We start from the raw sequence: 144,179 nt of genomic DNA, 5'->3' as shown, positions 1-144,179 counted from the left end.
GATCATCACAAGCTGAACACGAAAAGAGCCCAAAGACAGTCTTGGTGAAATACCCTATTGGCTTAAAGACATCACTGACATTTCAGATGGGTCACCAAACAGCTTTCAGACAGATATAGCTTCTAGTCTTCCTGTACCTGCAACTAAGGACAAAGCTAACTAAGGATAAACCACCTCTCCTTTTAAGAAAGTTAAGTACTCCATCAACGTTCTGCCCTATGCACAAGCCAGATACGATAGAAAAGCCCGTCCCACCTCCCTACAGCACAGTAACTGGTACACCACTATCAACCACTTTCTAGAGACCCACGCTCTCTACGAGCTCACGACAGAAGTCGCTGTAGAAATCGTTTTCGGTTACCCACGGATTTATTGCGAAAAACACCGAAACGCACACAAGCTTTCAGACTCGCTAACGGCAATGCGTAAAGAAGCACCACTCCTGTGGCCCCGAACTATCTTCCCCGCTTCAATGGTTAAATCCTGCCTGGGACAAAGCCTGGAACAAAGCCTTTATTCTCCAGGGCTGGTAGGGGGGGCGCGGAGAGCAGACACGGCGCCTCGCCCCCAGCTCCCTCACTAGGAAGTTGCCCAACGCACGCCGCTGCCTCCGTCTGCCGCGCAAAGGCGTGCACCGCTTCCAAACGGCAGCCTAGAGACAGGAATGCCGGTGCTAGGAGACACGGCAGCCACCGGCTTACTACGCTCTTCGCCACCGGCCGGCAGCTGATACGGCAGGGAGCTGGCAAGGGGGCGCCGACCCCGCGCTGTCCCGCTCCCGGGTGGGCCCACCGGGGCCGCCACATCACATCGCACCACGTCGCATCACATCACATCACCTCGCCCAGCTGCGCCTCGCCCCTCAGCTCCCTCTCCCCAACCTCGCAGCCACACCAGACCGCGGCGGGCCCACGGTAAACCCTCGCCCTTTAGGGAAATCCGCCCGGCCTGGCGCCGCGGGGAAGCCGCCGCCCGCCTTCTTCGGAGAAAGGAAGCGGGAAGCTCGGGGTAGGGGGGGCGTTGGCAGGCCTCACCTCCTCGCCCGTCAGCCCAAACACCTCAACAGGAGAAGCGGCCATGGCCCAGTGGCGCGCGCTCGCCGCGTCCCCGCCACCGTGTTTACCGCCGCCGCCCGGCCCCCCAGCATCCAGCCCCGCCCCCAGCCCCTCAACCACGGCCGCGCGCTCCCCTCCTCTCTCCGGCCCCTCCGCCTCTTCTGATTGGCACAGGAGCCCGCGCCACCACCCACCAGGGAACAGACAGCGCCTCCCGATTGGTTCTCGCTCCGCGCCCCGCCCGGAGACACGCACCGCCCGGGCAGCGCGAAGGGGCCTCTCAGCCTTACCGCGCCTCCGCCCGCCTCACCGCGGGGAGACAGGCGGCGGTCTGCCTCCCCGTACTCTCCGTGATGGGTACCGCTTGTGGGAGTGAATAAAATCATTTGTCTAAACATTTACCAGGCGGTTTATATCGGCATGGCCTTAACCGCATCTCCGAGGGCCGGGTGTAACCTGTCGGAGCTCTTGCCTAAACCCCTTGCATCCAGGGAACCTTGGGGAGTTGCAAAAATTTGGGAAAAACTGAAAGGAAAAAATAGTCATTGTCAGTGCACAGAAGGGACCCTGTCTGCCAGGACAAGACAGCGTTGCCGTCCAGGATACTGGGAGGAGGAAGGAAGCCTGTGCTGTATAAGGAGCTGACCTGACATAACACCCAAGAAGTGAGAATACCAAAGGAGAGAGAAAATATAAACTGTAAAAACGTTGTGTGAAATCAACAGTGTTGTAACGGCTTTACATTTTCTCAAAAGAAACATCTAGCCTCTTTCTGTTCGGGCTTACAAGCAGTATAGCAACCTATTAGCCCAGACAACGTTTTGGCCAAACATTTGAGGGCATTCCCAGATCGAGGTTCAGTGATGCTTCTGGCTGTCACCCACGCTCCTGTTGGAAGGACCTGCTTCCACGATGCTTTTGCAGGTGGCTTGAATTCACACAGTCTTCAACAGCTGCCTGTGAATCACTCAGGAGGCCCTTCCTTTCCCCCCGGCATTCCCAGACAGCCAGGGACAACAGGAAGAGCTGTGCTAAAAAAAAATGTAAATAAAGTAGGGTGGTTTAGTCTGAACTTTGTAGCTTTCTACAAGCCCAAGCCAAACTCTTCCAGGCATTGCACAACCTGTGAGCACAGAAAATATACTTTCACCTTGGGATGAACATGTGGAAAATCACGTGCATCACTAACAGTAAATGCAGCAGCACCTGTACTGGCAGGGAATCAGTGTCTTTTTTTTGTTGTATTTTGGCTCATCCAGCATGACCCCTCACAGCCTGGGTGACCTACTTCTTTCATCATCTGGTGAGGAACTCTACCCTTTCCAAAGCAAACAAAGACTCAGGCTCAGCTCTCTGGACTGTGCCCCAAGCAGACCATGAAACACCCAGGTAACTAACACCTCTACAGCAGGGCTCAAGCAAACCTGTGCTGTTATCACACAGAATTCACTGTCCTCCCAGAGGCCCTAAGGAAACACAATCTCAACAGCAATATCAGTTTGTGTGTGTCCCAAAATAAAAGTTGGATATTACTTACAAAATATCAGGTGAGCATCTAAGAAATAAAGAAAAGTTGCACTTGGTAAGTGTCTTCACAGTCAGAAGTGTCTTTGAATACGTACAGGTAGATTTACAGGGGTAAACAATGTCTTTTGTTAGACCAAAAGTGACAAAATTTTGGAGGCAGAAAAAAAAAAAGATAAGCTTTTGGGTAATTAAAAAAAAAAAAAAAAAAACAAAAACCCAAGCCAAAACCAAACCAACCCACAAACTTCTGTTTCTGGACTGAGCCTCCAGACACTCAATGTTTCTTTCCCCTTCCTCTTGCTCAGCCTTGTCGACAGCACTCTCCCAGCACAAAACTTGTCCAAATTGAAGTGGAAGGCTTCCTGTGTGACAGCCAAGCAAGGAAAATCTGCCTAAATTACAGTAGGCATCATTTCCAGGTCCAATTACTTCGTGAAGAATTTGTTCTGGGGTTGATCCTGACATTGATTAGTAAATTAGTCTTACAATATGTAGGTTTGTGGCTGTTGAGCACAAATACCTGGTTTCATCGTATTGCCTCTTACACGCTGCTAGAGTGTACAAACCATTTCAGAGAGAAATATTAGACCCCCAAAAGCTTGTGCAGGGTTGCTTTTAAGTGGTATTGACTGGTCTAATAAAAGATACTGGATTATTTCTCCCTGTAAATTTCCTACTCCAGCATTACTATCCCTTGCTTTGACTCTGCTCCTCTGGTTTTCTGCAGTCTTGTTCTCAGCTTTACGCTAGAAGGCTGTGAGGAGAAGCATCTCAAGCATCCTGAAGTCCTGCTTAACAAAGGTTTGGTTTGTGAATATTTTATTAGCACATTAATTGTTGGGGTTTTTTCAAAACATCAAAACTCAAACACAAAATCCTGAGTAATGTGTAATTTCAATAAACTGGAAATTCAAAATAATGCCCTTTTGATGTTTATAATAGGGTATTAGCATACTCAACTTATGTTTAATTTTTTAAGTATCAGAGTGTAACAGCCCAAAATAAGATCTTACCGATTAATTTTTTTGTGTGGAAATGTCACTGAGGTACAACACAGTAAAACCCTAAATCCATAAGTAGATGACCTGCTGCCAACAAAGCTTGTGTTTCTGGGTTTGTTAGCCAGAGGCATCCCTAAGCTAAGCTAAGGTCTGTGTGCATTTTCAGTGGGATCAATAGTTATCTCCAATAACCCAGCAAGACCTCCAGCAGTTCACTCAAAATAGAAGAATTTTAAATTATTCTTTTACTTTAAAACAGGGGTAAATAAACCACAACCTATTTGTTAACAAACATCCAGTTCTTATTTAAGGTATATATTTCTTTCATTTAATATTGTATGGTCCAACACAATTAGAGACTAACAGTGGATGAGAGCTCTCGTGAGAGCTTTCTGCAAATAATTGATTTTCAGTTGCAGAGAATAACCTGCATTTAGATCATCTGGGTGAAGTGGAATGAATGCTTTAACTTTATATAAAGACCATTAAAAACATATTAATATTTTATCTTGTTACTCCATCCCAGTTGTGAGTTCTCGTAAGTTTGATTTCTCTTGCCATTTAAATTAACTTTCAGTCCTACAAAAGACAGAAAAATGAGAGACTTTTAAATTATTTTCCATCTCTTAGATTATGGCATTTCACCTGACAGACCAAATTTGGGGTCTGAATTTTATATACATCTACATTTGGTTTATGTCTCTTTGTCGTAAATTATTTTATAAGATGAAGAGAATCCATACACTATAAAATGAAACTGCTTTAAAACAGTTCACTGCTTTAAACTAAGCAGTGTTTGTTCTAAAAGGAGGAAATAATGTGGGGAAAACAGTCTTGTTTCACAATTCCAAATGGTTATCATAATAAAATTATCTTTATATACTAACTATAGTTATGGTTAAGTCACAAAAGCTTTGACATCAAGTGACATCAAAGTAGGGTTTATTAAATACAGGGTATGCTTTTGCTACAGAGGATTTTAATTCAAATTGGATCAGTTATATTTGCTGCTCTCCACTTAAACCAAAGGAATCAAAAGTAATTTTAACCACAATTAAACAAAAAAATCCAGATGCAAACAACACAAACAGGGTTTTGTCCTATTGTCTTTTGTTCTGTTGAGTCATGCAACACAAAATATTATGATGAATGACTGAAAACGCTACAGTGGCAGGTAAATGGAAAACTACATCCAAGAGAGAATTAATAGGAAAACAACAAAAAAAAATATTGTTAGTGAGTCATTGCTATGAATAAAAGAAGTAAATACCTATTGATAGCCTGGTAATCTCGATTTCTGCACTACCATGGCAATGACTCACTAATGAGACTAATGCCAGAAGTATTATTAAGAGCCCAAGACTCAACACGCTTCTTGGCTCTACAGTTACATCCAAGTATGTGTTAGCTCCTGGAGTTTAAATCTAGATTTCAAACACCATGATAACAAGATGTGAAACTGATAAAGATAAAAGGTTAAATTTTGTAATCAAGAACTTCATCTGGCAAATGTCACCCCAGATGGACTGGTGTCTCAGCCAACCCTCAGGTTTTTAGCAGCCTCTTCGTGCTCCTTTTTCATTTTCAGTTCTTTAAAGTCACTGCTCCTCTTTTCCCCAACTTCTTTTCCTTAAGGCAACAAATCTTCTACCCGGATGTGCTTTGTTTTCTGCATTGCCTGCTGCTAAGTTACTGCCTCCAGCTACATCAAATCCTGCAGCCCTACTTGTCCCTGCGAGATGACTGCAGGGTGCCCATCACGCAGGGACAGACAGATGCGAACCAGAAATTCACCACACCTTTTCAGGACAGCCTGCAGACAAAATTTAACACTGCTCTCAAAGCGTGGGTCTGTGTTCCTAAGGCACTAACACCTACCCTGGCCCAGCTCCCTCACTCCTGCCTGTGGAGATCTTTGTCCTCCAGGAAAGCTTCTGAGCTCTCCAGTTCTCACAAGAGGAGGCTCTCAGTGGGGAAAGATGTAAGAAACTTTGCTCCTAATTTCTGTGACTGTAACAGTTTACAGGCAATTTCTTTTGGAAGTCTCTCTGGCATGATGAGCAAAGCTGCACAGTAAGAAGAGCAACTACGGTGGAGGTGGAAAGTCACACTTATTTTGTGCATATGCATTTGAATGAAGTGGTAAACACTTGTCTGAATCACCACCTCTCAGATGTCATCTTTCTCTATTTTCAGCTTGAGAGGGAGGAGAGCTGCCAGAACCGAGACCCGGAGGTACTGAGCGCCAGTCAACTGCTGTCACTGTTCGCAGCTTAATTCACCACCAGTGATCCTATGGTTAACACAGTCGTGTGTTATTTCTGCCAACAGCTCAGCCCATTGTAATGGTACAGATCTTTCCAGGGATAAATACCTTGAGATTATAATTCTCCATATGTGTATGAAGTAGTACATGCTACATGCTATATGCCAGTGCCTAAAACGTTGCCAAGACTGGAGGAAGCTATTGTTCTGACTGGGCCTGTGACTGAGCAGCACTCGATCCCATCTTCATGTCTCTCCTTTTCACACAAGATGCTTCTTCTTATAGTGTTTCTCCCTTATTTCATAATGAAAATGGAAATAGCAAATAATTGCCCTTGTAAGCTGTTTTTAAATTACTTCTGATTTTTTTTCCAAGTGTTTGAATGCTTTAAAGTACACAGATTTTCACTATTTCCATTTGCTCCACTGACTGTCTTCCAAGAAAAGTGGAAGTGTTGTTGCTGGGAATTAATTATCACTAAGGCCAAACTAGACATCATAGCACACCATCCAAGAAGTGTCTCTACATCTTCAGGTCTGGCTCTTACAGAAAATCATCCCACAAGCAAGTACTCTTTTAAAACAGGATGTCTGGCAAGGATGTAGGGCTCTGTACATGCTGTAAAAAGATACCTGTTAGTGAGAAAACTATCGTCTCTGCCAAACAAAGGGAAATGCAAGTATCCTCCTGTATTACATAGCTACCTTTTGTACATGTTATTTTAAAAAAAGGAAAAAAAAAAGGCAACTTCAGATAATTCTTGAGGCAGTAAAATAATTCTGTGCAGCTTAACAGGTCTTCATCAATTCCCTATAAGTAAGCATTGTCTCCTGTTTTGCTTTTGCAGAGACAGCCATTTTAGGCCCCAGCATCAATTTTGCTTTCCACAAGTAATCGTTGTCAGAGCAGATTCTAGTTATGCCATTGCAACAAGAACTTTTGAGCAGGACCTCTTGGACAGGGCTGCTTCATCTCCCCTCTCATCTATACATATATAGCAGGAGTGACTGTTCTGATTTTCAAAAGTTTTAAAGAGAATCAAATAGCATTTTGCTCCAGTCAGAAATAATAATTTCTTAATACACAGCTTTTTAAACAGCACATTTCAAAATGCCTCATCTTGCCCCAGCTGTGTTTTCCCATTCATACTATAAACCAAAGAAGAATCTGAGAAGAGGGAGCCCAATAGCTCTGTAAAGCAAGGTTGTTGAGAAGGACATATTTGAAGTGATGGGTAGGTCAGCTACCTGACGAACCAGGTAGGGAACCAGTTGTCGTCATTCCTGCTAGCCACCCTCTTCCACAGGCTGCTCAGAAAATCTGAGGCCACAGATGGACTTAGCCCCAACATTTAATCTTCACAAAAATCCACTAGCACCAAGTTAATAACTGGACATAAGGCTATCAACTCCTGAATAAATGCAGACTATTGTCATCTTCCTGTTCATCTCCTTTATCCTACCTTTAAGATACATGAATGCTTAAAAAAAACAAGTTTAGATTATTTAATTTCTATACTACTTCAAAAATATTTCTACCAAAAATGGCTACTTGCACATGTATTTGGGTTAAAATAGAACCTTCTCACATGCTCCTGAGACTCATTTCCATCCTTGGGCCAATTTTTCAAGTACAATTTTAACTTTTGTGTCAAAAAAACCCATATATGCAGCAGAGTATGTTCCAGTTCAGTAGCACGCTGCTAACATTACTTGAAACAGCAGTTTGTGAATTTTATTCTATTAGGCATCATCTAATTAGGTAGTGTGGGTAGGCAGTGTACCAATGGTACATAACTTATCATCATCCATATAAAAGCAGTTTATTACAGGGAAGCTGAAAACAGAGAAAAGATGAGCTACAGGAACAAAAATAGACCTTTTTAAATGATTGCAGAGCTGAGGCATTACCAGATATAGAAAACCAGTAGGCAGACCCAGGAAGAACAGACGTGGGAGGAGCCATGACAAAACCATTGGAGCACAGATATTCAAATATTCAAAAACAACACATCCCATGTACTTACATCACTAGTAGGGTATCTCCTACACATTTAAATATTTTATGACCTATCATAAACTGAAATCACTTTGTTGTATGCTGTGCATTATACCAAGATGGTCTTCTGGTTTGGGTATTTAAACATTGCATCTGCAGAAAGAAGTTGTCTTTTTCACACTCTGTGCTTTCTAAGCATATTTGTCCATGCTCTCAGGTCACTTTTGATTTAATTGATCCAGCCTTACCTAGTTTGCCTTTTACGCTTTTTTTTTTTCTTTCTTTTTTTACAAGTTGAGCAGGAAAAGCAAGAGACTAAAATTAATTTGCAATTTTGTTAGGTCATGTTAATAATGCACTAGAAGGTGCTCATTTGTTGCAATAACAGTAACAAACATACTCAGACTCAGTGTAAGTACTGCTTAAAATGCCATTTGCTAGGGCTGGTAATACAAAGAGAGGGCAGTACAGTCTTGCATCCCATCAGATCATCAAGCTATGCAGCACTGAACAAGCCTCTGATCCATACACAGATCCTGCTTATGAATCACCCCATTTTGGTCATTTGAGACACTGGAGGGTTTTCTTACAAGAAGACAACTCCATCATTAATGTTAAGAACTTTTTACTGCACTCTCAGATAAACGCAAGAACACACAGGTGGCACCAAGTGTGAGCTGCCCACAGCCTCTTAGAAACACCATGCAGATTAGAAGTTTTACATAAATCACTAACTTGCCAGTTTATTGCACTCCCTTATGAGCATTATTCAGAAACATCTTAAGTGTGGGGTTAGGGCACCACTCATTCCTGAATTCTGTAATCACTTTCTACAGTTATGCCACAATTTGCAAGCCACAATTTGCTTCTATTTCCTCTGCTTATCCAAGCTAAACTTACACCATTTTTAAGAGGGGTGAAAGAAGACAGACATTGGTTATCCCTTATTTGCACATCAGAGGTGGCCTAGATAAATGTTTGCTGTCAAATGAATTTGATCATCATCAAGTATTATACTTCGAGAGCAGCCATCACAGTCTCACAGTATATCGGAGGTTGGAAGGGACCTCAAGAGATCATCAGGTCCAACCTCCCTGGCAGAGCAGGATCACTCAGGGTAGTCCACACAGGAATGCATGCAGGTGGGTTTTGAAAGTCTCCAGAGAAGAAGACTCCACAACTCTCCTGGGCAGCCTGTTCCAGTGCTCTGTCACCCTCACTGTGTCACCCTCACATGCCACTGTCAGATCCAGTTAAATTTTACTCAACTCTCCTTCCTTAATGCACCTGTTGACTAAGGTTGTAGATCTCCAGAGGTCACGTAATCCACCTCCCTCCCCAGCTCTAATGGATATTTTTATTAAACATATACCTATCTAGTATTTTTGAAACCTACAAAGCTCATTTCAACATTTTGAGGTATTTTGACAGTGCATCTAGTTCCATGTTTCTACCTTCTTAAATCTTTCCTGTTAGGCCATTTCCATTCAGTCACAGATTTGTTTGCTCTTATGAAACTTTTTTATTAACCATTAAAGCAAATTATTTCCAGTCTACAGCCAAGAGGTTCTGATTAAAACCCATTATTACGTCAGATGAGCTATCAACTTCTAAAATAACTTTTTATAGCTCCTACATCATACTTTATCTCATTCCTTGAGAATTATTTTTTAATGGCTGTGGAACATCAAGGAAGCATGTCTATGAATTGTTCACTGAGAACTGTTTTTAGAACACCTTAATTTAGAATCTAGTGAGATGCATTAAGAGGTCCCTGCAATGTCATGTTAAAATCAATCTTTCTGATGCTCTTTAATTCACGTTGTCTCACTTATGTCTCTGTGATATCAGATTCTTTTTCTTCAAACCTAAGGAGTTTTGTGCTACCATCAGATCTTGCCACCTGCCAGCTCATCTTAGCACCTCTGTAGTCTGGGAAGAAGTCTGTTATGCAGTGCTCTCTTTTGGGGCATGAAAACCTGAGTATTCATCCTCCTTTTCTCATAGCCAGTTTCTTCTCTGTGACAATACTTTTCCATCATGTTCACCTAGACTGTACTGGAAACACTGCTGGCTTTACATACAATTTTACAACCTAAGCAAAGGACTCCATAGATCAAAACAGTGTATTTCCCCTTTATGGCAGCAAGACAAGCTGCACTGCAACTGTCTTGTCAGAGTGCTTTACTGGTGTTGAACATCAAAACCAGCCAAGCACTGCCACTGTGGATGGCTATAACAGCAATGGATGTTGTATTCCACAACAGGAAGAACCACCACCCAGACTTGAACTCTTGGACCTACACCCACACAGGGATGTCTGCAGAAGAGGAGCTGAACACGGTGACAACTCTGACCAGTGTGACTATCACCACCTTATTTGGAAGTAACATACTATTTGCATATTTGATGGCAAATTTGAGCTGCCAGGTTCAACTGCAAACTGCGGCTGTTTGTACCCCCCAAATGCAGTAGCATCACCACACAATTACTTTCCCCTTAGAAAGAATACCTAATGAAATGGAATATAAAAGATAAAGTGAATGGTCAGAAGCCCTTTGCCACCAACTCCTCTCAGGAGATTAATCTGGGAGCACTGACTGATGAAGGCATCCCAGCTGGGAATACTCACCTTTCTGCTCACCTCGAAGTGTATGACTGAGCTCAACATCTGCAGCAAGTCGGTACAGCTGGGCAGCTGTGATCTGTCTTCATACAAATTAGAAAGGTCTGTATTTTAGTCAAACTTAATGCACACTTTCCATAGTAAAAAAAGTCCTCTGGAAGTAGTTTTAATATAAAATGGTTTTATTGGTTTTGAAAACATTTAAAAAACAATTTTTGAGCACTTCCAATAAAAAAAATAACTGAAATGCTACTGCAATATTCAACTACTGTAGTTTCAGCAGTACAACAGACAACAAAACACTGGGGAAGAGGGGAGAAACTGGATTTCCTGCACTAAATGAAAATGTGGAACAGGGATTTTTTCCTTACAGTGCAGTAAATAAAGCACAGTATAGTACAAGACTATTATATGAACCTCAGATGTACTGCACAAGAAACGCTTTCCTTCTTTTCAGTTCAGAAGTCAGTGCTTATTGCAATTATTTGCAAATTATTTACTTCATGAATTCTTATAATGATAAAATGATGCAAAAATGTTTTTCAACACCAGAACAATAAAAAATAACCTAGGAAAGGAACATATTCAACAATAAGTAAGCTGAATTAGTTAACATAAAAAAGTAAATAACTTGTGAATAACTATGCTCACCTGGTTAACACTGAACCAGTTTCAATACAGCAAAAGAATAAAAAAATTAAAAGTGGTTACAGGAATATATCTAGTACTGTACAAGATTAAGTCATTAACACTCATGCACGTTTTGTGATCATGTATTAACATGGTGAAGCAAACTAAATTTAATTTTTCCTGCTGTAATATTCTCATGTAAGAGAATAATAGAAATATCTCATTGAGATCAATGCACATTGCTACATAAGACAATTTCACCTGTCACTTTTAATGACATTTTGCCTTTTAATAATGAAACACATTAAAAAGTTTTGTTGTTGTTGTTTTGTTGTTGTTTTTTGCCATTTTTAAATCTGTGGGCCGCATTTGTTGCATTTATCCTAAGGAATGTGCCTACCACAGGTTCAACAGAATTTTAGTGCAATATATGAACCCAGAAAGTTTGCTGGACTAACCAAATTTAAAGTGTTTGCTGTGATACTGTACACAGGGTACAAATTCACTAGTTTTGTATACTTTAGCAAAAACTGCTATCAAAATAATTTATTTCTCATGTTACTAGGAAGTCAATAATGTAAACAAGGGGTCAAAACCTTCTCAAATTCTTACTTTTGGAGTATCTGTCACAGACAGGCTTCCATTTGTTAGAATCACACTTTTCCTTTGGGTATTGCATACTTTGGTGTGCAGTAGTGCTCTGTCTCAATGTACAGTAAAGAACTATCTAGCAGTAAGCAGAAGGACCTAACATTAATTATAACACCAACACATAAACACCTCTAAAATAAGACATACAAATGTACAAAGCTGTGCCGGTGTCTTGGATTTTACTTGGAACAATCCTTATTTAATGTAACTCTTCTTAAATTAAACAAATATTTGCTTTAAATCCACCAATTATAGAATATATCTGCTAATTAAGTAACATGTTAGGCCCAATGTAATGCTTGTATTTAAAAATAATTTTAAAAGCACTTTTAAAAACCTTTGGTGAAGGCTGCATAATTTAGAATGCATCAGCTTTAAATCTACTCTTGCTCTGAGAAATGCTCTTAAAAAACTAGTGGTTAGGCAAAATCTTATTTCCCTCAAGTCCATCTCTGTCTCAGTGCTAGTGACCTGAGGTGAGGCTAGCATATCATGCAAACATATGGGCTGCTGCAGCATGTGTGCGGCTTCTCCCCGCAGCACCAGCGCTCGTCTCCTCCCCCACCATTCTCCATTGGAAGGTGCGTTTCACCTATTCACAGCAGTGCTGGCACTTCACACAGAGTTTGGAAAGAAAGAAAAAAAACAAAAAACCAACCACCACAAAAAATAGGTGCAGAGTGTCTCTCAAACCCAGTGAAGTCAACACCTTAAGAGGATGTTCAGCACATCTCTGACAAAAGGCCACAGGCAGGTACAGAACTCAAGTCCTGCCTTCAGCAAATTTAGTCTACAAGAAAAAAAATTTCAAGCCTTACTGACAGACACCTGCAAGGTAACAAGCAGAAAGCTACCATGCAATTCTTAGTCTCCTCCTCATTTCCTTAGCAAAACTTAAAGCAAACCACACTGTTGCACATCTATGTGCTTCCAAGGAGGAATGTAAATTCTCCCAGTCCGTTTCTGACAAAGTGGCAAAACTTAGGACACGTGCACAGTGAAATACGGTGCTATAGCTTGGCACAACTGTACTTCCCTGCAGAAAAGGCCACAGACCTGGTGATGAATTAGGGTGAGAGCAAGAGAAGTCATGGCACACCAGCACCTCAAGTGCCAATGCATCAGCACATTTAATCAGCACCACCAAAAAACCTGACCAGTACTGGGATCTCAAGTCATTAGCAAAAACTGAACAGAAAGCAATCAAGACACTTAAGCAAAAAAAAAAAAACATTTATCACCCCAAAAATCTGAGCATCTTCCCCTGAAGCAAAGATAGGGGATTTGGGGCCTTCCTTTTCATAAATTATGACCGCTCATTCAAAGAAGTAAAGCAAAAGAAGAAAATGTTTTCTGCTCCATTTTCTGCTGTAACTGTCAGTTCACAGAACAAATAACAGATTTTATACTACTCAGTGCACCACTTCTTTTGTAAAAGCTTGTCTCTGCAAGCCCTCTTTCTGGCATCAGTGCCATGGTTGGTTAAATACTTCTCTCTCTGACAATTAGAGAGATCTATGCCATGCTGATAAAAGAAAAGCTCTTTTTTTCAGTTCAAATAAACTAGTGAGGCAGAAGTCCAACTCTCGTTTTCCAGAGGGGCAGCTAAGGTCTTAAAAAAAAAATTGGAAGTATTTACCAGTCCTGTCAAATCACTTAAGAAAATGGAATTTAGGCTTCTAAAACAGTAAGTACTTCTTTTCAATGAAGTTTTACCAAAAGAAAGATCATGTCTTACTGTGTATCTGTAAAGTGCCTGGCAGTATTATGGCTCATCTGAAGTATTTTTAGATCAACACATTTACTTGTATTTTAATTGTCTTTTGTTTGAGCAAGAAAGACAGAAAGACTCAAGCCACTGAAATAAAAGAGAAACTAAAACCTTCCTACACCCTCCACCAGAATGGGAAAGAGCAAACAAAAAATAACCCCGAATCTTTAAAAATCTATTTTCATGAGCTCGAGCAGCTATTGAAAGAAAAAAAAAAAAGACAGAAAATATCACATTCCTTCCCTAGCATTGATAAATAATTAAACAGTACTTACCACTTCAAAACAGGATGTTATACCTAGATTAAATCTCAGTGCTCAAAATCTTTTCACATAAATCTTACCTAATATAAAAACATTGCAGTGAGAACTAAAATATCAAGTATGATATCAAGATTAATTCCTCTTAAACAAAAAATTTAGTGCATCTTTTTCTTTGATCACTTCTGTTATTCTTTTCTAACTCTGCCTTTTACTAGAGATGCCAATGGCATCGATGCTACACAGACTTCCCACACAGTTCATGACTGAGCAGTGCTCAAGGCAGCTGCACAATGACTGGGCATTCACTTATACTCAGTCCCCACCATCAACCTATCTGCAGGCACCCTGCCTTTCAGACCTGAATGACAAAGGTCAGTAAGGATCCTCTACTGAGAAGTAACGAGCAATACAAAGTATGGAAAGCCTACTAATGAGCTTGACTTAAAACCCTCCCAAAGTTTCAACTATAGCTATCATTGCTGGCTAGCTATTAACCACTTCTTTATTTGCTACAATAAGAAATGTTCAATGGGAAACACTATAAAATTGAAATTTTAATACTGGCTCTTTGATAGCCCACCACCTTCAGAGGTTTGTTTAAAATTGGTAAAACTGCATTTTCCCTGCTGAAGAATGAGCAACAGGTTCAGCAAACTTTTTTTAAAATGCCACAATACATAGCAAGTGTTTCTGCTGCGGGAGGCACTTCCATTAAGACAAATACAATACGTCTGTCTTTTAGATACAGTGTGCTACATACATATTATAAAACAAGATTAACCCAACATTTCAACAGCAGGATGATCCTTACTCTCCATCCACTCAAAACCTGATGCAGTCATTGAGTTAATGGATTCATTGCAGATCTGTTGAAACAAGGGGTCATTTTTTAATTCCTCCAGTGTAGCATCATCATCTTGTCCCTGCTGACGACCTGGATCAAACAGTAGATTTGTGTCTAAAGCGTTCAGATCGTTAATGCTGCCTGAGAGCTCGGAAGACAACCTGATGTCGTTGGAAAAGACAGATGCAACGTTATTGAGATCTGCCACCTGATTCACCAGCTGCTGGTTTGTTGGCAGACTGTCCTCCCCTAAAAGGTCTTTTACAGTGCTGCTAAAATCTAATTGCTGCTCTCCAATGTCTGATTGTGCTTGGTTATCTCCAGAAGAAAAACTGATCTGATCGGTGCTGCTGTTTTTTGTGAGGTAATTTGGTGTTTGGAATTCATACACTGAAGTGCTGGAATTGATCATATTTTGCGGGTTGGCACTAGGAAAAGCAGCGGATGTCTCTAAAATCTGCGTGAGATTCATCCTGGCTGTATAGTTTGAGGGCATGTTGTTCATTCCCAAACCTCTCACTGCATCATCGCTATCAGAATCAAGTTTGTTTAACAACACATTGGTTATTTTCTTAGTGTTTGTTTGTTTCTGAAGAGATGGGAAGGCTGTCTGCATCATCACAGTCAACGGGACTGACTGGCTTCTTTGCGCAATATTATTGGCACTGGTGTCTGCATGGATATTAGCAAATACATTGTGAACCTCAGGAGTCACTGGACTTCCAAAAGGAGTCAGATTAGAGCGTGGGATATTTGAAATCGGGTAAACAGTGCTTCCACTGAGATTACGCTGGCGATGGACAGCAGGGCTCACGCTCCGGCATCTCAGACTGTTGTTGAGAGAGGAACCAGTTCCTTTGTTGTCCAAAGGTGCAGGAACAGCAAAGCCCTCTTGCTTGGTGGTGCTACTGACAGGGGCTGCCTGGTGCTGCACAGGTGAAACAGGAGTCACACGACCGAAGTGAGTATCATGGTGGCGTGGCTGAGACTGATACGACTGGCCAGGAACAGCAAAAGCATGAGGTTTCCTGAAGCGGTCCTCCACCAGCTCCTGATAGCTTGTCAGGATGCTATGGTTTGCAACTGACGAATTACTAACACCACTGTAGCCATTATTCATCCACTCCAGCTTGGTTTTGTCAGGATGGGTAGCCATAGGCCGCTGCATTGGCTTCACAGGGCTACTTGATATAATGCTGGCATCGTGGTAAGCCATACTGGAGCTGATGGGAGTAAATGCAAACGGGTTTCGGCATTCCACAGGACTTGGAGGAACACTGCTGCTGCAGTTTGAATGTGGTGTGCCAATGGGTGTGTGCCGGCTGCTTCCTAGAGCACTGTCCACGGGAGTCGTCTGAGCCAGCCTTGAACAAGGGCTTTCTCGGGACATGTTTTGAGATCCAGCAATCATTTCAGAGGTGGGTGTTGGGGTGGGTGTTGGGGTGGGAGTCGGAGTGGGGGTCGGAGTGGGGGTGTGAATCGGAGTGCTGTTGTTATGGATTGAATGGTAAAAGTGTGTGCTGCTTGGATGAGATGATGCAGGAGCTCCTTGAGCTGTGGTCTGACTCTGAAGTGCTATTCCTAGGCAACCACCATAAGGATGAGAATTATTCATGGACATTTGCTCCTCCATGAGCACCAGCTCTTCCACAATGCTGTCCTGGGTAAGGTCATCATCAAATGAAAAGAAGTTTTCATTTGACTGAGGGACTGTATGTTCAAACTCTTTCAGCTCTGACTGCAGAGGTAACTGATTTGAAGACTGTGCTTGTATCTGACCCAGGGAGGAGTCCTGTATCTGGCCCTGTAGCTGCTGGGTGTAGGCATCCTGCTGCATACCCTCGCAGTGCACCGCCTCCCATGCTGATTCCTGCAAGCCACTGGAGTCAGACTGCCCTGCAAGAGCCATAACACTGATATCTTGCTGCTGCTCACAATTCACAGATGCAAAGTCAGAGGCTTTGGTGATATGGTGCCATGTATTTGGGTTAAAGCTGCCATCAGATTTTGAATCATTTTCTATGATAAACATGTTTCCTTCCAATTTTACCTTTATATCTGGAGATGATGCTGACACAAGCTGCTGTCCTAAAGTAGAATCACTGGTATTTAAATCGGTGCTCAAAGAAAGGTCTGTTGCTAAGTTTACTGCATCTGCAGAAGGTACAGGTACATTCACAGGTACCTTGCTGGGAACTTGAGCAAGTGTTGCTGCATTATCACTGTTAGCTAACAATCCAGCCTTCGGAGACTTCTTAACACTGTTTGCTTTTTGACCCTCCACATCATTACCAGTTGAAAGCTGCTCCACCAGTGTTTTCTTTACAGGTGGTACCTGGGAATCCTGAAGTGTAGAAGGCTGTCGCTTTCTTGGACTTTTAGTGCATGCTTTGTCTTTAACTGTAGACTCACCAGTAGGTGAACTGATGCTGGTGCTGGACAAGTCTTGACTGGCAAGTGAGAGCTTTAGAGTACTTTGATTATTGCCTGCTGAAGAAACCGGTGTGATCTCATTAGATTGTGTTTTATATTTGGTCCCTGCTTCTTCAGCTCCCTGATCACAGCCCTTTACTGGTTTTGCCTCCACAACATCATCAGCTGAAACTTTCAAGGTTGCAACCTCAAAATTAATTAACTGGGGAGGAGGCACATCAGGGGTTGCCTTTATAGATTTAGATACATCAGAGCCCTCTTGTCCCTGTACCGAGTTCTCATCCAGCAGTGCTTCTGGTTCCGTTTTGACCTTGACTGCAGGTGCAGCTCCAGCAGAGCTAGGTTTGGATCCTGGAGACTGAAGTGAAACAACAGATCCATTTTTGATCTGTGGACCAGTCCTCCCTTCTTCCACTGCTACTGCACTACTGCTAACTGAAGGTGTCTGTTTGACAGGCACACTACTGCTGCTTGGGGCAAGAGATATTGCTGTCATTTTTACCACATTGAGGGAATTCACATGTGGAGCTGGCACAACAGTCTTGATTGGGCTGCTAGTGAAGAGCACCGTTGTGGGAGAGCGGATGGTGAGAGCACTGGTGCTTGCTGGCTTCGGTAAGATCTGTGGGTAGCGATGCCGAGCAGAGCGGTCACCAACTGGGCTCGCAGGAACGTTCTGGGGAGTCTTTGGTGACTGCTTGACTGATTGCATGTGCTGAGTGACCACCTGAACGTTAAGTGGCAGGACTTTGTTATCAGATGATCCCACAGGACTTGGGGATGTCACCAACTGCCTGGTCCTTGGCACCTACAGAGAGAGAAAAAGAAAAGATGTGACACAGAAGCAGGGAAGTTCCCAAAGTGCACAGACCATCTAGTCCCCAAACATTTCAAAGTTGAAGGACAACACAGCTCAATACACCACAGCTAGTGAACGTCAGTTTGAAACACAAAAAAAGCTCTTCAGCTACACACAAGACAATTTCTATTTGTTCTGCCTAAGGACTATTAGATACGTGGCCTCAATTTTTAAGGCCTTAGGCAATGGTCTACACACTAGTCTGCTCTTCTGCTAATGAAAGGGTCATTCTCATACAAACCTTCGCCACATGGAACAAACAGACAGACATATAAAGGTTAAAGAGGAGAGGATGTATTCAAAACACTACTCATTGTTAAGGTTTCAAAAGTGAGTTAACTACTAACCCACTAACAGGCAGAAAAATTGTCTTACCTATTCAAATTGACAACACAGCTAACATCTTAAAAACAAATAACCTTTCCCCTCGGCCCAGTTTTGCATGGCTGAAAGACAAAGATGTTCCAAGCTACAGATATTCACGCAAAATCAAAATTGTTGCTGTCACTAAATGTGTCAGGCCAATGAAAGGCAATTTAGATTCCATATTTGAGACTTTGTGACCCACACGACTGGTGTCAGCTATCTCATCTGCTTAAACCTCACTTGAAGGGCAATTATTCTCACATATAACTTCAATTACTGCTAGCTAAAATCCCGCTGTTCATAGACAAACTTAGCCCATGCTATGTGATTGGAATCTACTGCCTCTGAATTGATCCCACTAATTCATGTGGTATAACAGTCATTGGGATAGAAAAACATCAAGGGACCCAAGCCTTTCAACAGAAACCCTTTTTTCTATCTCACTGACATCACTGCTTAGTTACTGGCAATTTACAACCCTGTCATAAGGTGGTTTCTCTAGAGAACTGCTGGAGAACATTACCGGTATGGGGCTGGGCACAGCTGCCACAACAATGCCAATAGGCGGAGGAGACAGGATTGCAGGGCTGCCATTGGATATGCTGGGCACACCGTTGCTTGTGGTGCCTTCTGTTTTCTTTGCTGCAGACTCTCCTGGCAAAGGAGACTGGAGTTTCTGTTCTTGCTGCTTCTTCTGGATCTTACGCTGCAGCTGCTGCTTGGCATCAACAGGAGATGGCAGAGTTTTCACTTGTGGTTGAAAGGAATTACTTTCAGCAGTAGGTATAAAAGCTGAGGGCTGGGGGATCCCTTTTATTCCTGAATACAAAAGAACAATGAATTATAACTCATCTGCTGTAGTGCCACTTCTGTATCTAACCATACAGAATACATGGCAGGAATCTTCACAGTCACTCTGGGAACACCTCCTCCATGAAGTGCTTCCATCTACTTCATGCTCAAAACTATTCATCATTTCAATTCATTTCCACATTTGTGGCAAAATCTCTATCTGCATCAAGCATTAGCTGCTAAAATACTATGTACAGGCATCTTATTTCTAGTAATCCCCAACTGCAACTTTTGTGGCAGCAAAATCTAAAAACCAATGTATTTCACTTAACTGACAGTAGAGGGCAGTGGACATGTTTTAGCTGAACCTTTAAAATTAATCCCCTACTGTGTTTTTGTTTTGACTCCAATGTCTAAGGCAGCTTTAAAAACAAAAAAAAATGTTTCTAGAAAGCTGTGGGTCTGTGTCACAGATGAGCAGATTGCAGCAGATGATATTATCTAATGGCTAAGGCATTAAACACAATACATCTAATATCAGAATGGATCACAACCCTACACAGAAAAAAAAACAAACAACCCCAGAACAACAAAAACCTAAAACCCAAGCCAAAAAAAAAAAAAAAAAAAGAATGGGGAAAAAAGAGAAAAAAGGTGAAAAAGGTATGGAAATTAGAACAGAATTTTTTTTTTTCTTGAGACAATGCCCTTGCTGATCACAAGCAAGAAGTGCTTCCAGGGAAAACAACAGGGAGTTAGTCTGATTTGAGCAGCTGGTACCAATTTCCCCTTCCAAATCAGATCACATCACAGTTACGATCTTTTGTTTACTAAAGGTCAAGAGGATTAGCATGTTCTCTCAGTGACCAACTAACCCTGCTGAACTGCTCCTCTAAAAATGCCTTAACACCATTTCGTTTACAATCTGCAGGCTTCACAGTTTTAAAAGTAATTTTCAATGAACAATTAATCAAAACATTTTAGGGCAAACATTCAGTTTTAGACACCCAGTATGTGCTTAGGAACTATGGTCTGGGAGCCCACCCTCTCAGCAGCATGTACCAGGAGAATGTGAACATCACAATGTGTTTCCACTTTCACAATTCCTTCTTCACAGAGCAGTAAAATGCCCAAATATCTTCCAATTACTGGAAAACAATCTACATGGGCTGAATACTGAATACCCTAATGAAGCCAGGCAACAACAAGGTAAAAAGGAGCATAAAGGCAGCAGAACCTGCTACTGTCACATGCCATTTTCAAGCTGCAATAAAGGAAAGATAGCTAGAAGTAGGACATGATCCAAGAAGGCCTGACCACCAGTTTCAATTTCAAAATTGCCTGTCTCAAGTCAAGACACTTGCCTTGAACCAAACATTTTGCTTGACAGGCCCAGGCAGAACTTCCCAGAGGGAAATCTGCAGGGCACATCCTTCATTTTTGTAAGTTCCTTCATCCACAGCCACAAACAAATCCCAAACCACCGTAAATGATTAAGTGACTGATTTTGAGCATGAAGAGGGAAACAAAACACAAAAGCAAATGTACAACTAATAACATCAAACGTAAGCTTTCCCAGAGACTGAAGATGAATTCATGTGGTGCAGTAAAATACAAAATAACTCTTTACTGCAATTCTTAAATATTCGATTGCTGGAATCTCAGTCACACAACTGCCCCTGGAGAAGGCTCTCATGTCCGTCTCAATGCCTCTCTAATGTGATCGATAACAGCAGCAGCTAACATGTGACACTGATCAAACATCTCAGGAAAATCTGTATCTGACATATTAGAAACGCCTGTAAGAAAATCTGCTCTTGAGAGAAAATTAAGACAGACAGTTGTTTCCAAATTAGGGCAAGCTATCAGACACAAACACAGCTACACTAGCAGTCTGTCTGCAAACCAGCACTGTACTGGCACCAAATCTACATAAATCTAAAACATAAATTCAGCACAATTACTTGCATGCCCTGAAGTGCTTTAAAAGACCATGGTCCTCATCAGAGGAACGGGAGGATCACAAACTAAACCTGAAACCACTAGTTATTATCTTTACCCAGACTACCGTCACGAGAAGTACCCCTCCGTAGCAACGAGGACTAAAAGGTGTGCTCAGCACTCCGTGGTACATTTAGCCCCCAAGAGAAGCGCTGCACCAAACCAAGCTGCTGTTACTCTTAAAAGATCTCGAATTTCATCAAGACAGCATTATGTTATCTACCTGCTGGTGCCCCTGCCATTACTGTTAAAGCTGCCATTGACTTGGTACCAATGTAGTGACTTTTTACAAGGAAACGAGCCAATTCCAAGACTGTGTCAAAAGGCTGGCTCAGCACTTTCTGGGCCCATTCGCAAACAAGCCGGCAGGCCGCAGAGATGACTTCCTCATCGGCACTTTGCAGCTGCCCAGATGGCTCTGCCCCATCCAACTAAAACAAACAAAGGAGGAAAGGTTACTTTCATTATTAAGGGTCGTTAAGATATGAAAAGAAAAACACGAGGATCAGAAACATATAAAAATTGTGCAAGTATGTTGACAGTTTTTCATAAAATTGGCAAAATGAGATCTTTTGAAGTGCAATGTCTCAACTTCAATCTGCTGGCTGTTTCCCATACCCAGAGTGTTGGCAACTCAACACCCACTGTTACCCAGGAATTGCTTCTTCCACTGGGGTTCCTCTTTCCTAGCACTGACTTTTTAAAAGAATAAATACACAGTAAAACGAAAACCAGAATCCAAGTTAAGAAGGTACAGCTTGTGGGTGGCAACATTCTGAAAGTCTGTTGCACCTTCTAAACTTACTTTTTTTATAGCAATGCAATTCATTCTGAACTTCACAGAAAAACACCGAACAATGATTCAGAATATAAGTATCATAAAGAAAGAAATCTTAAAAACTACACCTTTCGTTGCTTGGTTTTGAAAATTTCAGATAGAAAAACAACATAATACATGTTCATTTGCAGACATATATAAAAATAAGCATGTATCATACCCCATCTCCAGTTTTATGAAAGTCAAGGTTGGGCAGTGTTGGCATATGCACAAAAGCCTTCTTCCTCAGTCCACTGTAGCAGTATGTGAACAAGAATTAAGGTTTAAATTGTCTCTGCTTGTTAGCTGGGGGATAGGAAGGGCAGTAATTCCTCTGATACCTCTCATAAGCTTTACAAGCAAACTCAACAAGTTCTTAGAATTACTGTCATTAACAGAGTCACACAGACATCCAGAAACTCCATCCTTGTAGAGGAGAAAGTGATGGTAATGCGATGAATTACATTTGATGACTCAATACTTAAGTCATTAACATAAATTTGGGCTTAACTCTCTTCCTAAACTAGGCCCAAAATGAGACGGAGAATGCATTTCTATAAGTTAATCACTATTAAAAAATGAGTTCCCAAATATAGGCTTCACTTTATTATGGATTCTTCTTTTTTGCCTCTTTTTGCCAGATTTCCCTATACTTCCTTCTCCTAAGGGGCTTCCACAAACTGAGGAAGTTCCCCATGACAAGATAAAGTGATTGGTGAGGACATTTCTTGATAAGATTTTAGACTATTTCTGTGTCTTTCTCCTCACCCATGGTAATTTTTGTGCAAATATGGACACAAAACCACAGGTCTGTCCTACACCAGTATTATGAAATCAATACACAAAAATATACTCCATCCAATATTCTTACTCACTTGTTCCTATGTCTAATTCAAATCACCCTGTTTTCCTCTTCCTCTGGGAGTTCACCTACAGTGTCTCTTCTCTGTGATACAGAAATCCTTTCAGGATAACTAATTTTTCCATGTTCTGTAAATGTATTTTTCTCTTCTAAACCAGTGAATTAGTTTGCTTCTGTCAACCTGGATGGTGCATAATCACAGTGAATACATATAAGGAGACTAGGTATTAAGGTAAGTGTGAGATAAGGTCACATTTTAATAATTCTGAATTAGAAACTTAGGAACCAGACCTGGAAGAGATGCCCTGGATCAAGGCACAATTACACTGTATGATTTCTTTCTTAAAATTTATCTAGTTTTATTCAGAACATCACTGCTAAGTTTTGGACTCCACTGCTGGATAATCTAATAAACTGTTTTATGAAAAATTTAATTGCCACATAACTTCTCCATTTACTACTACAGGGAAGGTTGTAGTTTTTTTCCACTCAATGGAAGACAAGTAATTGTGGGCTGCCGATTAGCATTTAATTCTCTGCAAGCATAAGTTCAAGTGAAAACTTGACAAAGGCCACTATCACAGTGTGTCCATATCATCATTGCTAGCTCTTTTGAGCGGGTTTTTAATCAGAGCCTACAAGCCACTTGATGTCCTTTGGCCTTTTAATGCTCTCCCTTCCCTTGCTTACTGCAGTGACTTAGTCTACCCAGCATGTCAGAAAAGAGCAGAGTCAACACTGGGGGATGCAGCAGGTAGATGACTTGACGATGGCTTCTGAGGATTCTTAAAGGAAGGTGTAATTCTCGACTTGGAGAAGACAATATTCCTGCTGATAAAAAAAAGACTGAAAATCACTAAGAGCTTTTGGGTTTTTTTAATGGAACACCTCAGTGTGCTACAGACCAGGCAAACTGCAGCTCAGTCTCAGAAAAGCCTGAGGAAAATTCACATCTCCACAGCCTTTAGACTTGATGATTGTACTTCTTTCCTAGCAGAGCTTCTTGTCCCTACAATGAAGCAGCATAATCACCAGTGCTATGAGAAGATTCTTTTGCACAGCATTTGCCCCAAATTCTTCACAGTGGCTGCCTATAAATTAATCAATTCCTATGCCCCAAGATCTAACTGCGTATAGGTCTGCCTCTAACAATTATGTCTAGTCACACTATGACAACATCAGTTTAAGTCTTTTTAGGTTTGTTTTGTTACAATGAAATGAAGTTGTGGTTTTATATACCCTCTGAGATGTTCTAAAAAGGCAGATTCCAACTTTGGATACAGGGAGCAAGACTCTGCAGTCAGAGAGCATTCCCCATCCTAGATGCTCTTGCTCTGAATTGCCTTTCCTATCTCAGAAGATCGTGCAGGAAGCAGTCTTCTCTGACAGCAGGACAAGCCTCAGACTGTGCTTTCGAAGTATGAAATCAGCTTTTGCTGAGTTCTCACTTCTCCTTCAAGCAATCCTAATGGTCGAGGAGACAGTTTTCTGAAATATCTGTAGCACTGCTTAACAACTGGCTTTACAACTAAGTTTTAAATTACTGGTGTGCACAAGCATAATATAAAAGCAAGAAATGTTCTGATAATTCTGAGCTGTGCTACCAATAAAATTTTAGTTACTGCACATATATAAGGCAAGTTACTTGATTCCTCCCTGTTGTGACAACCCAGTGTCAGAAGCTAAATTACAGTGCTTGTTTCTGTAGTTTATCTTGCAGCCTTTACACTCCCACAATTAATAATCTTTCAAGAACGCTGAGATGGTGTCTGAAATTTTTATTTAACAATACTTCTACACTTAGCTGGTAGTTAAGTCATAATGACAGATGTTCTTCAGTCGAGTGTGGAAAAAAATTACTGAGAAAGCGTTCTAGCAAAGGATATTTTGATTTGCCTCGTGTGCCTAGACGACGCGCCTTCATATTTGGAAAGACATTTTTCATGATCTTTCCGAAGTCAGCAGCACTTAATGGGTGGTAGCCAAGATTGTCACAATAGCTCCTGCAACGAAGAGAAAGAAGGCGTGAATGGAGTCAACGTCAATACAGGAGGCCGGCCTGCATGCTCGGCTCCATGAAAAGTTTTCAGAAGAAAACACTTACATCCATCCATATTTAGAATCACATTTAACATTAATGAAGCTACCCACAACGAAATGAATGCATTAAAAATGTATAAACAGAGCTATTAATACCACAGTTTTTGCCTTGTTCTCTACTGAGTTCAAAGACAAGTCATGTGGAGACATAACAAGTAGTGGCATTATCTAGAGCACAGTTAAGATTTACTCCACAAATTAGTTTCAAGCGTACGTTTCAATTCTCTTATTACATCCCAAAATGGTCAGATATTATTCTAGCCAAAAGTATAGCTTGCGTGTGGTAAGGCCTGAAGTCCTTCACGAGTATCAGAAAAGCAATAGGTGAGAGATTTGTCAGTGTCCAGAGAAAGATTCTGCCTACACCATCTCAATTTACTGGACCTTAAACAGGTCTAATAAATGCATTTAACAAAACATATCTCCCCAGGGAACCAACTTCACCTTCATAGGTGTAATAAATATTTACTGAGAACCTAGTCCTCTTCCCACTGTATGACTACTGAATTACAAGCGCTGCCTAGTCCTTACATTCATTACAGTCTGCCAATGTAAATCTACACATGACTGAGTATACAAACTGATGATAAAGGGGAACAAAGCAACGAAATGTAATTATTTTGCTAAGTTTAACCTATTCTAGTAAAATGTGCATTGCTATCTCTCTTCAGTTCTCAAGAGCAGCAGAAGGAATTTTGTTTCACCACTTACTCAGATGTTTCAACATCTCATATATTTTAAAAATATCTCCTTGGCACAGAACAAGAATCACTGATTTCATTGCAAAACATGAATGTTCTAGAAAAATCACAAACATGAAAGCAGAAGAGAAAATTTGGAACTGCTCTTGCAATTTTACCTACACAGCAAGTGCTTAAAGATGCACAAAGATATGTATGCCATATTACCTTTTGTTCAATAGCCTCAAGGTATTTCACAGATATTCATGTCCTAAGGCCCACATCACACTGTTAAAGCATCCCCGTTCTGGTTTCCTGCAGTCACGCAGTCAGCACCAGATAGCAATGCTCTCCTTTCTTGTGAGGAGCCCTATCAGCAATACACAAAATCAACCCACCTCTGACAAGAGGTGGCAACTGTACACAATCTTGCATGGGCATCAGCGGGAGCTCAGAAAAATGATCATACACCAAACTGCCTGCTGCTCTAATCAGGTGCACACATGCAAATAAATCCCTGCTCATAAAGGAAAAAAGGAAGAAAGAAAGAAAGAAAAAGCAGCACTCCTGAAATACGTTTCATTCCCAGCATCAACTAGTGAGAACAGTAACAATTAGCAATGGCATTTGCATCCAAGCAGGCCAGTAAAATGTCGCCTCTGAAAATCATAGCTCTACAGAATGCAGTATGTCTTTACTGAGATGCTTCCACTGTATTCGTTTGCTCTGTAAAAACACCAGTCATTACAGAGCACGTATCTGCTGCTTTTACCTTGGCTGTAGGTAGGTATTCTCCACTCAGAAAGCACTACCACAAATACAATGATTTTGGTGACAATAAACAGCAAAGTTTACACCATTCAGTTTTGACGTTTCCCTGCAGAACTTGTGTACGTCCGCTTCTCCCAACTACTGGGCCAAAGCAGGAGATGTCTACAACACGGTATACAGTCAGTCATTAGCTTCTGTATGGGGCATTAAGAAGGTTTTTACCCAATTTTTGTGTCAATGTATTTCGTTTCAATGCATGTCAGTCACGGAATCTGGATTCGGGACGTGTTCCTTGGAATACTTTCGAGGAATACAGAGGAATACAGAGGAATACTTTCGCCTTGCTGCACCTGCTTAGGAATCACACATTGTTTTGCATGTAATAGATCTCACTGCATTTTTTTTCCCCTTGCATCTTGCCAGGCTCCAGTGGATTTTAACTCTACTCTGAAAAATTCATAAAATGTGGGTCTTTGTCACTTGCTGATGCTGATTACAGGACTTTAAATCTCAACCAGCACGAAAATGAAGGCTCTCTGAATTTCCTTGCCACAGTCAGCAGTATATTTGACTGAAAGTTGACAATGTCAGCAAAACAAACAAACAAAAATAACCCAGCCAAACAAGAGGATTAGGGACCTACTAATCAATTTTAACTTTAAAGTTAAAATTATCCCCCCCAGCAGACAATAAACGAGTAAGGAACAAAAAAAAACAACCAAAAACCCCAACACCACAAAACTATTCCTCAAGTCTAGCACATTTCAAGACAATTACTTGCTAGCAGCGAAACATCCACACAGGCATCTTCTGCAAGCTTGTGATTTCTGAGCTATTATTATTATCATGTAGTTTCAGATTTCAGACAGATCATTACACACAGCCCCTCCTCCTCTTGGCTTGGCGGAGAACCCCCCATGTCCATCTGTGGTCTCTCATTGACTTGACAACACATACCAGGAGTCTCTTCCCTGAAGCTCTTCTCTTTGCTGCTTGCACTCTTGGCACATTGATGTGCCCAGAAGCCATTTTGCTTATTTGAAGAGTGGGTGGGAAAGAGAGAGAGGGAGGGAAGGTCTACACTGAGACAGGAATGACAATGGACACACAATTTATGTTCTTTTGTACAGAGCTCCCCAGCATGAGCAGAAAAAGCTTTTATTTTCCTCTTTCTCTTGGCAAGATCTTTGAATTAAACATACTCAAGCTTAAAATATTCTGACAGTACACCTGAATTAAACCACAAAAAAAGAATAACCAAAAGGACAATAAAGAAGATAGGCAGGCTATGAAGCCCGTCTTACATAGCTTCCTAGGCCAAAAACCATGGTGAAAAGCAAATGATAGAGAACCTACAGCATGAAACAAAACAACAATCTTGGCTTATCCCATCCAACAAAACAACTGGTCTCTAAAATGGGTTAGAGCAAAGAACCTTAGGAAGAGGCAGATTCTCATTAAGCTAACAAAAAATGCAGACACAAAAATGAGTTCTAAAAATCAGGTAGGATGAAAAACAGATGTTTGAAAACCACTGGAGAAATGAAATTGCAGGTCAGACTCCAAAGAGCAGCAGCAGAGGTGGGAAACAACCGCTTTAGATGAAGTTTGATTAGCTTAAAAGGAAGAAGGTTGTTGCTTATGACAGAGGACTGGACTTTACAACACAGTAAGTCTTATCCTATTCTTATTCATGAGTTCTACTTAAAAACTCCGGTTAAGCACTATCAAACAGGATTAGTATGTATCTGTGTGTCTTTGATTTAACAGACATGGTATTCCTGTACCTGCTGCTCTCTTTTCAATATTCTTCTAACTTCTTGGTTAACATCCTTAACACTCAGTAAACATAATTTATGCATCAGGTGGCATCAAGTGGCCCAGCAGCCAGTAAAGTAAGGATTAATGACATACAGACTGAAGGAAAGAGATATGGGGTGAATCAAAGATCTCCTAATCATGATACTAAGCGTATCAAGTCAATCTTCTGGGCACCAAACCTAAATATGAATGGCTTTCTTTACTTGCACCACTGCAGCAGCAGCAAGATAAAAATGCCTGATGTTTATTGAAGACTCAACAAATCGTTTTGTGGGCAAATAGGGATTTTGTCTGCATAAGCACTGCTGGTGTACACCTGAGACTCAAATTCCTGATTCTTTAAACTCCAACAAATCTATACCCAGCTGCTTCTAGAAGAACGTCTACTAACAGGCGGAAGACACGTCAAACTAACTTAAAAGAAAACACTGAAAGGATTTTATGGGAAGCAGCATCCATTCTCATCAGGCTAGATAACATATTAGCTCCCCATAATTTCTCATAATATTTTCCAGATCATGTTCCCTCATAACTGCCAGCAGAAACTGGCGGAATTGTGTATGCCCAACAGAAACACAGCTTCTTACAGCCCACTGTATTCTGCCAGTGCAAGTGGCATCACACCATCACCAAGAGAGGTGTACCTCCTTTCTTAAATTCAGTTTTATCTCTTTCGAAAGAGAGATGAATCCATTCACTTTTATCCAGTTAGAGATGTGAATTCACAATTAAATAAAAGAGTAAGAAAACAGAGCTGTGCTGAACAATCTCAGCAAGAAGAGGCTACTGAAACGTAGAGGAGCTGGAAACACTATCAGCACTTGCCAATGTTGAACTTGTGCAGAGTGCAAGCTTCTGTTCTTCCCTCTTCACAATTAAAAAATCTCCAAACAACAACAAAAAACACATGGAAGGCAATGCAGAAGCCCACTAGTTTTGCAAGATTTATTTTGACCAACATTTACACCAGGAATTTTGAAGCCCTGTAACTTTGACTAATACATGCAGAGTGCATAAACTTGCTCCCTGTGAGCTCAAACAACATCTATCTTTGCGTGAAAAGGAGAGAAATGGTAACATGTTAATATGACAGAAGTGAATTTTGAGAGGTCGAAACACCAAAGAAAAATTATTTATCAAGACTAACTCTCTTATCACTTGATATGCCTGTTCTCCACCTCCCACTCTGAGACTATTTTTCCTTTGGTGTGCACGAATAACTCATGACATTATTCAAAGAATCACAGAATATTAGGGGTTGGAAGGGACCTTGAAAGACCATCTAGTCCAATCACCCTTAATTTTGTTAGAGAAAAGAAATACCATATACAAATCCTTGATGCTACTACATACAAAAGCCATCCAAATTTCATACTCCATAATCTGCAGATGATGATTTTTCTGGGCATCTGCAGCTTGGCACAGCATGGAAGCCAAGCAGATTTGTTGCTGAAGCAGGCCATAAATTATTTAATAAGAAATACATTTAAGAATAACGCTTCCATCTCTCTCCCATGCAGCAGCTGCTGCTGTTGCTGTGTCTGTGCAAGAGGCTGCTGCTCAGGGATTGGCCACACCAGCATGTCTGCCATTGGCTATATTTCCAGGCTGCGTCACCACTCCAGTCTATGGTGAGATTTCAGAAATAGGTGTGTGCATGTTTATCAACCCCAGGCAAGCAAACACCACCATGTTTCACCCCTATCAGAGTAAAAAACTTGACCAGAGAGTGTTAATTAAAAGGAAATATTCACAGAAGGCAGTTCTGCAATAACAGTTACTAAGGGCTGAGTCCTGTAAGCACTTCAAAGGTGAAGGACCTCGGCTTTGTGCAAATTACTGCAAATTGTTCAGATTACAGAAATATTCATACTAGATCACAATTCTGTTATTGATCTTCAGGCAACTGGGGATGAGGATGATTATCTTTTTCCTCACAGTGGGAAATGTTCTGTAAATGAATTCAAATCCAACTTCTGTCAGACAGCTCCCTCTCCCTTGCTTCTAATCACTTTCTCATTACACGGTAGCTTTGAGACTTGACAACACAGGCTCACAGTGGCCTTGGTTACTGGTTTCATGCATATTCAGATATATTGTGCCTCTGTAGAAATCAGGTTAGCTGCAGGAAGGTCCAATATTTATGCATTATTCTGGAAAGAAAGGTGTGATATGCTAGATCTTATATGCAAAACAGCTGCACTTCCAGGAGGAACAATTCAAGCTCTCCTCCTTGTTAAGGCAGTTGTATACATACATATATACCGGCACACCAAAAGGTACCCTAAGATAGCAACTGGTGCTTTTTTTCACCTGTGTTGCTCTGTCCACAGAACAAAACCAGTATTCATACAGATATTTACCTGTTAAGAAATACTCATACCTTTCCTTTAGCATGTGTAATGCACAACTGGCAGAAGTAATGAATACAGTTTGCCTCCCTGTAGCTAGTATGTTCTCAGGTACACCAGCATAGAAGGCCTTGTTCAGCTACATGCACTTGTACGTGTATGTCACTGAAGCACCTGTAGAGCCAGTGACACAGAATTATCTATGCTCACTGAAGTCACAAGTATGGATCCAGCTCCGGAGCACTCACTTGTATTCATCATAGACCTCCTGCTTGGGAAGGGATGTCTCAGGATGCTCTTCCAAGGTGTTCCGTATCCATGAGAAGGCGTGCATCTGCTGGGCACGGCTGGATGACATGGAGATCTGATCGCTAGTGAAAGAAGAAGCAGTGCCAATGAAGACTGTGCTCCATAGCTCCTCCTCAGTTACAAGACATAATAATTCTCTCCCTACACAGGTGGAGAGACAGAGACAACAAGTACCAGTACCTAACCCATTCAGCTATTTCTCAAGGTGCGTGGAGCAGTTAACTCTCTTTTTCATCCATACCTTAGCAAAGCGTCTCCACACTCCAGTTTCTTGACTGATCCACAGCCAGAAGTAAACAGTTCATCTACTTCCCATGTTGAATTTATTGTTCCTTACTGACCACCTCTAAGCTTTTGCCCATTCAGTTTGCCAGCCACCCTTCAGAAAGAGCCAACTTTCCCAGCAAATGCTGAGTGCCTCCTGTAGGCACCTGTCTGCCTAAACCATCCTGCTAGGACCTTATACTTATTTTGTGATGTTGTGCTCTCCAGGCTGGTTTTCTAGACCTTCCTTTTAATGTTACCGGAAACAGTGTTAGTTCCTTCTTTCCCCCACCATCACGTTTTTGTCCCTGTACTATCACTTCTCACAAAAAAAGTGAATGAATGACTACACTTAGGCAGCAAAACAGTTTCTCTGGTGACTCCTGTGTATTAGGAGATTTATATTTGCAAGCTACTCAAGCAATAAAGATTCAAAAGTTAAAAAAATACATCTTCAGGAAGAGCCCTTAATGTTTAATGAAGGCTGCTTCTGCTACCAAACACATCACATTGAACAATTCCTCATCAGGTAAGGGCCTCAGGAATTAAAGAAACACGCTCACACGCATACCTTTTGTCTCCATTGTTGGGACCCGAAGGCAGCTGAAGGTAGAGGTAGAGTTTCTCTAGGTCTGTAAACTTCTCAACTTCTTGCTAGATAACAAAGGTGTTTCGGTTAAAAAAAAAAAAAAAAAAAGTGGGGTGAGGCAGGGGGTAAAAACAGGCAAACAGTAAGAGTTGACAGCTAAAAACTGCCATTTGACAGTGTATTCCTAAACAATGTAACTTTAAACAAGAAAATATTTACTTATGTTAGAGAACGTGACTATGAGCACTCAAGGACTTGAAATGCTATTTTCCATTTCATTTGCACACCATCACATAGTAGAAAACACTTGTTGCCATTGCAAAATTCACATGCAGCAAAAGCAGAAACTGGAAAATGTCAGTAATAGATCGCTTCTGTAACCAGACATGTCACACAGACTTTTTCTCAGAGCACACGTGAAGTATCTCTGAAAAGGCAGCAGCAAAACCCAGCTATGCTCTAATAACATGGGATGCCAGACCTGATTCTGTGATTCCCTATATATTAATAGTAAAGCATCAAAGATTTAAATAAAGATATTTTAAATCTATCTTTATGCATATGGGGGTGTTTGTTTCCTTTGCAAACTAGAGTTATTGAACAGGTACTGAAGAGAAGTCATTAAGTCAGTATGAATCTTGGTGATTCCAGACTCCTCCTCCAGAGGGTAGCAGCTGAGGATCAGACAGGGAAGAGTTTTATCTGATGTATCCAAATAGTGATTGCTACATACAAACTAGCTTTAGTGATCTGCAACCTGCTACAAGGACTTAGAGATACTAGCAAAGTCAGTTGTGGTAGTGTGTTCAGGCCTGCTCAGCAGCAGTGTGAATAAAGACAAGCAGCAAGGAGCATATGGATTCCTCTTCAATATGCTGCTGCAGAAGCAATGCATGAGGTGGTTGGTGCACCATCAGTGTAGCATCAAAGGCTCACATGATCCCCTTTAAAGCCAGAATACAGCTTCTGGATTACAGTCAATTCTTTTACTTTCCTGATGTAAAACCATAACCTTTCCCAAAACAAGAAGAGAGCAGGACTGACAGGCAGCAAGACCTTGCCATTTACTTCAGCAATGAACTGAAGAGAGCAGAAAATCTAAACCCCTATGCTTCATTTCAAACTGGGGGTCCCTACCCACCAAGTCATGTCCACATCCAACTTGCTTCAGCTGACACAAAAATAGCAGTAGTAGTAGAGAGGTGAGCTCCCAATGCCCCCTCCAGTGCCTTTGCATTCAATGCACAGGCTCCCATCCTGACCTCAGGCTCTGGGCAAGTACCAGCAGGACATGCCATCTAGGGAAGGGTGCTGGGAGAGCGCAGAGGCTCACTAATCTCTGCCATCTAAACCTACCACAAAACTGTTCCACAGATCCGGGCCACCAGGGATGCAACAGACGTTCTCAGAGCCAAGAGAAACACTGCCAGCAGCAGACAGGTAACAGACACTGGATTTGTGGCTTTTATATGCTGCAGCAAACCACAACATTTGGGGATTTTTTCCCTACTACAAACTCCTGCAATGTGCTGATACTGATTTCTGCATAGCTCTACAGTGGCTTACACAGCAGTGGAACTCAGACCACTAAATATCTAGAGAGGTACTTCTTAAAAGGTGCATTTTTGTCAAATACTGTTCTTACTTCCCTGCATAAATCACAGCATCTGGTGAGCCTTCTTTTGACAAATCCATTATTGAAAAGATCAACATTCCTCCAAGAAAGAATTCACAGAAAAGTAACAATTTAAGTATAAAGATAAAGAAATGCAACAAGAAAATCTGCAATTCTTTATTAAATCTCCTCTTCAAGTAACTTAGCTGCTTTTTGTTTTAAACAACAAATGCCAAGCAGCACACCTAAGCAAAACATTAAATCTTCTATCAAAAAACACTGCAGTAGTCTCAGTGCTCACTAGAGCTGAAGTAACTTCTGCTGCATCCTGGCAGAAGGAATAGACTGTGTGGATGGGAAATAATATGCAGGCCCCATCTGTCAGACCTCACAATTAAAACAAAAAACACAAACAACCAAAAAGAAAAAAAAAAAAACAAACCTCCAACCCACACAACAAAACCCACCAAGGACATACATATAGACAAAAAATACGACTGTGATTATGTCAGCAGAGCCTTTTCCAAAGGAATCAATTCCTAGAACTGAAGAGAAGCTGAGGATTATGGCTTTTGCCATCCTCAGCAGAAGCGGATGGATAGTCATGCTGTATCACTGTTCTCACTCAAAACCCATCTCGACACCTGATCCAAGGCACACTTTCTGTACAACTCCAGCTTCACTTTCCAGCTGTGGCTGTGAGGCAGCTCTAGGGAGGCAGGACCTCCTTAAGACAGGAGAGTTAACATGCACCCAGAAGTTTTATGGCAGTTCACAAAGGAAATCCTACCTGTGTGACAATTACATAAACCTAAGCTTATTAGATGAGACTGAATCTATTTAGAGAAAATAATCTTAAAAACTGAGAAAGTGGAAACAAATGGTTGGAGTGTGACAGTGCAAGTGCATTCAGGAAACATCATGGGTTTGTTTAGTTTAAAAATTTGTTAAGCGTTATGTTTTGTTTAGCCTGTTTTCTCTAAGTATGTCTAAAACTTTCAAAACTTGAGTTTACAGCCTCAGTAAAGAAAGTCTCTTCTTAAACATCAGCTGACACATACCAATTCTCAGTACTAAAGGTCCTGTGAATTCTGTAATAACTGTTACTGCAACTGTTTAAAGTATCAAAACTTTCAAATTTCTTAATGTAACCAGGAAAGAACTTGGGAAAGTGGAGGAACACTTCAGCTATCCTAAAGACAAAAAAAGATTAACTGATCCTGAGTTTGTCTTTGTGCTAAGTTGGATGCATACAGAAATGGCTGAAAAGAAACAACAGGAACACTTAACACAAATTTTCTCCACCACACCAAATAGGTCCATAGTGCACAAAAATAGTTCAGTAGAATAGAAGACAGTCATAGCATCAAAAGGATGACTGCAGTGCTGGCATTATCTTGGACAAGTTCCCTTTGTGTGGCCCATTAAAGCTTATATGCTACAGTAGTTTTAAAACCCATAGAGAATTTAAAATGACTGGGGAATCCTTTTCTGCTACTTAAAAGGATGAGTTAAAAATTTTGCTTGAAGTTTCCTCACCTTGATTGACTGGTTCTATCATATCAGATGAAGAGTACCTAATTCTCCAAAGGCCATTTATAAACTCTGTTTCTTGAAGCTGCACTAGAAAAATGCTAAACTACTTGCAGGAGTGAGGTGTAAAGCCATCACAAAGCACCACCTCTGTTACTCTTGGTCTTTACACATTATATACTGCAATTTTAACCACATTAAAGGAAAACGCAGCAAAGATGAAGAGAAAGCAGTGTTCATACTTATTTTCACAACTTGGCTTCAATTTAGCCAACAATGTCTCAAGTACACAAAATATTTGAGTGATCTTACGTTCTGAGACAAAAAAAAAAGGGGACAAAGAATCAGAAACCCTGAGCCACAGCTAAGCAAAGATTTTCAGTAAAATATAAAAGAGCAGAAATCTCACATATTTGTGTGTTGAAAGGTACCAATAACTCATTTTTAAAATGTACGAAATACACAGCAAAGAAATTAAACCAGAAATCCATTTATGTTTGTGTTAACACTGGCCACACAGATCTGCTCCAAATGAAGCTGTCCTTTTTCTGCCTAAAGAAAGGCATAGAACAAGGATGTCAGGAACAGATGCAACTTCTTTTTTCATTCTAACAGACATTTTGATTGTGCAAATAAACAGCTTGGAAATAAATCAGGATGGCCAAAATATTGAAAGTTTAGGGTTTTTTTAAATGAAAATAGCAGGTTTTGACATCTGGTTCCATTCCGAGATGAAATTTTTCTCAGCACAGAGACAAAATCAGTTCAACACAAAACATGGCCAAGGACTTAATTTGTGTAATGGGAAACACAAGTTTATTCATGTTTCTGCTTGAACCAGAGAACCTAGAGATTTGAACATCAATCTCCAGAAACACAGAATAACATTTAACGTTTCCTGACCTCAGTAGCTTGGTGTCTGTCTGGTTTTCCCTGACTGCTGATCTACCATGAGGTCACAAACATTAATGAAGTTTCATCCTGGAGCTGTCAAAAGGATTATCACAGGAAAATTCCAAAGAGTGTGCTTTTTCTGGATTGTTTTAAAGAATCAAATATTTTGTCAAGCCAAATGTTAAGTAAGTTAAAGAAATAATAGTCTAAGGAACGTTTAGCAGACTTCTGTAATGAGCAAAGAGAAAAACAGCATTGAAATTGGAGCTATTTCATATTTCTACAGTGAAGCCAGAATTACAGGTTATTTCTGTTCTTGAGTTGTGGTGGAAAGGAGCTGAAGGTCAGGGGGCACTGCTGCAAGCTTTTTGCAAGACTACTATTTTAGAGAGCATGGACTGATCTTAGTATTTCTTTCCACAATTTGAGTATTTATAGGTAACTATAATACTCTAATCAAAGTAAAAATGCTATGCCAATGACAATGTAACTTACTCTGCTGGCAGACTGGTTCTAAAGCATGTCATGCTTCAGCAGAACAAACATCTATTATTTAACAACCAGACTAAGAATAGCAAAGTAGACAAGCAATCATCTCTCCACTTTGTGAACAAAGAAACAAGAAGCAAAGGTTAAAAAATTTGCTCAAGGTCAGATGGTTTGTTGGAAATACAGTCAAGAGAGAAAATAATTCTTGAAACAGAACCTATTAATCTAAAAAGCTGCTAATAAAATACATTTGATATGCTTTATCTGAATACAAGTAAAAACATAATTCAGGTGCTAAATATTCCAAACAAGTCCTAAAAACACGTGGCAACTTTGTACTGACAGCACCCAAACATAGCTAACAAAGCTCCAATAGAGCTGCTGCCTGTCTCCTGTAGGGCCAAAGAGCCAAGTGACCTTCTTGAAGGCACACTGCTTCAACAGATCTTACACACTGCTGCTGCCCACACTGTAACTGCTCCATCAATCAACAGCTTTGGTTTTCCTCTGCCATCAATCTAGCACTCTCTCACCAGCACTGACTTTTTTTTCAAAGGACTAAGGAAAGAAACCTTAACCTTCTTGCTGAACGATTATATGGAGCATATCATTTTAAGAATCAGGTTCAAGAGTTCACTTAGTATGTGGCAGCAAATGTAACAAGTGAAGTCATCAGAGAATCTACTGCTAGACATGTTTACTACAGTTAAAAAGATGTTAGAATGAATTTTTAATGGTTGTTTACACCACAATTCTTGCTAATTATATTTTTTTTTGAGTGCACAGCACACAATGATTTTCTTATGATCTTTCAGAAACTGACAGTATGTCAGAATGTAAGTGGTGCAGTAAAACAAGTAAAAGACCGGTAACTGGCCTCTTGTATGAGTAACTGCAGTCCCAGTGCCCTTATACTTAGCTGTTTTCTGTAGTCCCCTGCTGCCAGCTACTTCCACAAGATCCCTATTCTTCATCACCTCAGTTTCTGCTTCCTGTTTCTCTCTTTCTTGCTATCCTATCTTGAACCAGCAGTCTAAGTGCTAAAGAACATTAGCACACTGAAGCCGTAACTGGTGCTACACCAAACAAAACCAGCAACAAGTGTAGTCTGGATTTTCTCTACTGGTGTTTTTTCTTGTAAGATTGCTAGTAAACTGATCAAGTCAACACCACCTCCCAATACAACTGAAAGCTAGTCCCAAATCTCCTCCTTACAGTGAGGTGTGAGCCAAGGGACAGACATTGTCCCTTTGCACTTCATGAGATTGATTCAAGGGCCTGAAAAGGTTTCTATCTGAACCAAACACGTAAGAATGTGCATTTAAAGGAAATGTTCTGACCTGTCCATGAGCATGAACTTTCTGCTGGCAGCTGGTACCCCAATCACAGGGCCACTCTGACAAACCCATACACATTCCACCAAAGAAGGAACCTGCTCATCTACCTTCTCCAGGACAAAACTGGACAGGGATGCAAGGAAGCTCCAAACAAGTTACTTAGAGCTATATAGTCAAGACCTTTCAGTTTAACATACTTACACATTCTGCCTTGCAGCTCACAACTGTCCAAAAGCATGTAAAAATGCAGGAACCATTTTGCTAGAATTTAGCTTAATTCTTTTTTCCTGAAACTATTCTTATCTTGGATTTCTTTTTTTTAAACTACCTGGGTGGCATTAGATCTACCTTTGCTAACCTAGAGTGGCCCTTACACTGTTGACAGGACTCCTCTGAATTTATCAACAGGACACATAAGGAGGCATCTGAAACATAAAATGAGACCATCAGGACACTGGTGCTCTGTTCCAAATCATGCTATGCAGAATGTTTTGCATCTAAAAGCACTATTCATAAAAATAGTTTGTTCATGCAATGGATGAGACCTGCACAAACGAGTGGGCTCATACAAACTGATAATCCCTACCTCAATAGTCTATGTCCACAGATCCACATGATTTAATGCAAGAATAGTCAGTGTAATTCTATTTTCTCAAAATAGGCTTCCAAGAAGCAGATGACTAGTTAACCTCCTACTTGCTTGCTCCCTCTCAGATGCTACTTAGTAACACCTACTCCACTTCCCATTTTTCACTACAGAAAAACCTGACAATAAAAAAGAGTCTTGCAAGTACAGTTTTGCAATTTGCCCTTTTGCCACTGAAGGCCAGCACATAAAAAAGGTAAAATCTTAAGACACTTGCTTTGTGTCCACAAATGTCAACAAATAACTAAGTGGGCATCTCTATCTTAGGTACACGCATCCAAAAATTTATCAGTATAGTCAACATCAAGTCCAAATTTTGTCTACAAAACAACATATCTTACTTTAAACCTCTTTACACTAAGAGAACATTTTAAGGAAAGAGAATTCAGTGCCATCTGAATTAACCTTTGATAATGTGACTTTAAGAAGTATTCTTACTTAGCTCAGCCATACAGCTTAACAGATTCTCTCTGATAGTATCCAGATGGTTGTCTATGCCATGTTTTTATCTTACCCACTTGTACTTCTGGATGAAATGCTGGAAATGGAAAATCAGAATAAGCAGCCCCTTCCAGTCTTAAGATTTATGAACTCTCTCAAATTTAAAGAAACTTGCTACCTGCTCACTACTAAAACCAAACAAAAGCTCTTTCTGAGTTAGTGTTAGGTATCTGCTTCCCAGAAATAACCTCCTATCACTGTCTATATTATGTTACTTTAATGCACAAAGGAAGATGACACTTACACATTTCAAGGATTTTCCTTCTTCAAAAAATGGTCTCTGTGTCCTAAGTAGTACAGCACAGCTAAAAGGACCCGTAGAGTTGCACACTTCTGCGATGGCACCTAGGTCTGTGTGCAACATTTGACTCTTACCAAGAGTTAAAAAAAAAAAAAAATCTGGTAATCATGATACCTGCAGGCCATTAGTCTGCCAGGCTTTGTGTTTCGTGCAAACATGCCTGTCAATCTAGTTCTTTCCCTGAAATATAGTACTAACCACAGATTAACCGCTTCAAGGAAACAACAATGAAAGTAATGCATACTGTCTAGGCCTAGAGAGCAATGGAACTCAAGGGCATAATTAGCTTCCTGCATACTCTGATCTTTGCAACACACAATCCTGCGTTTAATAAAATGTTTAAAAAAGCAGTTTCTGTGCTGTATCTCTACTGACAGTTCTACAAGCAGCAATCACTACCACTTGCTGCTAGCAACAACATGGGTCAATGCTTCCTTAGAAAAACACCAAACCCACATAATTTTTTTTTTTTGGCAATGAGATCTAATTTTGATATTTCATGGTAGCACCTTTGAGCACTGATAACGAAAGGCTTCAAAAGAGCTGTCACTCTTCAGAGCCATCTTATTTCGGCCTCACAGTTTATTTAAATATTAAAAAGCATTCTAGAGTTGTACTTACCAAAATGCAGTCCACTTTAGATTGTACAGTTTTGCTAGACGTGAGGGAAGAAAGAGAGAATAGAAATCGCAAATTAATCTAAACAGCAATGATGAAAATATTACATGTTAGAATTTCTATCACTGTCTCCTGGTAGTCTGTAGAAGAATAGTCATTTGACTATGTTTTTGTTAGGAAGTCAACCCAAACTTAACTGTTTGTTGGAATTCTTTATGTTTTGCTCTTTTATATAAAGAACTGTATTTTCTTTCTTAATGAAAGAGAATTGCAACTGAGAGCTACTATCCTAAGTTGCAAAGCAGCCAGGATGGTTGTCTCTACTTTTATGGTAAGCTCTTCCACAATTCCAATGCATTTTACCTGTTCATCTGTAAACAAAATTAACACACACACCCCCTCCCCATACTTCAGTAAATCCCACCACTTCAATTCATTTATTTGTAGTTTTCCAAATAGCTGCTACAAAGCAGACAATTAGTGCCCCACTAGCAACTTAGGGGTTTTCCACTGGGTCTCACCACCTCCCAGTTGGCTTGTTAAGACAACAATGGGTGGGGACTGAATTTAAGTTATGCCATAAATGACCTTAGTACATGTGCCAAGGAGTGCAGCAGTATGGAACTTATTATACTTCATATAAACACACACAAAAGCAGCTCTTGTTTTTCTTAAGGCTGCTGTATTTCACATGCTGGCTTGACTGCATGTTGAAGGCATTTTATCCTTGCTCTGATGGTAAGTAGGAGGTTTAACATGCAAAAAACAGTATTTTCTGTTTGGCATCTACTGAACAATCACTTGGAGTTCAGGGAGCTATTCTTTTCCTAGTAGAATAAAACATAATTCAGTCTCCTGTTAACACAACAGAACATCTCATTTCCAGTTATTTTACTTTTGTACACATGCTACCACATTACCAAAAAAAAAAAAAAAGACCAAGTAAGGTATCTGATGGATATACTAAAATATATAGTAGAAACAAGCAGTGTCTGGTAGTGACAGGAATCAATGCTACTGAACTAGCATCTACTGTTATATCAGATGATCATAGCCAGAAGCTTGTTTTCCCTGCTTGTTATAATACCTCACTTTGAAACCAGATGGTTTAAAAACCTATTCTGCAGGAGCTACTGATAATACTATCATCCCCATACAAGAACTGCATACGCTGTAATGACAGAATACAATCAAAAATGTCAACAGTTATGCATATGAGAAGTCCACTGAAGTAGACACATCACCAGGCATACACTTCATCTGACTGTAAGAGAAGACAATCAGATGGGTGGATGCTTGGGAGCACCAAGGAGTGAGTAAAGCAGAGGTGTTATGGATTTGTGAGGACAGTAAAATGGGAGTTCTTCTTTGCCTTGGAGAAGATGCTCACATCTACCGCAGCAACCAAAGAAGAGCACCCAAATGTCATCTTACTCTTCAACATATACTGCCTCACACTAGAAAAGCCAAAAGACACCAAGCATGAAAACCTGCTGCTGCGGCTAACAGTGATCACTGTGTCTGACTCATAGCACTTCTTTCACCCTGGACTCCACCTTGCCCCACTGTCTTATGCCCCTAGCAGGTTCTCAGAGTGCCTGTGCTGCTACAGATCCATAGCCTCTCCTACCAACTGGCACTCACAGCAGCAGGCAATAGGGCTCAGGCATATGTGTGCTTACAACCTTTTCTATACCTTCACATCATAGCTTGATGCAGAAAAAAAGAGCACAGAGGATAAGGGGATGCAGGCTAGGCAGATCAAACGGTCTAAATATAGCCTTTACTCCACAGACTTGCAGACGACACTGCACTAGGCTTTTCAGGAGATCATGCTTCAGCCAGCACAGTTTCCTGTCCTGCTAAGGTCTGCCAAACTGTGCATAAGCACGCCCATTAGTATTAATATTTTCTTCTTGCAAAGAGAAAGAGGCAAGTTGCCAGAAGTCAGCTGTGCAGGAGATCCCTAGAGCTATCCTTTTATCTCCAAATATCAGTCTGAGTCAGTAAATGCTAACTCTCAAATACAGTTCAGGCTCTTCCCGTTGTGACCTCTACTCCTACAGCAACAAGCAACAGTGTCAAGAAGCTGCAGCAGAAGAGCAATATTAAGGCACGCAAATACAGTTTCTCTGTTTCCTTATCATCAACTGCTGGCACAAAAAGGCTAGTCAAGTTCACAACCTCCAACCTGATATTGTGGCACTTTAAAAGGCAACAGTCCCATGGCTTCAGTAGAGATAAGCATGATGTTCATTTTAAGAGCATTTTTTTTTCATCTCCTGCTCCATGCTCTGCAATATACTGGGAGGACATCATTAAAATATTACTGGTAAACTGAGGCTTCTTTCATCCTAATCATAGATTATCATGATCCAACTCTGTATGCCTGTGCCTAATGACATAAATACTTATTTACCTTCCAATGATCCATGTTCAAGTCAAGCAACTTTAACATCAAGAACCTTTGACTGGGAAGGTGCTGGGACAGAACCTTCTCATGGTCCTGAGCACCACATAGAAAAGCTCCTTCCGGTAACACTGCATCTCTGAGGGAACAGGACAAAGAATAGCCATCCTAGTTACAATGCATTGGCCACTTCTGTATATTTCACCTCACACTTTCCTTCATGAACAGGACAGATGTGTTTTGGAAGCTGAAATTTTGTTTACAAATACAGAAGGTCTGCTTCTCCCTCTGTCACATGCATCCCTTACCTAATTACCACCACAATTACAGTAACTGCAACCAGAAATGCCAAAAGCAAGGCTGAATCAGGCCCTACACAGAGCTGTTTCTAATGTTTGGAGACTGCTACCCACACACTTAGCTTGCTACATGTCTAGAAAAAGCTTCAAGAGAGCAGCACAAGTGATAGATGTTCTCACTAATTAAAGCAACTGAATCTGTTAGGGATCGGAGCCCCAGTGGAAAACTAAACATACAAACTGTACTGTGAGCCAGCAGCCATCATTGCTTCTCCTGGAGAGTTGCTCCTGGGTGTGCAGGGTGACTTTCACAGTTGATGTTACTTCGTTCTTTTGTAGCTCTTCATGCTGACAGCCTCCTTTAAGTTAAACTATTTCACTTCACCTAAAATGTAATTCGCGCTACTTCAAGCAGTTTCAGGACAAGAAGGTGCCTTTTCTGATTTTGGAGGCTGCTGTCTCTTAAAAGCATTAACAAAGGTGACTGCTTTTACAGCTGCCTTGGATTTACCAGTTTGTACCAGATACTGACTCACCACAAGAAACTGGAAGCATAAAACTTAGAGCAAACTTTGAAGGGAAAAAAAAAACCAAAACAAAACAAAAAAAATCAACCAAACAAAATAATCAATGACACTACCATAACCAGTGATAAAACTTATGCTCAGTGGGTACTGCCATGTAGACAGTTTGAAAGCTAAGCCACACAACTCAAAAATAACGTAGACCTTTTCTACTGTCTACAGCAACGCTCCTCAAAGATGTCAACTTTGTCCCAAACATGACCGGTCTGGGTCAGCCTTCTCACCTCTGAAGAATTACCATTATCCACTCAAAAACAAGTGCCTAGCTTCTACTAATGAGAAAAATAAGCAGAGAGAAGGGAGTTTTGCCTGTGGTTTAGAGAAGCTTAGCAGGACAGCTTCCTGAAAAAAACCACTGTGTTTCATGGACAACCCTGTCCTACATGCTCTCATGGAATGCATTTGCTGCTTTGGGTCTGTAGCAGAAAGCCTTACAAGAAAGCTTATGGCCCATCTTAACAGCTTCAACTTTTGATTTAACCTTTAGGCCCAAGACCTTTGAGATAATCTTGAAGGTAACTTTCAAAGGTATTTTAAGTTCCAAAATGCTGAAGCCACGTTGACAAAATCCTTAATTACCTTGGGGAGGATGGGGAGAGGGAAAAAAAAAAATCGGACTGAAGAATTTCCTCATAGTGCTCTTCTATCTTATGCCAAAGTATGCACATCTGCTTTCCCTGACCTATTTATATATTTCATCTCAAAACAGCCCATTTTAACAACCCTGACTTGGCATGGGCAGAATGAGGAGTGTGTTCTCTCCCCAGGTGCACGGCTGGGTTTGCTTTACACTGAGGGAGAAATGGGGGAAAAAATGCAGGGGGGGGGAAGGCAAAAAGACATAGTATTGGCATTAAAATCAGATGCTGCCAACCTTCCTCTCATTAAGGAATACTCTAATTTCAGGAACAGGTAGCTGAACTACATGGTGCAAATAGTTGAAACCATTTAATCACAAGGGATATGAGAAGCCTTCTACCTGGCATGGGGGAGCAGGTAAAAAAAACTCTCAAACTTACTATCTACTTTAAGCCTACTCAAAGGCTGCACAGCCACTGAAACTAATCCTTATCAGCTTTCCAAAGGCAGGGTTATTCACTCTCCATGAAAGGCAGCAGCATAACAAACACTGGGGAAGGCATGTACATGTGTATAGTGAACACACTGCATGAACCCCCACTGCAGCACAACTCCTGTCCTGACACACACTGCGCAGAGAAGGCTGCGGGAGAAGGGGCTCACAGTTGTGTCCCCAGCAAGAGTGGGATAGCAGCACCTCCAGTAAACTGCAGCTCTGCTCAGGCAGGAAACTTCCCAGACCTAAGAGTCACATGGGATGCAGCTCTCATTCAGACAGGCATTAGAAATGGACGCTGTCCTCGACTAAAGGAAGACATCAATAGGAGCAACAAGTCCAGTTCAGCAAAATTCAGAGGACAAGTACAGCCACAATTTATTGTACAAAACATCATAACGGTTTGACTAGGTGGTTAAACTCAGGAAGCCTTGAATGATTTTTTTCATTATAGATTTCATAGCATCGGTGAAGTTGCCACAGACACTATGTAGTCCCATGAGCCAAGACTGCAAATATTTGCATAAAATGGAACACCCTTCCCAAAAAATCTGGTCTCTGTAGCTAGTTCATGTGCCTGGTACATCTTGGACAGCATAGGGAAAACATTATTTCTACTAAACCCTAATGCAAGTTATGGAAAGGAATCACTTTCCCATCACAAAGACACAGTAAGACTCTTGATCAGACAGCAAGTGTTGCCTCCTGCAGGGCTCCCAGTTTCCAGCTCTCACACCTTACATTACATTATTACTGGATACACAGGACACAGTAAGAAAAGTTGCAACTAGAACGGAAAACTGCAGTGCATAGTTACTTATCAGCAGCACTGTTAACTAGTTACTGTCTATGGCAAACTATAGATAGTGGCTTACCACTTACCCTCTCAAACAATTGACAAGGAGAGAGGGGAGAAAGAAAAAAACCTAAAAACACAAAAAAAAAAAAGCAAACCAATAAAACCTAAAAAACCCCCAAACAAACAAAACCAGAACAAACCAACAAAAAAATCCTTAATTTTTCTCTTAAGAGTTCAGCCCAACAGCAGCAACAACTCCCCACAGCTCCAGTGAAGGAACAGGAGTAGGGGCTCTTCAGAGCCATTGGAAACTCCCAACTGCTCACTCACAGCCCATGCACATGACCCTAATGCTGTATGTCAACATACTACTGCCCCAACATTTTCACTGAGCTATGTGAAAAGAAGCCTTGCCCACGTGGCCTTTTGAAAATTACTTAGGTCTGAAAAGCCTGCATTTCCCATTGCATCAGTCATTCCATGCAATCTCCAAAGGATGGCTGTCAAACTATTTAACAGGGTCTACAGGCAGTCTTGAAAGGCTGCTTCCAAGGGAAGTAATACCACATGAGCAGGATTTGCCAAGCCTGTGTCTCTTAGGCACAGGGAATATTTGGATGTTGACAGCATCCAGGAGCTCTTTCTCCTGTGCAGTGTCGTAGTACCTCTTCACCTCTTGCAAAACCCTAGTTAGCTCCCACTGAAAGCAAGTTAAGGCACCATGACCAAATACCAACAGCGACAGTTTTGACCAAGTCATCTTTCTGAAAGCCTTGTTAAAATAGAGAGGATCATTAAACTGATCATACACCTTTTTGGAAAGATTTGATATCTCTTCCACAACTCTGACAACACCAGGTGACATCTAATTAAATAAATAAATCTATTTACTCTGCGTGCTGTGAGGAACCACTCAATAAAAGCATTACCTGCCCTTTTACAGTAAGTGGTACTACCAGAAACGTACAATTATCACATACTTACCACAACAAGCACTGAGTCCCTGTAGTGCTTGCAGGATTCAGCACTTAATCCTTAATCTTACTGAACTAATGCTTCTCTTTCTTAGACTAAAGGGCTCTAAATATATCTTTATATAACCTTCCATTCAGAAGCATAAAGAAATGCTAAACTGGAGCCAAGGATCATCTAAGGAGAAAATTATGAAACAGCCGCCGGTGTGTGCTGCTGCTCAATTAACATCTTAACATATGCCATGTTACATTGTCTGGCTTGGCTCACACTGATAAAGAAGTAAAATGGCTGTAAAAGCATTTCAATTAAATGTTTAGAAAGCAGAGCTGCAAAAGGTTGAAATGCGTTTGAATTAGCGAAATGATGACTATACATACTACTCAGCTAATGGAGTAAGAGCTTTCGCTAGCACAGGTTACAGAGAAAGGAAAGCACACCTAAGCCAGGCATGTCCTCAAGGTGCATGTCCTCAAGGCAATCCTGGCATGCCAGAGCGCAGGACTCCCCTCCCATCTGCACCTCTCACCCTCTGGCACACGGGAGACAAAAATCAGGTGGCTTCTGATGCCACCTAGGGGCTCTCTCCCTGCCTGCATTTCTCCCTCCCCGGGGATAATTTAATGTCAGGCCCTCAGACAAGGCACTTAAACCTAGCACAAACACAAGCTAACAGAAGCAAAACATTTAAGCCCAGACAAATTAAATCTTCTGGTATTCAAACATATATATACTCTTAGCTAAAGGGACCGTAATTGCATCTTGGAAGCATATGAAGTATTGTTATTTCCCTAAAGTATGAAAACAGCCACAGAGTTGTGTCCACTTAAAATGCAGAAAAGTACCCAAGTCTAAAGCCTCAAAAAGTAAACAAAGCTTGTATGCACCCATTCGTAAATATTGGCTCTTTAAGCTTGAAGGCTGACTCCTCCTCAGTCCAAGTCAAATCACTCTTCTCAGCAAAATAAGAAAGGAACAAGCACAGCAAGCTGATAATATAGTGCAACAAGGGAGAGCTGCACCTATTTAATTTACCCTGTAACTTAATCTATCTCCTTCCACTCACCAAAGAGAGTAAGCCAGATTGGTTCTTCATCAGGCACAAGAAGGAGCAATGCTGCATCCTGGTGCTGAAAAAAGCAGCAGTTCAGCATGCCACGACATTTTTAATTTACTGCAGGTTAAAATTGGTCAAACATAACTTCAACACTTGTTACTAAAATAAATGCAATTAAAGTATTTCATGTAGAATAAAAATTGATTCCCTTCACCACTTCCAACATTACGACAATTTTATGAGCATTAAATAACACCAACTATACAAAGAGATGACCAAAGATAAGGCTGCTAACAAAATGCCCAAGTCTCAAATGTAGCCCAGTTTAATGAACTACCAATGAACAAACCAGCAAACATCAGAATACCTACATCTGAAAATTAGGTTTATAAACATCTCTTTTCTTTTTCCCCGAAGAAATCTAGGGGTACACAACACCAAAAACTTGTTTCAGAATTCTTAAAGTATCTGGGAAGAACACGTAACAATGACACGCTGCCAGATGCTCTATTCCAGCAACAAGACAGTCATTTAAGTTCCTGGAGTTTTTCTACATTTATTTAAATACAGTATTTTTTGCCACAAGTTACTTTAATAGACTTAGAAGATACAAAAAAAATGCTTTTACACAGCTCTCACCCCAGTTCTTTCAGCATTTCTCTGTGTTAAAATCAGTGCATATTTTATACCCAGGCAGCACTCCATTCCAAGGGTGCTGAGCCCTCTGTACATTATGTAGGAAGATAATCACAGAATCAGCAAACGTTAGGGTTTGCAGGGGACCCTGAAAGATCATAAAGTCCAACCCTCCTGACAGAGCAGGATCACCTAGACAAGGTCACACAAGAACACATCCAGGTAGGTTTTGAATATCCGCAGAGAAGGAGACTCCACAACCTCTCTGGGCAGACTCTTACAGTGTTCTGTCACCCTGACAGTGAAGAAAGTTTTTCCTTATGTTTATGTGTCATGACTTCAGAGGAGCTGCATCCTATGTTTATTAGGAACAGTCTACAGAGGGCACTGCAGGGCACTGTTTAAAAAAAAAAAAAATCCATCTGCAAGAATTGATTGCCTAGAGAAGCTAAACACAAAAACCAAAGGGTGATCTCAGTAAAGCAATGAAGAAAAGAATGCTCAAGTATGAACCTAATCTAAACTATGTCCCATTAAAAGTAGAATGGACACAGTCACCAGATAGGCAGGTTTGTGGCTAACCGCAAGTCATTCTTTGCAGCAGCTCACATTTCACAAAACTTCTGTTTTAAAACTAAAGATGAAAAAAAAAATACATCTTTGGTTGCTTTTGAATTCAATCCACAGACAGATAGAAGATCTATTGTGGTACTTTCTGTCATGATCAGCAGAAGTCTAGTCACAACATTGCTACTTAAGGCTAGCATTTCTAAGGGGTCAGAACTAGAGATGCTATAAAGCATGATGTGACTTTTTCTCAAGCCTTTGTCCCACACGGCTGAGACAGGATGCCCAGAGAAACTGAAGGGGTGACATTTTTCAGCAGCACTTAAAAACACCCAACACAACAAAAACACAAAAGGGGGTGGGGGTGGAAGATCACATCTACAAAACACACATGCAGAAAACTGTTCCATTTCCACGGCTGCAAAGCAAACAAGATAATGAGGAGGAAGGCAGCACCTCGACATCCATGACAGCCTGCCACAGGGCACAGACCTGGCCCTCCACTGCATTCCCCTTCAGAAATGGTGGCTACAGACAGCTGATGGCAAAGTGGAACAAAACTCATGAGAAAACAGGAATAGTTCTACAGTCTGTTTACATTTAATACACATCCATAAATATACAAATCTGTATACAGTTATGTTTATTCTATGAGTTACACAAGGCTCAACTGAATACAACATAGAAGTTTCAAGTATTAGTAACTCTACTGCAATGTTTTCCTACCATACGCATTTTCCCAACACTGGCACAGGCACCCAGGTGGCAGATTTAAGCCTGCTGATAAAAGGTGTGTTTCTTCTTATTATTATTTCCTCTGACATTGCCATGACTCACAGCTATAGAATCATAGAACAGTTTGGGTTGGAAAAGACCCTGAAAGGTCATCTAGTCCAACTCCCCTGCACTTAAGCAGGGACGTCCTCAGCTAGATAGGTAGCTCAGAACCCTGTCCAAGCTGACCTGGAATGTTTCATGGACCACCTCTCTGGGAAATCTGTGCCAGCGGCTCACCACCTCCACCATAAAAAAATTATTCCTTGTCATCTAGTCTAAATCTATCTTCCTTCAGTTTAAAACCATCACCCTTTGTCCTGTTGCAACAGGCCTTGCTGCAATATCTGTCCCCATCTTCATGTAGGTCCCTTTCAAATACTGAAAGATAGCCATGTCATCTCCCTGGAGCCTTCTCTTCTCCTAGCTAACAACCCCAACTCTCTCAGCCTTTCTTCACAGCAGAGGTTCTCCAACTGTCTGATCATTTTTATGGTCTCCTCTGGACCTACTTTCCAACAGGTTAATGCCCTCCTTGTGCTGAGGACTTCAGAGCCAGACACAGTACTCCCAGTGAGGTCTCACCAGAGCAGAGTAGATCTAATAACTATCCTAGTAATGCTAGAGCAAAGCAACTATTCTAGTAACTTTCTATTAAGAAATGGGTTTGCTACTGGTTGTACATCTTCATTACCCTATCACCACCCAGGGAGGTATCAGCTAGTTAGCAGTGCCATAACCCAATCCTATCCAAGGCATTTTGTGGCTTAATCCTGAGCAAGTGCCAGTCTACGGTGCAGACCAGACCCACCTGCATTGACAAGCCCAATGTTGAGCCCCACAGATCGCCCAAGTCCCACCAAGACAAGTGAGAGCTCAGACGCCCCATGCATCCCTCCTCACTGCAGAACAGGTAGGGTCAACAGCTGCAGATGTCCTGTTGTTAGCCTAGAAACAAGCTTCATCTTTTAACACCCTGTTACCATCTCAATGGTACCAGGGGCCTGATAGAAGCATGCTACAAGCAGAAAAGCATTTTAAGGGTTGAAGTGGGGCTTGTTAGCCCTCCTCCACAGACACTGCACTCAGGAGATTCATCTTAACCCACAGAGCTTCCCTGACACAAGTTTTGTCCCTTCTCCATGCCACAGACATCCAGCTCTCCCCTCCACACTGACTAGCTCACCCACAGGCATCAGCTTGCCTTCTTGCAAACAAATGCAGTTTTTATTCAGCCCCCTTCTCCCAATGCTGCTTCATGTCTGGAGGTCTACATTCCTCCTTCTTGCTCCCTTTCCTCTCATAGCTGTCTGTCACACAGATCCTCTGCACCTTTTTTTTTCTGCTTGAGGAACCTGTACTCAAGTGCTGACCTTGGTAACTCCCAGGGAATGCAATCCTTGCAACCTCCTATGTTTCCCTGTGCTGAGAACCAGAAGTATCTACAAGTACTCTCCAAGCACCTGCCTACTTGAAGGGTCACTTCTTCCACACTAAACGGGCATGTCTTCAATGCTGCAGGAAAAGCAACCTCTTTCCCTGACCCATGTCAGTCACACTGTTCAGTAGCACATCCCATAACCTTACTCCTGTCCTTGACTTTTTTCTAGAGGTGAAAATTTAAAAGCTGAACATATGCAGGATGAACATAGCACTGCTTCCTGATAGTGACAGCCATACAACCCATCTCAAAAAATTGCTCCTTGTTCAGCAGCAGTTCTTCCAGGCCTCCATTCAGCCTTACCCTTGGACCCTGGGGCACTTCTCACTCACCTCTGCTTATGGTCTCACTCCAGGCACAGGGACTGTCTGGTCTCTGCAATTAAAAAGCTGCAAGTAGCCAGGAGTCCTTTGCCTACCTCAAAGGTCAGTTCACTGAATACTAAAATAGTGCAATTTCACCCTCTATTTCTGGAGAGTGTTTCATTAAAAAGAATGAATCCTAATGGAATTTTTTAAACTGCTTTTAATCTCTAAAGTAGGACCTTCAGAGAAGTTGCAAACACATGCTACTCCAATTCTCAAGGATTTAGTTTGGAAAGTTTGAGTTGCCCTAGCCTGCAACCCAAATGAACTTCAGTTTACTTGCAGGATCAAAAGCTTGTCTAAACCTGTAAGGTGCACTTGCTTAAAATTAAAGCTGCACAAAATTTAATTAACTTAAAGCTATGTAAGTTCATACCTGTATACACCCATTTCAGTCTGCACCTACAAAGCTGGGTTTGTACACAACTGCACTCACTCCTGGTAGCAGCTTAACTGTGTCAAATGAGCATCTTAATGAGCCTGCACTGTAGGACTGGTTGCTCCAACCCAAGATTATGTTTACCAGCTCTTGGGCCAAGGCATTCACTAAGCCTGTTCAGCTTCACAGCAGCCAGGGCAAAACAAGCTTCAGCACTGCATAAAGTACCAGGCAGGTAAGCATCATTCACTCAGTCAGCTTCACTCCACCCACTGCCTCCTTCAAAGCTAAGATGTTTCTGCAGCCATGATGAATAAACGAGCAAGTCTTTCAGATTGCTTCTTTGCTATAAAACCTACTTTATGAATAGAAATTATGAACAGGCATCTGACCTGTAATTAATACCCCACAATTTTAGGGTTCAGTAGTGTGCCTCCTCAGAACAGGGAACAATGCCAGTTCAAGACAAGCTGACTGTGGTACACCTGGTCCTGCCACCCCATACTCCTTCTGTAGACAACGGGGTGGGATGGGACCCAAAAAATCTAAGAACACAGTCATTTTCTTCTGAAGTAGCACACCTGTTTTGCAGGTATGGTACTGTCCATAAGCACTTGGTATCTAAAGTGTTCATGTTGTCATGGTTTTCTTTTGAAAACATAGGAGAGGGCATGCCACCTGTCCTAGTAGAAAGTACTGAAGCCACAGCTATGCAAATCACTGAGTTCAGCACCCTATTAAGATGATTTGCAGAATACCTACATGGATTCATTATTCATAGTACATACACTTCAAACATCCCAGGGAACTGCAAAGTAACAACACAACTTACTCAGTAAAAGAGTCAGAAACAGAAAATGGTGTCCTTGATTAAATCTAGAACAGATTTCAGAAATGCTGCATTAAAATTCCAACTTTCAAAAAATCGTAAGAGCAAAGAATTACATTTAGGATGGATGCAGACAGAAAGCTAATAAAATAATATTTGCCTAGCCCTTGTGAATTTCACCTGTGGGCTGAAGCACAAAACTGGCCAACATCTTCCAGCATGTAACAATTTACTGAAATATGCTTGTATGTGAGTCTTATGATGACCTTATCCAGATGAGTCCTTCCAGAAGGAAACACTAACAGCACTACAGAATTGATCGGTCTGCATTTTCACTCATGTGCACAACATCATGCATAAACATGCCAGTGGGATGATTAACATATTTGATTTAAGCTTTCAAGGTGAACTACATGCTGCTGTGTCACTCCCTTACCAAGCTGCTGAAATCTTCAAGCCAAAACTGAAGCATTCCAAATTTGACAAACTTAGGAGGGATGATCTCTTTCCAGAAGAATATGTAAATTATTCAAGCTATCTCAGAATCACAGAAAACATCCAGCTGGAAGGAACCTCAAAGATCATCCAGTCTAACCCTCGACCCAGCACTGAAGGGTTAACACTAAACCGTGTCCCTAAGCGCCAGGTCCACACACTGCTTTAACGCCTCCAGGGATGGTGACTCCACCACTGTCCTGGGCAGACTATTCTAATGTCTAGTAACCCTCTCTGTGAAGAACCATTTCCTAACATCCAGCCTGAACTTTCCCTGGTGCAGCTTGAAACCATTTCCTCTAGTCCTGTCCCTTGACACCAAGGAGATGAGGCTGGCTCCCTCCTTGCTCCAATCTCCCTTGAGGTAGTTGTAGAGAGTTGGTAAGGCCTCCCCTCAGCCTCCTCTTCTTCAGACTGAACAACCCCAGCTCCCTCAGGTGATCCTTGTAGGCCATGTACTCCAGGCATTCATGAGCCTCATTGCCCATTTCTGGAAATGCTCCAGCACCTCAGTGTCCCTCTTGTAATGAGGAGCCCATATCTGAACACAATACTTGAGATGTGGCCTCACCAGTGCTGAGTACAGGGGTACGATCACCTCCCTGTTCCTGCTTGCCACAGTGTTTCTAATACAACCCAGGGTGCCATTGGCTTTCTTGGCCACCTGGCTACACTGCTGACTCCCATTTAGTTGACCGTCAACCAGCACCTCCAGGTCCCTCTCCGAATCACAGCTTTCCATCCCCAAGTTTGTAGCTTACCATGGAGTTGCTGTGACCCAAGTTGAAGACCTGGCACTTGGCCTTGTTGAACTTCACACATCTCCTGATCCTATATTGGGCCTAATTTGCCCCAAAGTTCTTAGTATTTAAAGTATTTAGTGACAACTAAGAACATTTCTGAAATGACAAGAATCACTGTGAGGTGAAAATAACAATTACTAGGTTCTGCACTGCAAACATCCATTATAAATATTTTCAACTTGAACATCCGAAGCTATTGACTGGCAACAGCCCAGCGCATAATGTGTCTAGGTGTTCACAGAGAGAGGTTTTCCACATGCTGAGCCACTGTACACAATCTAAATTTATTTTTTCAATCAAGCTGCAAATTTCTGACTAGCACATACAAACCATGATGGTACATGAACCTCACCTTCTTAATTGGAACACGAGAAGTAAGCTTGTAGCAAGAAAAAGATGCAGTCCATAGCAATATGAGCAATGAAAATGAAATGGGAACTGCTTAAACTTACTGGTACTAAATTTAGAAAAATTCACCTTTTCATTTTTATTCTCGGACTGAGAGATAAAGAGTACTACCATTTTTAAAGTTGTTAAAAGTTGACTACTCATCAGTAAATTCTGGTGTGTACCTACAGGGTAATCAGACACAGCTTCTACTTGAAAGTAATCAGTTTAAGATAGTTGTCTGAGTATCTTCATGGATCAGGGACTGAATTACACAGGTTACCAAATCTTCAGGGTCAGCATATTTTGTACAATAAAATGGTAATTTATAAGATGAATTTTTAACTGAGATTTCACTATAGACTGCAATTAGATTAACTTTTGCCTAATGTAATTAAGCATACGTAAATTAACATTTCCAAATGGCTGTGTAAATAAAAAGTGCTTTTCCTCATGTCTTTAGCACATTTGTTGACTACTTGTTTTTTCTTCCCTTTATTTGATTCAGTAAACTCTCTTTAGTTGTTAAATACAAATGATGTTTTCTGTTAAGAATACCTTTTTCCATATTTTTAAAACTAGATCTGTCAATCTCACTTCTTTCCCTTGTTGAATGGAACAGGCAAATATACTTTTCTCTCAGCTGCCAATTAATTTATCAACTTTTTATCAGTTAATCATTGAACTATACCACTCATTAAGTGCAATGAGGGTAATTCTGCAGAGCAGGCTCCTGCAGCCCACAGCTGGCTCCGCTCTTCAGCAAAACTGTGGTTCCAGGTGTGCAGCCTGCAATACTGCCAGTGAGTCTTTTAAATATCAACTAATTTATTTAGTTTACATGACCACTAACAAATAATGTAGCCTAAAAATGGCCCTAACACAGCTCATCATTTATAATCCTAACAGGTGCAATAAAATACAATAGTCCAATTTTAAAGAAAAAAGGCATACTATATGTATTCTTAGTGAAAGAAACACTACACTATCAGAGTTTGGATAAAAGGTTCCTGCAGCACAGTCTCTGACTGCAGCAAGATTATGTTTGGCCTTTGCTTCAGATAGTCCCATCACAGCAGGAAAAGCTGCAGCTTTTGTGCAAGTGCTGAGCACCGCCTGGCCAGCCTCAGAGGCACCTCACCCACAGCTACCAACCTTGATACAGCCAGCACAAGGATCATGGAGTGAACATTTACCTTTCATTGAGAAACACTGCGAGAAGCATAAAGTATCTGAAATTGAACATAGTGTCGAAGATGGCAATCACAAGCAAACAATGCTCACTTGGGCAGGGTACCCATCCTGCAAGGGAGACTCCCTCAAAGGTACAGCAGGGACACCAAAATATACCTGCCTGCTCTTCCAAAGTAACTACTGCCTGCACACCACCAGCATGGACAATAAACTGGTCCTGCCAGAAGATGTCCAGCCCCAAAGTAGAAGCCTCAGGTTCCAGTTTCAGATTGCCTCTGGACATGGCACTCACTTGGCATCCAGCATCATCTTGCTCAGTTTTCTGCTGAGCTTACTAGACATCTAACCCTCTCAAGTCCTCTTCTCTACTGAATTTACAATAAAAGTGACATGCAATTCCTGATAGCACATTAAAAAAAAGACTTCGAATTCTGTTCACAAAAAATATTATATAAATGTTTAAGCATTCCAATTTACAGGCCTTCAAACAGTTACCACTTGTGGTACTGAGTAACTGTTTTAAGTATTTCACTATGGTAAACAGTTCTGAACTCAAAAAGCTCAAAGGAGCACTCTCACTAAGCCACAAAGACTACTCCAACTATTTCCAGGTATCTTATTTAGAATAAGGACAATATCATGAGGCAAATGCAATATAACTAATTGCCCATACTAGCACACCTTGCTCAGAGTCTAATTCTTGTTTGTCCAAGCAATGCTCGAAGTAGGTACTTCCAGGCAACCGCACACTAAGACAATGTTCCAACAATCCGTATTTATTGCTGACAGTTTTAAAAATAATTAAATTCACTGCTTTATAGGCAACCAAAGCAATGAACTGTAATTCCTGCTGTCCAGTGCAATCCAACTTTTTCCCTGGCAGGAGTCCCAATAACCCTATAATGGCACTTAGGAATCTTTGACTAAGAAATAGGGATTGCCTCCATGCCTGTGAGACCATCCATCAAAAATGACAGCCATAAATCACAGACCTTGACATTTAACCACAAATTCCCTCTCAGGAGGAGATAGAAACATGCCTCATTTAACAAATGAGTTCTTCCCAGGAACATGATTTTCTTCCCAAACTTGAGCTGCCTGACAATCAGTAAGTGATACCATCCCCTGACAGCTCCAGGTTAAAGCTAAGCAGGACCTATTGCTCTGGAGTGTGAATATGTCTGGAGAAACCCATGTCTATAGACACATGCCCTCCCTCCACAACCATCATGCACTGCACTATGTCATATGTTACAGGTTATATAGTTAGCAAAAGGTAACAGCTCACATAACCTGAACTATGGATAAAGATTAGACCACTGACTAGGTGCAGCACGAAGCAGGCCCAAAAGGAGAGCCTGGTAGGTCTGCCACCCACAGGAAGCCCTTCTTCCAAGGCTCCTAGGATGCAGGTCCCACCCACAGAGACCATCCCCAGAGGCACCTGCAGCAACACTTGGCCTCCCCACCCTTTGACTGGAAGACTCTCACTCCAGCACCCACAAGCAACTAAAAGCAAGCAAAATACTCAGGAAGTTTTGAATGTTTTTTCCACTGTCTTAATGATTAAACATTCAACAACAGACAACACTTGGCAGCTCACTGAAAGCCTGTTGATGGCACAGCAGCCCGCTATCAGCATCCTACTTGATGACAGATAATCCTTTCTCCATTAAATCAAGAAAGCATTGAAACTAAGATACTGGCTAACTCCACTTAGACAAACACAAAGCAAGCCCTCAAAATTCCCAAAGATCTGAGGTGAACACAACAAAACATCCCAGCATTTACAGATTTTTTAGATGTATTTAGGAGATTCTCCTCGGTAGCTTTAAAGGACCAATTTGCACTGGCCTTCTGGTTAGGCTCTGAGTGACAAAGCACTGCATTTTCATCTATTCACCTTTTGAATCACCTGATGATAGCCTTGCAAATGAAGGGTCCAGCATTCCACTTGGACTTCTCCAGAGGCAAGACAGAAAGCTACCTCCATCACCTCATCTTAGCAATTTAAAAATAAGGAGGTCTTTATTTGTATATGAGGCTTTGCAATATTAGGTATTAGAAAGGCTAGAACCAAAAATCCAAATTTGGATCTTGATCTGAATTTTGCAGCTCTGGCCCTTCTCCAAATACTTCTGTTTGGCAAGCAGCAGAGTGGAGTAACAAGAGAAGGCAACATACATAAGTTACCGGATCGGTATAAAAACATTAAGCTCAACCCTTGCTCTCAAAACTACAGACACACACAAAAAAGATAAACAAAACCACCCTAAACCCCAATTAATTAAAAGATTTATCAGTGCTAAAGTAGAAACCTGAGCACCCAAACCTTAGCTGCATTGTCATCTCACCCAGTTACAGTAATTTTGTTTCCAATTAATTTATACAGTATCCAGAGAATTGTACTAGGTGTTCTTTTCAGATAGAGATTTGGATTACAACTCACCAATTGCATACAGACACATTGCAAAGCAAACTGAACTGCCCCAAATGGCAAGCAACCCAGTCACAGAGGCCTGGGATGACAATCCTGCAATTCTGTGCTTATTAACAACTCATTAGAAATGCTTCTCTGAATCACAATGTCACACAATCTGACTTGCTTCAACGAATGTGGTGGGTTGAAATTTCCCTCCCACATTAACACCAGACTTTCCTGTGGTAGAAAGTAAAACATTTATGAACCAAGAAATTGCATATGTTTGACGCTGCAAAGTCAACAACTTAATGCACTCCCATGGATTTTAAATGTAACAGCAGAAAAACTTAGCCAAATCTTCTATTACTTGAATGGTGTTTTCCCCCTATATTATTAGATCCCATTATTTCAAGAAGCAAAGACAAACAACCCACTAGCAAGATTGAAAAATCCACTCTTCTTAAAAGCAGATTTACAAAGACCTTTCTCCTGCAAAAGCTATTCCATCCAACTTGGGGCCAGGATATTCAATAAATCTCCCCTCCATTCTCAAAAGGTTGCTTAAAGGTCAGCATTCATTTTATTCAGGTTTATTTTCTAACCTTGTAAAAATGCCTACAGACCAAATTGGCTTCCACATCTGCTGACCTAGAAACTCCACCAACATGGTGGCCATGCCCTGTTTTGGAAAGTTGCTTCTCCTCCCACTGATCTGGCACTGATTGCTGCAAGTTGCTGACCTGCCTGCTCCCAGCAGTTGGTAGCATGGAGGAAGACTTTCCCAACAGCAAGGAGATGCAGTTCAGTAGAAAACAATACATGCCTTCTTAAGCTTCCTTTGTGTGAAGGAATTACTCCAGGGGGCTTCCCCCAAAAAGGAGGATCTCCCTCATATAGAAATATGTAGTAATAAATAAATGGGTGCACCTGGACCTTGTTCATGTGAATGGAAGATCTACAAAATAACCCTTGGAGGGGATGGAGCAGCCATCCTCCAAGAAAAGGTGAGTTGAAAAGGTGACAAATGGTGTAGGATTTATTTTGCCAAATTCAAGAGAGCTGTATCACCAATGGCTGCAATCATCCACACACTTTAAATTTTGTTTACAGTCAAAGAGGAATAGGCACATAAAGTGATTGGATTGTTTTATGCAAACTTCTTCCCTAGGAGATGGCCCTCTCCTCAGAAGTGCATTTTATCCACAGAAGCTACAAATGACCTGCTTTGACCAACTCATACAGAAACAGATGGAGTAAAATTAAATAAATTTCACTTTATGTTCCTACCCATTTGGGGAAGCAGTGTGAAACAGAAGGACACTGCCAAATGCTTTACCCTGGGAAGGCTGACCTTCCCTGAAATCAACAAGAAATACTCTAAAATACAGTCCGCAGCTCAATTCTTTATACACCTTATTAAGAGATACATTCAGGACAGTCAAGTTTTACCATCACCTGTAAACAAGGGAATGATAACACCAGGGAAAAATGGGTTAGTGACAAGAAATGTTTGCAGTTTTACACAGCATTTCTTAGCTGAGGGTCTCAAAGCACTTCTTCAAAGAAGGTAAACATAATCCTGATGTTACACAGACTTAGTGAAATGAGTGCAGCCTGTATGTCTGTCAATGATAATTATTAACACTTCCTCTCAATATTTACTTATCTTTATTGAAGAAAGAAGTTCCCATCTTCAATAATGAATTAACCAGGACAAATAACAGAATGGTGGCTGGTGCATTTTGGGCTGGGGACCCATTCAATTTTGACAGACAACAAAATATAGAGGATTTTGTGTTGTTTTTTTTTCCTGGTTTGATGATTTTGTGGGAGTTGTTTGGTTGGTTTGTTGTGCTTGAGTTTTATTGCCATTGTTCTTGCTCCCTGCCTTCTTCTCTGAAGCAGAGAAAATTGAAGAGTAAATCCAACCTGACTCAAGGAATCAGTGTTTTTAAAATATATATATAAAGGCTGTTACAGGAATTTCACCCGTATTAGCAAAGAACCTGAAACTCCTTGAGCTTCCCTCTTCATTTTATAAGGAACATCAAGACTATCAATCATTTTTTCTATTGACCTAACCATACAAATAAGCAGCAATTCCTATTACAAAAAAAATAATCCCAAATTGCAGAACATTCACTCTGCCAACAGCTAAGTGACAATCCATGCTTGCTAAGAATGCCTAATGAGGAGCGATGGATACAATTGCAGGAGGGTGCAGGACTGATGGTAGTTGTAACAAAGAACATCAACCTCCAAAGATTAGAAAAAAAATGGTGTTACAATCAGCTAATCTGTTTTTCTAACACAATTCTTTACAGTAAGGGTGCTGAGACACTGGAAGGGGTTCCCCTGGAAGGTTGTGGAAGCCCCCTCCCTGAAGATGTTCACAGCCAGGTCCGATGTGGCCTTGAGCAATCTGGTCTAGCAGAAGATATAACTGCCCAAGGAAATGGGGGCTGGAACTAGATGATCTTTAAGATCCCTTCCAACCCAAACTATTCTACGAATCCATGAATACCAAGAACTCCAAACATAGTAAGGGGACAATTCACCTCCTACTTCCTGCTTCAACATAAGACAAACTATGCCTTAGGACATAATTTTGTCACTGCTCAGCCTAGCTCGTGTGGTATTCCAATATGACTTATAGCTAGGAGAGCGATCTGAGAATGAAAATTATGGATTTGAAACCCACATTCATATTCAATGAAACAGTGTAATTAATACATGAGATACTGGGAAGGAGGAAGAGAGAAACTAATTCTCTGGCAGAATTATTGTATTCCAATGCTAACAGATGCTTTTCGCACAATAAAAGCTGCGATGCAGACAAGTTGAAAGAAGCTAATGTCAACTCATGCACAGATGCAAACATCAGATCACTATTTACAACAGTAAACAAGTACTCGTTGAAGAATCATCACGAGCAACACACCAGTTACTACAGTGAACAAGAAAACAAACCTATCCATTCCTTCAATGTTTGTAGCTAAGGTCTGGATTTTAGATTAATGCAGTGAGTGGAGGGATTAATTGCCTAAAACTGTTGGTCTTTTTCTTTCATAGCAGCAAGACCAAACTTTCATCCAACAACCTCCTTCCTTGGACATCTCCACATCTCAGTCCCTTGTGCCACACATACATACATTACTGTCTGTCTTCAGCTACTGGATACTCTTTGGCAGCCTAATGTAATATTGAGTGGACTCTGTCTTCACCAACATATGTTTAAAGAAACATCATATACGAGTAACACACATTTGGTAACACAGTACCCTCGCCTGAAGAAAACAATCGAAACCCCATTAGGCTATATGCTCAGACAGCTGACTAGGGAGGTTTTCTTGCCTTGGGCTCTAATGTCTGGATAAAAAAGCTATTAATAAATATGAAAGCTTTAATGAATCTGAAGAGGAACAAAACCAGGCAGATTAAGGCCCAGTGTCCAGCAAAGACCAGGGCAATTTACAAACCCTTTCAATCTGACACTAATCAGCCAGGCTGGGCTCTCAAAGACGTGTTCTCCCTGTCTAGACTTCTAATCCATCAATGGGAAAAGACATCTAATATTATTTCTGCACATTTCATCAATGCAGTAAGAACACATCCAACTGCCTCAGCAATTCACAGGCACAACATGAAACAAAAATGGACACTGCTTTGCTGGATGCATTCAAGTGGGGCATACAGAATGAAAAACTATTACGCAGAGGTGAACTTTAATTATTTAACTGCTGTTCTAATACCTGTATGTGGTGATGTAACATAAATATATACTTCCCATTTTACTTTTAAGCACAGAAGAAACTCTGTTATCTTTCCCCTCTTGGTTCAAACTAATATTCACTTTATACACAAAAAAAAAAAAAAAAGAAAAAAAAATGCTGACTAGACTCCTAGCAAGCCCACTTTTACGTCTTATGTACATACATTAACCATGCCGGCAATTTTAACCAGCAGGACTTAACCTACTGTTTAATTTCAAGGGACTCCACATGTTCACAATTACTTGAGCTACTTTTGTCAAATTACATTTTAATTTAATAAATAGAATAAATTAAGTACAAGTTGAGATAATGAATAACTCATTGTCCCGCTCGAGGCCTACATCACATACTATATTTGTATTTGTCTGTACAGTGGAAGGACAAGCACAGACTTGTTTGTGATCCTCAAGTCCAGTATTTCAGTAGCTGCTATATTTTTGCTATACTACTATTTTCATTGACAATACAATTTGAAGAATTAAACTCATTAAAAAAAAAAAAAATCAAACCCCCAAACATAACCAACTGAAGACATCCATCCATATGCAGAAATATGTGTAATGAAAGAGGCAGAGTGAAAACAATACAGGAGTACTAATCTAAGGTGCTAACTCTTTGGGAAGCAAAGGAGGAACTGAACATGCCAATCTGCCAGCAAACACTGACATAGCAGGGGAGGAGGGGAGGAAGAGGAGAAGATAGAAAAGAGGAAGCTCTCTTCTGCATATTACACCTAGTTCTGTTAACAGAGCACTGCCATTTTCACAGGCAATCTTCCACAACCTCTCCCTCTTGGTTTATCCACCACCAGCACACAGTACCTGCTGAACAGAACAGCACATCAGATACAGACTGCAACTACAGGAGACGTCTTTCCACTGTTTACTCCAACCACAGTGTACATGATTACCCTGGCAATGCTTATCCTTGCTGTATAAAAACAACCAGCACATCCATCTTCAAATGAAGACTACTTGATCACAGTACAGAAACATGGAATATCTAGTGGTCCCATATGAAAGACTTGAAGATATCAAATAAAGAGTTTTATTATAAAAAATGACCTTATCTTCAAAAGCTGCATTTCAACAGTATAACCCAGAGGGAAAACCAGCACCTTTTTACCCCTTGAAAGCAGCAGGCAAGTCCCAGCCCGATGCAGGAAGCAGAGAGCCAGAAGGTACACTCGTGGAGAGGTAAGAAATGTCCATGAAAGTAACAGGAGACAGGGCTGCAAGGTGCTGGCAAAACCTCTGCTGATCACAGGCACTTGGCACCAGGCAAGCCACTTAAAGCAGGCAAAACATCGCATTCCTTTGTGCCAAACGTGGGCTCGGACTAGTCATCAAGTTTACCTGAATGAAATAAGCAGCTTTCATTTAAAAGACTAACATATGCACTGTTTTTCCTCGAAAAGAAAACCCTTAATAAAAGCTGAGGTGTTACTTAGTAGCCATTTTGTCTTCAACTTGGACATGATACCTAACCTGAATGCAATGTAAACATGCTCTCTGAGGCTCATTTCCAAACAGCACATTCAGGGAAGAAAAATACAAAAAGGCCATCACTAAATACCATAATGAATTAGAAGGGTGTGAAAGTTTTGTAATCTAAACAGACTGGAAATTCTGCAGTTTGTATTCCTTCTCTAGGTCACATTGCAGAGAAAACCAAAACAAAAGGTAGCAAGTGTGGGTTGAGAACAATGAATTATTATTTACTGTTTAAATTATAAAAACACAAACTAACCACCAACCAAACAATAAATGCAATTTCAGTATGCCTTGCAATAAAATAATCTGAAGGTAAAATTGTATTTAGATTCTCTTTCTTTTCCAACTATGTCAATTCAAAACATAAAATCTAACTATGGTATGAAATCATATACAAGACAGATGAATATGTTTTCATTAGGATGAGTACATTAAAAGAAATAAAAAATATATGGCATATATATAAAGGAAAGCAATCCATATGAGCAACCTCTAACTCCCAGCTTCCACAAGGCTTTCCTAGACCCCTCAGTCAAAAGTAGCTTTTAAAAGCATACACAAAATATAAATGCTGTAAGTGACAGTCTCTCAGAGGTATTATAAAAAGAAAAAAATTACTTGCAAGGCAAGCTAAACTTAATTTACCTCTTTTCCTCAAATGCACAAAAAATATTTTAAGAAAAACGTCAGCTTACTACAAAATTTGTTTTAGTTTTTAGGGGGGTGGGAAAAAATTGGATTCCTCTGCAGGAACTTGCAAACCATCATCACAAGTTTCAGCCAAAATTGCATTTGCCAGACTAGAAACTCAAAAACCCAGAGGTTTACAAGAAAGGTGGAAAAATGCACCCTTACTGCATCGGTCTGCATTCCCTGCTGCATCAACAACTGTGCCGGGCATCTCATGCCAGCGTCAAAAATACAGACATAAAACCAGAGGGCCGTATAAGATGCCGACTGACTAAAATGCCTTCGGCAGGTGAGGCTGTACCATCGGGTCCAGCAGAGCTGTTCCGCAACTGCCATTATCGCTGCACACAGATGGGCAGCACCACGAACCCACGCCCGACACACGGCGGGATGCCTCCTTCCTGGAAAATAACAAGTACCGGGCGCGGCAGCAGCCACAACCAACCCGACCCGCGCACCTGCCCGCGGCCGCGCGTCTTTTCCGCGCCGTGGCCCGGTCGGGGCGCACCCCGCGGTGAGGCGGGGGTCACGCGCGCCTCCGGGCGCAGCTCCGCGCTCCCCAGCACAAAGGGGTCGCGCCCGCGCAGCGCGCCCCCCACCCCCAGCGTACCCCAGCGCTAGCCTGGGGCGCAGCCGACCAGGGTGGCGTGGCAGCAGCGGGGCCCGGCCCTTACCAGATGGAGCTGCGGATCTTGTGCTGCAGCGCGCTGGCCTCGCCGCCCTGCAGCCCCGGCACCAGGGCCGGCAGGGCCCCGCCGGACGCGGGGGTGCCAGCGAGCCGTCGCGGCGGCTGCCCCTCCGGCTGCTGCTCCTCGGCCATGGGGGCGCGGCGGCGGGGACGCGGAACGGCGCTGGCCGTACTAGGCCTCTGCCGCAGCCCTCGAGTGAGTTGCCTTCCCCCGCTGCCCTGGGGACATCACGGGCGGAAAGCCGAGCCGCTTCCCGCCGCTACGCAGCAGGATGGCGAGCCCGGCCCGCAGCACGGCGCATGGCGGCACGTCCTCCGCCGCCGCCCCCGCGCAGGGTCGCTCCGCGCTCCCCCCCGCCTCGCAGCACCTGGCCCGGCCCGCCCTGCGCCGCCGCCGCCGCTCCTCGCCCCGCGGCCGCCGTGCCCGCCCGGGCGTCGAGTGCGCAGGCTCGGTGCTGCCCGAGCAGACGGGCCGCCCCGCGCCGCTGCTGCCGTCGCCACTGCCACCGCCCGGGAGGGGGCCGGGGGCACGGCCAGCGGCGACGAGCCGAAGCCGGGGGTAGGGGTGAACCCTCCGAGAGCCCTGGGCCGGGGCCTGCAGGCCCCCGTCGAGTGGTGATGGGCACCTTCTGAAGCGGCCCGACACTGCGGGGGCGGCGGCCACTGTGAGCTGGCGGCCAAAATAATACATAAACCTCTGTGTGTGTGTAGGATTTTATAGATGGAGAGAGATATAATAGGCGTAGATGGGTATGATTTGTATAGGGTGCACCGTGCAGAGCTGCGCACTGGAGACACGTGAACCCCGCTGCTGCGGCAGCAGCAGCATTACATCAGCGGGCTGCACCACCGCCGCCCGGTGCCTCCCGGGGTGCTGCATGCATCCTCCCCTTCCTCCTAGCTCTGGAAATGCGCATCAAAAACAAATTAAATTCCTCACTGCTCACACTTCCGTGAGGAAGCCAACCATTCATACGGGGCGGTGGCCTGCTGGGCTATCTTTTGCGCTCAACCTTCTCCTGCGTCCCCTGGACTTAACAGGGGGCTGTGGTGCCCTTAGTCCTACAGGCCTTTACCCTCAGCTTTCCATGACAAAGATGGCTCAGCCTGACCCTTTGTTGCCCTCTTTCCCCAATAACTCCAATTCTGGAAGTGTTCTTAGGGAAATTCACAAGTTTTGTGCTCAGCTGCCGAGGCAGGACTTGGCAAGGATGGATGTGCAAGTGCCCTTTCCCATGGTATGCAAGGATAAAGGAGTGACTTCCTCTCCTATGCTGATTACAGAAAATGTAGGACTAAAGACAGCTAATAATGTAAATGCACACACAGATACACGACATTGCTAAATTTAGGAGATGAGTATTTCTAAATTACTATGTCACCAACCAAAATGAGACTTCAAAAATAAATCTTTGCTTATGTTTCCACAGCTCAAAAATCAGAACACTAATGGATATGATGATGATGTTTCTTCTTATAAATCTCTTGTCAGAATGACAAAAACTATGCTGTATTTGCCCCATTTAAAAAACATTTTTTTAAACTTTGAAAAATTTTGAAGGGCATTAAAAATAAAAAAGGTAAAAATACAAGTAAAAATTGTAATTAGAAGTAAACAGAAAAATAATCCATTTGAAACCCCCAGCTGCTGTGCTTTTTGCAGGAAAACTACATCAATGTGTGTGTAAACTGGCACAGGAAGACAAAGGTCAATATCCTTGGTGATATTTTCTAGTTTTGTGCAAGCCTCTTAATACCAATTGTATTAACACAGACAGGATAAACCTGTTGAGATCTTTCGTTTGGATCCTGTGGCATCTGCCTGGCCAGAGCTTAACCTAACAGGGATCCCAGCTGTGAGAGTATCCCGGCCAATGTATAGCTATCATTTCCTAACTGAAATCAGTGGGCCTACACATTACAAAGTTCAACAGATAAGCAGCATGTTTGCAGGATTGTAGGCTATTATAATAAATTGGGAAAATATACATCATTTTAGTGTTGCTTTCAATCTAAACCAGCAGTTGGAAGTAAAATTTATTGTTTAGTTCCTCAAGAATTTAGTTCCTAGCCATGTCAAATTGTAATCACATTTACAGAGCTGTATAGGTGTTATATGCCCCCACCCCCCCAAAAAAAAAAAATTAGTCATATCCGCAAAATCTGCCACAGCAGGCCCAGGCTGGCACCCCAGGGCCACCATGCCACTCTGTAATCACACCAGGTGTTTTAAAGTAGAACGTGATTAAATCGGCACAGAGATTAATTAAGTGTGCTTGCATTTTTGTGGTAGAAGTGGTCAGTGGTCAAAAGCTATGTCTGTACTCCAATATCTCAACGTCAATTCACCTTTTTTTTTTTCCCCCAGAAAAACAACTTTTTTTTTCCCAGTGCTTTTTTGTTGTGAAGCCTTTCAACTGTAAGCCACTTTCTATTACTGGGTTTGAGTAGTAGGCCCAAAATGAGATCAGGGTCCCATTTTGTGTAAAGGAGCAATTTCCTCCTCAGGCCTAGAGATAAAGAAGAATTTAACACTTTTTCCCATCATGATACTTGAAATAAACAGGTTTGTGTTGTGTACAGCTACAGCAGATACGTCCACACTCTGCCCTCCAAGAGGCTATGTCATATTAGGTGTAATTCCCCTTCGGTGCTTCCATCATGTTGCCTCAGTGCAGATGAGCATGGGGTTTGGTACAGGTTCGTTACACCCCTATTTTAACACCAAGTGAGTAATTTTTTGCCTTTTTGTAATAGGTAGATCCCATAAACAGAGATAATTTTCACTGACTCCTACACAACCAGCTGAACTTGCCTTGTGTTTCATATGGTCTCTGCACCTGTGCAAACAGGTGAAAGGAAAACGGGAGCATTTTATACAGAGTTTACATGATTATATACAACTAAAGCAAAGAACAGATAGAATAAATGTGTAAACAAAGAGCTCGTGCTGAGAGGATTAAATTGAAGATACTGAGAAGTTATTTAACAGCCAGAAGACAAATCTGAACTCAGATGGACTGACTGGAGACCTCCAGAGAATCTCCACCAAGGACCACTGCAACTGCCTGCTGGAGTTTCTGTATCTAATAGCTCTAAATGCCTTTGTTTGACTCAGAGATTGAGATCCTGGTCAGCACTGTATAAAAACACATACAAAAAGCAGTACAAAGGAGTAAATTTTAAGTCCCATTACTGTAAACAAGGGCATGTGTGAAAGTTTAAGTGTGTCAGAAACCTGACCAGTATTTGCAAGACTGGGATCTTACTCTTTCAAATGTCTGAAAAGTGCAGCAGCTGAGCCCAGAGCAGGTAGGCCAGGGACTTCCCGTCCTACTCTCCCTTTCTGTAGACAGATTTTCCTTATCTGGAAATTGATGTTGCTGTATTAGTGCTGAAATTCCTGTCTTTTCTATCACCAATATGATGGAAGCCTGCTGCACCAGATATATTCAGATATATTAATTAGAGGCTGATCTTCAAAAGAGAACGAAAAAAACTGTTTTTGGAGAAAAAAGAGCCAGCTGTCTGCCCAAAGACAAACTCCACCATGTGGTCCTGTGACAGGCAAGAGCTAACTCCATTTTGCCAGGTCAGTTCCAAAATACATGTTTATTTTTCCTCCATTTCTGGAGCTTAGGATGTAACAAGCCTTCTCTGCAGGGAAAAGATGTGCTCAAATGCTGTCTAACCTATTTTCCAAGATTTTCTCTATTATGTGTGACTTTGTTTTTTCTTCCTTGTTATGAATTGTCTCTGACCGTGGGTGGATATCCTCTCTCTTGCTTTCAAGAAGGAATGCCTCATTGCCCTTTCTCTAGGCCTCACTGAGGGGAAGGTGCTTTTCCCGCTCTCCTGTCAATAGAGAGGGATCTGCTACCTCTTGCCTAGCACTGGGCCAGTGTCCTGCATGCTCAAAGACTAACATGAGGCATGAGGCAGATAAATAATGAAATCTCACTATCTTTATCGTCAAGACAAACATTAAACATATTCTGTGAGAATAATTGACTTTAAAAGCTTGCTAAAAAATATATATATTCCAAAAGTTTTAAATGCTGGTTCAGTGAACTCCATTTTGATGCCTTTTTGAAACTCTTCTTCCCTAGGGATGTCTGTCTCCATGTATCCTGAGCTGTGCCCAAGATACCTTCCTCTGGTTCTCTTTTTGTTATCTCTTTTCATGTGTACCTGTAAAATGAAAGTGCAATAACTAGTAATTAATCTGATCAATTTTAATGAATACTACAGCTTTTATGGTTTCAGTTATTTAAAAGAAGGAGCCAGTTTACCTAGGAAACCTTCAAAGTCATATCATACAGACAGGAGAAAGCAGGCTGTGTTCAAATCTGGCAGTGAAAAGGGGGCTATTTTAAATATCATGAAAGCCAGCTTGACCATGAGTTTGCCAAGCTTTGCTGGGTCTTGTAGCATCTGTTTGGAGTGGGTGCAAAGATTGTGTAATGGGCAGTATCACAACCTGGCAAATAATGGGAAACATTTGAAAAAATGCTGGGGAAGTCTGAGGTAGGCCCCATGATCATGAGTCCTTCTCAATCAATTAAAGAGTATTAACTACCACTCTGACTAGTTATGGAAACAGTTTTCATGGCAATCACTGCTCCAGTTCTCTGTTTTGCCATCCATTTAGTCATTTGTATCCCTGCAAGGCAGTTTAAGGTAGTCATGAAATGAATATGCAGCCCTTACCCTGTGCCAAGGTGGATGATCATCAGGTGTAAGACAGCAATGGCCCAGGATTACACAAGCCTTACTCACACAAGGTTGCCGTGGTCAGTCAGAGGAGTACGGCATTTTGCTGGGGTAACATACATTTGTGTTCTGTAAAATATGATAACCAGATTAAATTCCCAAGGTCCATCCAGGTTCTTTGATGATACAGATAGCTTGAAACTTTTCTTTTCTGTAGACTGCCTCTGTACAGTACAATAAATCTTTTTCTCAATGTAATATCAAATGGGATCAGCTGCGGAGCTTGAAGAAATTGTGAGTATGATGTTCCTGTATATTGCTTATCTGTCTTCAAGCTGGATCAGGTCAATAAGGAGAAAAAAGCACCAACTACCACAGCCTAAGAAAAAAATTAGAAGGGGAGAGTGGTTCATGAGTGGTTCATGAGTGATAATTCAGGCTGTCCTATACAAGGCTGTGTTATGAAGGAGACAGAGAAACCAGGAGAGTAATAAAAATAAACTCTGATTTGTTTACAATTAAATCTGTTCTTCTTGCAATACAATTGTCTTCAGTTGAGAATTTCTGTTACAATTCATCAGATTATCAGTTACTTGGGAGTATTACAGTATTTGAAAAGATGCACCAACACTGACTGCACACTTGCTTATAAAAGGAAAGATCTCCCTGGGGACCCAGAAATATACTCACAAAAGCTGGTTTGCAGAGAGGGTGAGATTCTTTACCCAGGCAGTAATGGTTTGATCCTTGGGGGAACCATCATTCAAAAACACAGCCAGATCCCAGAAGTCTGTAGCTTCATCATCACTAAGCAATATTCTGTCCCTTCCATTTAAAGATATTCTCCACAAATACTCCATCTCGGTTTCCTTTGGCTTACATGAGAATCTGTCCTGCAGGTCATTTAATTCAGCTCCAGACCAGGGAGTCATACGAACCTTTGTTCATGGGTTTCCACCATCGGGTTCCATCTGTATCTCTTTTTTGATAATGGGTCTCACTCGCTTTCCCCCCAGTAATTCTGATCCAGAGGAGCTTGTATCAGAGAGACTTTCCCCAGAACCTCTGCACGATCCTGAATGGACCCAGAATGTGTACTTTTGTTTACTTTTATCAAGACTCGGTGGGGGCATGTAGCCCATTTGTATTGTGTAGCTGGAGCTTCAGTTACTTGCTCCGATACTCCAGGGGGAGCAGGAAATGCAGTTACTTTTTCCTGAACCCTGAAAGCAGCAGAAGATTCCTTTATCTGTAAGGCTAGCAAGTCAAGCAGTCTACAGGTCTGCATTCTCTCCTTGTGCAGCTCTCTTTCCAAATGCTGTTTTTCACCCTCAAGCTTTTTAGCACGTTCATGTGCCTGGATTAAACAAGCTCCTAAAATGGCACACATGGCTACTAGTGCCATTCCAAAACTTCACAGAATTCTGCTCCAATTTTTCCACAATTGCTGTGAGATCATGCCAGTTTTCCTTAGCCCACGCAGTATCAAGAACTGAGGGTGCACAACAATTATTATAAAGAAATTCTGTGACTGAAGACCCTGCTCACTGTGCCATTTTAATGTTACAAAGGAGACAGAGAAACCAGGAGAGTCATAAAAACAAACTCTGATTTATTTACAATTAGATCTGTTCTCCTTGCAATACAATAAAATCTATGGGTTCAGTCTTTCGTTGAGAATTTGTGTTACAACTAGTCAGATTATCAATTATTTGGAGTATTGCATTATTTGGAAAGATGAACCAAAACTCACTGCACACTCTCTTATAAAAGGAAACATCTCCCCGGAGACCCAGAAATATACTCACAAAAGCTGGTTTGAAGAGAGAGTGAGATTCCTTTAAATTCCTTTTCAAGTGGAGAGATTCTCCTGACTGCCAGTAGCTGTTTTCCTTGTGGAAGGAAAGCACACCAGGAACCAGGGGGGTAGCTCTCAGCAGCACCCTGTTTTATTACCCAATTCAAGTTTGAGCATGTGGTCATTTGCTAGTTTCCCAAGCACTCAAGGACAAGAGCAAGGTGCCAGAGGCTTGAGAAAGATCACCACCCCACCCCCCCCCCCGACTTGTTTTAAATATCCTTTGTGACAGCAGAAGGGGTTTCCACCAAAGGGCATGCATCTGGATTGGCTTGTGACTTGGTAGTGGGGTAGGTGCTGGCGGCTCCAAGCAGCTTGGCCTCGTGGTGGGGAGAAAAGGATTCATTCCCCTCCTCCTGTCCTTGCCAGGGGTCCGAATTGAATCTGCCACAGGCACTAAAAGAAATACCAAAGTTTGATATTTGATTGAATGAGGTTTTAAACAGACTCATCCTTCCATTTTCAGTGTTGTTGAGTATTTGATGCTCCTGCAGGTAGAAGTTAGGGGTAACGTATTTTCAGTCAGATGCCTTGTCAATTGTGTCTTGTGCTGACCCAGAGGCTTTAGGGGCTTTAGAATCAAGGCCAAGGAGAGAGAAATATATGAAAGCTTCATGTAGCCAATCAACACTGTAGTCTTTGCTTGAGTTTTCCCTTTTGAGATCCAGTAGTAAATTGGAAAGGCACAAGCATTCAAAACTAAGCCTGCCTACTGGTAGAATAGCTAGAGTGCAAGAGGGGGCCAGCTGCAGTTCGCAGAGACCTTGCCACCTGCACAAAATCATGACATAAATAAACCTCACAGGGTAACGCTGTGGCTCCAGTTACCTGATAGCAGAGGATGAGAGAGCACCAAATCCCCAAGTGCAGAGCCACATGGCACAGGAAGCGTGTTGGCTATGTTGATCCAAGCTCTGGATCTCCCAATAAAATAATGTCCTCAGTCTTACTCTTGCCTGAAGGAATCCTGAGAAATCTGTTTGCATTTTCTCCTATATGCAAATTGGCAAGACAGTGATCCAGTGATACACAAGTGCTTGTGATCATGGCACTGCCCCGGAGCTCCCATCTGGTGCACAGACAGCATCTTGAAAGATCAAACACCAGCCTGATGACACATCAAGGAATTTTTTCTCAGAGAAGTTGCACTCTGGAAATGGTGGGAAAGGAAAATGCTACCTGCACATCATGCCTGTAGAGTGGACGGATAAACCCACCTAACAGTACGATGGTATAGCCTCCCATTTCATCTTCTTTCAGCTCTCTATGCCTGACAAGACAGTGGGGTGTCCTATCAAAAATCAAAGCAGTCACATCTCATCACTACTAGTTTATGTCCATCTGGTTTTAACACTTCAGTTCTTCTTGGTCAAAACTCCAGCCTTCTCCCTGCTCATCTTCTGGCCAGCAGCTCCACCGCCACTTAGCACCAAGGCAGGACCTTCTTGTTCACAAAGGCTTTTGCCCTTAGGGCTGCTTCACATAATCTTCACCACCTTTCTGCCAGCAGTCATTGCACCTCCAGCATCGGTGGCTGCTGAAGGCAGTGCTGCCTGTGCCTGGGATCGGTGCTATCAGTGCCTCAGGACGCAGCATGAATTGTCTGGCCTCTGCTCTGCCACCATCTGCTTAAAATCAGGCCTCCTCTGGCAGGGGTCCAACACAAAGTAAACAGAGTTTCACAGACAGATTTCAAACAACAAAATAACTGAGAAATATGTCTTACTGCTTGTGATTTTCAAATGAAAAACATGGAATTCTCTAGAAACAAAAATCCTAAGACTTTTCGGTTGCCAAATGAGTCCATTGAAGCTAATTCTAGGGAGAAAGTGCAGTGATGTAGCAATTTTAGTTAACTACACTTAGTTAGTTCAATTTATACATTTTCTAATTTTTAAGATGATTTCTTTCTCAAGATCAGTGGTGGAGAAACATTAAATTGTCAAATTGGAGACTTCAACTTGCAATATTGGTATGGCAAACAGTACAGAGAGAATAATTCTGAATCTTGCTACTGTACAATATTTTTCATGGTACGGGAAAGAAAGGAGGACTCAATGAAGTGTGAATGATTGTTTAAAAGAACAGATTGCCATGCCTTTTAAAATAGGTCAAGTTTTTGGCCTAGTTTCCTTTAAAATGTCCATTAAAGCAATGGGGTTTGAATATTTGTGACAGTACCATTGCTTTTTTGTTTTTAGCCACATCTACACGTGGCTCTAGTTGTAAGGCAGAAATGTTCCAGTGTAACACTATGATGGCAAAGCCCATGTGTTTCAAGCAGTATTTCTGAGCAAGTTACACTGAGCAGTAAAATCTCAGCAGTGGCTGGATTTCACCCCTATGCTTAATATTAGACTGAAACAAGTGACTAAGAAAAACCAAACTATATAAAAAGGTGATGGCCAGTAAAGCCAACACCTGCAGACCCAAGGGCTTTTAAACTTGATGTATTAACTCTCCCAATGTTAAGAGGGTTAGCACCATTGTTTTTTTTCCATCTTTAAAATTATTAAATCAATTGATTAACTTCATTTAAGCAGAAAGTAGAATTACAGTAATGACATTTAGACTGAAGATACACAAGACAGTACTTATAAGAACAAACCAAGGTCATCTATGTTGAATGGAGATAAAATACAATGGACAGATGTCAAAGCAAAAAAAATCTGTATGTGTACATTTAGATTCTAAATAACAGTTTTCAAGATATTTAAAGAGGGAGAAAATTCTGCATGCATTATTAATTAATATAGAATAAACACCATCTGTCTTCTGTGTATGGAGCAGTCTGGTACATATATTTATGGATGCATCTTTGCTCTATGAATGCAACTTAGGCACAATGCACATGTATTTATGATGTTACATGGACTTCATTATTCAACTTAATACACATATCAGTAATTGTGGTTGGCCTTAGTGCAGCTATATGGAGTGAGGCAGGACATGAGGAAGATTTCCTCCATCCTAGAGCCCTAGAAAAAGGCCAGATACAAATCAAGAGTGGTTGTGCTTGGGAATACAAAGACAGGACTTGTTGCTCCACCTGCTCTCCCCTGCAGCTGAGGTAAGAGCTCAGCCCATGCTTATTAAGATGCAGGTTCTTCTCAACATTAAGCTGATCCATACGGGATATGGACGTGCCCTTCAAACACCACTGAAAATGTATCTTGCAGTGAAACTTTGAACAGACCTAGTGCACAGCCAGTAATAAATATTAGCTAGCTCACAGTGTTGTACAGTAATAAACATACTGAAGAGCTTGTCAGTGCATGCTTCAGAAAGAAGTACAACAGGGTCTATGCATGCACTTGGAATACAAATCTTCTACAGGCCATGAACTTCATTATGAAAACTATTAATGATTCCTGTTAAGCTGTGTGTGAAGGCAATGCAAAGGCTTGTCCAGTATTCATTCCCTTATAAGACGGAAAGATAAATCAGCCTTCAATAATGGCAACAGCTTTAAGAACACCTTTGGTTTAATGATTAACATTATTTTGCACTGAGGTTTGTAGTTGCAACAACCATCATGGACTGGAAGTTTTGTTTTGTACCTGATCCCATTCTGCATCCTTTGAAGTGTGAGCTGTTACGCATGTGGCTTTGTGTGCACGTTTTGTGATATAAAAAGGCTCAAGAAGGGGATAGAAGATCTGTCTTCTTGTAGAATATCACAAAGTGTCTGAAAAGTCATCTAGAGAGCTTCCAAGGATACTGATTTATGAAAAACTTTTTCATGTATTACTCCCACTGGTTCCTGGGAGACAAGAATGTTATGCACACAGATACAGTTTGAGTTTTCACACTGGCAGTTCCTCCCAATACTGCTTTCACTTCATAACAGGTCATAAATTCTTCCAATAGTAATTCTAAGAATATTAGCTTTGGCTGCTATACACTAAATAATTAACAAAGATGCCAGGCAGATTTGGGCAGCATTTGATAAGTAGCAGGAAAATGATGGTATCTCTGCATTGATCCCATTTTCAATGGTGGGCAAAGACCCTGGAAAGAATCCCACTGAAAGGTCTTCAGCATGAATATGTGATTGTAGCATTATTCAGTAAGGACTGGAAGACTAAATTTCATGTATTCATGACCTGAATCAAGTTGGGAAACAAAGTCATATTATTAACTATTTGCACCGAACAGCTTCATAAGCTTCACAGGGAGTTTTCTTCAGCAGCATAGAGCTCAGTGGAGCAGGGATACTATTTTTTCTTATCAGGGTTAAATGTAAGAAATTAAGGACAGTCTATTTATGATATTATACATACATTCAGATTCTTCATACCTGCAACTACCTTTGTAAGGAAGTTCATACTGTGTGGTCTTGAAGTCAGCAGCACATCCAGATTCCAGATGCAAAACAGAAGCTCTGAGTGGAATACATGTTATATGGAACATACAGGATAATTATATTGCATGCTAAAGTAAGGCAATCAGCTCAGCTGCCTGAAGGATAGGATTTTATTCTGTTGGGTTGAAGCAGAATTCAGTAGGGTTGGAGCCAAGAATGTTGAAAAGAAAATATTCTTCATGATCCATCTGGCTGAAATCTTGTACTTATCCTATTTAGGCACTGGATCTAGCTCAGAGCCAAAACTGGGCTACCAGGAAACGTATCACTGAGATCAGGATGAAGTCAGATAGCTGTTGAGGGAACACAGTCCATGGGCAGATAACACATGTGAACAAGGGTGGGAGGAAAAGGCTGAGTAGTGGTTCCCATGTCAGGTGAGTGTAGCAGTGAATTAGCAGTGGTGATTATAGCCTTCTCAGTATTCACAGGGATCTTTGTGGTCTTAACCAATGTGTTTGAATTGAATGTTCAACCCAGCAAAAAACCCCAGTAGCAAATCACTTTGGATAGGAAAAGAATGGCATCCTTTATCAAGATGCTTTATCAATTTCTTAATTGTCAAACAGTTATAATATCACTATTAAAATTAAGTACTGCATACAGCCAAGAAACAGCTGTTCCCTTGCTATCAGGCTTCTAACAACTCAAACGAAGACCAGAATTAGTTACAAACATCAGTACAAGAGAGCACTTCATGTCCTCTGCTATTTTTAAGTGAACCTAAGAGATGATTGATATATTTAAATAGATTTTTAATAAATATTATGTGTGAAATCATGGACATTTAGATAAAAGCTGCCATTTTACAACAGATATCATCTGGAGATAGGAGGAGAGTGTGAAAGTTCAAGTTGATGAAATCCTGGACTTGACTGGGATGGTGCTATGAGTTTTTCAGTGGTTTTAATCTAACAACTTCTATTAGAGCAGCTCAGGTTACAAACCACTGCACTTTGCAGTTTTATACCCCTATGAGAAGAGTAAAATAAATAAATGAGTAGGTCACCTCCCTAGCTTGATTTTCCTGAGGCAGATCACTTTCTCTCCTTCATAAAGCAAGGAACACATCTCTTTCACCATCAGGAAGAAAGGAAGTAGGGGCAGTTTTCCCTCTGCTCTTCTTTTTTGCTTTAACCCCTAGAATGAGTTGATCACATTTTGTTCATTGAAATTTCCTATACAGAAGGGAAAGGGGCATTTGTCTGTTTGCTTCTTTCCTTATTTTTTCTCCTTTCAGTTTTTAAAAAAGTCCTGCCCTCACATCCTAGCAGATCTCAAGCTCAAAAATCCAACTGTCTAACCCCAGTTTAAAAATATTGCTATTTCCACACCACTATAAGGGTCATCTAGTCAAGCATGACATCATCCCAGGAGTAAGCTTTTTCTCAGATACAGGCTGTGTTCTGTCCATGTTCAGGAGGTAGGAAAAGTAATGTTTAGTCCTTTTATTAACATAGCAAGCACCCAGCTTAGAGCTGTGCCTATTTAGGCTTCTAAAAACAGTTTGCACTGAACATGCCCTCTGGCTTCCTGGCAGGGCTACTCCCATACCAGTAACTTGATATGCTTACTTATGATCACCATAACACCAGCCAAGCACACAGAAATAAGAGCATCTTTAGAAAATACCTCAATGGGTTAAAAAAACAACAGGGCACAGCTAACAAAGCCACAACTGAGATTCTTCCCTCTGTAAAGCAGAGATGGGAATTATTACCTTCCAGCAATTTACTACTCAAAGAGGAAAAGGATGACTGTGCAGATGGCAACTTCTTACACAGAAAATCTATTTTCAGTATTGCAGCAATTGGTTAGTTTGAATTTCTTTATTCCTTCCAGCACTGAGACGGGGAGGAAACAGAAAGATGTCATCTCTGCTAATGACACACAAAATTATTAACTATATGTTATAGACCCTGATTCTTCCTTCGCTGTACTGGGGCAGCCTATAGCAGATGATGCCATTGGACAACCATGTAAGAGGACAAACACTGTCATGGCAGAGATACAGAACTTTATTACTAGCAATTTGACCATAAAAAAGGAAATAATATGCTGCATAACTGCCTGGTGGGTGGTTAGAAAAGGTTAAGTTTTTAACCTTATTCACAGAATATTTAGTCTCAAATTACAGAGGCAGACATAGAACACACTGATGTTACTTTTAAACGTACCAGACTTGTCTCACCAAAATATGTTTTTTTTGGGTTTTAATCTGATTTTTTTTTTATTTTGAGGGATTTCTTGAACAAAATTTTCTACAGTCACAGCAAATGTTGCCTGTCATAAATCAGTTACACTCTGCTTTTCAAATTTCCTCCCTTCCTTTCTGAAAGCATAGGCAAATTAATGAAGAATAATCATAGTTTAGTCATAAAACCAGTCTGTCAATATTTACATGGCACTCTTTAATTTCGTGGTCTTTCTTTGCTGGTCTGATACTTAACTAAGCCCAGTATGCATAATCAAGCCTTGGATCTAATAACCTGGGAAGATGATATTTTGAGATGCATTGTCATTAGCAAGTGAAAATCCAAAGGGAGTGAAGAGAAGTGTCCTCAGTGGGATTCAGAATAATTGCTGAATAAGAGGTCAGAATATAACAAGATGAAAAACAAAACAAAACCAAAGAAATTTTAAAAAGAGCAGCCAGACTCCAGCTAGTGAGTTGAGCAGCTATGTGCAGCAATGAGAAGGCGTGGGTGCATTTGCAACTTCCTCAGACACTGACTGTAAAACTTTAATTTATACTTCTGTTCAAATAAGGATGCAGCCCATACATAGTTATGTTAGGTCCATTTTAAACTCTGCTCATCTGTGGGGTTTTGATACCACTTTTCAGGGGACTAAGGAAAATCCTTTTGAGAAAAAAAAAACATTGGGGCTTGAAAACTCCCAGCTAAGACAGCTGGTGCCCCAGGCAAGGTCTGAAAGAAAGAGCAGTTTAAGAGCTATCAGATTGCTTTTCCATCTCACTGGCATTACAACTTCATAGTTCTCAATTATTTGGGAACAAACTTGGATATTGATAGATACTTCAGCATAAATAAAATTTCTCACATCAGAAGCGGGGGCTATTAGTGTGATAGGAGCAGGCCCACTGCTTTAGCAGGGGCATTGAAGCGAAGCAAGTAAATGCTCTAACTCTTTTTGTTTTCTGCTGCAAGTATGTAAATGCTGCTTCTGAAACCCCATTGCTATAGTGATGCAGAGACGAACTTGGAGCAGGTATGAAACCAAAAGTACTGCCCCACAGAGCGTATTTCTTTCAGAAGGTTTCTACCTAGAATCCTAGAATGACTGTTAGCTATAAAAGTCTCTCTAATTCATGTGTGGTTGGGGATTTCAATTTTTTTTTCTGTTTGATCTGTTTTTGGTTGGTTGGTTGTTTTGTTTTGTTTTCCCATCCCTCTGGCAAATCTGCAATTTTGGGACTAAGCAAATAAATTTTAAACCTGAAACAGCTTTATCACAACTGATTAAATTAGCATACTTTCTCTTTCTTCACACTGAAATTCTCTCAAGATTTTTTAGTTATTTGGATTGGCAATATTGCACAATAAGGGAAGGTAGCTGGAATACAGTATGATGGAGGTGTTTTCATGGGCAGCATACCTGAATCAACCTAGTGAATCCTATCTGAATCCTCTATTCAGGGAGCAAAAATATGACACACGACATCCCAAATTATTACAAATAGTTTGTTTTCCAAACATTTCCAAGTAGTTTGCTTATTTTGAATTTCTCGGACATTCGTCGATGACATAATTTTAGCATCAAATTATTGCCAAGCATGCACAAACCTCTTCCAATCTGGCCTGCGGGTAAATAATATACTTCGTGAATTTGCAACATAATTACTAGGCAGAGCAGAGTACATGCACTGCCCTGCTCTGCAGTTTATCTCTGTTCAGACACTTTCACTCAAGCTACTCAGCTAAAAGAAGCAGCTTTAGAATTTTCCCCACAGTAGTCTCCCCTCCAAAAAATCTCCCACACAAGCATTCTTACTCTTGCAGCTCCGTCAATGCTAGAGAGTGTGGGATGGCTGGCAGTTTTGGTACAAGAATATTTGAACCCTCTTTGCAGTGTCTGCCCTTGAATACATTTGCAATTAATCAGAGGAACATATGACAAAGGGTGGTATGCTGTGGAAGGTACCCATTGCACTTGGACTTAATAACCCCTCATTTCATGCAGATAATGATGCTCTATCTCCCCCTGGACTCCCTTTTTCCTTCAAAACTGCTGAGTGAGGAAGACTGAAAGTTCTGTCTGACGTAACTGAAAACAATATAAGCTCTGATCTATTTATGAAAAGTGCTGCAAGAGAATCAGGGTCTATATTATTATATTGTCTAATATACTCTAGTAAAACATAAAATTGAAGCAGTTGAGTTAATTTTCAAATAGATGCTGTGTGGCGATGGCATTCATATATGTTACATTGATTTTCATATAAACAGTATGATCTTATGTGGTATGTAGCCAAATATTTGAAATACATTAAAACCATGCTCCAGCTGTGTAATCACTGTCCTTACAAAGATACATTTTTACATGTGGTTAATGCCAGGAAGAATCCACAGCTTCGATGAGGAGAACATCAATATGTGTTGTTTATTGCAGAAAAAAACATTTGCATCAATTTAAAACATCAGTCAACACCATGCTGCTAAATCTAGATAATAGAAATCCTGGAGAAATTTGAGCTAAATCTGTCTGGATTATAGTTGTGGGATTACCTGAATGCTAAATTACTGTGTATGCTTTACTCACAAACATGAGCACAGACACTATAAGAAGATGGATGACTATGCAGATCACAATAAAACCCATCCCCAGAGACTTTTTCATACACTAGGTAAACAACCCCTCTCAATTTATCAAGCATTCTGGATTGAATTAATGCTGTCATTTACTTTGCTGTTGCTGTGTAGAGGAATATAATTTAACTTGAACAAAGATTTTCTCTGTGCATCCTTTGCAACACACAAAGGGCAGGAATATTAATCTGCTGCTGTGTTTGTATAACTGAATTAAAGAAAATACAACTGTAGTTTAGTGTGTGATCAGAAAACCAAATTATACGCAATATTGAAAGAAAAGATTAACCCTGGTTGTCTTGTTAAACCTTCCCTTCTCCTCCCCTGTTGTTTACAAACCAGTGTTTCTGGCTTTCTAAGGATATAGAGTGAATGAACCTGGATTGACCTGACACATAGTGTCTCTCAAACTTTCCCCTTGAATGATTCACAGATGTGTGAGCTGTGACCAAAAAAAGCAAAGAGAAAAAATGCAGGGTATTGTAAAGGCTGAGTGAATTTGAAAGAAGTGATACCATCCAAGCATGACATGCCTGAGTCTCTCCTTCACTGCAAGTGCACAGCTACTGATTACAAATGCACATTCTTTCAGTTGCCAGTTTAGCTCAGTTTGACAATTGCAAGTAAAATTACCTTCAGATATGTTCATGAAGGAATTATTCTAATTCCTCTCATTCTAATAAAATTACCTTCAGATATGTTCATGAAGGAATTATTCTAATTCCTCTCATTCTAATAATGTGTATTAGTTTTTATTGCTTTCTGATGCTTTTTTGAGCTTTTGGGTGTCAGTCCATGCAGGATGCAGTTGTATGAAGCAACTGAGAGGGCTTTCCCAGGTAAGAGGACTAGGCAATAATTACTGCTTCCTGTGAACAGCTACCAGCTGATGTAGATTTGGCCACTTTCATTTCCTTCTTTCTTATTCAAAAAACATATGCAGCTCTGTAAAAAGATTAAATACAATTTTGTACCCTAGGAAGTTGTCAATGTAATCCTTTGGTTAAAATACAAAAACCCAAAAGACTGGCCTTAGCCAAAGAGTTCAGCTGCATACACATTTTAAGATACATAGCTTTCAACAGAAAACAAATTCAGAAGGGGTACAAACACCTTGCTTTTTATGGAGAAAAAGGGACTATTGTGAATAGATGCCATGGAATTTGGGCATGATAGCTATTATTCTCAAACTGTGCACATGTGCTAAGAGATTCACAACATCAGCATTCTCTGCTGTTTGAGATAACAAAATGCGGGTTAATTCTTTGCATTTTCTCCTTTAACCAAAGGAGTAATTTCTCCCCATTTCTGCCACTATTTTGCCTGAAGACTAGTTGACCTACAACATGAAAGCTTGGATGTAGTATGAACTGTCTGTAGACTAGCACTTTCATGGTGCCGAACCAGAGGCAGTAACAATGACATGATTTAAGAGTAAAAGGTTAAAGCCACCTAGACACAAATATCACAGTGTGAGACGAAAGCTGAGTTACTGAGCTTAGGCTTACCCTCTGTCAGTGACTGCAATACACTTTGCAAAGACTCCAGATCACACAGCATCAGTCCCAAAGATGGTCTCTCGGGGTCTCTGCCATAAAAATAATGTGCAGAAGAACAGAAAAAATTGATAAACAGACAAGGCAAGTGAAGGAGTACAGGTTGGAAAGGGCTAATATAAGCATTTTTTTAATGATTCAACTAAATTAATGTATGAAAGTAAATTCTAAATGAACTTTGAAAGAGACAGAACTATTTCATACCATGTTACTAATTTAAGGGATAAATACTTTGGGGGATTGAAACATTAGGAACAGACTTGAAGCAAAAGATGAAATCTTATTAATCTCAAACAGCACAGCATAGCCATAGATCAAATAATAAAATAGGGTGCTTCATATTACTTGCAGGAATGCTAGATATGCTTCTCCCATCTCTTATATCTGTAGCCCAGATATACACTATTTCCTCCACCAGGAGAAATCAAACTTTAAAGACAAATATTAGCTCAACTAGCTTGTCTTTCTGGGAAAAAGTATTTTTTGATTAGCATTAGTGACATTTCAGAAGATGGATCAATTTCCATTCAAGACGAGATGAAACAAATATAGAAATCTGATTCAGCAATGTAGTTAGATAACAGCTCACATGGTTAGCACTATATATGAGCTTAACCACTTTCCTGAAGCACAGCTCCAACATTAGAATAAATCTCCAGCAAAACTCCAATCTTTGTCAGATGAGATCTATAAAAATATTATGCAAAATGGGACACAAGCTTGGACACTGCTCTATAAAACAGTGAATGTTCAAACACACAAGTGGTTGGCACTTATCCAGTGGTTGTTAAACATGTCCCAGAAAAGAGGCAGTTTATTTTAATTTTGTATTGGACAACTGACCATATAAGAAACAACACAATTATACATGGCATGGAATACCATTACATGCAGCTTTATGGTTAATGTCAACACAGATGGAAAAACTGCATGGAAAGTAAACCATAACCTTAGCAGAGGTTGTTTACTACAGGCCAGCACTGAGGCAGGGTGGCAGAGCAGCACAGGGAAAGGGTGCACAATTGCTGTTTATCCTATGTTGACCTCAAAGGAAAAAAAAAAGAGGGAAAAAACCCTACTTTTTTTCACTGCTACTACTTCCTGCTTCTTCTTTTTCTCCCCCCTCTTTCACAACAAATATATTACAAAGGTTTTCACAGTCCTTAATTTCTGATTTTGTGTGGGTTAAGTGATTTCTTGATCTTTCCATGGGCTTAATTTGAAAGACAGTCATCAGACAAACCTCCCCTAACTCTGCTTATTGCTCTTTCACAATTGATGTGCTAGACTCTCAATACCTCTCTCTTTGACATCCCAGTTTGATTTTGGAGACCCTCTCTTTAGATTATCCTCCAGGGCTAAATGAACTCTGACAACTCTTTCAGGAGATCTGTTTTCCTTTTCCTTGATTCATTGTGCTCTAGCATCGTCTTCCAAATTATCTACAGAAAGTTCCTTCTCTGTAACCCTCTATATATTGGACAGACCCTATTTTACTGTGCCTCAGACCAGTGAATGGAGCAAAATACCACATGTGAGTTAGGCCTACAGTGAATCTGTTACAGAGCAAGAGAACAGAAAGCAGGAATGCTCTAAGCCAACCACTGAGAGCCTGGTACTGTCTCAGAAACCCCCAGTCACAGAATCACAGAATCAAAAGTCACAGAATCACAGAATGTTACGGGTTGGAAGAGACCTTGAAAGATCATCTAGTCCAGCCCCCACCCCTGCCAGAGCAGGATCATTTATAGCAGATCACACTGTAATGCATCCAGGCAGGTTTTGATTATCTTCAGAGAAGTAGACTCCACAACCCTCCATGGCAGCCTGTTACAGTGTTCCATCACCCTCACAGTGAAAAATGTTTTCCTCATGTTTACATGGAACTTCCTATGCCTCAGCTTTGTCATTGGGCATCACCAAGAAGAGCCTGACTCCATCCTCTTGGCACTCACCCTTTACATACTTATAAACATTGATGAGGTCACTCCTTAGTCTCCTCTTCTCCAAACTAAAGAGCCCCAGCTCCCTCAGTCTTTCCTCATAAGGAAGATGTTCCACTCCCTTAATAATTTTTGTGACTCTGTGCTGGATCTTTCAGGAAGTTTCCTGCCCAGAACTTGACACAATATTTGAGATGCAGCCTCCCCAGGGCAGAGTAGAGGTGGAGAAGAACGTCTCTTGATCTATTAACTAGTCCTCTGGTAAGAGTTAGTTTATTATAAAATATTAAGATGATTTTATTGTACACAGTATCTTCTAAATATGATTTCAAGTGGAAATTGTTCTTCTTCTACTTGAACTAAACAAAGGCTGGACTACATGACATTGAAGGTCTTTTCCAAATGAAGTGTGATTCTGTGACTCTGTAGTAATTATGTCCAAAATGTACCTCTTCATTCCCTCTCACAAAGCAATTCCCATTAAAAAAGCCCTGCTTTAGTTTAAGCTAGCTTGCACATTACTGCTAAGCTGACTGCCATTATACCTTGGCAAAGTTTATAAGCACACTCAATATATGTACCTTTCAAAAGATTCAGTCCAGTTTGACTTCAAGTATGGAAAATAAAAGACACTGTGCTTTTTCTGGTGGCTATCCTAACATCAGAGATGTTGCCTGATGTACTTGGATCTGGAATCTGAGGGACATCTTAGACTGCTGTGCAACATCTGCAGCAAGAGCCAACTTCAATGGCAATTGAGGGGGCTCAGCACGCCTAAAAATTAGGCCTTGTATTTTTAAAAGCTATCAAACATTCTGTTGTTAAAATAACATGTCTTTTCTGTGTGGCACAACAACAACAACAACAACAAAAACCCTGATGAATTTCTGCTGGCTCTGCAGTAACAACAATTGCTGTTGGAATCTGATTACAAAAACAGGCAAAAGATAACAAACTAATATTTCCCCACAGCTAACACTGAGCTACGCATCTTTTACTACAGATAGCAAAAAAGTCTGTACCTCCTCTAAGCTGCAGTAATTTTCCAATGCAGTTTAATGCACTAGCAAGTCAAGTGAGTTCATACTGGTGGTTTACACTGGGGCATGTAGGTTGACTTTTAATCCTTTTTATTACACTGGAACAAGTTTTCTAACAGAGAGCAGACATCAACAGGGAAGCCAAAGGCTGAACTAACAATAAAGACTGAATTAGTGGGGTTTTTAGCAAGTAACACGGAATGAGCAAATGGCAAAACTGGCATTACTCTAGTTTGACATAGAATGTGAAGACTGACACATTAAAAATGTTAGAACTTGTATTTGTTACATAATATTAATTTGCTGGGTGATGCCATATTTCAGAACCAGTATGTCTTAATCTGCATTGAATGAAAAATTAATAAAAAAATGCAAGTTGATAATAAAGGCCAGATCTGTTGTACTGTTGTCAACACAGCAAAGTAATTTGGAAAGACTTCATCTTCACTCACTCTTGATATACATGCTCAAGCATACAATGTGGCAAGACCCATAAAAGCAACAGTATCAAAAAGTGTTGTCCAAATTAATTTCATGCTACCTAGCAGAACATAATCTTCCAAGCAAAGAGGACTTAGATACAAGTCGTAATACAGCTAGGCAAATAAAATACTAATGAAAACGGCAGAAGAGTATTTGTCTCTTTCAGGCTCTAGGGTTTTTGGTACTAAATACATGATTGGATTTCTTACTGACAACGTTATGGACAGGAACAACAAATGCAGGCTAGTAATGAAGGCTGTGATGAAGAGGAATAGCATGGACAGATTTGCACATGCTCCTGTTGCAACTGCAGGGCTCTGCACCTAGGTGATGAGATTGTTTTTCAAAATCTGCCCATGCCCATGTGAGTGATTTCTTCTTAAAAGCAGCTTGTTACTTCTCTTAAATGTAAGTGAGATTGGGTTGATTTCTTTAAACAGAGATTTGACATGCAAAGTGATGATCTTTAGGAGTCCCAGTGATTAAATAAAGGGAAAAAACATTTTATTTCTAGTTTGCCATAAGTAAAAATGAAACTCGGGGAGGAGGAGTCACCGATTTGTTTCTTACGTAGCTTTTGTTTGAAATAGAATAAGAAAATCATCTCATTTAAGAAAAACCTGTGTACTTCCTGAATAGACCAATGAACATTTGACAAAATTAGTAGTCCAAGGGACTGATTTGGGTCTATAGTTGACATGCAAAATTATTTCTTCCCTTTCTAATGTAACTTCACACATGACAGCTTTTCAGGTGGGAAATTTGATAAGATTTCTAGTTTCAGTAAAATTAATTATTACTTTGTTGCTTTGAGAACAGTCTAGGAAAACAGCATTTGTGTATGTTGCAGCAGCCTGGGTATCCTACATTAAAAAAAATGTGTCTAACACAGTAGGAGAATTTCTGTTATCAGCGAAGCCTATTTCCCTTTTACTTTGACATTGTCATGTTCTGAAATCCTCTGAACCACTGTAATGGAGGACTAAGTGCCTTTTTTTTTTCCCCCAATGTGGCAAATTTTGCATTGATAAACTAACTGATCAGTTTTCTTCAAAAATGCCAGCCACTACTACAATAAAAAAAAATCACACAATTGTCATAACAACATGATAATAATACAGTGGCCACTTTGAAGAGTGGTCTGAAGAGTATTTGCCAAACCTTTTGATCTGTAATCAGAAGAGAAGTGCCCAAAATCCAGAGATTAAAGGATTAGGCTTTAAGAAAGACTTGTGGTATTTCAAGAAAATGTGACTGATGCTCACCACTTATTTTTTACAGTGCTGATGAGATTTAGTGTTTAAGGTCCTTTCCTATTCAGACATAAAAGCTGCTGTAATCAGAGTATTACTAGGGAAAACTACTCTGGTTGGGGATTCAATATGTTTAAGTTGTTGAGCCAAGGTTATTGTTTGGATTAGGCTAGGAAAGATGACACTGAAATAAGTAAGCCCCAACAGAGCAGCAAAGCAGAGAACAAAGAAAAATGTCTGCATTTTTAAATAGCAATCTGGATAGCCTAAATATGCTGGTTGTAGCTGTATTAAAAAAAAATCCAACCAAAAACCCAAACCAAAACAAAAACCCCAAACAAACAAAAAAACAAACCAAACTTAGAGTAGCCTAGAAACCAGGTATTGCATATGTTTACACAGCTACTAAAAACAGAATAGGCATTTCCATTGCACTGAAATCTGAATGAAAGTAACTGTGGAGAAACTGGAGATGGAAAGCAAGGTCAACTTGCCCATCCCCCAGTCCTGTTGTCCCTCAAAATCTGTGGGCTTTGTTCTCACACACCTCCCTGACTTCTGCCACACAAAACTTGACAAAAGCAACTAACATCCATCAGGTCATTCTGCTGGAAAACAAAAGATGTGAGGCTATACTAATGGTAAACTAGCTTAGGATATTTGTCTAAAGATTTTTTTGCAGAGTACATAAATCCAAACAGCCAGCAGCTTTGTCATAAGCAATACATGGCTATTAATAATATTTGGTCATCTCTGTTATTTTAGGGAGCCATTAGAGATGCATGAGAAAATATTACCACACAAATACATTCCAGTATACAATCATGCCATTTCAAACACCATTGGATTATTATTACTGATTAGGGGGAAAAACCCAACAGCTGTCTGGGGAATTTCCTTGATGTCAGGATTATTGATTTAATAGCTACACATTGTCTACATCCTACCACTCCACTAATGTCTGAAAGTGCTGTACAGGAGTTTACACTATTTTTTTCCTGTTACTGCACAAAACCTAAGTATTTTAGTATGATTTCTGGGGGTTTGAATATAAGATTAGCAGTTACTTCCACTCCATACAACAGGAATATTAAATAGCAACTGTATCTTTTAAAGCAAAACCCAACATGTGTATTTAGAGCTAAAAAAAAAAAATCGAAGTTTTGAGAAAGCTTTTAAGTATTAAATTTCACCTACAATTCATTCTAAAATTCCTCTCTTACTTCTCCCCACCCCTGAAAATTGGAGTTTAAAAACCTAAGCATAAATTTAAGGTAGGGAAATTGTCCAAGTGTGAAGGGGCTGTAATTGTTACAGTTGCTTAGATTACAGTGATATGCCTTGGATCTAAGTTTGACATCCTCTCTGGTACATTTAGTATAAATAAGTAAACAAAGAACTGCCTGCTAGCATTAAATTCTTTGCCTTCATCTGCAAGTGCTGTAGTCAGACTGTCTCTGGTTTACTTCCTTATGGCTGGGTTCAGCCTGCGTAGGCTGACTGGTGCAGTAGGGGCAGCCCTGGTGTTAACGCAGGTCTCCTTCGAGTGTGGACTGGATTGCTTTGCATTCTTATGCCTAAAAACATGGATCTTGACTAAGAAAAGTATCAGTGTACAGACCTGAGAGCGTAAATGTGGTGCAGTGAACAGTTTCTCCATGACCGCTTAACCCAGAACAAGGTAATCTAAGCAGTACAGACTGCCCTGCTTAAATAAAGGAGCATACAAGTATGAAGGACACACATCATGTTATACTGCCTCAACGAAGCATCCCTCTTTCCTTGGATGGAGGTACAGCAGTCAGCAGCAAGTCCTGGTAAAGACTTTTCCTTCTAGAAGTGGAATCAGCAGGCCTCTCTCATATATATGTAAGTTTAATTGAGTTTAGCTCTACCACATAAAAAAGAGAATATATAGCCCTTACATGATTCTTGGTCCACAAATGGGAAGTGTTTTTGCATATATATAATGCTATTTATTTGTTTAGCATGGGACTTACAAAAAATAAACCTTGAGCAAGGGTGTTTGGCCTGATACATTTGCAATGATTGTTATGGAAGAAAATGTTGTCCTAAACCACTCTAGTTTCTCTGTTTCTGACAAGTAATGTGATATACAGTGAAATTCTGCCCCTTCCTACAATTTTAGGTCTATACTAAGCATCATAACTTTTGTAAGTGTGGAAAATTATGCATAATTAATCTTTAGGCCAATAAAAAGATATTATGAACAAAAAAAAGTGTCTAAAGGTATAAAGATAATAGCATAATATAAAAATATCTTCTATTTTTATTGGGGGAGGAAAGGGAAATCACAAAATTTGTGCCTGCAGAAGGAAGAGGGCCATAGGTAACAAATAATGCATGTTCTTTGGTGTATACTAACCTTCATCTCAACTACACACACCTTGCTGTCCTGAGCCACTTCTATCAGCTATATTGATTGAGCTGTTTTGATCTAAATCCTCCTTCACTGGAATAGCAACGGTGGTGATGCAGTGAATCACTTAATTTGGAATCAAACATTTCTGTTAGAGCTATTTAATTCTAGGATCTGATAATCCTCAAAACCAAAGAACAACTGAAACACTTGGAAAAGACATTTGTCTGATGTTTTTTTCTAATCATGGAGGTCCCAAACAATAGATCCCAAGTACAGCTCATTATAAACATCTATGTGTTTGAAATCTGCATCTAATTTGATGTATGCTTCATTTAAAAATGACAAAACCATTTTGATTTTACAGTCATGATGCTTGAGTCAACTTTAAAAAAACTGATTAAATGGAAAATGGGAATCTGCCAATAAAGAATGGTGACTAAATCTTATACAATACCAATGCTATGCTTTCAAAAGCCTTTTTTTTTTTTTTTTATTTCCCAGATAAATAACTGACGTGAATTTTTCTATCTCCTTATGTATCTTGCTGTTGGTTGTCATCTCTAATAGAAGCCTCTTCTCTGCCCAGTTACCAACTATATATTAGAGAATTAACCGCAACTGTTAAGGTCACACGAGGTCAACTTTAAAGTGATAAAACCTTAATGGAGTAATGGATCAAGGATGTACCAAAATCTCTTATTTCTGTTTTCTACATCTCTGGAGAAATACTTTAAAGTTCACTGAAAAATACTTATCTAAACATACTAATCTTTTATTTCAAATATACGTAGTTGAATTCTAACTTCAGTTGTTTTCAGTATTTCAATAAATCATATTAAATAAAACAGGTAGTGGGTCTTAGGAAAAATGTGCAATTCTGCTACCCTAATATATATTTATGTTATCGTTTCCTATGTGCTCTAAATACAAAGAACATTGAATTGCTGTGTTTGTTAACCTATTTCATCATGTATGATATAATAAATTATCACTCTTTTGTTTATTAAGACGTATCTAAAAGATGGCTCGGAAACCCATGGCTCTAGTCTCTCTAATCTCAACCAGCGATTTTGTGGTCTCAGTATCTAACTAGCAGAGATTCTCTAGTTGATGCTTTTGGCATTTTAAAAGTGTTATGATCTTACAGCTATATTGGACAAGAATTTAAAAAATGGTAAATTATTACTATGATGATATTTTAATTCTGCAAAAACAGTGCTTTTCTTTTGGAAAAAAATATATTGTTGCTCTTTGGAAAGAGCATGTTTGTCCTTGTAGCTTACATCCTGCCAACCTTGTTTCCTCTCCCTGAAAAGAAAAGCCACCATTAACCTCTTGCTATTCTTATTAGTAAAAAACCAACCTTAAAATTACTGTAAAGAGCAGACTTCTTGGCTGACAAATTGTCAGAAGTTCTATTTTTCCTCCCCATAGGCTTACTCTTTTATGTCATTACTTTTGTATCAACATTACTGTTAAGCATTTTCATTTTCCATATTGATACTTCTATTTTTTGCCTTCCACTAATCACGTTTGTCCTGTCTTTCATTTCACCTTCATTTATCCCATTACACTGCACGTCTCAGTGCTCAAAGTTAATCTCCAAGCAATTCTTCTGTTTTGCAACTAATACTTCTGCAGAAATCCTTCAACTACACACAGACCTTCTACTTCCAGTCAGCTAAGCCTTTCTGATTTCCCTTGTGCAAATCTCATTAAAAACATACACAGCCCATGTAACTCGAGGTACAGAACTACATTATTCTTGCAGTACAGATACCCAGATACCCCCATTTGTGCAGGATGGTGGGGCTGTTGTCACATGGAAGGGCAGTATTTGTTAGGAACCTGGGAAAGGAAACCTGAGTGAATGAGCATGAGAGTGGGAGAATGAGGGATGAGAACGGGATGAGAGAGGGAACAGGCTTGTGGGTGACTGGGAAAGAGAAATGCAGCAAAATAAAACATTGTGGGGGTGAGGGACAAAAATAAGGGAGAGATTCAAACACATGGCAGAAGACAAGGCTAAAAACAGCCAACAATCACAGAAACTGGAAACAGAAAACGCAGAGACGACAGCACAAAAGAGCAGTAAATGGTTTGGAACAGTTGCTGTAATGCTGCAGATGCAGCAGCTTAATACACTGAAAGGGTTGGTGGCAGGGCAGTATCTAGAAGGGACACAAGGCTTTAATAGAGGAGTGGTAATAAGTATTTATTACAATAATAGCTAACACACCCTCAGACCTTATCGCTTCCCCCTCACCCACATCCATGGGAGCCCAGTGCCATGTCAGGAGCCGGCCGATCCCTGGTCCCTGGTCATGGGTTTTCTCCCCGTGCCCCGGGTCTGCAGTCGCTGTTACAGGCGTCCTGACATGGCGTCACCCTGTCACCAAACTGTGCCACGGAAAAGGGGACAGAGCGTTTCAGCTTTCCACGGCCTGGCAGCAAGGGACGAAACTGGCTCTCCCTGCCCTCGGTAACCAGCAGCGTCAGGAGGAGGCACGGCCAGAGCCACAGGCCACAGGAGGAAGGAAAACTAGCCGTGAGGGGCCGGAGGCAGAGCCACCACCTCCGCGGCGGCAGCCGGTTGCCCTGGCGAAGCAGACGCCACGCAGCAGCCTCCACTCAGCACCCTGCGCGCCAACAAAATGGCGGCGGGCGGCGGCAAAGAGGTACGGCGAAGCGGGAGACTAGCCGAGGTAAGGTGGTGTGAAGGGGTGCGGGGGAAGGAAGCCATGCCGTGTTCGCCCTGCATACTAACTCATGTTCGCTGCAGGTGCAGAGATTGCCCGGCGGCCTCCTGCCTTCCGCGGGGACCGGCGTGATGAGCGGCGGCTTGCTGGCCAAGGAGGAGTACAAGTAAGGAGTGGCCGGGGCGGCGGCCAGGCCCTGTCAGCACGGTCTCGTCCCGCTCGTTGCTGGCTGTCCCAACAGAGTTTACGGTTAACTTACTGTATTGGAGCCCTTCAGCTAACGCCCCCAGACCATACCAAGGGGAGCACCGGAAGCGATGTTTACACCTCTCGTCCTGCTCCTGCTTTACACAGGGGCCTTGGGGCAGGCTGCATGCTGCTTTAGGCTTCGTTTTGGTCCCGCGGCACTGGACGTGACGTTTTTCTGCGTTTAAACAACTAACATTTTAAAATTAAGAATATATAAGTGCTTAAGGCATTTATATATATTTTAAAAAAGGCATAAAAGCTCTAACGCTTGCGACAAATGCTGTTAAAGCACTTGCTATTACCTGTCAGTTCTTAGCCCCTGTGAATGGTGAGGATGTACGAGGAGCCAGGTCTCAGACAATTGTTCATGTTGCATGAAAAGTTATAAAGAATGCAAGAACACAAGCTTGCTTTAACCTGTACATATATACAGTGCCACATTTTAGTTATGTGATCAAGACATATCATTGTACATGACTCTTTTTCTCAATCCCTGCTGCTAGGTATACCTAAGGTAAGGACTGTGCTAAAACCAGGAAATAACTGAGGAAACAGACATAAAATGTGTATTAAGCAGTACCATGGCCAAAACCAAGGACACCCTTTACCTCTCAGAATTACAGTTTTAGTCTTACTGTTTAATGGGTATAGATGTTTTATTAAAATTTACTTGACAGAACCCAAGAAGTTGTTGAAATGTAACTTTGTTAATACCCTGAACTATATCTTGACATTCCTTTGTATGAATTAAAATCTCACTTTGTTGAGGCAAGAGATAGTGTCGTGCTTACATTTATTTCTTTCAAATCTTTCAAAACGCAGTGACAAGCATTCTTACTCTTTCAGGCAATTGAATGAAGAATTAGAAGCAAAAACAGAAGAACTGGTGCGTCAGGCTGAAGAAGTAATGGTGAGTAGGTTAGTCATACTGTTACATAATCCAGCCTTGATCCACAAGCCCACAGGGTCAGGTTTCAAAAGTATTTTGTTTTCAAATGCAAACTAAACATTTAATTATTCCCCCACCCCCAAATCGTAAATTTTCAAAATTGTAAACTTCTACTAACACATCCAAAAGTTGTTTTTGTAGAATGTTTTCATGTTGGTACATGTTCACATGTAGAGCGCTTGTGCAGATATGTACATAAAACTACATAAAAATCTTAAGTATCTGTAGATAGTTTTATGTCTTAAATACTAAAAAAAAAAAAATTTGAAAGTCAGATTTTGAAAATACGTAGTTAGCAAAAAGGCAGATTTCTTAGGAAATTTTCAAATTTATTGTCGGTATTATCTTTTGACATTGGTGTGGATGTGTGCCACCTAGACTCAAACTTTTGTTTGAAAATTGGAAGAGAACAGAGGAGGTATGGTGTGGAGAAGGTGTTCTACGTATTAGATATATTAATTATAAATGCACTCAAATAAATAAGGCTTGTAAAACAATTAATTGCCACTTCTAGGAAACAATACTATAGAAACTTCATTTTTATGTCCTGTGCAAACATGTCTTTCTCTTGAGCTGTAGCAGGCTTAGGCTGCTGAATATACATTTAACAATCAAAACCCAAGTCTTAGGTATAAAAAAAACCCAAAACAAATCAACCCCCAAAACACCAAACAGGACAACTGCATTTTGTTCTGGATTATGCTTTTTTAACTGTAACTTAGCAACGTGGAAGCTATCTGAACATTCAGACTGAATTGTTCTCTAAAGTACATACAACATATCAATGTCCAATTGTGGTTATATTGGATGAATAAATACTTCTTTTTAAGGCTTACTGTGCAATATGGAAAACTGAAAAATTGTTTCACTTGCTGTGCATTTGCTTCTTCTGTATTTCAGAGAAAAAGCAGGCAGGGTAACAGCGTTTTAAATGATGTTAAGTTAGGCAGAGGTTTTTTTGAACAAAAGTTTTCTGTTGTGGAGCATAAATAACTGTTTGGGGATAGTAATGGCATTTTAATTCTTATCCATCCTTTTCTGTGTTTGAGAAGTCCTTTTCCATAGTACCTCATAGTTTCCATTCTTTTTCATAGCAGAATATAATTGTTGTGATCTGTGATGTACAAAATACTTCATCTTTAATGGATTATATTCCCCCAAAATTTATTACTTTTTTTTTCTTTAAAGAAAGGCCAACAGGAACGATTATCTAGACCAGTTTCAGTACAGATTAAGTCACATGAAGACAACAGAGAGAGGTATGTGTTTTACAAGTGCTTCACGTAGTTTGTGGGGAATCTTCTATACCGATTTTGCACACCTTCGCTTGTTCCCTAGCCACTTTCCTGTTGTGTCAGTGTGAGCTGAAATTCCCACCCCACACACCAACAATAACCAGGTTAGCTCAGTCTGGAAGCAGATGAAAGCTGTATTTACAAAGCAGAATCTACAATCTACGATGAAATGCAATGAATATGTACAAATATACAAAATTCGCAACATTTACAAATACATACAATCAACAGAAAAGCACAACCGATCTCCCTTTGCTTCCCCCAAAAGGGGACCCTCCCAAAGGGGCCTCCCTCTCCCAGGAGCTTCCCCCCCCAGACCCCCCTTGGACAGAAAGCAGAGTTAGTTAGAGCAGAAAGTTGTTAACTTAGCTGCCAAGGTCAGTGTGTGTTATCTTCAGCCAGAAGAGAAGAAGAAGAAAACAGCAGCCAGACAGCCCAGCAACTGCCCCCACTGCAGAATGCAGAGTGCAGAGTGTCCCACTTTGAGTAATAGTTCTTAAACATTTCTATCTATCCAATGGAAGTATTTAGAACAATCAGTATTTCGATTTCTTACACCCAATAGTGACTTATTTACACTCTTTCACTTTCTCTGTTTTGAACTTTGCAAAGAAAAAATTAAAAAAACAGTTTCAAACCATCACACCTGTTTATCTATATTTGCAGCATACTGTATTGGTGGAGTATAATGTGTTCTTTCCTATTATTTAAAACAACTGATACTAAGTAACTGTTGTTCCTTGTTGTTTCAACCAATTTTACTGAAATGTTCTACCTAGGATGCTAAGTAGTGCTGACATCTGTTGAAAAGCAGGGTAAGGTAACAGGCTCCTCTGCAGTACCAGATTGTAAACACTCAGAAGTAGATGGGTTTTAACCAGTTCAACTGACAAAACTAAGAAATAAGTACTGGTGTATAGTTAACACAGCCTAAATGTTCCTGGAACACGAACGGCTTGATTAAAAAAAAAAAATCAGCAATCCAACCCAAACCCGGTTCTCAGACAGACAAACATGCAGCTGCCACCTTCTGGAACTTAGGTATCATTACAGTTTTGAGGCTGACATAGCTTTGTCCTGTGTGAGCGTACATAAAACTGAAGGCTTTGGCTTGTGTGTTCAAACCCGTTAGCTCTGGAGTGGATATGTGGCCATATTTACTTAGTTGTCAGGGGCATTATTATTTACTTCACTGTTCAAAGGCTGGTATATTGATAGTACAGGAAGTGAGTGAATTTAAGCTAGACTAATACACTGTTTATCACAGTTCTGATCTGGTAGTTTCCTAAACTTATGATGCCACTGATTGGGATAACAAAGATACAGGGTCAGACTACAGGGTGTTTCGAATGTTAGCTGCAGTAGGAAAACTGAAGTAACATGTGAAGGTCTGCTAGAGATGATGAAGTAATTAGTTTGAGGAAGAGTAAAAGCAAAAATGAAAAAGAAAAGGTTTTCCTATGGATGTAAAGGAGTTTTTCAGTACACAAATTGGTGTGACAGCAAGTCTGAGACAGAAGCAAAAGTTTGCTACTATGCTTAAAAGTATTCCTGAGCTATTTTAAAGCCTTATCTGTCAGTTACAGAGGGGGGAAATAAGAAGCTCCACACGTTACCAGTGTAATCATGTTTTGCAAACAAATTCTGGATATTGCTTTAGTTTTGTATTCTGTTAGATGGAGTTTGAGGAGTAACAGAAAATTTTCAAGAACTTCAAACTGGAGTTGAGTTCAAGGGCTGTTTTAGGAAGTAATGTGAGCAGAGGATTCAGCCCCACAAAGGGAGATAATAACTTTGATGATAAACATTTGAGATACAGAGGAGTGCTGGAAGAATTTAAAAAAAAAAAATCAAAACCAAACACCTTGGCAGTTAGCATGTCAGATCTACAAATTACCTACATAAATTAAAATACTTTGAAACAACCACTGTCTATGTTCTGGTCAATATTTATATGAGAGAAGAATGGGAATCCCATGCTATAGTGAAAAAAAATTAGAAATGCGTGCTAGGAATTAGGCACACTGATTATCCATGAGTGAACATTGAGGCAATTCAATTAGATTAGTTCCAAGTATTTAATATTTAATTAAAATTTCTCTTTTTTTCAAAGTTGTGCAAGCACATAGACCATAAATCTAAAGGAAACACTTGAGACGTTTTTGAAATACCTGTTTGAAATTTCCAATGACTCCTTTAAGTGGCATGAACACTATAAAACAACTGAAAATAAGAGAAGAAATTGAACCCAAGAAAGATGTGGGGGTGGGAAGAAGGAAAGAAAGGTTAAGAGGGAAAAATTAGTATGCCAAGTAAAAAACCCGCAAAACTAAAGACCACACACATAAAAAATCCCAACCCCCAAAACAAAAAGAAAAAAAAAAAAAACAAATATTTATGAGTCACTCTCCAAGCCAGTATATTTCAAAATAAGTTGTATTGGATTTTTTAATAGTATAATTTGTGCAGAGAAACTTGAACTACATGGAGACAAAGCAGCTCCAGTGACACCACACTGAAATCGTTTGTTTACACTCTCACTCTGGAGAGCATTGGCAGGCCAACAGCGATGGGAATTGCATGCGCATGGGCAAGCATGCTATAGGCTTTGAATAGGATTAGCAAACACAAAGGGTTTGCTCATGCACATACATCTTGTCTTTACATGCAGAAATGAAATTGTGAAACATTAGCTTCTGTTTCAGTGTTGCCACGGTACTCTAACTACTTATTGGTATGGTTTTTTACTTGCCAAACAACTATAGGACTGTGTGATGAAGTTTTTAAAATGGGTTGTCATGTATGGGAAGAGGGAAAATGCCAGTTAAGGTTAAACAAGTTTGAGGAATTTAGTGAACAATGAGGATGGTTTGGTCTTTTTTTTGCCTTTTTTTTGTTTGTTTTGTTTTGAAAAGAGACAACAAATACAGCAGGAACAAATTAGTCTATTGATGAACATTATTGTTATTAATTATAGTGCTGTATTTTCATATTTTCCAGAATAGCACTTAACTGCTATTTCTGTGGCAGCAGTTCCTCACCTTCTTCATGCTCCTAGAGCTAGCCAATAGGAAGGAAGCATGAGGAAAATAGGGTAAATAGACAAAACCTAATCATCCTATTCTTGAAGTCTGTTGCCAGCCACACACAGATGATTCTTCCTGTTTTTTTTTTTTTTTGGATTAATGAAATATGGAGCTTTGTGCAGATAATTCTTGTTGATGAATGGATGTCTGTGAAATTTGTAAAGGCAGCATCTAAACATTTGCTTAAATCAGATTGGCAAAAATACTGAGGTGACCTTGAAGTGCCTGAAATTAAAATTTTATTCTGAATCTTTTATGAGCCAGAATTTTAATTGTAGTAAAACAGTATAAAGGGTAGTAAACAGTGGCCTTTCAGCGTAGTAACACAGATTCACGTAACTCATTCTGAAAACAAAATAGTTATGTATGTGACAAGAAACAACCTGCACAGTGCATGCTAAAACTTTCTGCTTGTTTCCAGCAGATGTTAGAAAGAGTCGCTTAAGTTTGGTCACTAGGAAACATGTTTTTCAGCCAGATAAGCAAGCTGCTTTTTATTCCTGGTGTGAGTTTTTGTTGTTTGTTTTGTGGTTTTTTTCATACGTAAAATGGATACAGTATTTATCCTGTATTTCAGAGAAAATTATGTGAGGCTTAATTTGTAAATTGCTCCTACCTCATATTCACTCAATAGTCCATGTCAATTGACTTGACAACAGGCAATCTGAACATACAATTGCATTCCCTCTTAGGGTACAGAGAACACTGGTTTACGTCTTCATTTTCTTTTTATTAATTCAGGGATTTGTATGTCAAGCGTATTAAGCACTGAGCTGTTGGTGATCTTTGGTAATGGATTGTCAATCTCTCTGGTTGAAGCTGATAACACCCTGCACACTGGCTAAGTACTCGCTGATACAGGGAATCATTGATCTAATAAACGAGCAGTTGCAGCAATCACCTGAATTGCAAGAGATGAGATTCAGAATCTAGTACATAAATAAATTGCTGTAGTGGGTACCGTGGACTCACCAGGTGGTTTAGATAGCAAATAAGGTAAAATGGAAGGATGAAGAATGAGACTGAATTTATGATTGAACTCAGTATATATTCCTACCTTAGCTATATTGTTTATTCTAGACATAAAAAGTTCTATTGTCCTGATTCTGACAGGGAAGTTGAATTTATTTTGTTACACATATTCAATGATTTTTTTTTTTCCCCAGAGATCCACTCTGTCCTGAAGTTTTGTCTCTTAGACACTCACATGCCAAGGTATCAAAATCAAAACCATCCTGGTTAATTTCTCTTCCAGTATAATTTCGGTATCTTACTTCTGGTCTTAAAGCTGTGCTACAGTTGGGGTTTACATTGGTGAAAGTCAAAAGGAAACAATGTTCAGAGCAGTGCTAGAGGAGGAGTGTTACCGCCGTTTATCAGTGCCACTGCTGGTTGAGCAGACTTACATCACATTTTAAGTTCTGTGCTCTAGAAACACTGAGAGAAGTGTTCAGTGTTTTGAACATCAAATTAAGAATTCCAAGAGCAAAATATTGTCCCTCCTCCCCAGGAAATACTAAAGGCAGTGCTACTTTTAGATGTACTAATAAACAGTTATTCAAAATAACTGAATAAAGGACAGGAAATGTAATGGGAAAAGGAGATTGATATTAGGAAAAAAATCAATAGTCTTCAATTACATTAAATTTTTAGAAGGTGAGATAAAGCTTCCAAAATACTGTCTTCAGTTATTTATCAGAATTTATCAGTATTTATCAGCATAAAACCCCCAAATTTTTGAATAATATTTATGTGAAAGTAACAAAAATACTGTTACTTCTTCAGGGAATGTATAAGATTAAAATAATGCATAAAAATTGCTTGGTTTTGAACATATGATAAACATTTTCCAAAGAAATGGACTCTGTTGACAGTCCAGTAGTTAATAGCTTGATAATAGCTGAGAGCCTTGCTTATGCATCGATTTATTATGTAAAAACTCCCACAAGGAAATGACAACTGGATGTATTATAATATGGGCATACAGATGTAAAAGTAGCAACATAACTGCAAATGAAAACTAAAAGTTGTGCTTTTGAAAGTTTGAAAAGTGTACTTTTAAAAGTATCCTTGAGTCTGAATATATGAAAAAGAAAAACAAAGACCAAAAGGAAAAAACAAAGAAAAAAGTAATTCCTAACTAATTTTTAAAAAATTGCTGCTTTCTGAAAAAATTACAGCTAGCAAACAAGAAGAAATGTGGTTCCATGCCCACAATTCAAAACAGATCATACTCCAGAAGTAATGGAAAAAAGACAACTTCAAGGTATATTATACACATCTCTTTTTCTTAGTAATAAAGTATTTTAGTTGGGTTTTTTTGTCCATCCAGTTATTTTTATTCGTGTACGCTACATTTATAAATAGTTGCATAAATAAATGTATCAACCTTTTCATCCTTCTCTGTCTACTCTTTTTGTAATTTTTTAAAAAAATTATAAATTTAAATGTAGCATTTACTTTTTTATAGTTCAAAAATAAGAAACTTGGAAGTACAAAGTGCTCACAATGTTGCAGTACTGGAGGATTGCATAGATTTTTGTTTAGCAGAACCAATACAGAAAGTTGAAGAAAAACTGAGGAAAGGAGGCTTACCAGATTGTCTAGATGAAGATATTCCACATGTTGTAAATGAAGTTGAAACAGGTAGGTTTCCTCCCATGGTAAAGTGGTTTTATTCTTCCTGACTGTTAGAAATGGATTCTTCCAGGTATGGGGGGAAGGGTGTCTTTAGAAATTACATGGAAAGATTTTAAAGGCTTTAACTTGAAGATGAAGGCAAGGTTTTTCTTCTTTATGCAGTCCTAGAAAGAAGATCAGGTCACATGAATAATCATGGGGAAAGGTGAATTTTTATTGTGATTTCCACCTTTGTACGAAGATGTTTGGATGGTTACATATGTTGCATACATGCATAACATTTGGTTCCTTTCACTGGGGAGCAGAAATACGTGATACTAAGCTTGTATGTTCAGAAGGATGAGCTTCAGTCCTTCACATAGATTCTGCCTTCAGAGGAAAAAGCCTTTTGTCAGATCAGTGCTATGGATCTTAGTAAGTGGCTTAAATGAAATAATGTTTTGTCTACAGTGCTTGAACGAGAGTTCTCCAGATACTTTCAAATCAGAATGGTGTGTGTGTTTGCCCTAGAAAGGGGATTACAGCATTTGCCAGTGAAGCTAAACACACGATTGCCCATACATCTTTCTGGCTCTGGTGTGGTAAAAGTGAGTTTATGTAGTTTCTTACAACGCTAAAGTAAGCATTAAGTCAGAGATTCACTGCAGTAGTACAAAATGCCCAAACCCTCTTCTTCAAAGGTAACAGCTTGATGTCACCAAGCATGCCAACACAGAAATAGCTTGATTTCTAATATATAATTCTGTGTACATCTTCTGTTAATACATGTCGCAAAACAGATCCTCAGCTACCTTTCTGATTTGGTGTAAGCTTTCAATGCTGTCCAAAGCAATTTCTTTATAGATCAGTCTTTTTCATTCACATAATGCATAATTTAATTACTAAATGCCAAATCACAGTATGTTTTATGAAGAAAAAAAAAAAAGTTGCATGAAAGAGTTTTAAACTCGATGGCTTCAATATGAGGTCAGTGTTGGGATACCAGAAGCTAAGAAAGCCAGTCTGCATCATATTTTTTTGGTAGTGTTTTCCTAAATGCTACTGATTATTTGCCCCTGCAGAGTTACAACTTAAGCTGCAGTTGACAGTTAATAAAGGAATGTGGGTGAAAGTTCTTGTTACAGCAAACGAACACATGTATGCATCCAGTGTCACCATGTTCAGCTCCAGATCCTCCTCCTCTTTCTCCACTTTATTCTTTTTCTCTTGTACCTACTGTGAATAATAGTTATGCCTGTCTTGCTCAACTTGATCCTCATAATATTTCTGTGCTTCATGTGTCTCTGGGAGTTCAGGAGAAGTTCCTTGTGAATGATGTGGGGAAAGGGTGGGGAACAGGGAGTAAAAGAACGTACTGTTCATGTGCAGCTGGTTTTGTTAGGGCAGTAACACATTTTCTAGCTGCCCAAGAGTAATAAAATACCTTGTTTGGAAAAAAAACCTTCTGATTAAATGAATTTAATTTTAAACTGTCACTTGAACAGTGTTACCAGTGTACTTCAGAAAGCATAGACTACTGTGTGGGAGAGGTATTTAGCTGTTAGGAGGGCTTTGCAGTTTACATTCAATTCCTTGTTAGCAGTTCCAAATTACTTCAGGTGTTACTGCACAAATTACAGCTACAGATTGATTGCAATGTAGATGTACCCTGCAATACAGTTTTCTTGACTTCAGTCTCAAGGAATGCTCTAATTTGTCATTTAGTGTGAAGAAAGTTTTGAGAATTGTACATCTTCTACATTTTAAAGATGTCAGATTCAGTCATTAAGGGAAAAATCTATACAAAGCTTTGCCTAAGAGTGAGAAATGTGCAACATTTAGTTCAACATTTAGTTCAACATCTGAAGTTTTGTTTGCCTGTTTCTAATAGTTACAAATAATGTAGTCGGTTTAAAAAACAAGACGAAAGTTCTTAGATGAGCCTGCCTTCTGCATGGAATGATAAGTACTTGTTGACATTAATTGTAACTTTTTATGTTCACAGAAGCTCAAATCAGATTTCTTAAGGCAAAGTTACGTGTTATGCAGGAAGAGCTGGATAGTGTAGTGTGTGAATACAGGAAAAAGGTAAGAGCTGAGCTTTCTTATCTGTAGGTATGGACTAGGTTCCTGTTTAACAAATAATCCCAACAGAATTTCAACCTCTTCAAATACTAAGAGCTAAATGAGATAAAGGAGGAGGATTTTTTTTTTATAGGTACCTAGAGAAAATCTTTGGAGGAAATTAGATTTTAGTGTTTTTTTTATCTGTACCTCAGGTGTCTTTGGATTTCAATACTTTTATCCTACAATCAATAGGAAGTTGTTACATTAGGTTTTAAAGACATTTTAATTTTCAAATCAAATATAATTTTGTCAGTAACTACTGCCCTTTACCATTCCATCTCAAAAATACTACAGAATTCAGTTACTGTAGCAGATACCAGAAGACAATCTTGTACCTATTCTTATCCCACTCCTACAGTGCTCCAAAATATCTAAATGTATAATTTTGGATACTCGTTTCTTTAGTGTGAAAATAACTTTATTACATTCAGAAGCTCAGAAGAATTTCAAATTGGCAAAGCCTTGAAATTGATTTTGGGTATTTTTCCAATTCACAGTCAGTTATTATTGGGAAGCAGTAAATCTGTTCTAAACATAAAGATGTGGGAGTCTGAGGTGTGTATGATCCCATGAAACTGAGAGTAAAGCAAATATATTTCCCAGGTGGGAAGTATATGTTCCTGGGGACTATGAGGACAGGAGAGAAACACTTATCATAGAATCATAGAATCAAGAAGGTTGGAAGAGACCTCAAAGATCATCGAGTCCAACCTGTCACCCTAAACCTCATGACTATCTAAACCATGGCACCAAGTGCCACATCCAGTCCCCTCTTGAACACCTCCAGGGATGGTGACTCCACCACCTCCCTGGGCAGCCCATTCCAATGGCCAACCACTCTCTCTGTGAAGAACTTTCTCCTCACCTCCAGTCTATACCTCCCCTGGCGCAGCTTGAGACTGTGTCCTCTTGTTCTGGTGCTGGTTGCCTGGGAGAAGAGACCAAACCCCTCCTGGCTACAACCTCCCTTCAGGTACTTGTAGACAGCAATGAGGTCTCCCCTGAGCCTTCTCTTCTCCAGGCTAAACAGTCCCAGCTCCCTCAGCCTCTCCTCATAGGGCTTGTGCTCAAGGCCTCTCCCCAGCCTCGTTGCCCTTCTCTGGACATGCTCCAGCAATTCAACATCTTTCCTAAACTGAGGGGCCCAGAACTGGACACAGTACTCAAGGTGTGGCCTAACCAGTGCTGTGTACAGGGGTACAATGACCTCCCTGCTCCTGCTGGCCACACTATGCCTGATGCAGGCCAGGATGCCATTGGCTCTCTTGGCCACCTGGGCACACTGCTGGCTCATGTTCAGGCGCCTGTCAACCAGTACCCCCAGGTCCCTTTCCACCTGGCTGCTCTCCAGCCACTCTGACCCCAGCCTGTAGCTCTGCATGGGGTTGTTGTGGCCGAAGTGCAGCACCCGGCACTTGGACTTGTTGAATGCCATCCTGTTGGACTCTGCCCATCTGTCCAGCCTGTCAAGGTCCCTCTGCAGAGCCCTTCTGCCTTCTAACAGATCAACACCTGCTCCCAGCTTGGTGTCATCTGCAAATTTACTGATGATGCACTCAGTCCCCTCATCCAGATCATCAATAAAGATATTGAACAGGATGGGGCCCAGCACTGATCCCTGGGGGACACCACTAGTGACAGGCTGCCAGCTGGATGTGGCACCATTCACCACCACTCTCTGGACTCAGCCCTCCAGCCAGTTCCTAACCCAGCACAGAGTGCTGCTGTCCAAGCCACAGGCTGACAGCTTGGCCAGGAGTTTGCTGTGGGGGACAGTGTCAAAGGCCTTGCTGAAGTCCAGGTAGACTACATCCACAGCCTTCCCCACATCCACCAGGAGGGTCACCTGGTCATAAAAGGAGATCAGGTTGGTGAGGCAGGACCTGCCCTTCCTAAATCCATGCTGGCTGGGCCTGATTCCTCGGCCATCCTTCAGGTGCGCAGTGATTGCCCCCAAGACAATCTGCTCCATGATTTTCCCTGGCACTGAGGTCAGGCTGACAGGCCTGTAGTTCCCAGGTTCTTCTGTCCGTCCCTTCTTGTGGATGGGCGTCACACTGGCCAGTTTCCAGTCTTCTGGGACCTCTCCGGTGAGCCAGGACTGGTGGAAAATGATGGAGAGAGGCTTGGCCAGCTCATCTGCTGGAACTCCAATTCTGTATGTGGCTTTACTTCTTTTTCTTAAATAAATGAAGGGTATAATATATCTCTCAAGTAATCTCTGTTAGTATTCGCTTAGAATGCTTAAAAGGTTATATAAAAAAAAAGCCTTGAAATTATAATGCTCAATGTGGGATGTAATTGCCAGTAGGTCATGAATCTAATACAGGATTCATTTGATGCTAAGAGTATCTTAAATCTGAACACTTGATGTATCCCAGATCATTAGCTTGCTTTTAAGTCAAAACCAGAGACTCTTCTATAGAACGTAACGTATTGGTTTATTGCTGATTATAGTCTATTTTCGCAGAATTTTTTCTAATGTGTGCATTTAGCTATTCTCACCAAAATATCACAGAATATCTATGTGCCACTGTTATTCCTGTTACTCTATAACATTTTGATACTTCTCCAAACCTCTGACCTTTGAGAAATTAAATGCATTACATACTGCTACAAGATAGTTCCAAGTAAAAGACTATAGGAAATTAAATGAAAAAGTGTTACTGGTTTTTGAAGTATTCTGCTGGTAAATTGGTGTTTTGTTTTTCTTTGTTTGTCTTAATTGTTTCCTTTTAAAAACTGTTGTGAAATCTGTCGTGGAAGATCTAAACATTTTAAAATAACATGATTTTTTTAAAGCTGTTATATCCGTATCTACAAGAGGTGTATTTTTACCTCCTTTCATTTACAAAACATTATTATTCCATTATCCTGCTGCTTCCTTGCAAAAAATTAATTTTTTTTATGCTAATTGCTGTCAAACAGGATGATGAAAATAAAAACTTAAAATCTCGGCTTAAAGGCACTGAGGAAGAAAACACCAGACTGCGACGAACAATCAGTATGCAGCATTCTCAGACTGAAAAGTACAAAATATTGTCACAAGAAGCTAGCAAAAAAGTGAAGGGTTAAAACAAGAGGTCACTGCACTAGAAAAGGTATTACAGGTATTAGTCTCATTCTTCTCAAAAAAGGGAAAAAACCTGCATCAAATCACCCTTTGTGATTTCATAGTTTGTATCCAGTGATCACATTAGTGTTTCAATCTCTGATAATAGTTTTAAAAATTGTGGTTTTAAATACTCCAATCACTTGTTTAAAGGAAGAAGTGATATATTTTGCTAATCAGCTTTCTTCTGCTTCTACAGTCATATATTTATGTATTTTAAAATTAAATTCTTGTATAAAAGACCTGAAAGAGACAAAACAACCTTGTCAGGAACTGCTGCAGCATTCACAAAGGAATCTTGAAAAATAATGATAAATTACTTCTCTGATATTAATTATAATTGTTAGAAATTATTTCTGGTAATTATTATTCCTGGTTATGGTAAACTATGGAACCTGGTGAACTTTTGGAGGGGGAAGAAAAAAAAAAAAGCCACCTGCAGCTTATGTTAGTATCTTCTGCAGGTAGAGGAAAGGCTGTTTATAAACCAGCCACTCCAATTTGGATGAATCAGAATTAACCTGGCTCCTGCTGTAGGCTACATACGCAAAAGTGTGTATGTGCCTACTTGTAGCAGATGGCCTGCACACACAGCTTGCTTTGTTTGGAACTTAATCTAAGAGCAGCATGTGTTTCTCTTTAATTACTCAAAGACGCTCACTTCAAAATCATTTAATGGAAGTAGTATATAACCAAAAGAATGTTTCACTTCAGAAGTTGGGCAATACAGAACACGAAAAGCAGCCTAGCCAAGTCTCATTGTATTTCCATTGAACGATACTATGCATTTGTATAGGCATGCTTTCATCTTAATGTTACATACTTCTGGCATTTGAAAACTGAAATGTGTAAGTTCTTGTGGTTTTTTGTGCAGGTACTTGAAAATTTTAAGTTCCTTTAATAAAGTACCCTGATTGTTGTTTCTGTCAGGAAAAAATAGTAGTAGTACTTGTACTGCTCCTTACTAACAGTAAATAGGGCTATGAGATTTACAAAGTCATTTAGTCCTTTCTCTTAAACCAAGACAGGAGCATAGATTATAATCTGGATGTGAGTTTGTTTAACCTCTACTCAAAGCTTTCTGTGATGGCAGTTTTCATAATTTCCTTGGACAGTGTTTGCTGGTTCTTGTACACAGAGTTGGAAAGTTTAACCTGATAATTAGATGTCTGTTGTGAAAAAGGCTTATTCACTTCTGGATATGGTGCAGGTACCATATCCAAGGTATGGTCGCTTTCCTCACTTGTCTTTGCTCTGGATTTGCTATTCTCAGTTGCTTCAGTCATTCCTAAGAGGTTGTGCTTCCTAGAATTTCTCAAGGTTACTGGTCAGACATGATCATAACAAGTAGCAGTAGTTCTTTAAAATACTAGGAAGGCAAAAAAGTCAAATATATTTAATGAATGGTTCTCTGGCGATTCAGAAGTTACTTTACATATTTTTCTGATAAAAAGTCTGTTGAAAAACATGTATTTTTCAGTAACTGCTTGAATCTCCTGTGGTCTTAGCAAATCAAAAACTGTTATTTAAGTATGAAGTAGTATTCAACACTATATGAATAATGTCTTTGTAGATTAATTCTAGACGTGTTTAAAAACAATTTCCTGTAAACATGAGCTTAAATTTATACTGCTCTACCACTAAACTCCAAAGACTCATACAGTCAGTCTAGAGAATGGTTTCTGTATAGTTAAGCTAGCACAAATATAACCTCTAATTTTGGGGCTTTTGTTGCTTTTGTTGTGATTTCTATTGCAACTAATAGAAGACTTGAGTAATCATAAATGTTTCACAAGCTTCCTTAGATATCAACTATTTATGCAATTTCACATAATTTTTGTATGTTTTTAGGCAAAGATTCTCACCTGTTTTTTGTAATTTATCTGAAATGTGGTAATTAGTTTGTTATTCTTACATTTCATTCTTTGGTGTTTGGTCTCTGTGGCCTTCTCTGCTGGAACACCCACCTCAGACAGCAGCCAAATTCTGATTCTCCCCAAAACTTCCATCCTCTTCTTCCCAGCATTCCATCTTTTTATCCATCTAGTTGATCTAAAAAATAATAGCACCTCTTCTGTCTTTTTTCCCCAAATTCCTACAAGAACCTTCCTTCCTCTGTGTTCTCTCTCACTTGTTAATTCAGTCCAGCTTGATGTTAAGCAAATGTTCTCCCTCAAATGTTTTTTGGGGTGGGCAGGTGTTGCTGAGCTTTCTAAAGATAGAAGTGCTGTGTATGCTTGCTACTGAGAGGGAAGAAAGCCTGCAGGGAGGGTTAACTCTTGGAGCTCTCTGGTATCACACCCCCTACTGATACTCAAGTGCCTCAGCTATGCCAGAACAGTGGAGAAAGTACAGAGATTGACATGGGATGCAGTTTTAAAACACAGTAGTTTCAAGCCCCCCCACCTTAGAAAGACATTACATGAGAATATTATTACAGCTTTTACCTGAAGTGATGAAGAATTATCAGAAACCTTGTCTACTTAGAAAATATACTTATTTCAGGTACTTTTGAGATGAAAAGCTTCAATATCACTGGGTGACTTGCAAAAAAGTCCTTGATAAAGGTATTATCTATGACAGTCAATGTCAAAAATCTATAAAAGAATTATTAGAATTCTTTCAGTAAATCATATAATTAGCTGATACATCATTTGCACTGCATGCAGACTGGTGTTTTTTGGCCATTAAGCGCTTGAAAGGCTATATTCCAAAGCTTTTTATATTAATGAAGAATAAAATGCATAACACAAAAGATTTAGTTGACTCTGTTCACAGCTCCGTCATCTTGATAAAAGACAAAAAGGTTTGCATGCTGTGCAGCCTGTTTCTTTGGAAACACAGGGGCACTTCCCAGCAAATGAATTTGCATTCCCTGATGATGCACTTGCAGGTGATCCAGAGAGGGCTTTGCTGCCTACTAGCCAGGCTTTTACTCATCTTTTTGTGTTCAATCAGACGGACAGGTCAGCAACAAAATGCAGATGTTAAAGCAACACCTGTTTTTATAAACTCTTGGAGGAGGCACATTCTCCAACATAATTTTGGAGGATTAGTGAGATGCATTTTGTTCTCCTGTTTTCTTCATCCATTTTGGAGAAGATTCAAAGCTTCTCAGAATTACCTGTCCCAGTCGTAACTACTATAACAACTTTGTTGCACACACCTGTCAATTAGTAGGTACTTACTTCTTGGATAAGTGATGTGGAAATCATAAGCAACCACCACAAGAGCTGGTGTGGAATTGAGAAAACATAACAATTACTCAGAAGTATGGAGGTCTAAGGGTAAAAAACAAAGGTTAGCAAGCTTCATGTCTGTCCTGATTTGGTTAAAAGAATCTTTGCATACCCATTAGTAAAAATTTGATAGTATTTAAAAAAAAAAAAAAAGTCTGTTCCTTTTTCACAAATGACAAGATGTGCTCTTTCTGCCAGAATTGTTTATTTCTTCCTCTTTGTCTTTTATCGATACTCTCTGACCTTTGAGCATGTTATTCCATTCCTGAGCTTGGTCTCCTTTTCTCATTTCCTCACTTCCAGTGCTAGGAAGTACTATCAACACAGATGAGAGGGAACTCTCTTGATCGTTTCCATAAGCACCTGAACAACTATTTTCTGCTAGATGAAATAGTTACTACCCTCAGCCATCTTTAGTAGGCCATTTAAATTTTTGTTGGCAATTGCATGTAGTAAAAGAGCAGGTGGGAAGGAGGAGCTCGGAATACTAACTACCGTGCCAAAATCTGGCCCAGAGTGGACACAGCAACAGTTATTTATCTTTTTCTGACTGAACATACAAGGTTTTCAGTCAATCCCGTGGTTTTACATGATCAGTTTCACAATTATTGTGAGAAGAGTTTAAAACAAAATTAGAAGGATCCTTTTTCAAAATCTCAAAGGAGAAATGGTGTTTGAAGGGTGAAACTGTCTTTGAGACAGATCCTACTTGCAAGCCAAAGAAGCCCATGGACTCTTCAGTTCTCAAGGGTAAGCTTTGCTGTAAATGTGTTGTCTATATGGGATTCATTAAAGTACAAATGTTCATAATGTCTGGGTTTATCCTTTGCTTCTTAAATAGGAAGTGGCGAATCTAAAGCGTGCACAAAAGCAGGCCACAGCCTGTCAGAATGCAACAGACATTCGCTTAAATAGGGCTCTGGAAGAAGTGGAAAGGTATAAAGCAGAGCTGAATAAACTGAAGCAAAGTAACAAGGTACAGTGGCTTAGGAAAAGAAGTTCCAGACTATAATTGCTTCATAGTGCTAAAATGAGGCAAAAGGGTTGAGCAGCTCTAGAAGCATCATTTCTCTACAGACTGTCCCAAAATTAACTTAGAGCATGTCACCACAGGGCTTGGTGAGTTATCTTGGACAGTACTACTGCACCCTATGCAGGAGGAAGAAATGTAGAAAGTATAGCTGTTCTGATTTTACTTATGTGAAAATTAGATGGGTTTAGAAAAGGGGAGCAGTACACATACACACCTAATACATACACTGGTAAACCATAGCTGTTATCTTTGTGGTTTTCTTTAAGTTTTGAGGTGAGAATGTTTCAGTCAATCCCTTTTGTTTTAAAAAATGTCACTTGTTCTTCATAATTTTGTTATATAATGCCAAGTTTCATTATTTAAAGCGCCACTTCCATAAATAATGCATTTTGCCTTTTCTTACCATGGTAGGACACTGCTAACCAAGAACTCAAAACAACTGAAGAATTGAAAACAGAAAACAAGAAACTACAGAAACAAAAAGAAGAGCTAATGACAGGTTTTAAAAAGCAGTTAAAGTTAATTGATATTTTAAAGAGACAAAAGGTAAGGACTGTTACATTTCAATTAACAGTCTCTTTCAGTTAACAGTCTTTAGCTAAAGGTGTCTGTTCTCAGGTAAGGTAATCACTGAAACTAGACCCCAAGAGTGGGAAGTTTCTTTGCAAGGGAGCAGCAGCCTCGCTTTTATTACAGAATCACAGAACATTACGGGTTTGAAGGGATCTCGAATGATCTAGCCCAAACTCCCTGCCAGAGCAGGATCACCTACAGCAGATGACACAAGAACGCATCCAGGCTGTTTTGGATATCTCCAGAGAGGGAGAATCCACAACTTCTTTGGGCAGCCTGATCCAGTGTTTTGTCACCTTCACAATGAAAAAGTACTTCCTTATGTTCACATGGAACGTTCTGTGGTCCAGCTTGTACCCACTGCCCTTTGTCCCATCATAGGGCATCTCTGAGAAGTGCCTGGCTCCATCCTCCTGACACTGCCCTTCACATATACATTAATGAGGTCACTTCTTAGTGTCCTCCTCTCCAGGCTAAAAGAGCCCCAGCTCCCTCAGCCTTTCCTCATAAAGGAGATGTTCCACTCCCTTGATCACTTTTGTGGCTCTGCACTGGACTCTCTCAAGCAGTTCCCTGTCCTTCTTGAACTGAAGGGCCCAGACTGGACACAATATTCCAGATGTGGCATCACCAGGGTGGAGTAGAGGGGGAGGAGAACCTGTCTCCACCTATTAATCACTCCCCTTCTAATACACCCCAAGATACGATTGGCCTTCTTGGACACATTGCTGGCTCATGGTCATCCTGTCCATCAGGACCCACAGGTCCCTCTCCTATTAGTGCACATTGCTAACATTTTACTTTGTATGTACGGCTGGTCTTTTGAATTGACCCCATTGCTACCTTGGAACACAGCCTGTCTTGGTGAAAGATTACTACTGACAAGCTTTAGGACTGACAGTACCTGTTGGTTCAGGAACGAATACTGCACAGGTATTAATAGCACTCCCTTTGGTGCTGGGTCAGTAGAATCCATTTTAGCCTATGTGGCATTCCCCCCCCCCCCCCCCCCCAAACAAATTACTTAGGGTAGCAGCAGTTGTAACTCTGTCCTCTTAGGAGGGAGCCGTTAGGCTTAAGACTTATGTTCTTCCTGGGTTCTCAAAGCCTGTCCTCCATCAACATTGTTTCTTTGTATTTATATTCTGAAGTGTTCTGTACTTCACAGAACTACAGAATGTTAGGGGTTGGAAGGGATCTATAGAGATCATTGAGTCCAACCCTCCTGCCAAAGCAGGATCACCTAGGGAATGCACAGGAATGCATCCAGGCAGAGTTGGAAAGTCTCCAGAGTCTCACTGGGCACTATTCTGCCCAGGTGCAGCTCTTATGTGTCAGACACTAGTAACACTCACGTGGCTGCATGGATGCTCTTGCAGTTAACCACCTTTTGAAAGTTGAGTTGACACTAATGTCTCATCTCCCTCTGTTCTTCTCCGTCAGGGCATTAAAGGGACGGTAGGGGCCACTGCCTTTCCTTGCTTTAGCAGCTGAAACTGAACAGGGGATAGGTAGTAGAATACTTGCTGACAATTCATGCTGAACAATTAGTGATACAGCTTTTGCAGAAAGGTTTGAAATATTTCAGATGAAGTAGAGCTAAAACTGGATTTAACTCTCAGGTTCTTCTGAGGCTGCAGAAGATACATGCCGAGCTATGGGGTTCACAGTAATCTAGATGGGTTCTTAAAGTCACAGAGTGTGTCACTCTGCTAAATCTGTTTTTAATTTTGGAATGGATTTAACACACTGCTTTCAGCACTCTCAAACCACAGCTGTAAAATATAGAGCTAAAGCAAGCAATTTATTGAGCAGAAGCACCACAGAAGGGTCAGCCTCTGAGATAAGAAAACAGAACATTTTGTAACCACTTTGGAGCTGTTGAGTCCCCCCCAAGAGAAGGAATAGTTCTGTATGGAGTGGCCACTTCATGTAACAAAACGCACATACTTAACCCTAAGAACTGGGAACTGCAATATAGAAATAGACCCTTAAATTTGGAATACCTCTCCACCACAAGCCAAAGGAGTAGATAACTACAAGAGGAACTAGAACTGCTTCTTTCCAGAGGAAGAGAATTTTTCTGGAAGTTAAGCTGCAGAGATCTAAGGATTGAGCTAACAGAAATGGTGCCAGTTTAGCCTTTGGCCACCCTTTCTAGCTCTTGGACTTAAAAGAATGAAAACCCCACAGCATTCACTCAAAATACACGTGAGGTAGCTCATTGTCCTCTGGAACATGCATTCACTGAAATGAGTGCCAAAGACCAGCATTTCTGTTTATGCACTAAAAGTATAACTGTCATGGGTTGAGTTGAAGCTGCTGCTGCTATTTATTGCCATGCTGCTGTCGTGCCATCCTCTACAGGAAAGTGCTGGCTGCAGCAAAGTATCATAGGGCTGGAAGTTCAGATTGTAACATGAGAGGCTTCCTGTTCTGGTTCCCAGTTTTGGGGTGTTTATGGTCTTTTCTGCTGGGCTAGCTTCTGTGTGCTTGGGTGGGGGGAACTGCTGCTGCTGCTGCTGCTGCATTTTGCTGTGCTTTTCTACACATAAGGTAATTGTGCATTTTATCATTTACAGTAAAACTCTTCATCTCAACCCAGAGTTTTGTTTTGTTCCTTTCCCTCCAATCTGTGTGTGGAGGAAAGGGGCTTATGAGAGTATGCTGTGTTAACCCAGGACAATAGGCTCAAATAAACTTCACAAAACTTCATTAAAGGTATTTTTCAAAAATTACAATTACTGATTTAGGACTGCCGATAGCAGGGGAAGCCAATTACCTTTTCATGCAAAACCAGATACTTACTGGTAGTTGTCCAGAGTAGACTGAGTGGAAGATCCTGAAAGAGAATGGTGCTAACTGCCTTTTATAGCTGCTGGCAAAAGGCACAGGGAAAGGCAGCTGAAGTTCACGTGTGCTTGGCATACATATCTGCCTGGAGAACTTGAGGTCTGTTTCACACAAACCTTTTTGTTGAAGGAATGAGAAAGATCTGATTTGGACTATTTGTGTAGTATTTGTGCGGCAAACTCAGATGCATGTAGCAGGTACAGCCTACCTGATGATTAGGAACTGCTACCACAGGAAGAATGGCAGGGCAGGTGAGGAATCTCCCAAAGGTATTAAATATCAGTACTAGGGTGAGTAGCAGCTGGCAGCAAGTAGCTGCTAGTGTTTCCAGCTGGTCTCTTCAAATCATTCTCTGCTTGTCTTGAGACATAATTTAATAGAAAAATCTTAGTTTTAAACAGGATAAGGAGAAGTTATGTCTGAGCTTTACAGAGATAGAGAATGTTACTCCACCTGTAGGAACTGCAATACGTTTTGTTGTTGTTTTGAACTTACACTGTGTCTACACATAGAAAACCAACCACTACAGACTCAGTGTAGACATTAATTGTTTCTTAAAACACAACTATTTTATTAACATTTTCAATAGAAACAGTGTAGCTGGGATGCTTTTCTTTCCACTTTGAATGATTAGAGGTAGAAATTATATTGGGATGTGGTTATGAGCCTGTGTGGCACAGCTGCGACCTCTGCTGTGACATCAGCTGGAACCCAGGGAACTTTTTGATTGGTAGTTCTATGCAAATACACTGACCCTGTAGTACTTGTTTTCTCATCAAACACTGATGATCTTGGTGACACTTTTCCTGCAATTGCATGATTTAAACAGAAAATAGCCTTACTCTCAGTTAAAGAGTTCTAATTGTTCCTTTCAGTGTTCCGTGTAAAGCAACAATGCTATGTTCTGTGCAGTGGAAATAGACATTCAGAGTGCTACCATTTTAAAACTTAGACATATGTACAGCTGGTGGAGGGTTGTGAGGGTCTATATGTACCATCATGGACCGCAGATGTAGGGTGTGATACATGGCAACACAGCTACCAGGCATTTCTTGTTAAGGTATAGCAGAGTTAGTCTTTGGTTTATGCTAATCGTTGATTTCTAAAGGTGTCATTATTTTGTTAAAATCTTCATTTAATGTTAAACCACACAAATTAAAAGCACTAGCGTGATGAATCTTAAAGATCTATTTGAGTCATAATAGCTTAAAAGTTAAGCTGTATATTGATCAGCTTGGAAGTGTTACTTTGTCTTACAAGTGTTCTCTAGTGGTCACCAGAGCTGTCAGCTTTTCTGTCATTGCCTCACTAAAAACTGAGATCTTCTAAAAACAATATAAAGAGTTAAAAAAAGCAATTGGTCTTGTTTTACTAGAGCTGAAGTTGCAATGTTCAGCATAAAATGTATCGGATTATCTCTAGCCTGTAGATTTTTGCAGAAAACTATGAATAACAGCTTTAGCTTCAACAGGTGAACATCCATCACTACCACAGTACAAAAACCAGAACGTGGTAGATGTGGCACTGCCCCACTTAAGCAGAAATCTGTACTGGCCATTCATACTACTTTACCTTTGGCTCCTAATTTCTTTTTCAACTTTTTTTCTTTGTTTTTAAGATGCATATTGAAGCTGCTAAGATGCTATCTTTTACTGAAGAGGAATTCATGAAAGCTCTTGAGTGGGGAAATCACTGCTAAAAAAACCCACTTCTGCTTGAAATAGAAGTCAGATGGTACATTAGTTTGGCATTGTATATGAGTGCTTGTTAACAGTTAATAGTTGTCTATCCCAGTGAAATGATTTTCTTGATTTTGCTTATGTTTAAATTGTTTCACTTTTCTAAGCCTGATGGTTAGTGTTGCATTATCAGATGAAATACAAATTCCTGTTGGAAATTTCAGGCTAAACTGTCCATTCCTTAATGAGCGGAGAAGTACAGACTGTGCAGGAACATTCCAACAAGTGAAACTGTAATCAGTTTGCTCTGTTTTAGCATTTAAAACAGCACCTTATCTAAGGTAATATTCAGTCCAAAGTAGTCAGGGTTTAGTCTCAGAAAATACCTTGTTGCAACAGAAATAAATAAACCAGTGATCCAGTTGAGAAGAAAATGTCATGTCCTTTTTTAAAACATGTGGTTGGAAAATTGGCCTTGTCTGTTCTCTGTAACAGATCTCCCCTGAAAATTTGGCTGGCAGTAATTTAAGCTCCACCACCTCTTGTACAGAAATGGTTTTAACTTGCTGTAGCTTAGACCCTGTCTTAGACACCTTAGACCCTGGCTGGCAAAAACAGATGAGACTTGCCCCTTGCTATCCAGACAGACTCTGCAGCTGATGCAATTGTGTTATGTAAAATTGACAATGACAATATTGAATCTTTCCCTAGCCATCAGCTGCTGCTTTGAGATAATCAGGAGTGATGGCTCCATACCCACAGGTGCACTACAAGCATTGTATGCTTAAAAGATTTCATGATGTCATCATTAGAATCAAGAACTGGATAATGGTTTTGAATGTAGATGAGCTGAGCATATCATGTGTACATTAATGAATAGGAGCAATAAAAGCCTGTGCCTGCTTGCATGAACCTGTCACACCTATTTGCATGGATTCCTCCCCTCAGAGTAATTGAGTAAGAACAGAACACATGAATGGGAGGTTTCTGCACTGAAAGGTACCCATGGTCATTCTGACCTCAAAGTGGAAAAGTGTCTCTGCTTAGATCCTACCAGCAAAGCAGCAAGGACTAACGCTGAACAAGTTAACTCATACCTACCCCTCTGAGATATAACAAACTACATTTAGATTAGTGTTTTTATAGTGTAATGCCAGCACAGAGTGCATTTAGAGAAGCTGACAGTTCATACTGAAACGTGAATTTATGCTAGCTTAGGTTTCTGCTGGGTTGTTGGTGAAAACATTTTTAATGTTGCTACATCACTAAGTGAGAATAATTGAGAACTCCCTAACAGTTTATTGATGAAAGATGCAAGCACAACATACATTTGAATAACTGCTCATTTGTTTAGAACTCCAGTCTTAAAATGGAGACTTCACGATAGTAAAAAGTTCTGTTAACAGCAAATGGAAATTTTCCTTAGACATCCGATGGTGACACCTAGTGGCACACCAGGAAATGAGATGGGGGAAATTTCAGTGCTCTCCTGAAAAGGCATTACCTCTCCTCTTCTGATAAGCCACTCTAAATTCCTCTCCAAGCATGTTAATATCATCTTCGCCTTTGAGTATTCCCTGCAGAAAGGGGCAAAACCCACACATCAGAAGGCAAAACAAAGTAGGGAGATTATGGTGGATCTCTGCAAGCGAATGCAGTAACTGGTACTTGTGTTACTGTTAAAACAGCCAGCCCTGAAAACAGTAACAAAAGTTCAACAGATGAGTTTCAGATGCTAACCTATAACAGCCTCTTTTATTCTTCACACAAATGATGATGAGAATCTATACTATAAAGATTCCACCATGAGCACAACACACAGAAGACAACGTTTATCTGCATTCTCTTTCCAGCAAAAGTGATTGCAGACAGCACAGCACAGGTGCAGCAGCTTTAGTAAACAACTGCACTGAAAAGAGGCACTGCCTCCCACTGTGGTGGGAGTCTATCTTCTGTAAGAAAATGTATTTTGGAAATCAACTGATACTAAAAAACTCAGAATATGTTTTGGGGAAGGGAAGCAGGGGAACACAGAAATGTAAATTTCTAATGAATTCTAACTTGATTTTAGGGCTAAAAATGCATATGACCCACAGAACATAAATTTCCAGCATTGGAAACAAAGAATTACAAACGGCATTTACATTGGAGACTTTAGAATTAGGTAAGCACTTGTCCATTGAACCATTCTCAGTGAATAAAAATTGCACTTCACTATATTTACAAGATATTTTCCAGTGTCTAAAGAGCTGGATAATTCCATCTCTACTGTAAATGCATTTTCACATCCCTAAAGCAGCCCTCTGTTCATTTGTGTACCCTCAGGTGATCTTTCTGATGATGACACACAACACAAGGTCAATTGTAGTTCATTCCTGTTACAGTAACTGCTTCCATCTTTTTAACTTTTAAAAAGACAAGGATGAACAGTGAAATGAGCTTTGAAATGCTGCAAGCACTGCAGTTTATTGCACTGCAACAGAGACAAGCCTTGTTTCCATGGTTACAGAAGACTTAAGAGACAGCCAACACTGTAAGAAATAGCTCCCAAAATCCCAGCTGAGAAATCTGGTGGCAACATGGACTCCTTGCTTTAGAGATTAAAAAGGGGGAGAACACAGCACTGTGGAAGCTTTGTGGTGAGTTCTGTACAAGACGTTAATACTGAGGTGGGGCCCAAAGGCCCCCATACAGAAATAATATTTTTTTGTAAATTTGCTTTTAGCACAGGAAAGCTGACACAAGAAGGACACCCACTGACTCGGGAGATCTACAGCTCTGCAACTTTAAACTGTCCAAAAGAAAACTGATGTACATAATAATCATTTAAAGCATTTTAAATACAATTCACTTACTTGAGGAAGATAACCCAGTAATTTAGATGCATGCTCTTTCAAGAGTTTCCGTCTCTCCTCTTCAACAATTGCACGCTTTTCTGCTTCTCTTCTTTCCTCTAACTGTCTTTCTTCAAGTTCACGCTCCTAAAATAAGCAAGCAGTTCCCGTAACTGTTCTGTTTCAGCTCTGTGAACATTGTTTTAGCAGAGTAGATTTTGAACTTCCACATACTAACTCCTAATCACAGGAGTGAGTTAGAAAAGGATGGAAGAGTGCATGTAAAAACCCACAAAGGAGCATTTAAACAATGCATGTTTGTTAACTAGCAAGTGTCAGACAGAATGGCAAGATATGAGGCTAGCCATGCTATGCAAGTGATCAGTCTCCTACCAGAAACCCTTCTAAAAGGTATTTAAGAAAAGCGAGACTGTTCCTGCCCTACTATTCTAGTCCAGGAAAAGAAGAAATGGGTGCACATTCTTGTGGTGCTGCACTTCGCATTACACCTGTGGTTTATACCCTAAACAGCTCTGAAAACTGCAGCATAGGATTCCATGACTTGTTTTCAGTTTATGCCTTTTCATCCTAATAATTCAAAAGACTTAAACTACAACTGAGGCTGGAATTTCCCCAGCTCACATCATTACCAGCACTGCAGATCAGGAATGCTGAACTGGACAACAGTGTCATTCCATGGCTCCTGAAGAGATCTTTACAGAGCATGTCAGGTATACAGGGATGTAGGGATGTTGCTGACTAACCTCTTGAGCTACAAAATGTCAGCTCCAAACCATGGCCTATTTCCCCCCTGCACATCTCAGCAGTTCCCCTGTCACCGTTCCCCTAGTAACAGTAGTCTTCTCACTTAAGATAGCAGAGATAGTCTCATATTGAAACACTTCAGCTCAAAACAAAGGTGAATGTGAAAACTCTTACTTTCTCTGCTGTCAGCTGCTTGTGACGCTCTTCAATAAGTTTTTCTACAGCCCTTCCATGTTCAAGCTGTTTCATTCTTCGTTTCTGAGCATTCATCTGTTCAATGCGATCATCCTCTGCAAGCTTAGCCAACATCTGTTGTCTGAAGGCTTCTTCCTCTTCCTGCATAGCTTGTTGCATTACCCTCTTTAAAGCGAATTGCTCTTCATATATTTGCTTTAAGTCTAGGCGTTGCCTTATTCTCTTTTCAATTTCTGCCTATAAAGGAAATGTAATAAAATGCTCTGCTAATGAACACACTTTGTAAAATTTTGATCCCCATAAGCCAATCTCCTCAGTTTTTGTCTTGGAATAGATTTCCTGTAGCAGTTACCTTCTAGCATAAACAACTGGAGCAAACACTCCAGACCTGATGGTACTCTCCAGTATTAACCAGAGTTTGGCAAATGTCTCAAGATCCTCAAAATGAAATTTTAAATAAAGAGATGACTTCCTTTCCACTAGCATGAAGTGATTCCATAAAATAGTCCTCCCGAACAACTCTCTAAAAGCAAGTGTTAGGTATCTCAGCCTGTGTTCCACTTCCTTTGTTCACTCTAAGACAGTGTTGGCAGGTCCATAGGAAAAATGGAGTGGACATGGGAAAAGCAAGCAGTTAGTTAACCTACTTAGCTGACACCTGAACCTGAAAGTTACTGGCATTCTCCTTCAGGAGATGAACAAATACATAAAAGGGATCATAATGGTATTCAAATCATTCACTTGTCCTCCTGGTTGAAATTAAAACAGAAATACATTAGGGACAGCAACAGAAACTCAAAGGACAAAATTTTCTCTACAAAAACTAAGTTAATAAACTGCCTGTCTACTGAAAACATTTAGGAAATGGTGTTGGAAACGGACACTTTGTCCCAGAACAGAATTGAAAACAAATGCATTTAACACCATGAACCATGGTGTTAAATCTAGAACCATGTCAGAATTAAGCTCTTCACTTTGAGACAGCTTTCAGACCAACATTGGCTCAGGGAGTCCGTCAATAAACTTCCCAAAGTCATAAATAACACCACAGAATTAGCAAATCCCAAAAACCCAGCAGAGAGCAGTGCATAAATAATCCTGCCAGCACTCCTAGAGGAAAGTGGTGGAAATGGGAATTACACAGCTGCTGAACAGCATCCTCAGATGAGGAAGGAATTGCCTGTGGGATATAGTCTCACTAAATGTTCTATAAGCATCACAGCTCCAATAACGACATCTGAAGACTGAAGGAGCACTATCACAAAGCCCTGAGAAGTGAGGGGACAGAGAAGGACTACGCTGCCTCCTGCACTTTATTTACTAGATCAGTCATTCAAAATAGTGCATTTTTTTCCTTTAGATATTCATATCTGGCCTGTTTAAATTCATCTACACATAACTACAAGTGCTCCATAAACTATGTGTTTTCCTGTTTATACACCACTACTTTTAGTTTAGAAAAGTTTCATGCAGACTAGCTCTGTTAACCTCATGTTCCACAGGAGCTATGGCAAAGCTGCAATGCTCCACCTCCATTTTCCACAACAGTTTATGCACAGGTACACAACACATGTATGACATAGAAAAACCTGCTATCTGATAAGTACCAAATATCCATATGTGTCTGCAGGAGAGGTCCAGCAAAAGACAAGTATTTCTCCTGCCCTGCAGTATAGACACAGATACTACTTCATCTGCCTGTCAGCACTTACCATCTCCTTCTTCCTTTCTGTCTCTGCTTGCTCTTCCAGATACAGCTCTTGGCGGATTTGTTCCAGTTCTTCATGCTTCTGTTGTTCTCTTTCCAGATTCTGGGCAATCTATTACAATAAATATCACTCAATGAAAGATAAAGACATACAATAATTTTTTCCCTATAATTTCATGTTTTGATACCATGCTTTGAAGTCTTTGTTTTTTCTCCTCAGCGTCTCGAACTTTAGCAATCCGATCTTCTTCTCTTTGTTGCTGAAGGTTGGCAAACTCCATAATTTTCCTATTTTCTTCCTCCATCTCTTCCTGTTTCCTTCTCCTCCAGAGAAGTTGTTCTTTTTTAAATTCTTCAATATATGTTTGAATTGCTCTCATTTTATCTAACTTCAGTTGTTTTTCCCTGCAGATGGGAAAAGACGTTTAACTAGTTACTTAACATATTGCAGAGTAATGTATCAGACCACATGTTTAGCACTAACAATATATTCCAGAGACCAAGACTCTCCTTACTTACTCAACTCAAAATTAGGTACCTAAATTGAGGTGCCCCAGGTGCCCCAAAAAGGGAATCTCGTGTCTAGCATCTTTATTCAGAGGAAACTGTACATGTAGGTACTTACTACTACTGCGTTTTATACATGATCAAAATGGAAAGGAGAAGGGAGCCCAACAGCCTAATGGCACCAGAATCTCCTAAACTATTTCTGTATACTAAACTCTGCCCCCACCCTACCCCACCACTACCACCATGCCCTCAGAAACCTCCTTTCCTATCCCTAAGACAGGTATACAACACATCACATGAAGAGGCAGAGACATGAGGTGAGGCAGGAATGTGTGACATGCAGTAATTTCCAGCATGACGGGCCCAGTGGAAGCTCTCCCTATTTGGGGAAAAAGGACACAAATCTGGAGTGACAAAAATATTCTGATGTTTAAACCACAAAATCCAGACAAGTTAGTCTCTTTTTAGTACGATGTGCAACCAAGAAAAACTAAAACAGGCCTTTGAGTCTATGAAATACACATACAAATTAGCTTTCTACAGAGAACTCTCTGTTTGCTTTAAATTAATAAAGAATAAAAATTCAAAGTAACTAACATTTGGTCTTCCTCATAGATCTTTTGTACAATTTCATCAATCACAAGTTTCTCTTTTAGAAGTTCTTCATATGCATCCTGTTTCTTCCTCTCTTGTTCCTCAAGCTGTTTCTCCAGTTCTTGGTGATACATTGTTTTCTCCTCATTTCGCCTCTGTTGTGCAGAACTTTGTTCTTTTATTATTCTTTCATCCTCTTCCTTCATCTTCTGGGCTATTTCATTCTCTTGTTTCTGTAAGGGAGAAAAAACAATGCAAGCTTCATTTTTATTCCTACTAATACAACTTGTAATAAAAAAACACATAGTATACTAGGAATTATGCTGCAATACAAACCCCAGAATGTTTTCCACCTCAGTCTGTAAGTGTAGTGCCTTAGCATGTTAACAGCTTAATCCAGCAAGTGGAACCTTTTCAAGGGAACCCTCAATATCTAAACAACTCAAAGAGAACTACCAATACTTGGAGGAAGATACATACTGAATGCAGACAAAATAGAGCATTTAGCATGAGAGAAACCAGCTGTCATCATCATGATGACTGGAGTGTGGTTTAACTATGTGGAATATCCTCAATAAACTCCTGGTCTTTACAGCAGTTTGCATTAAATGAAGGTTGTGTAAAATGTTCACATCACCAAAGTCATCTGCCTCATTGCCAGCCTTACTCTGGGCAAAAATCATAGGATCATAGGATGCTAGGGGTTGGAAGGGACCTTTGAAGATCATCAAGTCCAACCCCCCTGCCAGAGCAGGACCATAGCACAGGTCACACAGGAACACATCCAGATGAGTCAAGTCTTTAAAGAAGGAGACTCCACAACCTCCCTGGGCGGCCTGTTCCAGCGCTCTGTGATCCTCACAGTGAAGAAGTTCCTCCTTGTGTTGAGGTGGAATCTCTTGTGCTGTAGTTTATATCCATTGCCCCTTGTCCTATCACAGGGCAAGGAGAAGAGCCTGTCCCCTCCTCCTGATACTCAGCCCTCAGATGTTTATAAACATTTATTAAATCCCCTCTCAGTCTTCTCCAGCCTAAAAAGCCCTAGGGCTCTCAGTCTCTCCTCACAGGGCACATGCTCCAGTCCCTTAATCATCCTGGTAGCTTTCCATTGGACTCTCTCCAGTAGATTTTTGTCCCTCTTGAACTGGGAAGCCCAAAACTAAACACAATATTCCAGTTCATAATTCCTTCTGAAGATTCTGTTACAAAGCTTATATCTGAGTAACAACATTTACAGCAATTGGCTTTTGAGGTAAGGCTTTACCACAAGAAGCATGCACTGTATGAAGTGCATTACAGCTTTATAAATAAACTGTGGATAAATATTATGAACCCAGTAAAATAGAAACCATACCCATTCATACAGCTTACTTCACTACTACCTGGATTACAGTGGCAAAGTAAAGCTCTTTCTTCTCATTGGTTACTGCGGGCCACTTAGTCCTTCAGAACACAAACCACGTTTTCAATAAACACTGAATGCCTAAAGCTAACAACATTTTAAATAAAAAGATCACCTTCAAAGGAAACATTTTCAGTACAATCCATACAGCAGAGTTCCAGCACTCGGGTGCTGAGATACACTGAGCAGCTCATTACCATTATCTCACACTGCATAGCTTCTTTTTCAGCAATCTGTGCGGCTCGCTCTTTATTCAGATAAGCAGCTTTGAGCATTTTTTCTAACTCTCGAAGTTCAGGACTAGGAAGGAAAAAAAAAAAGATGCATTCTACTACAAAGAAGTAAGTACCTAGTAGTAAACTACTGAAACACAAAGAAACAAAAATTGTCAGGGAAACTCACAATTTTAGATGAAAAATACTGCTCTAGTATAAGAGCACAGAAAGAAAACAAAATCTGTTTTGAAATAAGAGTTATCTATGTTTGTACATACACTATCAGTAGTTTTGCATACTGTACAGCGAACTGTATGAATGCATACATATATGAATACATGCTTACAGATACTTATCAGCATACATATATGTGCATAAGTCAAAAATAAAAATTTTAATTTTTCTTATTGATGAAATTTCCCTAAAATTAACTTATCATACCTTGATCTTAAAATAACTTTTCCTTCTAGATCAGATACATTTTCACTTCTGCTACAGCTTTCACACACTGTCTTGTCTTCACTTAACTGACATGACCTCATGCTGTCACATCTCCTTTCCCCTCCTGTCTTGCTATCACCTCCAACACTCTTCTAATATTCACTAGCACCTGGACCGACTCTCCTGATGACATAAGCTTCTCCTGAGCACTCCTTAAAATCTACCCTCTCCTATGTTTTTTCCAGTTTTGATCTTCTCTGCTGCCCATAATAAAAAAATTAAAAGTCTATTCTAAACAAATAACTGATTTTAACGTAGTAAACTTCCTCTATGTTCCCTCAGGCTTCGGGCTCACTCCAGTCCAAAATGTGATCACGTGCTCCGTCCAAAATGCGACCACGCTTCTATAAATAAGCTTTTCAGAGTTAGGATTGATTTACAGTAACACTCACTAAAGAGAATGGTGAAGTTTCGAAACATTACCTGTTCTGTCTTACTTGTTGCCTCATTTTCTCATCTTTAAGCTTTTCGTGGTTCAGCCTCGCCAACTCGGCCGCCAGCCTCTTCCCTTGCTCCAGCTCCAACTCTCTCCGTTTTTTGTTTTTTTCTGCCTAATCAGAACCAACAATTTCCATAACAAGTCTCCTCTGCGCACACATTCGCAAGCGAGCAACTACAAGACTGTTTGGATCGTAACTAACTTTTCGGGGCGGATGCTAACAACAGGTGACGCCGGGTACAGGCCTCTGACAGAGCGGCGCGACGGCCCCTCCGTCATCTCGCCCCCTACAGGCAGACACGGATCTGGGCTCGCACGCTGAGGCCCTCGGGACCCGCTCTCGCCGCTCTTACCCGTAGCACAGCCTCCTCCAGCCGCCGCTCGTCCTCCAGTGTAGCCCACAGCCTAGCGGCCCGCCTCCGCCCGCTGCGATCCTCCGCTTCCATACCCGAGTCTCGCCGCACGGACGCCCGCGGGCCACAAGAGAGCGGCGGCCGCCCAGACTGCGCTCGCCAGCCTTGCTACAGCCGCCGCGCAGCGTTGTCATGGCAACGAGCGGGGCCGCCGCTGAGGGGAGGCAAAGTATCCTCACTTCCGGAGGGGGTGACCGCGCTGATTGGCCGAGGACGACCCGACCCTGACACGTGACTCGGCGCAGCCAGGGCGAGGCACTCGCTGCCGTCGCCGAGCAACCGGGGCCGTGGGGTGGCGGTTCCTGGCGCTCGGGCTTTGGGCCTCGGCCTCTCCCGGCAACAAGCTGCTAAGAAGGCAGCAGGCGAGGCGAGGGGTAGAACGCCGAGAGCGCCAGAGATCGCTGGACGGCCGAGGAGTGAAATTCGTTTCCCGCAGCTCATAGCCCCGAAGCGCGGTTCCCTGTGCGGCCGCCTCTAGGGGTTGATAGTCGACGGCCTCAGACAGGAGCGAACAGGCCCTGTCCAGAGCCAGGGTGGGGCTCAGGCCTTAGCCCACCGTAGGAGGCGCAACGCTGATGAAGTTGTTTTTTTTTTCCGGTCACTTTTGAACTCCAGTAAAAAATAGGCAGCACCTGCTGCTCATTTAACACACTTAACCACATTACAAGAGCAGGTAAGCACAATTCTACAAAACAGAAGAGCCCAGGGACAGGGGACCCCAGTGTCAAGATAAGTGGCAGGGCAGTTGGACTCGATCTTCGGAGATCACTTCCAACCACTACCGTTCCATGGTTATGTGAGGAGCAGCGCATGCTTGAGTATGTAGCACACGTTTCCTCTTCCTTGCTCTGGAGATGCAGGATTCAGGAAAAGTTAAGCACAGAGAGCTGGAAGAAACATCATTACACGAAGAGCTTTAAAAAAAAATGCCCCCAAAATAGTGAGAAACATTTCTTCACTTACCACTTTGATTCCCTTGAGTCACCTATAACCACAACGCCTAGGTGGCAGCATTTAGCTAAGAATTTCCCTCCTTCATAACTAATATGATGGATCCCAAATAAGAATACAGAATAGAGTCATAAGAGAGAAACCAACAGGCAGAACATAAACCATGCGCATCACCAAAATACATGATAAAACATGATTCCAGCAAGATTGCTCAGCATAGAGCATGCCTCATTTAAATCTCAGTTGGAAAGAGAAAAACTTAGCCCTTAATTTTTCCAGAGACAAAAACAGAGCATAACCCAGAGCTTCTCTGGGTTTGTGGGGGAAAAACAAACTATAGGAGACCATGTTTTTAACTGAAATGATATAAGCAGAGAGAGATGAGAAAGAGATCATAAACTTCCACTGCTTCTTCCAAAGTGGTGTTACCACTACAGTGCTCTTCACAAAAACATTCCATTTCTTCAGCAGTAGGCGAAGAGAAGAAAACTTTAGCTACATGGGCACAGCACTGACTGTCAGTGCTCAAGGTCTGGAGGTGATAGTAGAGATAAAGGTGCAAAGGATACTTTTGCTGTCCCTTCTCCTCAGTAAACAGCTATACGCCTCACTAAAAACAAACGTAATTTTCTTTCTTGCCAAACAAAATAAATTCAGGTTCCCTCACTTCACTTCTGGAAATAACAGTGAAAAACCTTCAGATGTGATATTTCATTTTTGCTCACATTATGTCCTCAATTTGGAACAGCTGAAATCTGAAATGAGAACAAAAGTATACCTTGATTCAGTCTCCCCGACAGCAAGACATTCAGACAGAAAAGTGCTTGATAGAACTCTGTATATCAGAACCCAACCAAGTCAGTTTACAAAGTTCTTTCTCAAGAGGTGGCTTGTATTTGCACATCAACAGCATTTGAGAGCAGTGTCTCTTTCACAGAAGGGACAGAACACAGCACTAATATACAGTAAGATCCAAAACCAGAAAATTTCAAGGCTTCAGTGCCTCATTGTTATTTCTCATGCATTTCAGATTTGCTGCAGAAGAAAACCAGCCAGAGACTTCTTTTATCCTTGATATCTTAGAACTGTTCGTGCTCAGAAACTCTGACCTTTAACATCCCAATCTTTCCCCAAATAATGAAGCCACAGGGACAGTTTAATAAACATACTGTGTTTGCAGATTTCCAAAGGAAGGTGAATAACCTTTCAGAATGTTCAGTCATCCCATGTAGAGAGAACATTGAGGAGAAAACACTCCAGAAACTCTTCAGAAACACCCAAAGTACCCTTGCCCTGCTCCTTTCATGAAACTGAATACTTAAAGATGGTAACAAGAATTTATTCCAAATACAGCTGCTGGTCTCATCTCTTCTTGACAGCTCCCCCAAGAACTGCAGGCTCCTGTCCTAAAGCTTTTCATTTCCCACCCCCCCACCTTACATCCAGCCATATCTTCCTCTTTTTCAGCCTGTGACCCCTGATGTCTCAGACTCCCACTGTGCTTCTCTGTAAAGAGCTCGATTTAGTCTTCTCAGTGCCCTTCCCATGACAATGAGGGCTGCTGTTCAGTCCCCCCAGGGGCACTGACAGCTCCTCCCTGTTTAGGCTACCTGCAAAACTGGTGGGGGTTGCAGACACATGGGCAGTGCACCTGCACTTGGGCAAGCGTTTCTGTCCAGTGCCCTCCTAGTGCATCCTGTTCTTCATAGCAAGGTCACCTCAGTGAGATGATCCACCTCCACCTGAGGGCGTAGCATCTGCTTTTGCTCTCCCAGCTGTGCAGTCACAGCAAGCTGCTGCTCCATGTAGGGGCCTCCCTCTTGTATTCTTACCTGTAAAGAAATCAAATGCTGTGTTGAAAGCAGACCTACCTGTTACTCATGTCAAAAAACAGAACTCCCTGAAGGTACCAATCAATTCCTCAGTTAAAGACCTAAGAACTTAACACTTGGCAGAACACAGAGTTCAGTCTGGGCAACAGAGCTGCTCAGGTCATCTGAAGGAAGAGAGTAAAAAATCTACTGGTTTTGCAGCCAGCAGTGTGTTTACAGTCCAGTGTGTTTAAGTTTTCTTTCCACAATATAATGAAGTTTTTATAAAAGCAGATAATAAAAATATCTCCTTTACTGTACTTTGTAAAGTAATGAGTCTTAGGTGTGTACCAGACTCATTTCATACAGCTTTTCTTCTTGCAGCAGCCTGGTTACAGCTTACTGGGCAGTGATCTAACCTCCTAACAGCATGAAACTTCCAGGGCCTGAAGAGCTTTAGGTAACCAGCAATGAACTGTACAAAGGTAGAGTTAAACTCAGGAGTCCTTTCTCAGGGTTAACATAGCGTTATGAATAAATGATTCTGTTCTCAGTCTCAGTATCACCACCTACTGATCAGCTTGTGACACCAACAGTAAAGACTGCTGAGGAATGTAAATTTTGCTAATGAAAAAAATGATTAAATACAGCATTAAAGGGAAAAGGAAAGTTCCCTTTATTTTAGCAGTCTAAATTGAAGGTGATGCAGGAGCACACAACAGAAAAGGTCATTAAATGAAAATGGTGAAGCCATTTTTTGCAGGTTTACCTCTTTTCTAGGGCATTTTAGCAGATGATCATAACATGAGACAGTGACAAATGCGTTCCAGCTGAGATAAGATATGTGGGTCATGCTGACTTTGCAACATTATAAGCCACTACTGGGGATAACACAGCTTTTCTGTGAGGTAATTTACCTTCTTTGGATGAAAAGATAAATGTGAATTAACAGGGAAGAGTCTGAAACATCTGAGCTGTGCTATTGATCTACTAAAGACCTAGATAAGTCACAGAGAAACTAATGCTTGCTTTGCTTGGGATTAGTGATGGATGGGATAGATTCAGCAGCTAAGGGGCTATCACTGTCAAGAAAAATCTTAGCACAAGATTTTTTCCTTTTTTCTTTTTTTTTCTAATTATCCTGAAGTAGCAGGGAAAATATGTCCCACAGCAGCAGTAAGCAGAAGTGATCTTTTACTTATGACATTATGGACTGTAAACAGAAATATTGTAAGGAACAAAAAAACTCAATGCATAATAAATATTTAGCTGTAGTATTGAGTTTCAAAGAAGAAAGAGAACAAATGAAATCTTATGCCAGAAAGAATGTTTGTGCAAAGAAAATGAACAGAAATGAAGTCTTTTAAGGGCAATATGTTATTTGCTTTTTGTTTAGGCTTCCACCTTTGCTCAGTCCTACTGAGTAAAACAGTGAGCTGGTGTCTAAAGACTGACATGACTACAACTATTAGAAAGCATTTATATCCACAGCATCACATGGCATGTGTTTCTGGGCAAATTCAGAGTTCTTAACACTTCCTATTAATGTCTACCTCTGATTTATTCAAGTTTATAAAGCACTTATCTACTCTTCTGAGAAGACACACCGTTTCTAACAGCTAAGTACACAAATTCCAAACACCACAGACAAAATTTTATTCCACAGTGACATTACACTCCAGTGTTTCTTACAGAGAATATTTTTTCCAATTGGACATGAGAGCAGCATAACACCAAAACAGACTCCTTAGGTAGTTTGCAGAAAGGATCTTTACAAAAATAATAATTGCAGTGTAGTGCAACTACACTATATTATGCTTCTGTACAGGCAGAAGGATTAGACAGTCAATCCCAGGCTTACGTGTTGACAAAATGATTTTTCATTCCACAGTCTCTTACCTCCTTGTCATTTGTTTCCACATTCGTAATGCCAGAAAACATGCTTCTTGAAAGATGCAGCCTGAACTCATTTGATACTGTAAAATAAAAGTAGGGAATTAGGGCACAATTTCAACACGCATTTTCAACTCTCTCTCCAGTTAGCACTCAGTGTTTCAGGTTTGTTCAGGGTCAAGACAGGAAACTGCCTTAGGCCCCCTTAACTCTCGTATTTTCTTTGGGTGCATCTGATCCTCTGCACCTTGTCCTATTCCCATTATACAAACCAATATAAAACTTAGGGCTTTCTGCATCCCTCCTATAGACTAACATTGCTTAGTAGTTTGTAATTGTCCTATATATTCTATAAATTTCTTATTATTTCCCTACTCTAATCTAGCAGTTCAACTGCTTCTTATAGGAAACCTGAAAAAAGACAGCAGTTATGCCATGAACATCAGCCAGATTTTGTACAACTTAACGCATCCGTTCAGTGAGCTGGGAAATGAGTTTTTATAGCACACATCAAAGCCTGAGCTGTCTTGCCAACTGGCTGCCTGGTTAGTAGATTTGTTTGGGATACAGAACAGGGCATTTCTCATGTGCATTTGGCACAACTTTGCTAGCATTCAGTAATCAAAAATCCATTAGAGAGCCATGTCCACTGTGCTCTTTTTAATTCAACCAGCAAACACTGGGGAGAACACAAGTTGCAATTACCAGGCTTTCTGCTTTGCCTGTAATAATTTTTTAAAGCAAATGTTCTAGGCAGAGCAAACAGTTCTCGTATGTAAAGAATGTTGAAAACCCACTGCTATAATGACACATCTGGTTTGTGCTTTGTACACTTAATTATCATAATCAAATTCCTGTCCCCCATGAAAAAGAATAGATATCATAAGTTAAAGAACTCTGTAGAAACATTAAGTACCTGTTTTACATTTTTTTTCTACTATATCTTATTCTTGTCTTTCCTGTGTGGGGCTTAGAGGAGGCATTTGAGTAATCAGCTTGCAACAAGCTCATCTGCCAGTGCTCTACTGAATGGAGCAAAGGGAGTGTCTTGGAGTGAAATGAGTCATTGCTTCCAACCTAGTAATCATCATCACCTCAGCTAAATTTTGCTGTCATTTAAGCACTTTTAAGCACTTGACCAGGTCACAGTTTCCCTTTCAGTATTTTGTATGCAATGCCATCAGAACGTACACCTCTGGAAGGAAGATTCATAGCTTCCAAGGCTGAAGGAGGTGTTGAGAAAAAAACTGTTAAGTACTAAGCTTTATTCTTCTTCCACTATCGCAGCACTCAAAGAAAAGTATACACCAAGTAAAAAGGTGAGATGGCCTGTGCTTCCTGGGTTGCCTAGTCTCTTGGAAGCACCAAGACCAGGTGTCAGATATATGGCCAGGAAGGTCAATGGTATCCTGGGGTGCATTAAGAAGTGTGACCAGTTGGTTAAGGGAGGTTCTCCTCCCCATATACTCTGCCTTAGTGAAGCCACATCTGGAGTATTATGTCCAGTTCTGGGCTCCCCGGTTCAAGAAAGAAAGGGAACTACTGGAAATGGGTCTGATGTAGGGCTACAAAGATGAGGGGACTCGAGCATCTTTCTGACAAGGAATTGCTGACAGACCTTGGGCTATTTAGCCTGGAAGAGAGCAGACTGAGAGGGGATCTTATCACTGCTTATCAATATCTAAAGAACCACTGCCAAGAGGATGGGGCCAGTATCTTTTCAGTGGTGCCCAGTGACAGCACAAGGTGCACAGGAACACAGGAAGTTTCACCTAAACAGAAGGAAAAACTTACTTTGAGGGTAATGCAGCACTAGAATAGGCTGTCCCAGAGAGGTTGTGGAGTTTCCTTCTCTGGAGACTTGCCTGGATATGATCCTGGGAAACCTGCTGTAGGTGAACCTGCTTTAGCAGTGGGGTTCAACTAGATGATCCTCAGAGGACCCTTCCAACCCCAACCGTTCTGTGATATTCTAACTTGGGGGCAAATGACTACACCAAGAACTGTGCTTAGAAGAAAGCAAGAGTCCCTTCCATTCATGTAAGACAATACCAAACACAATAATTTCTAAGTACTTAGTCTAACATCTGTGAATAATTAAAAAGCTAGGGACCTGCAAAGGGGGCTTAACAGAGAGCAGAAAACAAAGAAGATGCCATTTACAAATAACAGAGTATTTAGCTGTAATAATCGAGAACTATAACCATAAGCCAACCAACAGGAAGGGCAACTGAAGGGCAGTAACACAAGACTAATGAAAGACAAATATACATCTCAGAAAGGGCTGAGTGTGATGTGAAAGTAATGCTGCTGCCTGTGTCCATCGCTTACACTGGCTCTTCACCCTGCTCGTCAGCCTTGGCAGAGCCCTGTGATGAGTCCCAGACTGACAAAAGCTCTGCTTCCCTGCCCCACATGGGGATGTGCTGGAGAAGTCCTAAAGTACCTTTAGTAAAAGTCCTGATGTTTTATTCAAGAGCCTTTAGAGAAGACCACACAGTAATGATACATTTCATTGCTGATAAAAGAGCAATTTTATACTCCAAAAAAAAAGAGTGATGAATTGCCTCTGTATTACAACGGATCAGACAAAGTCTACAAGTTTCTGTCTGCAAGGTGTTCCCAGTCTCTCACCTGTCAGCATGAGTCATTTGCTGGGACCCTACATGCCAGGTCTGTCAGAAGGGCACGGTCTCGCCAGAGAGACCATAACACTGCCAGAGGCTCCAGACAGGGCTCGAGAGGTCTTCTTCAGTAGCTGCAGCCCAGTGCCACACTCCCTGTCTTGCACCATGCTTCTCTTTACACCATGGATCTGCTACAAAAGCCGGGCTCACCCAGCCCCTGTGGCAGCCTTGCCCCAAAGCTCTTGCTCACACCTCCTGCTCAGTCCTGGCTCTATTGCCAGCAAGAAGAGCCGAAGATGCACAGTGTTTTCCTAAGTACACTCATCTGACCTCAAATTGTCGTTACATTCCCATATACTCTCTTCCTAACTCTGACCTTCTTCGTATCCTTCAGAAACTTTAAAGTGCTTACCCTGCAGTCTGTGAGCATGGGGCCCATGCCATGATGCAGGCAGCTGCCTGCTCATGGGCAGGACTGGCACAATCCAAACCACATGGCCTTGCTAAGCATCAGTCTCTGTGTCTGCTACAAGTGCTCATGTAAGCCGAGCTCATCCTTAGCACCACAATGATCAGAGTTGGTAGAGAGTCACTAGTTGATTTTGCTCTCTGAGCTACTGCAGGAAAGCAGAGCCCTTCTCAGTGTCTCTACAGAGAAAGAGATCTAATGGCACTATAACTACTGCTTTACCTAGGAGGAGATAGGAGGTTGAAGGAGAAAGTTCTCTCATTTCACTGAGGAAATGTCAGATCATCAAGTAGAACTGTAAAAAGTAAAAAAGAAAATTATAAAAGGATTTCCACCAGTCAGCAACGTTTACTTCCCATTTGGTATCTTGAGCTGCTTACTTGAATCAGAAAACAATGTACATGTCAGTACTGTAACTATAACTGTAGTTTGGTTGTGTTTATGTCTTACACAGTAAGCAGTTTTGAAGTAAACAGTTGCACTGAAATTATATTTCTACAATTTAGAAATCAAATCTAATCTAATTTGCTACAGCTGGACACCACCTGCAGAGTACTGTTGAAGTACCCTGAGCATTATGCACTTATCTTTTAAATATTGATAATGTCATTTTTCATTTATGTGACATGAAGTCCCACAGGGAATAATTATGCTAATAAGCCTTAATGATTCTTGCAAATAAATGATCAAACAAAATTGCTACTGTTGATTTATATTAATGGATGCCTTTAGGAGGAGATTTGTCAGGATGTGCTGCTCCTTGAATCCAAATTCATCTTATTTAGCAGAAGAATGCACATAGTTTGTAAAACAGATTAAGTGTTTAAGATATAATGTGCTCACGGAGTTTCTGCAGTTCATGATGTTTGAGCATCGCTATTCTTGCCGTATGGCAAATCTACATTAAATGCTATCTCTGTACACAACTTTGAGTCCTTTTCTTCCCTTCCTTTTGTCCCTTATGGCTAAAAAAGTCTTCCTTTGGAAGATCTTGTACTTCACATTGATTTTACTCACATGAAAATCAGTGATAATTTTCTGTCCTAATAGATGAACACTACTATTGAACAGTTTTGCTTTTACTGCAATGAGTCCAGAAACAATTTTGGTGCTTTAGTAAGGGCAGATCACCTCAAGCTGGTGACCTACACAATAGGCTAGAATATGTTAGGATAAACAGTTCCTTTTATTCTACCACTGGATATCCTGGGAATTACCACTTGCCATCCATCTATACCTGTGAAATTTTAAACAAGATCATTTGGACAACATTTTACATGGGCTTGCCTTTTAGATGATATGTATGTTAGACCGCAATATCAACACGCTTCTTTCACTTCTGATTACAGGCCAGGGTGTATTTTATAAGTGTCAGAGAGAGAGGAAGCTATGGAAATAACAGGAGAAGGAGCTTTAAATCTATTCATTTACATTTTAGTGGAACTAGAAGAAGAGAATAAGCACATGCTTTGTCTGTCCAGCAAAATACAGACATACAAGTGCAAGGTGGGTCAGAGTTAAAAGCAGGCAGGCAGTAGTAGAACTGTACTCTCTGCCTCTGCAATACTCAGCACCCAGTGGTGAGTCATCCAAGTCAGGCTAATGCTTTGCTTGAACAGCTTTGTTAAATTGATCAACTCCAGCAAGATAACAGCAAAATGAAGGCACAGAACGTTTTTTGCCTTTGAAGCAAGTAATACAGTCAAGTAATCAGTGATTTGCTGAAACTTCCACCCATTCAGAGATTTTTCAGGACTTTTTCCCCTTTTTACCTCCTGCTTTCCAAAAGTTCAGTTTCAAAGGAAAGCCAAATAGCCTACTAAGCAAACACTTTCTTTCTTTCATAATGTAACCAGGTCCCATGAAACATGACATTGCATTCACAACAGGTTGGTATTTCAAAGAGGTGGCATGAATGGATTTTACTGCTGACTGGATAATACAATCATGAAAAACATCTGAAACATGGCTCTAATTCAGTCCATGCACAAGGAAACCAGTAACTGCAGCAAGGGGATGAAGGTCTCTAATAATGCTTTGGAATGAACTGGTGGTTTTAATTATTTCTTCAAAGACAAACATTCCTCAAAAGCCTGTCAGGTAAGGCTTTTCCTTTGTAAACTGGGGGCTGGTCTTCCTTACCCACTGGAAGTAGTGGAAGTTCCAAACACAGAAGGATTGCAACATTCAGATTGATTTTCTCACCTTTTGCAGACTGATAATGCTCAGAATGTCAATTCTACTTCAAACACTGCTACGAAAGTCTTTCTTCTGTGATTCAGAACACCAATCCTGCACAGGATGGGGGAGTTGGCCAGTCATACATTTCTGTTAAACAACAAAAAGCCCCTCCTGTTCATCCCATGCTAGTGGATTAACAGCTCTCCAAGCAACTAATAGGGGAATATTTTCAAACGTGCAATTACCTCTTGTATGTGACAACAGCAAAAAGACTGAGCAATTAGGATTGGACATGGACTGAGGATTAGGTGTGCCTGACTTCTGGCTTTGTCTATAATTTGCTGTGTAGCAACAAAGCTTGCCATACTAAACAGGAAGAACATCATACAGATCAGCACATTTATAGCTGTACTGCCTCTGAGTGTATCCAGTACTGCTTGCCACAGGCAACCTCTGCACTATCAGGACTCAAGGCTTCCCTGTGCATGATTGCCATTCTTATCACCCTCTGCTCACTGCAAACAGTACTGGTCTCATGCTCTGACTGGTACAAGATTTCTAGGAACATTTCCCCAGGAGGTCCCTAGGGCAGTTGTGGGTGCTCAGGGACACCTAGAACAGAGACAAGTTGCTGTGCAGCAAGTCAGAAGCCCCATCTCTACCTCTGTGTCTCAGTTTTTCTAACAATTAAATGGGAGTCAGCCACGTACACTTCAGTTTACAAAACATACAGATGCACATTCAAGTGCTGTTAACTGCTCAAAAATGAGGGCCCAGTATTAACTTCTAACATTGAGGTACTGCTATTGTGACTTGGTGAAGAATGACTAGGAACCATGAGTAAAATACCTTAATTGTGACGAAGTCAAAAGGATTTTGCCCCTGGGTGAAAGAGGGTCATGATCTCACTTCCTATTTTATGCATGGCAATTTTTTTTCCTTTTAGAAATAATTAAAAAGTAACCCTCCCACAATATTACTTTTTGCTTTAGTTGACAAGTAACTGTTTCCTGTCACTGTATCTAATCAGACATGTACTACACAAATTGTAGGTTAAGAAGTGAATCTGATTTTTTCCAAAGGGATTATTTCTATCCCCTTTCTTGTCTCACTTATGTGGTATTTTCCTACCGTTCCACAAGCCCTTGGCTCTCCAAAGCACACTTTTGGGCACTCCTAGCTCCTGGCCTTGATTTTTCTCTCATTGTGAAGCATTTTTCAGGCCTTGCTTCACTTCATTTACATGTGAGGACTATTACTGTTACTCCTTTCTCTGAGGTGACTTCTCTGTTGGCAGATCTGGAATGACAACTCTCATCAGGCTTCTCCAGCATCCAAAAGCTCTATTGGGATATCTAACTTCCACTCCTCCAAAATAGGCACCTTCTCCCTGCTTGGTTTTTTTCAGCCATGGATGCTTGATCTAAGATAAGTTTTTTGAATGATCACTTATAGCCTCAAAAAACAGCATCTGATATCTAGCAGAGTAAATTGCCTGAATCGGTCTGTTTCTTGTGTGCCACCATTTCTACCACAATTTTTTTTTCCTCCACTTTGGAATGGTGTTAAAAACCTTCTCTCCATCAGTTGCCCAGGGAAAGCAGTCACTGCTAAACTGCCTCATCTCGTCCTTACAGGTTGTTTTAAAATAGAGTGGTCACTTGAATCTCTCTGTGTGTGATTTCTAGCTGCTTGTTATTTATTTGAAATGCAGTCACTTCTTATTCTCACACCATCTGGCCAGGCATGTCTGCTTTTCTATACTTGTAGATGTTCTAAATTAAGGTACTTGATCCTTAACTGTTAGTTCACTCTGTTTAGTTAAAATTCGTATATAATTTATTTACATTTAGATTATGAAATACTCACTTACACTTTGTTTTATGCATATAATCTGGGATTCCAAATGGATGTCACTCTGAATTTGCAAGGAATTCCTATACATTCCTTAGTGCTTATACTGTGAATTGATTCTGTTTTAATACCCATTTGTTTTTATCCTGTGTCTCCTAAATAATTCATGTTCATTGATTACTACTTACAAGTACCCCTGCATTTTGACACCAGACTCTTGACTGGCAGCTGCATAAACCAAAATTACTGTTATCTAGACTGCAAGATCCACCTTGTAAATATTGCCCTCTTTAAAAAACTGAACTGAAAGCAGCAATTAATTTTTGCCTACTTGTTATGTAGTGTGCCAGATTCCTGAAGAACAATACATTTTCATTTTATATCTAGGTGGGAGGAGAAGAAGAGAAAGAGGCAAACTAATTCAGTATGAACATCAGTATTTGAAAAACTGATTCTCTTAGCCTTCCAGGAAGCCTACCAGTAAATACCCACCTTGCCTGACTCCCAGACTCACGAATCATGGGAAAGCATACTATTATTCCACACAAAGCCTTGGATGAGAATGGTGTCCAACCAATCCAGACCTAAGGTCTAGAAGGGAATCTCCCTGCATAAGTATTTGAGCTTCAGGACACAAACTTGAATCCTCATAGCAGCTTGTCCTCAACTGAAAGCAAGAAAACAACTGAAAAACAATATTCCAAATGTGCTTTCAAAGAGAGGTGTGGGTGTTGAGACGATAAAGCGAGACACATCTTAAACAATATATAATCCTAAATACTCAGTAGTCTTAGATGTAGTACATCTACCTTCCATGCTCTCAGGTGCATCAGAATGCATTAGTCTCTTTTTCCTCAAGATGTATTTCACCCCAAAGTGCACAAAGACCTCTCTAAATATTATTTTTCTGCCAATCCTAGTCAGTGCTAAATGACTGTTATTTATAGACTCTACTAAGACATATGTTATCTCAGATTTGAACTCTAGACATATGTTGACATTTATTTCCTAAATTGTATTACTAAAAATGTGTAATTCAGCAATAAAATGGTCAAAGCTTATGAGCAAACGATATAACAATAAGTAACAATGCTAAACATAAGCTTATTCAAGTCACAGTGCAAAGGCAAAGCCCTTGCAATAAACTCATAATAGAAACATGAAAAAAGACCAGTACCCAATAAATACTGAACCACACATTTTTGTCATCTCTGCCTGCACCCAAAAACATTTACTGTGAATTCTTTTTATGCTGTGTAGATTTCATGTAAACAAAGCTTTGAATCCATTCAGGTTGGCAATCTTCTAAGCTTAAGCAGATGTTGTAATTAAGATGCTTAAAGCCACAAAATACATGACATGCATCCAAACTTCTTTGTAGGTTTCTTTCAGGTATTATTTCTATTGTGGAAACAGCAACATTTTTTAAACAGTCCAAGTTTTAAAGTTAATAAACCAAAGAATTAAGATATTTATATCATGTCATAATGTTGTTCAGGTGGAAGAGCTGACTCATACCCTCTTCAGGACAGACAGAGGAAATGGGGGTGTATCCCCAGGCTTCTCAGTACTGCAGGAAGGTTTAGCACCATTCTGATGACTACAGTTGTGCATGATGACATAGTCCCAGATTTCACAACATCCTGCTTTTCTAACAGTAACATTCCACGCCTTCGCAGGCACTTGTCATTCACAGGCCTGAAAGCAGAGGGCTGCACTGATTATAGCTGTCTGAGTTCAGCACTGCTTAGGTCTGCAGGAAGATGACCAAAGTGAGTATTTTCCTACATAATTTATTTTAAAAATATGACTTCTAAAGTACACTGTGAAGACACTAAAACACACTATATAGATCTAGGCTTAATTTAAGGGTTTGCTATACTCTGTTCTTGAACTTCAAAATCTCAGAAGTGCCTCGTTTCCCTGAATAAGTTTCCATATGACTCACCATTTCTGTAACTGACAGCCTTGCACATACACAAATCCACCAACAGTACTATTAACAGATTTTGATTTTTTACCCCGAAAGATGTGTTTTTAATTAAATAACAAGAAAAGAAAGAGCTGAAAAGAGTTTTCCACAACCGCCTTCCCTCCATGTTATCTCTTTCAACTTTTGTACCATCACTGCAGTCATTCCCTACCAAAACTTCCCAGGCAGATAGAGAATATATTACTGCTGCAAAAAACAAGATGTAGTTTAGGAAAAACATGAGTTTATAACATGCATATTGTTATGATACTTGTAGCTTTTTATTACCATTATTAAAAAGCCTACAATATTTATTTAGTCCTTTATTAAAACTAACGTCAAATTTGCTGTTCATTACTTTCTTGTTATTTTATTTGATTTCTTCTCCTGGAAATGCTCTCCCAGAAAATATTAATTTATCTTCCTCCAATTAATTTTAAATTATCTTCTCTCAGCATAATCTTTTTCCATCCTCTCCCTGAGCAATAGCCAGTCTTCACACAAAAGAGCCTTCTGGCAGCATTCCCTCCCCATTTTGGTACAAATGCCAGCAATGAGTACCTGCCATCCTCTTTGGTGCCAACAGAACTGAGATGTTTCTGCTGGACTGGCTCCAACAAGGGTGAAAATCAGGGCTTTTGCATGTTAGTTCATACAGGCAACAAGAAAAACACCAAGATCTCATCTGCTTACTCTTCCCTAGGCTTTACCCTTTCTCACAGGCACCCCTACAACACCTTAAACATCCATAGAGTAATGAATAAGCTCAAGACCGGAGAAACAGATTTTTGCTGCTTATAGAAATGGCTGCTCAGGATACATAGTTGTGGAGAAAAACTCCAATTCAGTTTTCCCTTCATCCCTGCTCAGTAACAGAGGAAGAAGGAAGATGTAAATACGGGGAAAAAAAAAAAAAAGCAGCAGCAGATGACAGACCAGTACCATTTGGTTGGGTGTGTGATACCCCATAGTAAGTCTCACTCGAAAACAGTTTCAGGGGCAGGTTTTCCATTTGTAAGGGATACTTGGGCCTTGCCATCACCATTTGTAAAGGATACTTTGGCCTTGCTGTCACCATGGTTTAGAGGCCAAGGACAGCATAGCAATGACTTACAAACCATGGCTAGGGGGACAAGATGTCTGCAAATACAAGAAATGCCCTCCCCTTTTCTGGAGCTTTGCTGGTCATTCTGCTGGTCCCACTAACTTAGCTGCAACTGCTAAATTGCATTGCCAGAAGATTAAAAGCTTTTTTAGTACTGGTCTTCCATGATAACAATTGTAATTATAGAAAGGTGTTACAAAAACTCCACAGAGAAAGTCTGTATCTACTCCATTCCCAAGTGGACACCATGGGAAAGTTTCAGCAACTTCCAGACCACTGCCCTGTGTCTGTTCTGGTGGCAAGTGCTAATGATGAGACTTTTCTCGTTCTACATTTACTAGAACTAATCCATACCTTTCTAAATTCCAAGCAATTTCCTGTCCTGGGGAAAAAATGTCTTCTCATTCTAAATCATGCCTACCCATTCCACTGAGACTCCTCAGAGAGAAAAGGCTCTAATCTATTTAGCTTCACAGAGGGTTTCTCTCTGACACGTGCACTCCTAATAGACCATTTATTAGGATGAAGGGTGATCCCCAGAGAGTGCAAACAGCAGGACAGGCCTAGCCTGAGTGACAGTCTGTCCAGCAGAGATTGACTTTAATGAAGCACAGAATAAACAGGAAGATTAAGAGAGTGCAAAAATCAGTGACAAGTTTCGAGTTCACCTGGGCAGCTTACTGTGCAGCATAGATCTGTCACTGAGTTATAAATGTCATACCTATTTGGTTGCTAAGCATCACCTATAACACACAGAAATCTCTTGTAAAAAAAAGCTTTCCCCTTCAGACTCACCCTAGACAGAAGGTACCTGTTTTAAACCCAGAAACACTCACAAGTTGTGGGTGGGCAAGACTCTGGAAGGTGCCTGATCTGATTCCCTGCTCAGGTTCCAGCACATGGCTCTGGTTTTCAGGGCTTCAGGATTTCCTAAGTAATTAATTTTCAGGTGACAGCCTTTCGTAGATATTCATCACAGAGTTCCTTTATCTGCAACAGAAACATAGCAACAGTGTGGATACATTGTATGGGATCCATCTTAGCGAAGTTCAGACTGCAGTACCTCCAGTTGAATCTCACATCCTGTTGCTGCCAATGAATAGAAGCAGGTGTGCCTGCCAAATATAAATTTCTACCTCACAGTGAGATCATGTCAGCATCTCTCTCCACTGGCTGTTAATGGAAAAAGATCCATGCAGATGCAGACATCTTTGGGCAATGACTTCCATCCAGAACCATCAGGCACATAGCCCTGAGGTGCAGCCAACAAATGTGACTTCAACATCTTCATATTTATTTCTTTTGATGGATTGATAGAACTTGATTAATGGAGGCCAAGACTAAGACTATGAATGGAGAGATTTTTCACCCAGTGATAACAATGTACAAATGTGGAAAAAAATCTTACAACTACAACATATCACAGCTAGAAAAGCCTGACTACAGTGTAGGGACTCTACTGCCAGCAAATGAGACACATGTTAAACCGTCTTGCCTCTGGATGATCTGCTGAATTGAAATATACTACTTTGGTAAAGCAAAGAAACCAACCATTCTTCTTTCTGCAGATGCTAGTATTGAAGAGAACACAGAATACTGACAGGATACTTAATACTTAAAAAAGTGAATGGAAGTTTTAGCTATGGTATGTACAGCAGTGGAATTAAGTCAGTGTTAACTACTCTCAAACAGTTTTGTTCATGCAGGTCACACCAACCCTTTAACAAAGCAAAGATCAATTTTCAAACAGAATAGCAACTACAAGACATACTCTTGCTGCAAAATCTCAGGAGCACCTGCAGGTTTTAACATAAAGCGGCCACACGAAGTAAGTTTTGTAGATGCTGTTCTAGAGTTCACACTATCTAGTTAATTTCCCTGTAAAACGTCTCCTGTGTCTGCACTAGAGTACATATACAACAACCAGCCCCACAGACAACAACTGCTTCACTGTATTGACTTTTGTGGGATTGTTTTTTCTGTGGTTGGTTGATAATGAGGTTTCTGTTTGTTGGGTGGTTGTTTTCGTGGTGGTGGTGGTAGGGTTTTGGTTGATCGGTTTCTTTTTTTTTTGTTTGTTTTGTTTCCCTTTACTTTTTCCCCCTTGAAAGAAGAATACATAAGGTCCCTCTGTGAGTACAAGAACTGAAGTTGTATGTGAAGCAAACCACACAAAAGAGTAATCTTAGATGTTTTAGGATCCCATCTGCCCATGTTGCAATTATGCACTGTCAACAGATGATGGCACCAAAATTCAATCTGTAACAACACCACCATAACGGAGAGACCGGACAAACACAACAAACCAAATACACTGAATTTTAGTTGATTTGAGCTGTACAAAAGAGACAAAAACTAAGTAAAGGCTGGAATGAACCTTCTAAAATAAACCATCACCTTATCTCTGCTCTCTCTTCCCCCATGTCAATGATTTTTTTTTTTTTTAAAGTGTGCATAGGAACATGAGACATGAGTCAGAATCTTCTGAAAGATATTATGGAGAGATACTCATGTTGTTGGAATTATCAGAATTTCTGTCTTTGCTAGTCCTGTGCTATGTACCACAATAAGCATTCTTTCGAAGCACAAGCTAGCTACAGGATCAGATGCACGATCAACAACGTGAAGCTCAAGATTTATCAGCAGTAGTCAAGCTGTACTTCCAAATTAATAAATAATTTGACTGTTAAAAGTCACAAATGGGCTATCCCTCCATATATATTTTCATGAGTTTCTTTCTTCATCCTTTGACAATTGCTCTGGTTTAAACACCATCAGTTTTGGCTAGCGCTTCTAAAAACCATCTGGTATATAAATATTCATCAATTAACTTATGAGAAATATAGTCTCCTTTCAGTGCTTCTCAGGTAAACATTGTGTAGAGACCTAAAATAGCAGGAGGTGCATATGTGATTTAAGATTTAGTCACTGATTCGTGTTTCTAATGCAGATTATACCTTCAAGAAAGCAGAAAGAAGTTAAATAATTCAACAGAAAGTACAACAAATGAGAACACTTTGGTAATTAACAATTTACTGACATTAGGTTTAATGAAGACTTACTCTATGAAAAGTGTCTTCTATTTGTCATATGTTAGCCAAACCATCATTAAAACTATAATTTATGATTGGAGTCAATCTCAGAAATACTACGTCACAGCATATCATCCTGTAACCAATGGTCAGATCAGCATTTTGTTCATGGTATAATGCTTTGATATGCCTTGAGGAAGAAAAAAAGGTCCATGAATTCTGAAAGGCCAAGACTCCAACACTTTTTAAGTGTAATTAGTAAAATTGTACAGTCCATAGTCATACTAGTGACTAAACAAAATTTAAAATGGTAGAACGTACTAATATTTCACAAAAGGTATTTAAAGCTACAACATACTCCAAAGCCCAACTATGGAATATAAAGAATAAAACATTTGGCACCAAACACACTCATGTGTTGCTTTTGCCAAAACGACCGCACTGAAATGTGAAGGCTTAAACCTGCATTTTCTATGTTCAGAGATCACTGAGAAAACAATGTCTAGAAGCTATTTACTCCTTTTAGCTCATTCATTTACTGATTGGACTGTACTTTTTTGACAGACAGTGATGAAGGTATTAGTGGCTAGTTTACCCTGCTCTGTACATTTTATATACCTTTCCGCATTAAAGAATATTTTGACACACTGTAATAAGACATTATTCTTCATGCTTGATGCACAGGTAACAAAAAAAAAGAAGTACACTCTCTTTTACAGGTATGGTAAGAAAACGATTTGTATAAGACATCGAAGTTTTCCTGTGCAAGCATGATTGACTTCTATACCATTGAAAAAAACAAGATTCAAAAGACACCTTTATTCCCCGTACAAAATATGTTGTAGGGATTTAAAAGTTATCTGTACTGTTCCAAAATACATCTTGTGCTCTATCTGATTGATGCTTCTCCCTGTGCATTTTGAGTATTACACCCTGGTCACTTGCTCAGGAAAAGCCTTGAAAATTATGTATGTTAAGGGAATACTTTGGTTCCATCTCTGCTGAAACTACAGTACACTCTCTGCTTAACCTGATTTTCACTGACAGCATTTTATGAACTTACACTTAATATTTCTTTTATTCATTAAAATATTTTCTTTCTCCATCCTCCCACTGCAAATCTTTCACAGGAGTTTTTGTAGTTAGGTAACAAAACAAAGTATATCTGATGTCCTATGAAGGCGTGACCAAATGGGTAAATGAAAGGAAAGTAGTGGATGTCATATATCTTGACTTCAGTAAGGCATTTGACAGTCTGCCATAACATCCTCGTAAGAAAACTCAAAAAACGTGACATAGATAATTGGACCATGAGGTGGATGGAAAACTGGCTCAACAACAGAGCTCCAAAGGTCATCACTGGCACAGAGTCAAGTTGGAGACCTGTGGTCAGTGGTGTTCCTTAGGGATCAGTACTGGGTCCAGTTTTGTTCAGTATCTTCATTAATAACATAGACGAGGGGATAGAGTGGACCCTCAGAAAGTTTGCTGATGATACAAAACTGGGAGGGGTGGCTGATGCACCTGAAGGTTGCACTGCTATCCAACAAGATCTGAACAGGCTGGAGAGTTGGGCAAAGGTCCCTATTGAACTTCATGAGGTTCACAAGTGTAGAGTCCTGCACCTGGGGAGAATTAACACCAGGCACCAGTACAGAACAGGGGTCAACCTGCTGGGAAGCAACTCCAAAGAGAAAGACCTTGGAGTCCTAGTAGAGAGTAAGTTATCCAGGGGACAGCAAGGTGCCCTTGTGGCCAAGAGGGCAAATGGTATCCTGGAATGAGTTAATATAAGCAAGATCTCCACTCCCTCTACTCTGCCCTAGTGAGACCACACCTGGAATACTGTATCCAGCTTTGGGCTCCTCAGTTCAAGAAAGACAGGGATCTACTGGAGAGAGTCCAACGAAGAGCTACAAGGATGATTAAGAGACTTGAACATCACTCCTATGAAGAAAGGCTGAAAGAACCGGGACTGTTTAGGCTGGAGAAGAGAAGGCCGAGGATCTAAGGATCTTATTAATATTTATAAATATCTAAGGGGTGGGTGTCAAGAAGTAGTGGACAGGCTCTTTTCAGTGGGACCTGGTAATGGGAAAAGGAATAATGGACATAAACTAGAACACAGTAAGTTACATCTCAACATGAGGGTGACAGAGCACTACAACAGGCTGCCCAGAGAGGTTGTGGAGTCTCCTTCTCTGGAGGCTTTCAAAGCCAACCTGAACATGTTTCTGTATGGTCTGCCCTAGGTAATTCTGCTTTAGCAAAAAGGTTGGATGCAATGATTTCTGGAGATCTCTTCTGACACCTAACATTCTGTGACTTATACCAAATACACAAAAACTATAAATCTGGGTTGAGTTTCTGCATGCAGGTGTAGAAGATGGTAAAAACGACAATACGGGTTCCAGTCAAAAGGCCAAAGCAGTATGGTATTTCTAGTTCCTTAAGTAGCTAAAATCAAGTCAGGGCAGATTAGAACTGATTCTGTTAAGTATTTTACATTTTTTCTTTGCATTATTGGTTTTTTTTTTCACCTCACACGACCACTAAACCAATTACTAAGTTACCAAAGTCTAACCCACATTGTTGTCAACAGCTACAAAGACCACTGCTTCATTTAAGTGCTTTATCCCAAAAAGCCGCTCTTGGCTGATGAGCAACCAGCCCTGCCAGCGTCATATACAGGCTGCCAAAGGAAACGTGATACCCAGAATCATCACACGAGCAGACCTTTCTTCCAGCTAAGTGGTCAACATAGCTGGTAAGGAATGAATATTTGCAGAGGTAGATAACACTGACTCAACTAGATTAAGTTATTCTTTTGCTCCCTGTTCGCTCAGGAAGGGAATTAAGTAAGATACATGTAAGCCTGATTTCCTACTGGAATTTAATTTGACGAGCATTGCAGCATCCATCTTCTGCAGATTCGAGTCTTAATGATTGAATTGCAGCTAATCTCATACTTTTTATTGGTGTCCTAGATTTGGTCTATGATGATCCCTTTTGGGACCTCAGCATAGCAAAGGCTCACCTACAAGATTTCCAGTGGGCT

The 144,179-nt window shown here is 40.5% G+C and overlaps 3 protein-coding genes across 3 annotated transcripts; 1 reads left to right on the top strand and 2 right to left on the bottom strand.

Moving 5' to 3' along the window:
- Window positions 1-14,529: 14,529 nt before the first annotated feature.
- Window positions 14,530-39,618, bottom strand: RFX7 (regulatory factor X7). Its single transcript, XM_054387862.1, has 8 exons — window positions 39,585-39,618; window positions 31,630-31,712; window positions 30,734-30,856; window positions 24,649-24,765; window positions 22,082-22,166; window positions 21,307-21,514; window positions 18,814-19,109; window positions 14,530-17,873 (listed from the first exon to the last, which is right to left on the bottom strand). The coding sequence occupies exons 3-8, from the start codon at window positions 30,841-30,843 to the stop codon at window positions 14,565-14,567; spliced, it is 4,125 nt and encodes a 1,374-aa protein (XP_054243837.1). The 5' UTR covers window positions 30,844-30,856; window positions 31,630-31,712; window positions 39,585-39,618; the 3' UTR covers window positions 14,530-14,564.
- Window positions 39,619-90,411: 50,793 nt separating this feature from the next.
- Window positions 90,412-113,670, top strand: TEX9 (testis expressed 9). The gene is given in 13 exon segments (XM_054388160.1): window positions 90,412-90,825; window positions 90,920-91,002; window positions 91,932-91,995; window positions 93,223-93,293; window positions 97,582-97,630; window positions 98,596-98,681; window positions 98,886-99,061; window positions 101,040-101,122; window positions 104,090-104,222; window positions 104,225-104,262; window positions 108,354-108,488; window positions 108,957-109,091; window positions 113,590-113,670. Coding segments are annotated over 13 exon segments (1,548 nt in total).
- A 1,440-nt stretch (window positions 113,671-115,110) lies between these two features.
- Window positions 115,111-123,259, bottom strand: MNS1 (meiosis specific nuclear structural 1). The gene is made up of 9 exons (XM_054387993.1): window positions 123,167-123,259; window positions 122,798-122,925; window positions 121,856-121,958; window positions 120,260-120,489; window positions 119,341-119,557; window positions 119,157-119,264; window positions 117,424-117,681; window positions 116,506-116,631; window positions 115,111-115,227 (listed from the first exon to the last, which is right to left on the bottom strand). The coding sequence occupies exons 1-9, from the start codon at window positions 123,257-123,259 to the stop codon at window positions 115,129-115,131; spliced, it is 1,362 nt and encodes a 453-aa protein (XP_054243968.1). The 3' UTR covers window positions 115,111-115,128.
- Window positions 123,260-144,179: the final 20,920 nt, after the last annotated feature.

This window comes from Indicator indicator, chromosome 16 (assembly GCF_027791375.1).
Source record: "Indicator indicator isolate 239-I01 chromosome 16, UM_Iind_1.1, whole genome shotgun sequence".
Classification (NCBI taxonomy): domain Eukaryota; kingdom Metazoa; phylum Chordata; class Aves; order Piciformes; family Indicatoridae; genus Indicator; species Indicator indicator.
Note: the sequence above shows the minus strand (reverse complement) of the source record. Positions and strands in the feature narration are given on the sequence as shown.

Excerpts from the sequence above, each read along its gene's own strand:
- RFX7 (XM_054387862.1), bottom strand. The coding sequence starts at position 30,843 with ATGTCATCCAGCCGTGCCCAGCAGATGCACGCCTTCTCATGGATACGG. Across the intron at positions 22,167-24,648 it reads GGCACACGAGGCAAATCAAA|ATACTGCTACAGTGGACTGA; the intron begins ATATCCTTTGCT and ends ATTCTTGTTCAC. Across the intron at positions 19,110-21,306 it reads AATGGCAGGGGCACCAGCAG|GAATAAAAGGGATCCCCCAG; the intron begins GTAGATAACATA and ends TTTTGTATTCAG.
- MNS1 (XM_054387993.1), bottom strand. The coding sequence starts at position 123,259 with ATGGAAGCGGAGGATCGCAGCGGGCGGAGGCGGGCCGCTAGGCTGTGG. Across the intron at positions 120,490-121,855 it reads CTATGCAGTGTGAGATAATG|AAACAAGAGAATGAAATAGC; the intron begins GTAATGAGCTGC and ends TCTCCCTTACAG. Across the intron at positions 119,558-120,259 it reads ATCTATGAGGAAGACCAAAT|GGAAAAACAACTGAAGTTAG; the intron begins GTTAGTTACTTT and ends TCCCATCTGCAG.